At 49.8% G+C, this 118844-nt stretch overlaps 2 protein-coding genes across 2 annotated transcripts; both read left to right on the forward strand.

The window, feature by feature from the left end:
• The first annotated feature begins 8116 nt into the window (after positions 1 to 8116).
• Positions 8117 to 57781, forward strand: LOC144732238 (neuropilin and tolloid-like protein 2). The gene is made up of 12 exons (XM_078613637.1): positions 8117 to 8147; positions 19402 to 19455; positions 20386 to 20478; positions 29081 to 29218; positions 30769 to 31017; positions 31547 to 31591; positions 41922 to 42049; positions 46097 to 46328; positions 47225 to 47338; positions 48421 to 48750; positions 56799 to 57124; positions 57575 to 57781. Exons 1-12 carry the CDS (start codon positions 8117 to 8119, stop codon positions 57779 to 57781), a joined length of 1947 nt encoding a protein of 648 aa, XP_078469763.1.
• Positions 57782 to 80002: 22221 nt separating this feature from the next.
• On the forward strand, positions 80003 to 86380 carry LOC144732354 (uncharacterized). The gene is made up of 2 exons (XM_078613833.1): positions 80003 to 81452; positions 86284 to 86380. The coding sequence occupies exons 1-2, from the start codon at positions 80181 to 80183 to the stop codon at positions 86293 to 86295; spliced, it is 1284 nt and encodes a 427-aa protein (XP_078469959.1). The 5' UTR covers positions 80003 to 80180; the 3' UTR covers positions 86296 to 86380.
• The last annotated feature ends 32464 nt before the right edge of the window (positions 86381 to 118844 follow it).

Raw genomic sequence — 118844 nt, forward strand, 5'->3', positions numbered from 1 at the left:
GTAGCGAGTTGATTTTCTCAGTTAGATCACCAAATATTGAACAAAACAACCATTATATTCAATTTGTGAGTTTTTTTAGTATTCTGATAGGTACAATGTTGATAGTTTGATTGCCACGAGACGAACACCTCTGTAGCAAGGCGTACGAGAAGGTGCAGAACCATCGAGTGTGGTCAGGGGGCATTTAAAGGGACATCAGAAGTAATTATTTGATGTAATTTCCCACAGGCTGTTGTCTAGCAATATTATAGAGTTCCAAAAAAAGAAGTCATCTAATCACAGTGATGCTTAGAAACACATCATCATCACAATTAGCAGCCTTGCTCAAGCCACTGCTGGATGAAGGCCTCCACAAAAGCCGCCACTAATCCCTCAAAGTACCGCGATGTAATATTCCCCCAGACGCTTGCACGCGAGCTGCTTTGACGGCTCCATCTCCTGGGTGCACACCCCCTCGCACGCGGTCGCATCCCTCGGTTGCCACTCCGTTATCATTTCTTTGAAGTTAGATTCGACCGATGCAGTCCGCCGCGTTGGAGTGTGGAGCGATGGTCAAGTACAGGAGGCGTCCTCGTTCGCGCCCAGAGAACGGTGGGCCCAGAGCGACTCCTCCACCCCGCCCGACCAAGGCCCGTGGGGGGCGTGCTGTGGGCGATAAGCACAATTGGAATATAAATTGCGCAAAAAAAAATGCCCCACAGATATGACATGTATTACATTTTATGCAGCAGACTTCAACTATTGGCACGAACAATTATAGATTGTTTGGCCATTCTTACAAATAATTTAACAAGGTGTACCGCCTTATTTACGCAGCAACAACAACAAAAACGATTTAGCAAACTCCAAGTTTAGCTCCGTGAAATCATCTATTGGGGTTGCAGGTATGTGGCTGGGGCAATATCTTAGTGACTTGTAAACCGTGTAGAATGGGCGTTATACCCCGGCCTCCAAGTGTCCGATTTGTACTTCCCTTACGTGTTTACTGACAATACGACGGCTGAGAAGCAACGGACTAACTTTACAACAGTTTGCAAGGTCAAGTCTGCCCAATGTATATATTATCAGAGCTTGTTTGCATGTTCACCACAAGTACGTGTGGTTAATGCAGACTTGATTCCTTGCAAAATGTTTCTATTTGGTGTTTGAACATATTAACACATGTTTTATTGCCAGAAAGGGTAACATCTATACTTATTTTACATACTTTGATACTGGCTCTTCATACCCAACAACTGTTTGTCGGGTATGAAGAGCCCCAATAGATTCCAATTGTACCTCCTATCACAGCGCATGGGAGGCAATGATCGGTGATGCGAGTGATGGATATCACTTCACCAGTCACAATTAGGCGACTCCTAAATACTGGAGACTCGAATAGATGCAGATGCAGACTCATAGATTCATCCATAAGAGTTTGTTTTGGGTTAGATTGCGTAAATATATAAATGTGTCATTAAAACCCGCCAACCACCCGACACAGCCAACTAGTAAGGGTTGACACGTAAACAGAACATGCCAATTCGTCACCAGTAGAGCACACCGGTGTGTTGGAGAGTCAAGCCACAACATGTACGACGTTTCGCCAGTATTTACAACTAGCTTCATCAGGCGACAGCCAGATTTGTGGAGAAGTCTGTTTCGTTACTTATATCAAGGCGTAGATGTGGTGTCCACGCTTCTGCGCTCTTGCGCCACATGGTGGGGGGGGGGGATTACTGAGGCAACGTACATTATGAATTATGCGAGCCCTCTGTCCTTCCAGTCTATTATAGATGATATTGGTCGCGAAAGCCTACGTCATAGATTCATATGTCCATCGTTGGATCTTCATTCAGTGTCTTGTGATTCCTGGATGCGGATTTGCTCCCCTACGGCTGCTGCTTGGGTTCTCGCGGTCGTCCTGCAGAACTCCTCAGCTGTTGTGTGGCACGATGTCCGACGTTTCGCTCCATGTGCTGGGAGTTGCTTCAGCAGAGTTATAGTGCGATACATTGTAGCACTGTGGGGGGGGGGCAAGGTGCCACCCCTGCCCCTCCACCTCTCCTACAGTCGCTGCTCCTGCGGTGCCACCACCACCCCACTAAATATTTGAGCCATCGGCTGCCACTGCCGCCTTCATTTCCTAAATTTCGTGTCCACGTTCGACCGGTGCACCCCTCGGATGGGGCACCCCGGGAGCTATAGCCGCCCTGCCCGCTGGCCATTGCTATGGCACTCTTCTCCAGGAACTGAACTGTGCATATCTATGGGACATTTTTTGCCAGAATCAAAATAATGAAAAAAATAACAACTAAGAAAAGGCTGTTTTCCTTTCTGGCAATAAAACTGGAGGTGTTAAGATGTTCAAACACTAAATAGATACCTTTTTAAATGCATCAAGTCTGCATTAACCGCACGTCATTGTGACAAAACATGCAAAAAAGTGCTCTGATAATGATATGCATTGTTTTTTAAACCAATTTGCCTACACTAGAGACAGCCTTCTTGATGGCCTTTACTCACCAATGTTAGATCAGAGAACGCCAAAAGGTGAACAGTACAAAGGCAATGAAAGTGTAGTGAGTCCAACTGAGTCACAGACGTTGTTCCTTTTAGAGGCAACACATTTATTTGTAACATGTAACACAAAGGGGTAACTGCCCCTTCACCAGATACAACCTAGGGTGGTGACCACCCAGCTAACTACCCTATACAGAGGAGATACTGCTATGAAGGGTCGGGCCCTCACTCGGGTCCGCAACCACGTGGTTGCCTTGTAGGACGTAGAGCTTCCAGCTTGAGATGTAGAGCCTCTATCTTGTAGAATGCAGCGACTCCGGTCCCTCTCAGGGACCCGCCTTATATCCCCCCATGGGTCGGGGCCGCTCAGCCCCTGGCCCCGCCCACCTTCTGGAGCCTTCTAGCTCCCCCTCGATCCCTCTCGAGAGCTCTCCCCGGACACGTGATCACCCCCTAGTCCCCCCACCTGGGGGCCTCTCTGTGGACACTCTAGATCACGTGTCTGCAGGGTCAACCAGAGTGCCATGGCCCGGGGCAACCCTGCCCCTGGGCTGACACTCTCTCGCTCCCCCCTCGTGGGAGACCGCACTGCACGCTCTGCGTCGTGCCTGCGCTATTCCAGCGCTCACCAAACCCCGCTAGGGCTGGTACTACACCCACCACGGGGTGTATGCGATCACAGTGCATCGCACGCCACGGCCCTTCCGGGCCGGCACCATACAGTGACATCCCCGATGTCACTACACAAGTATCAGAGTATGAATAGCTCGGGTTGAGCAGTTCTATCTATGGGTCATTTTTGTCAGTATCAAAACGATAAAAAAAATTAAGTAGAGGCGTTACCCTTTCTCACAATAAAACAGGTGTTAAGATGTTCAAACACCAAATTGATACATATTTCAAGGCATCAAGTCTGCATTATCCACATGTACTTTTGGCAAAACATGCAAACAAACATGCTTTAGTAATATATGCATTGTCTTTGAAACAAATTGGCGTACACCAGAGACAGCCTTCTTTATGATCTTGTCTCGCCAGTGTTAGACCAGAGAATGCCAAAATTCGAACACTGTTCGTATGTGTGGTTAATGCAGACTTGATGCCTTGACACAGGAATCTATTTGATGTTTGAACATCTTAACACCTCCTATTTTATTGCCAGATAGGGTATAGCCTATTATTTCCCCCCCCCCCCATCATACTGAACTGTGCAAGCTCACGTTTTGCCCAGGTTTCATGGCGGTATATCATCGAATTTAATCTAGGGAGGAAGTGAAACGCAATCAATTAAGTTCTCGAAGAAGCTCCGGACACGTGTAGCGAAACGTCGGAGGCATCGTGCCGGGGCGGCACTCCATGGGGGCCTCTGCTCGGTTCGTACAGACACAGACGTTGTCGCGGGGCGCCGTCTGGGTGCCCCGTTACCAAGCACTCTTTTGAGTTTCATTAGAACCTAAATATGTTTGATAGCGGCAAAACTAAATTTTCTGAATCTGGCTTGAGTGGAATTGAGTTTGAGCGGAGCTAATGCGAGAAACATGAGGCCATATTAATCGCGCCACACGAGGCGGCGGCTAAACACGCGAGATAAAGAAGACTGCTTCTTGACGACGCAATTTGAGAGGGAGCGAGGGAGCGCCGCGATGAAAATGAACTTGGAAAACATCCAGCGAGCGACAAAGTTGGGAAAAAAAAGATCCACGCGAGGCGTCAGTAAAGCCAAAATCAATTATTCATGCCGACGTTCAGACCGGGACATCCATTTACACGGTGGTTATCGGTTATGCATGTAAATCCAGCCTCGCGCGTGGGTCTCAATAAATATCAACACGCAATGTAACGGGGGACATAATAAATGAATAACACCCCAGCTTATTAAGATCTCGATAAATTCCACTTTGCAATTAATTATGCATGGGCAGCGGGAACCAGAAGGGTACTTTTCTTCTGCACTTCAGTTGCCGACGCCGGTGCGGATATCTCTGCTCGCTCCCATGAACGACCAACTTAATTTTAAAAAAGACAGAAAAAAAACCATTAATTTATATTAATCTGCGTTGAGTCCTGGCAGCTGTCCATGATTAAAGAAGGTGCTCAAGCACATTCGCTTTGATGGTCTCAGCCTGGTCACCAATTAATACGCGGGGAAAAAACAATCCGTCATGCAAATGTTATTCTTGTTTGAATTCAGCATAGCCCGGAGCCGAAGGAAAACGTTTATCTGGTATGTGTATTGGATGATTGACATCCTGGTTAAACAAAATAAACTTTATCTTGACAATCAGTTAATAACGATAATAATTTCAGCAATTAAACTTGTAATGCACCGCAGGGTATTACCTAGCTCTCGAAGAGAGAGAGAGAAAAAGAAGAGGAGAGGGGAAGGGAGAGAGAGAAGAGAGTAGAGAGAAAGGACGACTCAGAGGAGAGAGGAGGAGGAACCACAGAAGAGCGGAAGGGCAGTAGCGGTGGCGAGACGTTAACTCCCTGCAGGAGGTCGTGGGTTCGCTCACGACACCTGTATATTTGGAGTTTGCATGTTTTCCCCGTGGTCCCGTGCATTTTTCTCCAGGTCCTGCGGATTTTCCCTCTACATTTAGTAACACGCGTTTCGAGTATTTGGTTTCTGTACATTACCATATGATAAGCCACTTTGTTAAGCTATCAATTGTGGCCAGGCCGCTTCTGACAAAGAGCTATATAGCTCAGTGTGCCTTACCTACTTACGTTTTAGCTGCGCACGGTCATCAAGCCGGCGCCAAACTCCCCACCAGATGCGCGGTCCTCTGTAACGTTCGTCCATAAATGGGGCCGTCCATAAATTACGTCACGCACCTGGGGTGGGGGGGGGGTCAGATATTTGTGACGATGTGTGACGAGGGGGGGGGGGTTGAGAAATGTGACGTCACATCAAAATGTGCAACTTTAAATAAATATAGACAACACGTTCTACTTAATTAAATAGACTTTTTAATAAATGTTTTCTTCTACAACATCAGAGTGCAGCGCCACATTAAATACGTACTACAATGACAATAGTTTAAAGCGATTTGAAGCATGTTTTATTTTCAAAATGGAAATATGGTTTGGGGGGGGGGGCAGAGCTTTGTGACGTCATATTTCAGGGGGGTCTGACTTTTTGTGATTCTGTGACGAGCGGGGGGGGGTCAAAAATCGTCCAAAATCGCGTGACGTCATTTATGGACGGCACCAATGAGAAGTGAAACCGATGTTGTATTTGCCAGAGCTGGAATAATGTCAAATCAAGTGCAGAACCAAATTTAACTTGACATGGTCTGTTGTTGTGTGTGCGCGTGTAATTGGTGGCGTCTGGACCGGTAGTGTAGCGGTTAGCGAGCTGCGCTACGAACTCGGCGCTCGGGTTCGATTCCCGCTCACGGCGAACAATCTGTTAAGGCTACACGGGGGAGCTTGGTAATTAGTGACAGGGCTGAGACTATAAACTCGTTAAACTTGAGCACCCGGTTTATTCACAGCGTTGTCGATGCACTATATAATCATATACATTACACGTATAAAGCGCCCTTTTACAGGGTACTCAAAGCACTATAGATTGCAAATATAAATAAATACATTATGGCAAAATTCGGGAATGACCAAGTATGAGAGGCGATTTAGCAAACCGAGCGAGTCATATATATAAAGGTGTCAATGTGAGTTATCGGTGAACAGGCTGAGACCAGAAGTGACCTCTGAGCCACCCTCGCATTACAATTCCCATCTTGCAAACAATGGCGTCGCGTTTCACCACCAGCCCCGTGGCTGGAGAGCGTCTCGTCCCCGAGTCCCTGTAAATCCACTGCTCGCTAATTTCAAGAGCGGCCGATTTACGCGAGTCCCCGTGCGGCAGCGCCGATTGGCAGCCAAAGCGCTCGCCCTCCCCAAATGCAATCAACAAAATAGCACGGGGAGGGGCTAGGGGACTTTCGCTCCGCGCCCTCTAATCAATTTCCAGCTGTGCCAATCATTATCGTCAACCAATATCTATCCACTGCTTGATTAAAGCCTCCCTATGTTGTCACCATCAATCTCTGATGGTCTTGCAATGCCACAATTAATCTCGCGCCCGAACACGAGTTTATGATTTCAAAGATCCATCTCGTTCTGCGACGGCCGTGCGATCGGGCGCGTTCCGTCACCGGTCTCGCCGTGTGGGCCATCATCTCTTGAAATCGTGCCGCTTGCTAATTTCGAGAACGGCGCGGTTTAAACGAGTCCCGTGCGAGAGTGCTGATTGAAAAGCCAAAACGCTCGCCCTCCCCCAAATGCAATTGGCAAAAGTGCACGGAGGCTTTTGCTCCGCACCCTCCATTCAATTTTCCGCTGTGCCAATTGGAATGTGGCCAGTCCTGGGCAGCAACGCTCAGAAGAGCAAAGGCTGTGTCTGTCTTCTCGCCCCTTGAAGTTTCCACCACCAACAACAACGAATACAAGAATGACCCGCGGTCGCGGTGTTGATTCAGGTTTTTAATTGCTTTTCTTAGATTAGATTTGTTTTTTACATTTCCAAATACATTTCATATTGCGTTTTGAAAAAAAAAAACATCGCTTTCTGATTTTTTTTTACAATTACGTTACGAAGGCGCAATTTGTGTCACTATGCAAAAAAGCACTTCCCACATGAATCATTAACACTCCCTTCACCACCATCATCATCGGTCAGCCGTGATCTATCCACTGCTGGTTAAGAGTCTTCGGCAAGCTGTTGGCATCGCTTGTGGCCTTGAAAATGTCACAATCAATATCACTGTAACTGCTCCATCTCCGCGGTGGATGTCCTCTCTGGCGCAATCTCTCCTTTGGCTGCCACTCAGCCGTGAGTCTCAAACGTAGGCCATCATCTCTCCTAGCGACCTGCCCTGTCCAAGCCCACCTACTCTTCTTAACAGCCAATCTGATGTCTCCAACTTGTGCCTGTGTCCTCTAATCCGCGTGTTCCTCTGCTTGTCTCTCGTTCAATTTCCAAGCATGCAATTCTTCTTTTCTCACTTTTCAACTTTGGTTCCATTACCTTTCCCATGTCCGTATCTCACACCCACGTCTCACACAGAGATTATAACACTGCCTTGTAAAGTAAAACTATAACATGGGTTGACGTTTTAGGTAATGGTCCTTTTCCAGAGCATGACGCCCAAAACATAGGCTTTGTTTATGTTTGTTACAGTGAGGGAAAAAAGTATTTGATCCCCTGCTGATTTTGAACGTTTCACCCACTGACAAATAAATGATCAGTCTATAATTTTAATGGTAGGTTTATTTGAACAGTGAGAGACAGAATAACAAAAAAAATCCAGAAAAACGCATGTCAAAAATGTTATAAATTGATTGGCATTTTAATGAGGGAAATAAGTATTTGACCCCCTCTCAATCAGAAAGATTTCTGGCTCCCTGGTGTCTTTAATACAGGTAACGAGCTGAGATTAGGAGCACACTCTTAAAGGGAGTGCTCCTAATCTCAGCTTGTTACCTGTATAAAAGACACCTGTTCACAGAAGCAATCAATCAATCAGATTCCAAACTCTCCACCATGGCCAAGACCAAAGAACTTTCCAAGGATGTCAGGGACAAGATTTTAGATCTACACAAGGCTGTAATGGGCTACAAGACCATCGACAAGCAGCTTGGTAAGAAGGTGACAACAGTTGGTGCGATTATTCGCAAATGGAAGAAACACAAAAGAACTGTCAATCTCCCTCGGCATGGGGCTCCATGCAAGATCTCACCTCGTGGAGTTGCAATGATCATGAGAACGGTGAGGAATCAGCCCAGAACTACATGGGAGGATCTTGTCACTGATCTCAAGGCAGCTGGGACCATAGTCACCAAGAAAACAGTTGGTAACACACTACGCCGTGAAGGACTGAAATCCTACAGCGCCCGCAAGGTCTCCCTGCTCAAGAAAGCACATATACATGCCCGTCTGAAGTTTGCCAATGAACATCTGATGATTCAGAGGACAACTGAGTGAAAGTGTTGTGGTCAGATGAGACCAAAATGGAGCTATTTGGCATCAGCTCAAATCGCCGTGTTGGAGGAGGAGGAATGCTGCCTATGACCCCAAGAACACCATCTCCACCGTCAAACATGGAGGTGGAAACATTATGCTTTGGGGATGTGTTTCTGCTAAGGGGACAGGACAACTTCACCGCATAAAAGGGACGATGGACGGGGCCAAATCTTGGGTGAGAACCTCCTTCCCTCAGCCAGGGCATTGAAAATGGGTCGTGGATGGGTATTCCAGCATGACAATGCCCCAAAACACACGGCCAAGGCAACAGTGGAGTGGCTCAAGAAGAAGCACATTAAAATTAAAGTCCTGGAGTGGCCTAGCCAGTCTCCAGACCTTAATTCCATAGAAAATCTGTGGAGGGAGCTGAAGGTTCGAGTTGCCAAACATCAGCCTCGAAACCTTAATGACTTGGAGAAGATCTGCAAAGAGGAGTGAGACAAAATCCCTCATGAGATGTGTGCAAACCTGGTGGCCAACTACAAGAAACGTCTGACCTCTGTGATTGCCAACAAGGGTTTTGCCATCAAGTACTAAGTCATGTTTTGCAGAGGGGTCAAATACTTATTTCCCTCATTAAAATGCAAATCAATTTATAACATTTTTGACATGCGTTTTTCTGGATTTTGTTGTTGTTATTCTGTCTCTCACTGTTCAAATAAACCTACCATTAAAATTATAGACTGATCATTTTTTTGTCAGTGGGCAAACGTACAAAATCAGCAGGGGATAAAATACTTTTTTCCCTCACTGTATATGGCGTTCTTAATGACACATTTGGCGAGGGCATTTTAGCTGCACAGTATCTGCACACTAATGCCAACGAGCCCCTCAATGTTTTTGTCTCATGCGATGAAGAAATTTCCATTCGTAACTTGAACAGTGAACAATGTACCACCCGGTGTGCAAGAATCATCCAAACCCTTGTTCACATTAGAAGCACACATTGCATATATATACCCTGCTGATTGTCTCGTCGCATGGCAAGCAATATAAAATGTCATAATTTTAGTCCAAAAATATTTGAGTGACAAACAGAAATCGAATTATTGAATGACCTTGTTCAAAGTCATTGGTGACCCGGCTGCGACCATCAGCTCGCTGCGCTTGAGAAACCGGTTTCATCACAGGTGAATAAAAACTGGATTCGAACCTAGGTTCTCAGTGTTGCTGGTATAAATACACGCAGGTTCCTCAATATTTTTTCCTCGAGAAAACAAAATATATTTGCGAATGTTTGTACCCTCGAGGAAATTAATATTTGGCTGCACCAGTGAAAATATGTTCCCTCTATGAATGTATAGCCTCAGAGGAGTGAACATTTGTTAGGCCTAGGGTTATCGGAGGCTGCGTTGGTTGTGTGTTATGCAGTTTTCCGTTCAACTAGAACACACATTTAACAACGAGGATCCTTGACTATGAACATCTGGGAGTTCACCAGCATTAGCCTTGGTTCTGGCACCAAACCCGCGTGGCCACGTTCACAGCCCAACGCACCAACCACGGCATCACCGCTCCTACAATGAGCGACCCAAATATTTCGTACATCTTCGGAAGAACAATACGTGAGTGGGGTTAACAGTGATATTGCCTCAGTTGATTTAACCTGGACTCTCGTTTCAATCGTATTGCATTCTCATTCGCTAACAGCTCATGTGACATGCTACGCGCTGTGATCAAATCACCTGGTATGTGCCCGATCGCACGAGCTAAGCAGGGCTTTGAGCCTGGCCAGTGCCGGGATGAGTGTCACAATGCACAAGCAGGTTGTTCTACATCAGGGGTTGGCAACCTGCGGCTTCAGAGCCTCATGCGGCTCTTAAAGGACTGCTTAGTGGCGCTATTTAATAAGTACCGTCTCGTATTCACATGCATTATGGCTCTTGAAATATATTACCAAATTTGAAAAAATAAAATGCTGTCCTTGTCTTTTCTGGTTGCCGACCCCTGTTTCGAGGCTTTGTGATTACACAGTGGCCAGAAAAGTGCAGCACAGCAAAATCCAGTGTTGTACTGTACTGCTCGCGTGTCTTTGCCCCCCCCCCGCCCGCATGGCAAAGAGTGGGTAAGCCCAGGCACAGTTCAGATATCACTCGGCACTGACTTTAATCGTGGCATCAAACCAGCGCTGCCCGCTTGCTGGTATTAAGGTGCCTCTCGGCGGGCGGCCTCGTGTGAGGGAGCCGACTAGCAGGCCGGGGAGCCCACGCCGAGACGAAGAGGAGGAAACGGGGAGCGTGGGATGTATTTTTAGCGGAATAATGCGATGTTTCCCCAGGGGGCGAGATAAGGCGAGAGAGAGAAGCTGTTTGGCAGGAACGTGCGACCCCAGCTGATAGGTGACCCGCCGTTCGGCTGCAGAACGAGAGTTTAGCGCTTTAACCCTTCTGTGGCATCGCCCTGGTGGCCGACTCGGATTTCTTTGGTGTTTGTGGAGCACGAACAAAACGGCTTGAGGGGGACCCGTGCCGCGTTGGAGCCGTTGAACCAACCCTCCGAGCGCCTGGATATAAACCAGAGATTAAATCCGAGTGGCATGAAGAGCTCATCATGGCCGAGTCCGCGACACCGAGCCACCGCTGAGATCCTGAACAGAATGAAGGTTTCAGCTACCCGTGGTTACATCAGAGGGGCGTATTATTGGAGGTTCATAATGGCCATGTCAGAGACGCGGAGACAGCACCACTTGGTTAGTAGGTTTGAGTTGCACTGTCAGCCACTTGAGATGAAAGCCCCGTTCCCAAGTGCAGCGAGTTGATGGTCTCGGTCCAGGCACCGATGACCACACATAACATCGGCTCACACTCAATCTGGGTTTTCATGTCATGCGATTAAATCCGAGCTCTGAGGACTAAAGATCACTACCATGACAGGGCATGTAATACAGTGAGCCACCAGTGACATCCTTCCTGGGTTTGAGTCGCACTGTCAGCCGCTCGTGATTAAACCACAGTTCCCAAGAGTAGCAAGGTAATGGTCTCAGCCCGGTCACCACTGACTGTTCGAACAACGTCATTCAATGTTGATTTAACTCCTTTCGGGCTATTCCCACTTTGATGAATTAACTGTATTAATTAATTTGCGTCATTATTAACACGTGGCTAAGGAGCGCATTATATTGTTTAAGCCTCAAAAGCATGTCAGAGAGACCGCGACACATAGCCCAGGTGTGTTTCTATTGAGGTCTGTTTGTGTTTTTTGTGTTGAGTCTTCCGTTAAGATTTGCGAAACGCTCATTCAGCATTCGCGAGAAACGCAAAGGTCTGCTTTGCCAGCGATCTGATTAATGAATTGTTGGGATTGGAGGTATTCATACGATTCAAGAATCCATTCTAGTTTCGTGCTAACCGTCCAATTTGTATCACTAATGTGTTGTTTTGTTATCTGTAATTCTGATGGGTTTTTTTCCACCCCATTAGCCTAAACGTAATAGGGGACATAGCATTTACTTACAGCGAGAGTACTAAATATCACACACTATTTGATGTGTTTATTGCGAGCTAGCAATGCATTTTAATCATACCATCCGCTCAGCGACCTATCTTTCCACGTATCCGCGTACCTACTCACACGCCACACAACTCCAGTCACTCGCTCACTGCTACCAAACCAAGGGTCATGTTTCCATGAACTCGCTCTACCAGACTCTGACTTGATTCATTCTCATGTACACAGCGTATCATCCACCACACTACGGGTCACAACAAGACACTCACCCACTCACCCACCCACTCACCACACTGCTGGTCACAACAAGACATCCACCCACTCACACACCCACTCACCACACTGCAGGTCACAAGACACTCATCCACCCACCCACTCACCACACTGCTGGTCACAACAAGACACCCACCCACTCACCAACCCACTCACCACACTGCAGGTCACAACTCCCCCACCCACTCACCCACCCACTCACCGCACTGCTGGTCAAAACACCCACCCACTCACCACACTACAGATCACAACAAGACACGCACCCACTCACCACACTGCGGATCACAACACACCCACTCACCCACCCACTCACCACACTGCGGATCACCCACTCACTCACCAAACTGGAGGTCACCTCACTTCTCTTTCTGCTTCTTCCCTCGCACTGCTCCATTTTCCCAAGTTCTTACATTCGTGCGTAATTCAAGAAACACATTAACTCACCACGTCAATATTGCGGTTTGTTGCTGGCTGTTCGGCATTTGTGTTCCGAGCCATCAATAAAGATGAAGTATTATGCTATGCGCCTTTAAGCAGGAAGACTCCCTGACTTTGACTATAATTCGTGATTCGGTGATATATATACTGTATCGAGAAATTAGCTTCTGCGTAAAGATAGCGGTGAAACTCCTCAAAATCTGTTATTGAAACTTCTCGTTATCCAGACAGCCACCCCGGCATGGCTCAGGAGGCAGCAAATAGTTTTTCCACTGTACAACCTGAGCTGTGTTGCTTACCTTACCTCCGATTAGCACGGTTGGCTAGGTACGGTGCGAAAAAAGTTCAACATACATACTTCACGCACAACGAACTAGTAAAGATGCATGTAGATGATGCAGTGATGCAGTGTCCTCACAGTGTACTGACTGACATCACACTCAGTGAACGCATCATTAGCCTCGCCCATGGCCCTACTTGGCCCCCAGCCCGATTCAGTCTTGTGAGGTGAGCACATCACGGTTTAGTTCTGGCTCAGTATGGCAAACCGCCAGTGGAAAAGTACCCGTTTCCTGAGGGTCCCGTGCTGGCCCACCTCATGTTCTGGTGGAAAAAGGGGGTATTGATATCTAAAGTCGTGAGTTTTTCTAACTTCGTGACGGATCCTTCCTCAGTGTTTTTTTTTTCTCCTATCGGCACGGACTGCTGCAGGCCACAGCATCTGCCTTCAAACACCCATCGCTCATGGGCAGCAGCCAATCCCGTACACCGCCAGCCACGCGCGCACTGACGGTATCGGTAATAAACGCCACGTCTATCTGTCGAGTTTTGGAAAGGAAATTTTAAGACGGGCGTTCGCAGCTGCCTGTGATACATAGAGCATGGGTAATGGCAGGGAGCTGCCAAGAAAAAGGAGACGTTGTGTATGTATCTATGCATGTTGAACTTATTTCGCACCGTACGTAGCCAACCGTGCAAATCAGAGGTGCAGGGGAAGGACAACAAGCTAAACACAAAAGCAGTTCTAAAGAAGAGAGTTTTTAATATAGATTCAAAAGTGCATAGCTCCAGTGGCTTCTTAATATCGGAAGGAAGAGTGTTACAGACGACCGCAGAAGCGCATCTGAAAGTGCACGATGCAGTACCGTCTTTGTTCGATGGCCAGCCAAAAGCCGCTGCGAGGATGACTGGAGTTTGCGTGATGATTTTTGCTCCTTGACGAGATCAGCGAAGTATTGTGGTTCACTTTTGGCAAGCACTTTGTGTGTAAAGAATGCGAGCTTCGATCGTTTTATTCGCAACCGCGGTGCCATGCAGACGGCGAAAGAGCTGTGGTGTGTCTGGTTCTTTTTGGGCAGTGCAGGCTTGTGCGGGAAACATCTCGGAGAAGGGTTAACGGCCACAGAGGAGAGAATAGAGTCGGAGCAATGAAATAAACTCACGCGTGGAAGTCAGATGGTGGTTTTGCAGGACTGCGGGGGAGGGCGACGGCGTTGAGAGCCCTTCATCCAACGGTGGATAGACCATGGCCAACGATGATCATTTTAAATAACTTTAAAAACATATACACAGCTTTGATTTTAATGGAAAAAACAACGAACACACATAGGTTTTTAAGAGCCGTAATATATAGTATCGTAATTGTATAGTGAATATACAGCAGTGTGATATACAGTAGGGTGGGTAGAATAATACATAGTGTAATATTACAATGTATAAGGTATAGGGTGGTGTATAGTAATATAGTATGTAATTTAATGTTGGGTTTGTCTATGGCAGTATATAGTACGGTGTAGACCCGTGTGATGTAAGAGAATACAGTTTAGCTGGAAGCATATTATATTTTTTGTGACATAGAATTGTAATGTATTATTTACTGTTAGTAGCTCAGCTTACTGGAGATTATATTTAGTATACTGATGATACTATGTAGTTTATACTTTAGTTGTTTACGTGGTGGTTTAGTTACTGCAGCTACAGACTATTAACATTCCTTTCCTTTATTAATGCTTCCCCCTATCCCCTCCCTTTGATGCTGCTAATCCTGCATAATGCACGGGCAAAACATGACTTTAAACCCCCCGCCAAACCTACGCATTTCACAAGTAGTACTAATCGCATATCTGCATTTCCCATAAATATGCTAAAATTCCTATTGATATGCAAATGATTTTGTCAAGGCGCTCTTCCTCCTCCCTCCTAGCTTAAATAGACGCTCCAAACCTGGAGTGTGCCATTCAGACTCTGTTTTCTCGACAGACCTGTTCTTCACCTGAGGACGGCTGCTTGCGTTGTGGCCGAAACGTCGTGAGAATTTTTTTTTTATTATGTTGTATTTTTATTATTTTATTATTTACATTCTACGTGACTTTACCGAAAGAACCAAGAAGATAGGCTCGAGAGCTTTATGGGACGACGATGTGCTGTTTACATTTCGATTTAAAGCTTTCGTGACTGCAGGGATCCATATTCTTGGTTCTTTCGGTAAAGTCATGTAGAAGGGAAATAATAAAATAATAAGAAACGTCGTGAGAATTATTTTTTTCCTTCTACGTGACTTTACCGAAAGAACCAAGAAGATGTGCTGTTTGTATTTCTCTACATCACTGGAGGCCAAAAAAGCAGAACCGAGCAGCGTTCAAAGAGCATGCGCTCTCTGCTCATCCAAGACTCGGGGAGAAATTACTTCCCCGCTGGCTCTTGGCCGCCCACGTCATCGCAATCATCAATAATATAATCCAATGCTCGAGCGCGCGTTTATTTTGGACGACTGGCAAGAAAGTGTGGCGTTAACAGGGCGGCTCATGCAGCCCGCCTCGAAACGTTTACCCCGCGTTGCTTGTAACTCTGCAATGTGCATGCCTCGGTTTGAGCTGTGCAGGGTGTGCACACTAAAGCTTAGGAATCTCTGAAATATGCCTTCGTGTTTTTTTCTCGACAAGTCTGAGTGCCCAAGGATGTTTCTATAATTACAACATGCGAGCCCAGCATACCATATTGAAAAGTTCCAAGAACACGGTACAGAACAAAAGCGTAGAGATTTTATTTCGGCACGACGGACAAAGGGGGATATGAAGATATACAGTGAGGGAAAAAAGTATTTATCCCCTGCTGATTTTGTACGTTTGCCCACTGACAAAGAAATGATCAGTCTATAATTTTAATGGTAGGTTTATTTGAACAGTGAGAGACAGAATAACAACAACAAAATCCAGAAAAACGCATGTCAAAAATGTTATAAATTGATTTGCATTTTAATGAGGGAAATAAGTATTTGACCCCTCTGCAAAACATGACTTAGTACTTGGTGGCAAAACCCTTGTTGTCACAGAGGTCAGACGTTTCTTGTAGTTGGCCACCAGGTTTGCACACATCTCAGTAGGGATTTTGTCCCACTCCTCTTTGCAGATCTTCTCCAAGTCATGAAGATTTCGAGGCTAACGTTTGGCAACTCGAACCTTCAGCTCCCTCAATAGATTTTCTATGGGATTAAGGTCTGGAGACTGGCTAGGCCACTCCAGGACCTTAATGTGCTTCTTCTTGAGCCACTCCTTTGTTGCCTTGGCCGTGTGTTTTGGGTCATTGTCATGCTGGAATACCCATCCACGACCCATTTTCAATGCCCTGGCTGAGAGAAGGAGGTTCTCACCCAAGATTTGACGGTACATGGCCCCGTCCATCGTCCCTTTGATGCGGTGAAGTTGTCCTGTCCCCTTAGCAGAAAAACACCCCCAAAGCATAATGTGGGCAAACGTAAAAAATCAGCATGGGATCAAATACTTTTTTTCCCTCACCGTATATGGGGAGGGGAGACAGGGAGGGGCACGAGAAGAATAAACCAGCACGCTAAGGACAAGTCTGGGAGATAGGGGCGAAGAGGGGAGTGGCAGGGGAAAAGGGCCCAAGGATATTACACGTCTCCGATGTTGTTTCTGGTGGCTTATGGATGAATTACAGTTCCTAAATATACCAGTGGTGAAGTTATATATACATATTTTTGTTATAATTTTGCAATATTTCCAACTAAGTTTGAAAGCTATTTTTGCATTATCTCTGACTGTCGGTTCGTCTATAATTGGTGTGTGTGGAGGCAGGGTGGGAAAGAGTATTGTAATCCTCGTGAAGATGATCAGTAACAGAAAACCTTAGCATACAGTTTTGGATCACTGTTTATATATTTTATGAAAATGGCTTCCGCGAAAATTTGCATTTGGAAATAGTACTGTAGTGTATACATGTCCATTATTATTATTTTCATGATCACCAGCAGCCATGATCTATCCACTGCTGGGTGAAAGCCTCCCCAAGCACTTACCATCTCTCACGGTTTTACGATGCAAGAATGCATGCAGCTCCTGCACACAATCTAATTTCATTGGGTCATCTTTACAAAGCACTTCCCCTCTCAGGCATGCTCCCTCTTTGGGCTGCCAGTCCATCATTAATCTCGACCACTGGCCCATCATTCTTCCCATCTCGTGACGCTGCGTCCTGCCCATGCCCACTCAACTTTTCTCAAAAGACAACGTAAATTTTACGTGAAACTGGACGAATGGGAATTCGTGGAAACAGGACGCAAGGTAGGGTTCTAGGAGTGAGTTGACTCAGCATTTTCGTCGTTCAGACAAAACCAGAGACGCAATAAAGAAATGCAGTAAATTACTTTTGGTACGGAGGGAAAGGTGTCCAATGTAAATCCAGGGATGTAACGCTGAGGCTGCGCAATGTGCTCTTACGACTCCACACAGAGCGTTGCATTCAGTTGCGGGCACCGCGGTACAACATAGACATTGCTGCTTGCCTGGAGGCAGTTCCAACAAGGAGCAACTTGAGCGATTTAAGAACTCAAACGACAGAGTCGCTGATTGGTTCAAGATTCTGTATCTCTTTAGCTATAAACTGAGAAAAAAAAATCCATGGGGATTTAATACAGGTGTATGGAATCGTACATAATATCGACCGAGTCGATGCGGACGACTCGGTCGAGCTCGACACAGAGGAGGAAACAGGAAACAGAAGCCACCACGGGGTGGAAGCCTCGTGTGGGGAAAGTTCACGACTGAGGCCGGGAGGAGGCAGTAATTGTGTTTAATGCGCAGAGGGCGGTGGTGCGAGTGTGGTAGCGGCTGCCACACGTACGTATGTTGAACTTCTTTAGCACCATACGTAGCCAACCGTGCTAATCGGAAGTGCGAACTCGGTGAGCTCCAATACTCGGTCAGCGGCATGCAGCCGAGCGAGTTGGATGGACCCAATGGGCCTCCTTTCGTTTCTGAGTCCTTCTTTTGGTGTTTTCATGTCTTAAACCTGGCATGCAATTCCACATTCCCATGGCACGGGCCAGTTTACCTACAGTAACAACCACTAGTAACTTCTCACAAAGCAGAAACTTATTTTATTGACCCCGGATAGATGATGATGGGCTGATTGGCCGGCAAGTCGACCCCACAACCGGGATTTGACCTGGGCACCACGGTGGCTAGATGTTAACTACCTCGCCAAGTATACAGGAGGTCGTGGTTATGATCCCGACCATGACGCCTGCTGTATATTTGGAGTTTGCATGTTCTCTCTCTCCTCATGGTCGCGTGGATTTTTTTCCGGATCCTCCGGTTTTCCCCTCTGCATTCAGAATCAACATACATTTAATAATGTATTTAATAATGTATGTTGACTATATGGCTGCTCTAAATTTCCACATGAGAAGCGACTTCATTGAGCAATCATTTGTGGCTATACTGCTTCTGAAAAAGAGCTATACAGCTCAGTGGGCCTTACCTGGATAAATAAAATATTTTAGTATTTTTCTTTGACTCCGGCAACCACTCAGCCAGGCGTGGTGAAGCCGATGCGTGCATGCAAATAGGATCTCTGGCACTCGCGCGGACTTCTCCATGGAGTGGGGGGAGAAAACTTCACGTAAAAGTGAGCCAATCATCGATCGGCGAGCCGAAGGGCCAGGGAAACGAGAGACGGAAAACGCCCAAGGCTGTTAAATTATGCACGGTCACGGCGTGGGGAGCTGCCACGCCGGCCCGATCCCGAGGTGCTCCTCGCTGACGTGTTGATTTGAAATGAAAAATGTCCTCACTTTTAAACTTTAATTAAAATGTTTTATATGTGCGATGGACGTATATTTATAAATTCATATTGGAGAGACGGCTGAAGAGTAAGTGCCCTGACGGACGGGGTGGCGATGCTCTCACAGGGGTCTGATGTGATAAGTGTGGCTTTGCATGCACGATAAATAGGCAATTCCCACAGCCGCCCTCGTTCATAACGCGCATACAAGTCCACTCCAACTGGAATTATCCTTACGTAACACTTGGGTTTTTTTAATCGAAAAGCCTCGCTGCATTTCAAATAGAGCTGGCTGAATAATCTCAACACGTCCGCCAATACGAACCTTATGTGTTGCCTTACAAAGAAAAGATATACAATAATAGGTAACGTTTCATGCAATGGTTCTCATTCACATCACATAGGTCAGAGAGGTGGAGTCCGGGCTCTCTATGTGCTGTGAAAAAGGGCCATTGCCTGAAACGTTACCTATTATATACTTTGTCTTTTTAAGACGACAGTGTGTTTTTTGTGCTTTTGCACCACTGCCAACTGAGTATCGCCAAATTTATTTGTAAATCGACTTCTGTGGCTGTGATGACCTCTTGCTAAGCTGGACTATGTTTCCGCGTGTATTTGTGTTTCTTTTCCAGTCTGGCTGCCTCTACTCACACTGGGCTTCTGCGGATTTGCACACAAGCTTTCAGGTAATGAACCGGCATCCACTCAATTTCAGAGCCAGGACATCATTACATATCCACTGCTGGTGCTTCATTTCTCACTCGATATTTTCCAGAACGCTGCCTGGCTGGCGTGGTGTAGGATTATTGGCGTAAGGCACTACCACTAAATTACAGGGTGGAAAGCCGATCTGTAATAACCCTATATTAGTGTACCCTATGTTCCTATAATCTTATAAACAGCTTTTAAAATCCAAATATAAATTCAATAATAATGCCATTACGTCACAGGCAATGCCCAGGCATGTGTGTTAACGTGTGGCTTCTCACCAAAGGGATTTCAAAGTCTTATTCGGCACTCGAGAGGTTCGGAAAAAAATATTCCCTCCTCTTTCCCCCGCCAAAGCGCAAAGCTATTCTCAGTTGCAGCTTAAAATTGCTCTGACAAACGGCTGAGGGTTAGGTTCGGAAACACACGGTGGTCCGGCGTTTAATTTTGGTTCATAGCTTTGTCCGCGCACGGCAATGCCAACGCCGATAATGAATATTGGCCGCTGATAAAGTCAATAGTTTTTAACAAAAACAAAACCACCGTCGCAGCAGAAACTACAGGAACGAGTGGCAGGCACAACGGTGGCAAAAGCGTCAGGGGCCCTGGGGATAAAGACTGCTTCAGCTTCTACCAACACTATCTCACGATTGCTACAACGCCAAAGACGTTTAGGGAAACAAAAGAATACGTAAATATATGGCCGTGAATGTATGTACTGTATGTTTAACTTCTTTCGCACCCTACGTAGCCAACCGTGCTAATCGGCGATGTGGGGGAAAGACAACAAACTTATCACAAATTGGTAATATTGTTCGAAATCATTTGTTTTGGATTTTCATTATCACCAAAACTACGACGCACATGAAGTGAGTGGTGTTGAGCAATTGTGTCTTCGCGCTGTGCAGCCCCGATGGGCCGACTACGGGCGCCCCCGTTCATGCGCTCGTGGCGCTCGTTCTGCAACAGCGACCGTGGAGCTCGCTACGAGACGCGTCTCAGTAAACACGCGAGAAAGAGACAACGCACCGGACGGCCCTCAACGAGAAATTGTGGGTTTGGCAATGTTTTGCAATTTGGAAAGTCTTGGAGATATTAATAAATAAAACAACATCTAAAGCAAGGTGGATTACCCCATGCAGAGGACAGTGATTCATTGTTGTGCTGTACCTCTGTGCTCCCACATCTACATGCTTTCACCAACCCACATTAACCAGCATGGTGAAGTATGGTCAAATAACACCCACAGCCCCTACTGCGTGGGGAGACCTTCAATCTAGCAGTGGATCGACACGTGGCTGTACACGCATGCGTAGAGGCGCGCAGTTACATTGGCCAGAGACCGTCACATAGAAGTGCATAGAGAATGTACGATAAGGAACGAGGCAACCAATTGGCTACTCAGGCATTGCCATTTCCCCTACCCTCGATACTTTTGTGAACCGTAAAATAACGTTCATCTCAAATTTTGAAAACCGTCACTATTAGTCTCAGCTGTTAACCAGGCTGCACAAACCGGAATATTAACTCTGGACAGCCCACATACACACAACGAGTGCAACGAACCATCCCGTGGAATTCAAAGCCGTTTGAAATGCAAGAATTCACGGCACGGATCATATCCATAATTATGCTGTACATTTTAAAATCCGGCGGCGTAATTGCTTTGCGGATATCAATCAGAGAGATGGTGGAAGTTTAAACATTGGGAATAAATGCCCACTCAATCCGTGCTCTTGGGGGCCGTCCATAAATGACGTCGCAAAGCTCTGCCCCCCGCCACCCCCAAAAATAAAACATGCTTCAAATCGCTTTAAACTATTGTCATTGTAGTGCGTATTTAATGTGCCGCTGCACTCTGATGTTGTAGGAGGAAACATGTATTAAAACGTCTATTTAATTAAGTAGAATGCGTTGTCTATATTTATTTAAAGTTGCGCATTTTGATGCGATGTCACATTTCCCAACCCCCCCCCCCCTCATCACACATCGTCACAAATGTCTGAACCCCCCCCCCCCCCCAGAAGCGTGACGTCATTTATGGACGGCCCCTTGGCCCTGTAATCCCACCCCGTAATCAGGCGTCGGTAGCCTCAGATGCAGATTTATAAACGGAAGGTTATGCTTTAATTTGCTTTAATTTGCTCTGTCGTGCCCCCGAGGAGGGGGGGGGGGGGGTAACGCCGGGCTCAGAGATTCGGAAAGCCGTGCGGCACTGCAAGGATCAGTGGTGTGGGGGCGGGTTGCTGGGGAGATGGAATCTGCCTCAGTCGCCCGCAATCATAAATCACGATTAATTTCCATTAAAAAAGTAACTTACAGTGCCTCACCTATCACCATCCTTAAGGGAAAGAATGATAATCAAATCTCCGACCCCCAGGAACAGATCTACAGGTTTGCAGAGCATTTTTGTGAGGTCTTGGGGGAGGGGAATTCCCTCAGCCCAGACAACATCATGGGGCAAAGTGGGGACAACCTTGCTAGGGCTGCCGTGCCTCAATTATTGGCAGAAGTAGCCACGCCTTCTGAATGGTTGGCTGAGGTGCCATCTGTGGAGGAAGTGCGAGGTCCGAACCAAGGTCTGAGACCAGGAAAAGCACCGGGCAGAGACGATCTCCCAAACGAAATGCTGAGGGAGGGTGGCATCTGTATGCAGACTGCTTTACATGACATCACAACTGTCTGGACCACAGGATGGGTTCCTCAGGATTGGAAGGATGCCCTGGTGGTCCCACCTCTTAACGAGATTGTAACAATTATAGGGACATCTCTCGTCTTAGTGTGCCGGGAAAGGTACTGGCTAAAATTATTCAAAATTGCCATGCTAGGCACTCTGAGGAGAGGCTTGCAGAGCCCCATTCTCTGTCCGTCTGCTACGGCAGAGGTGTAGGGAATTCCAACAAGACTAACATCTCTGCTTTATTAACCTGATCAATGCCTATAATACCATCAACAGGCCAGAGCTGTAAGCAGTTATTTGTGAATTCAACCATCATCATATTACGTGCAATTTTATAATTGCTGTTAAAGCGCCAAAGTGGAACAGTGCGAGGAAATAAGCAGATAAAGAAGCGTTGTGACCTGCAAGTGTGGTGGTTGGACGTGGTGTGGATGGGATGAAAAGGTCAGTCAGATCGATGTTCATAATAAAGGTTTTTTTGGGTTAGATTGCGTAAATATAAATGTGTAGTTAACGTACCGCCACCCAACACAGTCAACGACACATTTATATTTACATGATGTAACCCGAAAAAAACTTTAAGAATAATATTAGTCGTGAAAGCCGACGTGTCAAACTGGTAGATGCTGTTACCGCGGTGAGGTAGTAGTCAGCACCCTGGACTTGCAATCCTGAGGTCGGCGGTTAAATCCCCCGGCACGGCAGTTGAAACAAGGGGGCAAGATTCTTAAATCCGCCACCCCCAAATGACCCGCCTATGTCCAATCAGGAACATACGATGGCACATCACAGGCAAGTTGATCGGCAGGTCCTGTGCAGTGGGGTAAAATGTGGGAGTACTCCCACCTTTTCCAGCGTGAAAGAGTAGGCCAAATACCCTCTAGAGGGGGGCTCTCTAGAGCTCCTTCTAGTGAAGAGCCTTCCGCCAGCAGTGGCATGAAAATAAAATTGCAGGGCTGTGCCTTTACCTCTTCAATCGGAAATCAACGGCGTTTTCCAAGTGTGCCACTCGAAGGCGCACCCAGGGTTGATTCTCAAGGGGGTCGACAGAAGCTCAACAAGGCATACTGAGATTCTTAGCGGTTGTTCACGATGACCAAGATTGAAAAAGTCAAACTAAGTAAGCATCAATGGAAATTTACAAGTGTCATCTAGGGAAAGAGGGGTGGCGGGTAGTCGGCAGGGGGGGGGGGAGCATCCTGAGCAGGACGGTGCACCTGCCTTGTTTCAAGCAAGTGCGAGTGCCAAGTTTTCATAAAAATGACGCAACTCAATTTTAAGTATAAACACGCGCGCGTCGACATGCTGTGAGTGATTAGTGCTCTGATGAACGGCTAAGGTGACTTTTAGGTTCAAAGGCGTTATAACTTCCCGGCCGTTATGAATGCCTTCAATAAATCGGTCAATCTTGTACTGTACAGTATTTGGAACGGGCGATTGACATTTCTACACTAATTTCCCATATCTGCTGGCGGCATGCCGATTGGGTATTAATAGATAGACATAAGGGCGTTCAATAAATTCACGCCAATCGGGATTTGTTGATAGACCACGAGGACTGCTCGAGTTGTAAACTGCCCATTTAAAGTTCAGTCACAAATCCTTGTAATAGTCATCAATCTTACATAATTAGAATGTTTATCTTGATATCAACTGCGCTTTCGGCACAGCGTCATTAGGCAAATAATCAATTTGGCTCCGTTGCAGAGCAGTGTCACCCTTCGTGCTAAACAATGGCACCCGGACGTGGATACATTAGAGCTACCATTGAGATCCCTCTTTAAGTGGCTTGGTCCACACGAAGGGAGGCAGCACTTTCTTCCAGCTGTTCTGCCACTGAGAGTAATGTTCGTCTTGTGACAGTCAATTACATTGTTTTTTACTTTCAGAACTGGCATTTAGCTGAAACAAGTGCAGAATCACATTTTACGTGGCATTTTTTGTGTGCATCATTGTATGACCAGGCTGAGACCATCCAGTCACTACGCTTGTGAACCCAGTTTACATCCCAACTCAGCATATGTGAGTCTATGGGTCTATATGCGAGTCTATGGGTCTATATGTACGTCTATGTTTATGTTAATCATTGATGACCAGGCTGAGACCATCAGCTCGTTACACCTGCGGACCCGGTTTATATCACAAGGGGATGCCTGCTGATCCGCCCATACTGGACATCTGTGAAAACAAGCTTCAAAGCTCATCGGATTTCTCCAGTTTAAATAAAGATTCCGATTCTGTATTGCAGGATCTCAGTGGTGCTGGCTCAATCCTCTGACCTCTGACCCACTTGGCCACCTCCAATCCTCATTGCGATTGCACCTGCGACATGGAACGCAGCTCAAAGCACACTCATCCCATTTAAAAGTGCACTCTAATTGGGATACTGCCATGCAGCTAATGGTTATAACCATTTTTATCACACTGGATGTGAATTCAAATGTTTCCGTTTTGATTTCCTGGCACGGCAGTTGAAACAACGGTGCTAACCTCCTTTGTCCAGCAGCCGTTTAAATGATCAGGTGTCGTGGAGTCAAGTGCGGTTGCTCCCACAACTTCTGAGATGTCTGGCCAGCATGGAAGAGGAAGCCAAAAATACGCAAGAGAGGAGCCCTCTAGGGCTCTCTCTAGTGGAGGCCCTTCCACATGAGATTTCAGGACTGCACTTTGACCTTTACAGTTTAAATCAACACTCTGGATTGACAAAGCAACCAAATGTGATTGCAGCTCAAAGACCCAGGACAATAGGTGGCATTTGCAGATGACGAGATGAAAGGAAGGAATTTATTTTTTCTTACGTAAGGAGGGATTGAAAACGCTTCATGGAAATTCACAGGGAGAGGATAAATTACATTTTCGTTGCGCCTTTTCACTTGAAAGTGTGTCCCTGTGCACACTCATTTAAATTCAATTCCATCGTAGTCGGTACACGTAATGTGTTAGAAGGATCAGTCCGGCAGCATTAAGCCATCATTTACTTTGGAATTATTCATGCGGAAGAGCGTTTGTGGTAAAGCCACAATGTCCTTGTTGAGACGTTAGTGATGCTACGCAAGGAGCACCGGGTTAATTCCAACTGCTCATATCCAAGGCAGGAGTTAGGCGGGCCTTCAATATCCAGAGAGATCGAATGTTTCTCAAGTTCTCTTTTGTCAATGCTGTGGCTATCGAGTAGTATTACCCTGGCGGTGCAGCTGCACCAAGGCCCAGGGGCCCAATCAATGCCCTGGGCTACGAAGAGGGGGCGGGGGGGGTGGCCTCATTTTATTACAGCACAGGGCCCTTGCCCACTGACGAAGGGCAATATCTGACCCTAAAGGTTGGGAAAGAATGGTATGACTCAACCCAAAGAGACAGTGTTTCCAGCAATCTTTTTATTATTATTTACTTATGTGAGGGTTTCTCACTTTTAATATGGGAGAGAGTGGAGTTCGGATTCATTTTCTCTCCCATGCAATGCCTTCTATAATTTGATAAGGATACCAATGCGGATTTTTTTAAGCGTGCTTTAATGGCGACTGAAAGGAGGAAAATAACTCGATCCAGAATACAATGAATCTTAACAAGATTTGGAATGTATTAACTATGTCTTGATTTATGCACTATTGACACACTATGAACAAGGACGCGAACCAATTGTGGCAGATAATACTTAATTGACAACACATTTAAATAGCATTTACATAACTCCGTAGTTAACCAGCTCAACAAAGCGACCCGCGTGTCAATAATCACAGAATACCGTTGACGACAAAACAGGTACAGAACACCGCGACGGTAGAGCGATTACAGAACACAGCACGGAATAGGCAATTACAGAACACTGCGCCCACCATTCGCACCAACTCTTATGCACGCTCCAGAAACCCAGGGTCCGTAACGGCAGTCTCAGGGACTTGGTTTGCGCTCACGACACAGCGCTCTGAGCGACTCAACGCAGCCGCGGTCTCGGCCACCGATCCACCCGCACGGTAGCACCGCACACAGCCACGCCATGCACCAGCAGCCCCAGGCACCGACCCGCCCGCACAACAGCAGCCCCCCCGCAGCAGCGGGCCCCCCGTGGGAGCCCCCCAGCCCCGGCGAACGCCAACCATCCCAGCCCCCCTCCGTACACGGGTCGCGCTCACTTCCATACACATTTGGTCCCGCCCTCACAGCCTCTGTCAATCAACTTGGCTTGTGCAGCACCCCCCAAATGTAACCCCGTAAAATCGTTGCATTAGCCCTGACTTTTTGTTCACCTCACTTTCCACCACTCACAGCCCCGTCAATTCACCCCTAACTCCACGTCAACCGGCCTGCCCTGAACGGCCAACTCGTGGCCTGCCCCCGGTCAAGGCCTCCGTGGTGCCTTGGCTTCCTTAGATGGGTCGTTTTCCTCCCATAACCTCTCAACCCCCCTTAGGGGCTGTCCATAATTGACGTCACGCGATTTTGGACAATTTTTTACCCTCCCCCTCGTCACACGGCGTCACAAAAAGTCAGACCCCCCCCCTCAAATATGACGTCACAAAGCTCTGCCCCACCCCAAAAAAATGTACCATGCTTCAAATCGCTTTAAACTATTGTCATTGTAGTGCGTATTTAATATGACGCTGCACTCTGGTGTTGTAGGAGAAAACATTTATTAAAAGTATATTTAGTTAAGTAGAACGTGTTGTCTCTATTTATTTAAAGTTGCGCATTTTGATGTGACGTCACATTTATCAAACCCCCCCCCTCTCGTCACACATCGTCACAAATGTCTGACCCCCCCCCCCCCCTCTAGGTGCGTGACGTCATTTATGGACGGCCCCTTACCTCATTTAACCTCGGCCACCGCACATTACCGCGGGGCGACAGTGCATGTCTATACTGTTACAACGTACATGTATTGAGTTCGTGCTATCGGTGCTATGTCATAACTCATGAGAATATAATAAACAATCTTTCATTCTTAACTCTCCCTGGGGATGTTGTTGTAGATCTAGTTCTGAGGTTACTCTGCATTCAGGCCTCTGCAGCCATATACCCTTTTTATCACATATCAATACAAGAAGGACTTAGAATTTTCAGAGCTGGAATAAGCTGAATTAAGTAAGAAAATAATGTGTTTGGGTTTATTTTGTGTGCAGTCATGAGTGACTAGGCCGTAGCCTAATGCAGCTAAAAGTCCACCAAGGACGCACCCAGAAAATAATGCAATAAAGTCTTGTAAACAATGCATGTTTGTGTAAAGCACCGATTTACACGAGGATTTACGAATCACGGAAGATTAAGATTATAGATTGGTTGCGAAGCAAGAATTCCGGCTGTGTGTCTGCGGCGTTTGGTGCCAGGCTCAATCAGCTCGCCGCACTGGAGGGCCTCAGTTCAATAACGACCAGTGGCCACCGAGCCCGATTTAGAGTCGGACTGTAACAGGATATAATAAATCCGCGACAGAATTAATGATAAATTATGGGGGTTTTTTTCAGACCCATATATATCATATTTGGGCGTGGTTTTGCCCACGCTAATTAGCTTCCCTGATTAACAATGTATCATTCATTCTGTCGCAAATTCATCGTATCCTGCTACAGCGCACACCCAGACAAGTCATGCATGCCACTACCCACCGGTGTTGCCAGATCAGCTGGCTGGCATACAACAATAGCTAAAGTAGAATCTTTGCTCCATCTGTCAGCGACAGCAGTGCAAGGGGGTACAGTCACAGCTGAGTTGTTTTATACAACTGATATTTTATCTCAGTCGCATTTAAAAAGAAAAGTTGTATCCCTGATTCGAGGATTTTTGTTCAGAAAAGTGAGATTTTTAAAATAAGTTTTTAAAGGCTCTTTTGACAATAACCTAAGGGTTACTGATAAAGGTTGCTTATATATTTCCTCAGGTTGAGCATTTTATTCCACTGATATGATAAGCGCTGCTGCTGCTGCACAAAGCGAGTGACCACAGGGATAATACCGCACAATTCATCATCTATGATCAATAAATTGCTAGATGAAGTATTTTCCCAAGCTGACTTCTCTCATGGTTATATCTGTATATATATGTCACACTGCGCTATGAACCCAGCAGACCCCAATTCGATTCCCGCTCACAGCCAACATCAGTGATGAATATCTGAAACAGTACATGGGCCTCCCCTAGGTCTACTCAGGCTTAATGAGTACCTGGCACCACGTGTAAGTTTAGTCACAAGTGTCCCCGTGTGCGGTACTGGCCACACCACTCCATCGTGCGCTGTGCTGACCTTCATAGGTGCTCGCTAACAGCACTTGCCCCAACAGCCTCTGTAGGCTACACGGGGGATCTGTGTGTACGTGTGTAATGACGACTTGACACACTTCTCTTGAGATGGCACTTTATTGAAGACACGTTCACTTGACGTCAGGCGGAGATCCCACCGCAAAAGTCCCGAGTCTCCCGCACATCTCCCTTATATAATACCGAGGCCACGCCCCCCTTCTCGATCACTCTCGCTGACTCTGGACGCTCGCTCTACCATCCTCTTCCGTCTCCTGACCACGCTCCCTTCTCCAACATTCCCGTAGCCACCAGTCGCTTCGCACTCATGACTGATATCCCTGTCATTCCCTCCCGTGGCCACTGGTGCATTCGTACTCTAGGCTGGCTTCCCTATCATTACCTCCCGTGGCCACTAGTCCCCTCACACCGCATGCAGGCTCTATTGTCATTACACGTGCATGCTTCACGGGGGGATCTGTGTATGCGTGCACCTGGTCTGGCACAGGCGCCGTGGTGACGTCAACGTAACTTAGTGGCGAATGATGGGTTTTGGCATTGGTACTGTCCATCTACCCCCCTCGTGTGCCTTTCCAAGCTTCATGAAGTGCTCCCTAAAAGTACTGCCCCAACAGTCCATGAAGGGTAATATAGGGGGGACCTTTGCCTTTTTGTCTGTGTGCCGGGCCCCACAGATGCGCAGTCGGCGGCAGAGAGGCTCCGCGCGGCACAGTGCGGCACGTGGCTCCGCAACCCCAATGGGGGGTCCTTCTCCTCCTCCAACTACCCTGGAAACTACCCCCCCGACAAGGAGTGCATCTACATCCTGGAGGGTGAGTGGGCCCTCCCCCGTTCGGCAGACAAGCGAACACACACCGAGCCAAAGACCCCCTGGCTAGCCTTCAACAGGATAGTTAGGGCAAGTGCTGTTAGCGAGCGCCGATTAAAGTCGGAAAGGTGCATGCTCGAGTGGTATGGCCGATACCCGAGCCCAGCCACCTTTGTCTCTCCAGTGCTGATGATTGCACACCACGTCAGGTATCCGTTTAAGGCGGAGTCAACTTGAGGACTGGCTCAGTTATCACTCTCCACTGACTTGGGTCGCCGTGTTTGTATTGCAGTGTGCGCGAACCGCTGTCACCACTCTCTACACACACACAAAGACAAAGATCCCCTTATAGCCTTAACAGACTATTGGAGCAAGTGCTGTTAGCGAGCACCTATGAAGGGCCGGCACGGCACACGAGCGGATGGGTGGACAGCACCACGCTCGCTCGCATCGCTGCCCACGTGATCAATTTGCACGACCAGCTTTAGGGGTGGGCGATCAGAGTGACTGAACAGGATGCAAATATGTGAGAGGCATTGAAAATTAACAAAGGTATGTGAACTTTCTGAATCTTATAGAGTGAACGTACCCTTCTCCACAGCCCGATTATACCTTGAGTTCTTGGATCTGTAGCCCCAATTGATCTGTGCTTTGATTGGTCCTGTCTCACTTACTTTGCCCATTGCTTCAAGCACTGAGGGTAGCTCCATGGGCCGAGTGCGATTGTCGAATAACTGTACTCGATTCACTCATCCCCCTTCTTCTATTGTACAATTCGAGCCATGCCAAGGCCAGCGCACTACGGTCTGGTTCCTGCTTGGCACTGCAAATCGTCAGTGGAAAAGGGGTATATATCTATACTAGCTTTACTACCCGGCGTCGCCCGGAACTTGGATTTACCACGCCCGGCCGCCTTTGTCTCCCCAGTGGCGATATTCACACACCACACCAGTTACTCGTTTGAGGCTGATTCGACCTAGGGGAGGCCCAGGACCGGTTCAAATAATCGTCACCGGCGGTGGCCGTGAGCGAGAATCGAACTCGGGTTGCCGGGTTCATAGCGTAGAGCGCTAACCACTACACTACAATGCGTTACACTTCCACATGCGCGGGTCACGTGACAGATTTGACGTCACAGCTCACTTGCCATGCAAAAATTTTGTTGCATTATTGAGCCCCCCCCCCCGCCAAAAAATACAAAAGTCTATTTTTATAATGTTTGCATGGTGTACAGTCTGGAAAGTACCCACATGGAAAATTTCAAGTATGTTGCATGTCGGGAAGTACGCTAAACATTTTGAACAGACACACGTAATACAACTTTGCCTTTTATATATATGGAGATATACAGAGGATTTGTAATATTGACCGGCTTGTTTCCGGCAAGTTTCCAGCAATTGTGAGAACGTGACATTTGACACGCGGCTCATTGCCGTGCTTGAGATGTCTACCAACGGTCTTCCCCAACCAACCCACCCAGCAGTGTCCTCCCTTAATTGTCCCTGACCTGAATCGGACCCTAACCCCGACCCCTCTCCCTGCCGCACCCCTTAGCCCCGCCGCGGCAGCGCACGGAGTTGCACTTCGACGAGCCGTACTCGGTGGAGCCGTCGTGGGAGTGCAAATTCGACCACCTGGAGGTGCGCGACGGCCCCTTCAGCTTCTCACCGCTCATCGGCCGCTTTTGCGGCACCGAGCGACCCCCGCCCATCACTTCCAACGGCCGCTTCATGTGGATCAAGTTCTACTCCGATGGCGAACTCGAGTCCATGGGCTTCCGCGCTTACTACATCTTCCTGCCCGGTGAGGCGCCGCGACCGCCCTGGGGAGCAGCACTGCCGGCGGGAGTGGCGGTTAGTGGGCGGCAGGGTGGCGCAGTAGTGAAGTTTTTATAGCCTCACAGCAAGAAGGGCTTGGGTTGGCTGCCTCTTTGTGTGGAGTTTGTATGTTCTCCGGAGTGTGAGAGTGATTGCGAGTGTGTGGAGTTTGTATGTTCTCCCGAGTGTGAGAGTGAGTTGCGAGTGTGTGGAGTTTGTATGTTCTCCCAAATGTGAGATTGATTGTGATTGTATGTGGAGTTTGTATGTTCTTCCCTTGTTCTGCATGGGTTTCATCTGGGTTCTCCGGGGTTTTCCCCCCATAGCTAAAGAAAAATCATGCAATGTTACTAACTCATCTTGCTGTGAGGCACAACTGTTTCCACTGGACCAACCCCTGCCTTTTTAATTTATTTTGATATTTAGCCATTCAGATTTTAACGGAGTCTGGCTTATGGCTGTGTTCCTATATGAATGATGATAAAGCAACAACGATTTGCACTCTCCTCTTGCAGACCCAGATTTCAGCCACATGGGCAGCATCATCCACCCGCTCCCAGGTGAGTGCTCAGTTCACATCTAACACAGAGGGCCCTTGCCTATAAACATCTGGGGCGGTTCATCAGCACTGGTTCAAGCAAAGCCTGACTCTACCGATGAGATGCTGAATGGCGAACCCGGTCCAGAATTTGCTTGTGTCAAAATAATTCTGCTAAAATTATGCACTTCCAGAAGACGATGTGTCTCGTATGTATGTGTAGTAACGCTCACGACTCGTTCACACCGGAGTTGGAGGCACACTTGTTTATTTTACACCAACGTTGTGACATACACATTTGAGGGGGTATCGGCCCCCTCACCCGTCTATCTGAGGACACACCTCTCTAGCTAACCCTAGCCTGCCTCTGAGTCCTCCACTAATGGGCTAGGGGAGGCTATCTTGGCCCGACACTGGTCAGTCGGGCCCGGTACCCAGAGTCCAGACCAGCACTGGCTCTGGCTCTGGTACCACGCCACTGGCTCGAGCCTGCGCGGTCCTGATAAGGACGGCGTACCAGGGGGAGTCCAGGGCTCTATCTCAGACGTCTTCCGCCTCCTCTTCTTTAGCTAAACATCACTCCCGAGCCCTTCGATACAATCCCCTTTTATACCCCACCCCTCCCTGAGGGGTGGGGCCCCGGGGGATCATAACGACCGAATCGACCCCCCAGGGTGTCTGGCGCGGACGTCGCAGAGGGCACCTGCTTGTGCACACATGTAGCCCCGCCTACTGTGTTTGTTTACCATAGGCTGCCATGCATAACGGGCTCTCTCTCTAACACCCCTACATCACTCCCCCCCGCATAGCATGCAGCCGTCCCGGCTGCCAACATACAAAAATTTGACAATAAAGGTGCCTTCACCCCCTGACCGCGCGTGTGCCTCACTATTTTTGAACAATAACAGGAACCAGAACAAGAACGCAACAACAAGATGAGAAACAACCCGACGCACCCCCCCCGAATAAATACGAATTCCGTAAAAAAAACAGCTTATATACAACCAGCAGGGAACCCACCCCGCACACACAACAAACGGTGAACCCAGCATATGTACATCCGAGGAGCGGGAAACACACCATCCACACAACACCCAATAAACACAACAGCTATGTACACATTTTCCGGCCTCACAACAGTTTGCGCATTTTAGCGCGCGTCCTTGCAGCGGGCCCCTCACACGGGGTAACCCCGCGTGGCGGACCATCAGGTGGCGACTGTCCGTCTTGAGGTGAGCATTCCTCTGACTCCGCGTGACCCTCGGCATCCGCAGGAGGGGTGATCGGGCGTGAGCCCGTCACTCCTGATGCTCCTGAAGGTGGCACAGCCGGCAAGGCATTAGGTGAGAGCGACGGAGACGGACCCAGCAAGTCGGCCGACCCCCCACATGTTTGGCCACGCGCGTGTGAAGTGGGGTTGTGTACCGCAGCGAAGGGTTTTAATCTGGAGGGGTGCACGAACCATCGCCGCTTCCCCCACTTGATGCGCACGCACTGCGGACGTAACACCTCCACCACTTCCACAGGGCCCCGCCACGGCCGCACAAGTTTAGAGGAGGTTGCCAGTGGCACCTGGGGGCAGTGCAACCATGCCTTGTCCCCCGGCTTCCACTGCAGCATGTGCGCTCGACTCAATCTGAGGCGCTCATTTGCCTTCTGACGGAGGTCAGAGTTTTGCATTGCAGCATCCCGTGCCTCGGTCAATTTGTCCAGATTAAATTTAACGTGGTCAGCCAGATTAGTTTTTCCCTGCGGCACGGGGATCCGCAACTGGGCACGAACAGGCGGGTCTGGTTCTCGGCCGTACATGAGGTAAAAGGGAGAAAACCCCGTAGCCGCATGGGGTGCCATCCGGTACGCCGCCAAGACCCCCTGAATTTGTAGGTCCCAATCCGTTTGCGAGTCCGAAACTTGTTGTGATAACATGGACGAGATGGTGCGATGCAAACGTTCGACCATCCCGTCAGTTTGTGGGTGATATGGGGAGGTCCGAATTTTCTTTGTGCCCAGGAGATCGCAGACTTGTCTGAGTAGTTTACCGGAAACATTTCTGCCCTGGTCGGTCAGCAGCCTCTCCGGAGCACCTTTGTCCAGGACATAACCCTGAACAAAGGCCTCCACGATGGCTGCTGCCGACTGGTTGGCCAAAGGCCAGGCCATAGGCCAGCGTGTAAAATACTCGACACCCGTCAACAAATATCTATTCCCTCTGGGGGTGGCGGGGAATGGTCCCAAAATGTCCAGAGCGACCAGCTCGTTTATCCTGGACACTTTGATCGATTGCAAAGGCGGGTTAGACTCTCGTGCCGGCGGTTTGCGTTGTGCACATTGAGGGCACGATCCCAACAAATCCCCCACATCCCTCGTCATGCCAGGCCAGTAAAAATCAAGTTGCAGCAAGGCGAGAGTCTTTTGGGTCCCCAGGTGTAGGAGGCGCTCATGAGCGGCCCATACCACCCTACCCCGCAACCCAGTAGGGACAACCAGCCGATGTCGACGTGACTTCCCGTCCCAATGCATTAGCAGACCTTGGCACATTTCCCATGCGTCGGAACCACCACTTTTTCCCCCCGCCGCACCGCCAACGCGACGTCGCCACCCGAGGAGGGAGACATCCTCCATCTGGAGGCGCCCCCATTCAATGACGGGCAACCCCAACAGGGAATCTTTGCCCTGCTGTTCGATTGAATTAGGAACCATTGCATCGTCGTCGTTGGCGGCCGCCAAGACAGGTACCGATGTGTCCCCTGGAGGCCTGCAACGTCCAGACCCCAGGAGGCATGCACACTCGGAGGTGGTTGGCAAGCGTGACAGAGCGTCCGCGTTGGTGTGGCGAACGCCCTTACGGTATGTGGTTTGGAAATCGTAATCCTGGAGGACCTCCAACCATCGGGACAATTGTCCCGATGGCTGTTGAACCCTCAGGGCGTACTGCAGTGCCGCATGATCTGTGCGGACGGTGAAATGCCGACCGTACAGATATGGGCGATACTGTTGGACGAAATGGACAATTGCCAACAGTTCCCTACGGGTGACACAATACCGTTGCTCCGCTGGAGACAACACCCGACTGCCGTACGCAACCACATGTTCCACGCCGTCAACCACCTGGGAGAGCACGCCCCCAATACCCGTGTTGCTCGCATCGGTGTCGAGCAAGAACGGTTTTGAAAAATCAGGGTAAATCAGGGGAGGAGCGTTTACCAAAGCATCCCGAAGGGAGCAAAAAGCAGCCTCCTCCTCCTGACCCCAGCAAAACCGAACCCCTTTAGATGTTAAAGCATGTAGGGGTTTGGCGATAGTCGCAAAATTAGCGACGAAGCGTCTATAATACGACGCAAACCCAATAAAACTCCTAACCTCTCCCACTGAGGTGGGAGTCGGCCAGGAGCTTACACACTGCGTTTTGGCGGGATCGGTAGAAATACCTGAGCGCCCCACGATGTGCCCCAAATAACGCACCGACTCGCGTAACAAATGGCATTTTTGGGGCTTAAATTTCAAATTAGCAGCCCGCATCTTTAGGAAAACCGCCCGCAACCTCTGGAGATGTTCCTCAAAAGTTTTGCCAAAGACAATGACGTCATCCAAATAAATCAGGCACGACTCCCATTGCAATCCAGCCAAAACCAATTCCATCAACCGCTGGAAAGTTGCCGGCGCTGAGTGTAAGCCCATCGGCAACCGGTTGAATTGAAACAGGCCGTGCGGAGTACGGAAAGCAGTTTTAGGCTTTGAATCATCGTCCAGAGGAAGCTGCCAGAATCCCGAAAGTAAGTCCAATGTGGAGAAGAATCGCGCTCCCGCCAAGGCGTCAAGCGATTCGTCCATCCGTGGGAGCGGGTATGCGTCGGCAACCGTAATTTTATTAAGGCGCCGAAAGTCAACGCAAAACCGCAACGAACCGTCCTGCTTCTTAACCAGGACGATCGGCGCTCCCCAAGGGCTGTTGGAGGGAGAAATTATGTCGGCGGCTAGCATGTCATCAACAGCCGATTTGACATGGTCCTTTTCGGCGGGACTCAACCGAAAAGGATTTTGGCGTATTGGCGCGCTGTCACCCGTATCAATATGGTGACGCAGCAGATGAGTGCAGCCCAAATCGTATTTATCCCGACTGAAAACGTCGGAAAATTCCCTCAGTAGTGTCTTAAGACGTTGGCGCTCTAAATTTGACAGGTCCGTCGATCCCGCGCAAAGCGCCTCGAGCCACCCTTCATCGCTGTCTGAATGTGGTCGCGGTGCAGGGGCAGCGCCGACATGACTCGCGACGGGTTCCTCACAGGGCACCGGCGTTGCGTGAGCAAGCACGGTCCCCTGTGGGACCACCACCGTCTGCGAGCCCACATTGAGGACCGCGATGAAGGGTTCTCCATCCCCTCTCACTATGGTCTGGGCCGGGAGTAAATTAGGTCCACTGACCCCGGCCCTAGACGGTCCCAGCAAAACCCCTTGAGCCCCAATGCCCTTAGCGAAGGGCCGCCGAAGTCTCAAAGGAATTAACATTTGCGCCCCCGGAGGAACGCGCACCGTTCTATCTACGAACGCCGGCACCGTCGCGAACGCCGTCCGGCTCGTAGCGGGGGATGGCAAAAACGCCATGCGTCGGCCCGATGGGAGCTCAATGCATCCCTGATCGATTAATATCCTAATCGGCATTTTGGCCAGGAAATCCGTCCCCAGCAGGCACGGAACCGCCAGCGAGGAGGAAACAAAAATCGGCCCAGATAATTTAATATCCCCGACACAAATTTGGGCTCGAATTTGTCCGATGATGCCAAGTGAACCCCCGTTAGCAGCAAAGAATGGCACATTAACAGGCATCAAAGGACGGCTCTGGGCAGGGAGAATGTTATAAATCAACTCCGAAATAATGGTCGCCGATGCTCCTGTATCGACCAGGATGCGCACCTCGACCCCATCGATGTGACCCACAACGGCCGACGACCCCGATGACGCGGCTACAACCCGATGGGCCAACACGGACCACTGGCTGGGTTCAATGTGAGTACCCAGAGCGGTGCGTGTTGGTGCCATGGTACGCGATATTTGCCCCCCCTTCGCTGCGGTGTTCGAGTGTGTGACGGGCGTGTGCGTGGGCCAAACATGAGGGGTGCCGCGACTCGCCGGATTATGATGGTGGAGCTTGTGACGAGGGCCGGCGTCCCGTTGCGGTGTCGTTCCGTGCTGCCGAGGAGAGCGGCACCCCGAGGCGACGTGGCCCCGGATGCCGCAGTTATAACAGCGTGGAAGCGCTGGTGGCGACGATGGACGTTGTAGACGGCTTGAATCGGCCCGGTCCTCCCGCGCTCCCGCTCCGTGCTGCCGTCGATGGTTGATGGCGCAAACCTCTTCCGCCGGGAGGGTGGCCGCAGCGACGGCGCGCCCGCTCGCCGCCTTGCTGGCCTTCCGTCGTTGAGAGGACAGGTTTGCGTGGAGGAGACGGGCCGCTTGGAGGGAGCACATTTCTGCATCGTCCTGTGCGACAATGACGATGTCTAAGTCGTCCGCCAGCAAAAGTATCTTTTCTGTCACCATGGCATCGATCCCCTCGTCGTCCATTCGTGGAAAGGCTTCCTTTGCCAGCGCCAGGAGGCTTGTACGGTACGCCAGGGGCGACTCCTTCGTCCCCCGCTGGCGATCGTAAAAGAGTTGACGACAGTCCGATGGTGGCCCATACACAGCGGACAGCACTTGCATCGCCTTCCGCAGCGTGGAACGCCTCTCCTTCGTTGCCGATGTTAGTGTGGCGAGGGCGTCGCTGTCGAGGAGTGCTGGCAGTGCTCGGAGAGCCTCGGCGTCTGTCCACTGTGCCATCTCCTGGTGAGCGAGGAAGCGCCGCTGGAAGCCGCCCCAGTCGCCCTCCTCGCCCACAAATTCTTTGAGCGGCGGCAGTCGCTGATGTAAGGCAGCGGCTGCAGAGGACGATCGCGCTCCCTCGTCTCCCTCACTCGACTCAGCGTCGGCCCGAAGCAGCGATGGCATCGCCGGTCGCACCCGTGGTGACGCGGCAGGCACTGTACTCCCGCCGTTGGACGCGATGCTTAGAGCGGCCACGCCCTCAACAGCAGCTGCGGCGATGGCGGGAGTTTCAAAATGTTGCTCCGTTGAAATGGCGGGAAGGCGCTGTGGTCGTTGGCTGCTGTCGCCTCGTGGCGGTCCCGCAGCCCCCAGCCGCGTGATGTTGTCGAGCATGGCGGCTGCGGCGTACAGCAGCTCGGCCAGCTTCGCGTGCGCCTGCCTCAGCCCCTCCGTCGACGGCTCCCCTTCCTCCAGCTGCTGTGGCGTGGGTGCACCCAGCCCCGGCTGCTCGATGGCATCTTCAGCCATCTCGGGCCCTCCGACTGCAGCGGTGTCCTCCGCCCCTGGTACTCCGACTCGAGTCGTCCGGCGTGTATCCATGTTCGTACTTTGTTTCACTTCTGACGCCAGATGTAGTAACGCTCACGACTCGTTCACACCGGAGTTGGAGGCACACTTGTTTATTTTACACCAACGTTGTGACATACACATTTGAGGGGGTATCGGCCCCCTCACCCGTCTATCTGAGGACACACCTCTCTAGCTAACCCTAGCCTGCCTCTGAGTCCTCCACTAATGGGCTAGGGGAGGCTATCTTGGCCCGACACTGGTCAGTCGGGCCCGGTACCCAGAGTCCAGACCAGCACTGGCTCTGGCTCTGGTACCACGCCACTGGCTCGAGCCTGCGCGGTCCTGATAAGGACGGCGTACCAGGGGGAGTCCAGGGCTCTATCTCAGACGTCTTCCGCCTCCTCTTCTTTAGCTAAACATCACTCCCGAGCCCTTCGATACAATCCCCTTTTATACCCCACCCCTCCCTGAGGGGTGGGGCCCCGGGGGATCATAACGACCGAATCGACCCCCCAGGGTGTCTGGCGCGGACGTCGCAGAGGGCACCTGCTTGTGCACACATGTAGCCCCGCCTACTGTGTTTGTTTACCATAGGCTGCCATGCATAACGGGCTCTCTCTCTAACACCCCTACATATGTATAGATGTTGAACTTCTTGCCCACCGTGCTAATCAGTGATGCGATTCCGGGATGTGTAAATAATACTTTGGGTTTTTTTTACGTGGAGGGACGAATCTGGGAAGGAGGCGAGTTGTCTGCTTTTCTATTTTCTTCTGCTCCGGTCCCATCCACTACACGGCCAGAAAATGTTCAACTGGAGACAATCCTGATTTATGCAAATGGTCCAGGACAATGATACAGATTTCCCGAGACCAGGAATCAGAGGCAGATTTGAATATTCTGAAAGGAGGTGGGGGTGGGTGGAGGCCAGGGGGGGCGGTCCCAAAATTCCAAGTGTTTAAAAAAAAACATAAAGCCCGAAAATCATGCAAAAAAAATCCCATGTATTTCCTATGGTAAATATAAATAAAATACAATTTTTCGCAGAGTCTCAATGTGGGTGGGGCAGCGGGTGCCTCCACTGCAATCTCTTCCCGCGCCTTGTACCCCCCCTCCCCTAAGATGCATCACTGCCGTGGCTGTCCAGTCGAGCCGTGGCTGTCCAGTCGAACCATTGTGTTTAGGGGCGGCGCGGTGGCGAGATGTTAACTCCCTTGCCTGGTATACAGGATGTCGTAGGTTTGATGCCGACCCTTATGCTTGTATATTTGGATTTTGTATGTTCTTCCCGTGATTGTGTATCTTTTCTCCAAGTCGCCCAGTTTTTCTCTCCACATTTAGCAACGTGCATTTAGAGTATTTGGCTGCCATAAATCTCCACTTGATAATCCACTTCGTTGAGCTATCATTTGAGGCCAGGTTGCTTCTGAAAAAGAGCTGTATAGCTCAGTGGACCTTACCTGGTAAAATGAAAACAGTAAAAAATAGTATAATCTATATTGGGGCTCTTTCTGGAGTGGACACCTAGATAATGAATACCTCTTAGACAAGCAGGCTGCCTGTACCTGCAATGCTGTGTGCTCTACCAGTCTATTTGATGGTTTTGCACGATGGCCGTCTGTCCCATAGCATTGGTTAAGAGGACCTGACCTCTGAGGTCAGCAGCTTTGCAGGAGCACGCCCATTTATAAAGCAGCCATTCCTCATTATCAGCACGGCCAGAGTTCAGAATGCAGCCGCTTAGGCTGATAGTCGAGGTTGCTATTTAAAAAACCCAGAATTCTGTAACCCATTTGTCTCTCCTGAGCCAAGTACGGTTGATACTTGACCTGGTTTTCCCAGAATCATCCTTTTTGAGGTAGCTGCTGTCATCCTGGAACATCTTCCCAAAACATTCCCATTCCCATGTTTTTATGTCTGCTGATGAATAACAATAATATTACACCACTAAAGACGATGCATGCACACGTGTAGTTCTCCCGTCTTCTGGTATTGTGAGATTTTCCACTCCTCCCATGATTTGTTCTGGTTGTTTTGTACCTCAAAGGTGACAACCATAAAGCCAGGTGACAAACGATATCACGGCAACCCCAGTGGCGAGGATATATTATCTCCCTCACCTGGTACGCAGGAGGTTGTGGGTTCGATCCCAACTCTGACGCTTATATATTTGGAATTTGCATGTTCTCCCCGTAGTTGCATGGATTTTTCTATGGGTCCTCCGGTTTTCCCTCCAAATTTAGAATCAGCATGCATTTAGAGTATTTTGGCCGCTATAAATTTGCACGTGATAGGCCATTTACGCGATAAGATATTTACAGCATCTAACCCAAAAAAACTATATTATGGATGTACATTTGGAGTCCGCGTTGTCTGTCTCCCCATGGTGGTCACTTGGAATTTTCTCCAGGTCTCTCCGGTTTTGCCCCAATCCACATATGTAAACAACATGCGTTTATATTATCTGGCTGAAACTATAAATTCCCATATATGGCGATATAAGAACTTTGATGATCTATAACTTGTGGCCAGGTCTCCTCTGAAAAAGAGTGAATAGCTCAGTGGGCTTTAACTGTTAATATAAAAAACGTAACAAAATATCAATTTCCAATATTGCACAACAAAGACCTGTAAGGGGGTGGTGGTTAAACCGTATACATTAAAACATTTACGCATATAAGTGCAGCTGCTTACTTTGCAAGAGCACCGTGCAGCCGAGATCCAGAGGCATCTTGCACACCGTTTGTGCTGCTGTGGCCATGTCTTCCTCCACGTATCTGCAGCTGAGATCCAATGGGGTCTTGCACAACCTTCAGCTGTTCTCTTCCTGATTTCATCTGCTTCTTCTGCCCATGACTTGGCTGATGCTGCTGTTGCTGTTCTCACTTGCTTGAAAATCACCAGGCTTCTGCTGCTTCCTGGCTGATGCAGGCCTCTGCATCCTAAAAGCAGCAGCAGCTTTTTCTACATACAAACAAACTAATATTCCATATACATCTATAGCCAGCTAAACTGCACCTCATGGCTACATCCCATCCTTGCTGCAAAAAACCTCATCTTCCAAGAGTAGAGTTAAAACTAAACTCAACAATTTGTATTTCACCAGAGACACAGATGCATCCATTAACGAGTGTAAGGACCGACATGGCTTTTGTATAATCATCATCGTGATGAGGCCCACAGACTGGTACAGCACACAGCGTTGCAGGTACAGGCAGCCATCTTGTCTATTAGGTCGGCATTATATGGATATCCACTCCAGCAAGAGCCCAAATATAGATTATGCTAACTATTTACTACTATTTCGACTTTACCAGGTAAGGTCTATCGAGCTATATAGCTCTTTTTTCAGAAGCATGTTTCTAAATGCGGAGGGAAAAAACCAGAGGATCTGGAGAAAAATCCATGTGGCCACGGGGAGAGCATGCAAACTCCAAATACACAGCAGGTGTCAGGGTCGGGATCGAACCCACAGCCTCCTGTATACCAGGCAATGTAGTTAACATCTTGCCACTGTGACATACCTGGTCACGTGACCATCCAATTGAGGCGATGCATACGGGCGATGTATTGCACACCCCACAGAAAATGGCAGTGGGAGCACGTTCGTGGTTCAAATCCGGAAAGGTCGCCCATAGTTACCACTGTGGGCGTATTAACTGTAAAATTACAACGTGCCGTCTGCTTCACAGTGGACATTTAAAGATTTCCTGTGGCACCACTCGAAAAGAGGTAGGCCATTATGTGCCGGCGTCATGATCCACCTTTGCCAAATTTGAAGAAAATTCCATGCAAATTACTCGGTAGGAATTACACACAGCAAACAACAGCACCCCTGGGCTGCGAATATACTGCTGTGTTGATGAAACATAGGACGTTCACGAAAGCCTCGCACTGTAAGAGTGGCGTGAATACCAAATGTCTCAACTATATAATTAATTAAAATTTACGAGCGTAGCTGATGTCTGTGCGGTGTGCAGCGTGTGAGTTTGAAGTCAGCGGCGCGGAGGGAATCCTCAAGTCAGCACAGCTCGAAACCGAGAGCAAGGCAACGGCCAACGAAGCCATCGACTGCTTTTGGACTATCCGGGCCACCCCCAACTCACGGGTACCCTCCCATCCACAGCCACAAGAGTCCGCCTCGACGAATCATCGCCATCGTCGTCATCATCGTCAACTTCACCATCACTGTCATCGTGATCACAATCGCCGTCCTCATCATTGTCACCGGTGCATCGTTGTCGTCATCTGACGGTACTTGGTAAAAGTGCAGCCCTGCAAATGCTTGCTGAAGGGCCACCACTCGAGGGGGCTTTTGTGGAGGGTATTTTTGCCTGATCTTCCACAACTGCAAGACACCGTGGGAGAGGCTGGAGTATTCACACTTCCCCCCACCACACATCACCTACTGATCAACTAACTCTGGTTCTATCCATTTACACTACTGCATGAACAGAGGTGGTGGGGGGTAGAGAGGGTGGTGGATTTAAGAAGCTCGCACTATTATTTCAACCGCCGCGCCGGGAGATCGAATCAAACTGGCAACTTCTGGATTGCAAGTGCAGTGTGCTCACCTCTACGCTGTGGCAGCATCCCTCTAACAGTATTAATACAGAACCCCAGTGAGTGTCCTATGGAGTGGCTAACTGATGCCTGTCATTGGAATGTGGCATTTCACCACTTGTTTCGAGTCGTTTAAGCAGCCAGACACTTTCATGTTTTGTCATCAACTGAGTCCAAAGAGCCTTTTTTTTCAGGAGGGTCCTGATTGGCATTGTTTGGCTATTTCCACGTTAACAATTGTTTGCATGTTAGAGGAAAGAGGAGTACTATACCCAGAGAAAATCAACGCATGCCAACATCAAAATATTTCCACCATATTCAATTTCACCGTCATCTTCAGTGTCACAGCATCAACAATTATAATCACAACTCCCACTCGTGAGCGTCACATCCCGATCATCTCATTAGGCAGCATCGTCCCTCTGCTCTACACTCAACGGCCATCTTATCAGAATTCCGTACCACCACTTCTATTACCGGGGTTATCGGTGGAGTAATTGTGTGATTAGCTGGTGCCGAGTCAACACTCTTCCGGGCCAAGATTGATTCGGAACTTAAGCGGAGTAAAAAAAAAATCACCACTCATTTTATTCCGCAGTCGCTGCCGTCACATCTCTCCACGGCCAATATCCTTAACGAGTCCTGCATTTAAAACCATCAATCTGGGCAGAACACGCCGGCACCGACGTCGCCCCCGCTAAAGCTGGGCCCGTTTTAGATCATTCCATTACATTAGGACATTGATTTTGCGATGTTTCATCGCAAAGAGCCAAGAGCGCGCGTATTATTAAAATTACTGCGTTTGACCCGGAATATCGGCTCGGTGTCTGCAGACGTGAGCGTGTGTGCATGTCTGTGTACATGTCTGTGTACATGTCTGTGTACAGACCGTTGTATGGCACCGCTGGGAGGATCTTTGTACGCGTGTTATAGGGGAGCGATTGTATAACGGTTAGCGCGCTGTGCTATGAATCCGGCGACCCGAGTTCGATTCCCTCTCACGGTCAACAACAGTGGTGATTATCCCAACCGGTCCCGGGCCTCCCCCGAGGTCGACTCAGCCTCAAATGAGTTCCTGGTGCAGTGCATAAATATTGTCACTTGGGATACAAAAGTGGCCGGGCACGGTGCTCATAGGTCATTGCAAACAGTACCTCTGCCCCAACTTCCGTGAAAGGCTATATGGGGGATTGCTATCTTTGTCATAATGTGATTATATGTTGTGTAGCAGTGAGTGTATGTTCGCGTGTACTATTGTGTGAATACATTTTTAATGTGTTAGAGCATGTGTGTATATGTGGCTGTGTGTCGAGTGTGGTGCTGGCCACCGACCACCTCGTGCACCGTGCCGGCCTTCATAGGTGCTCGCAAAAAGCACTTGCCCTAACGGTCTGTTAAAAACTACATGGGGGATCATTGTCTTGTGTGTATGTTTGTATAAGCGCGTGCCAGTGTCGTGCTTGGATGTCCCATTTTGCATCTACGTAAATTGAGCAATCGACAGTGCTGTATGGATCTGAAGGATAATTCAATCAATTCGTTAATACGGGGGTCTCGTTAATAGTGAGTGGATGCATCAGGCTGGAGCAGTGAATTAAGGAGTGGGATGTCAGCAGAGGTGGCTGGGGTAATGGGTGTCTCAGAGCAGAGCCAGCATCATTTAGATGCTGTGTTTAATCCATGCTAGCCGCCAGTGATTAAACCAGTTGCTCAGGCGTAGTCACGTTGATGATCACAGCCTGGTCACCAATGGCTGTACAATAAAACAATAAATTGGTTTTACACTTAATTTGGATTCATTCCAGCTCTGCGGATTAGAAAAAAAATCGCTTTGACCATCATGTGACGAACATTAAGTTTGTGTAGTCGTGTGGGCGGGAAGGTGCTTCCCCCTAGCATGTAAATAAGAGGGCGCTTGGAAGGATGTCGGAAGCGGTTCAGCGAGTCTTCTGTGGACCGTACCCTACGAGAGCTCCCAATGGATTCCTCATTCTTGCGTTGCGATGCCAATATCGAGAGAAAGGTGTAAAAACATTTTTTAAAATATAAAATCGCAATACATCATCCCTCAATATTTTCATTAATCTAGCTTTTCACTTCATATTACCCTATGTGAGAGCTAGATTTTGTAAATATATATGGAGGTTGACACACGGTTGACTCGCTTGATCAAAGTAGAGTATGATAGAGCGCCCATCCATTGTTGAGTAAGCACTGTTGATTCTGGTTCACAATTCGATTCTAGATCATGTACATCTAGCAGTTGATGGACAAGTGCTGTGCATGCCAGGCAGTGGTGGTGGTTTTGCATTTGGCCTGTAATCCAGCGCTGTGGAAGCAGCGAGGGTAGGTGGATCACACGAGTGTTGCGAAACTCCCTCCCTGTGGGCGTAGAGGATGTGCCATACCCCGGTTCACCAGGAGAAGGCGGTACAGCAGAAATGTGGACTCCACCTGTTTCATCTGTATGGGATAGAGCGTTTCCTCCTCATATGTGGGGTTTTTATGGATGCTCATGTTTTCTCCCACACATGAACACTCATGAATTGGTTGACAATACCTTAACAGACAGAGGGCAGCAGAGCTTGGGCAATTGTTGGTCCTGGCTCATTGCGTGGCTGCCTTCCTGCTTATATGTGGTTCCTCCTCGCTCGGCGACGCGTTACAAGCTGACATTATTTATGATGTGCAATCTTGTAGGTGATTGGATGGCTCTAGAGCAGGGGTGGGGAACGTCCGGCACCGCGGGCCGTGTCATTTGGTCCGGCCCTGCCAAGGCAACCGCAGGCGGGACTCGAAATTCAATAAATCTAGGAGCAAACCTGGAAAAGTAGTTGCGAGTAGCAGCAACATCATCAATAACCAGCTAACATCACACGCCTCACCAAAGATAAGCAGTTCCAGCCATCACATTAGAGATGAGTTAATTAAATGTTTGACCAAATATAGCAGGCTAACTTTTTTACTTAATAATTTTGTATGGCCCGCAAATGATGTTATAAATATCCAAATGGCCCTTGGCAGAAAAACGGTTGCCCACCCCTGAGTATTGGGTCAGTGGTATCATTATATAAAGTCCCTGAAATTGGGAATTTATTTATTTGCGTGAAGGCGAGAGCAAAAGGGTTTCTGTGATTGTCCCTTACGCGTCGTATTTATACTGTTTATTTATATTTTTTGCTGTGAAACTTTGTATTTGTGTCAGATTCGTTGATGTTTTTCAGTTATTTTATTTTTCTTCGTGAAGATATTTAGTGCCGTACTTTGTTTGCACGTGTCTCCCTTGCCATAAACGTGTTTCACCAATGGCAAAAAACAAGACGGACACAATACAGATGACAAGACAGTACAGACAAGAGAGGCAGTACGGACAAGCCAGACAGTATAGAAAGTACACACTCCACAAAAAAAGCATTCCTGGATTGAATTGTGACCACCCAATCGTGACAGCTGGTGCAGTCAAGCTGGGTGGGCAATTGGTTACAAGCTGAGTTACGATTTTCCTTTGCCCACCCCCGTCCCTTGCCCACCCGTGCCCCTTGCCCACCTCCGTCTCTTGCCCACCCACGTCCCTCGTACTCACCTTACCCAGATCTACCTGCGCTTCCTCGACTACCAGATGCACCACTCCAACGAGTGCAAGCGCAACTTCATCGCCGTGTATGACGGCTCGCGGCTCATCGACAACCTAAAGGCAAAGTTCTGCAGCACAGTGGCGAGCGATGTGATGCTGCAGTCGGGCCTGGGCGTCGTGAGGATGTGGGCTGACGAGGGCAGCCGCACCATGACGCACTTCTCCATGCTCTTCACCTCCTTCCTCGACCGTACGTGCTCAACAACGAATGCGACAATGCCCCACCTACTACCCTCTCCCTTGAGAATATTTTTTCTCTCTCGTGGTTGCGAAGTGCACTAGGCCCAAGCGGCCAGCAACAAACAGCACGATTAAAGTTGAACAAAGTAACGGCTAATACATTACTGTACTTGCTATGAGCAAGGTCTTAAAAGCATCTTCATGCCAGAAACCAGGAACTAATTTTGAGAAACGAGGAAGTCAGAACCAGGCAGTCAGAATGAATTACTGGTTTCTCACCAGAATCCGCCTTGACACAGTTGCAAGCCAAATTTTAAACTAAAACTTTAAACAATTTTTCATTATCCTTTTCAGAAGCGACCTGGTCACAAATGATAGCTCAACGAAGTGGCTTAGCATCCAAATACTCTAAACACACGTTGATTCTAAATGTGGAGGAAAACCCGGAGGACCCAGAGAAAAATCCACTCGACCACGGGTAGAACTTGCAAACTCCAAATAAACGAACGTCAGGGTCGGGATCGAACCCACGACATCTTATCTACCAGGCGAGGTAGTTAACATCTCGCCACCGTTATATCCAACAGCTAAGTTTGGTTGCGAGATTTGTTCTTAAACTCACAAATGAATGAGCTAAAACACGAATTGGCATGTTAAATGTTTGTACACACAACACATTTAATTTATTTAGCTATGTCAGGTAGTGGAGGGTGCCATGACACAAATTTGGCCAGACCACTAAGTGGCCTAAAAAAAACGAATCTATTGTGAGTCATCGTAACATTGGCTACGAAACGAAAATGCATTACTTGTCAAGAGGTTTCTGTCGTTGGTTGGGTCTTTTGCTTTTCTCGTCTCATCTAAGTGTCCTCCTCACCCCCCTTCCCTCACCATGCTGGTTACCAGCCCCGTGCGATGGCAGCATGTTCTTCTGCCACAGCAACATGTGCATCAACAGCTCGCTTGTGTGCAACGGCGTGCAGAACTGCGTCTACCCTTGGGACGAGAAGCACTGCAAAGGCACGTGCACGCACACACACACCCTGGTAAATGCGTGTACAAAGACAAAGATCTCCCATATAGCCTTTTCAGGCTGTTGGAGGCATGTGCTGTTAGCGAGTAGCACCTATGAAGGCCCGGTATGGCGCACGTGGTAATGGTGTGACCAGAATCATGCCTGGCCACTTTTGTCTCCCCAGTGCTGATGTATGCACGTATGTTGAACTTTTGTCACACCATACGTAGCCAACCGTGCTAATCGGAGGTGCGGGGAAGGACAACAAACTAAACACAAAAAGCTATTCTAAAGAAATGAGTTTTCAATCTAGATTTAAAAGTGCATAGCTCCAATGGCTTCCTAATATCGGAAGGAAGATCGTTCCAGATGGTCGTAGAAGCACATCTGAAAGCGAATGCTGAGGTAACCATCTTTGTTCGATGGCTAGCCAAAAGTCGCTGCTGCGAGGATGAGTGTAGTTCGCGTGATGGTTTATGCTCCTTGACGAGATCAGCAAGGTATTGTAGTCCATTTGTGGTAAACAGTTTGTGTGTAATGAGTGCAACCTTAGAAAAATGTTTGTTGACACACTCCGCCTGGTACTAATTTACGGCTGAGTCAACCTAGGTGAGGCCCAGGACTGGTTCAGATATTCATCACTATGTTAGCCGTAGCTGGGATATTAACTTTGTGTTCGTAGCGCAGTGCGCAAACCTTTGTACCACCTCTCGTGATCTGCAGTGTGGTGGCTATAGCCTCAGGCCCTTATTTAAGCCCTCCGTTTCACGTTGGAGTAACAGCTGAGCGATGGAAGCCATCAGAATTATTTTAGGATTTTCGATTACATCATTCATACAATTTTCCACAGCTAAACCTTGGAACAAAAATGTGTTTTGTTTAAAAATGAGTATAGCGAGTGATTTACGTTTGATGAATTTACATTTGTAAATTTTACACCGATAAATAAAGGAATAAATGTTTGTATGATTTATTTTGCAATATGTAATAGCGCACATACTTTGGGCCATTCCCTGCAATCAGTCTTGGGGCCCCCTCATAACCTTCACCACGGCCGTGTCCGTGCCTCCTTGTTTCCTCTTTGCAGAGAAGCGCAAGGGCAGCCTCTTCCAGCAGATGACAACCACCAACGGCACGCTTATCGGCGTCTGCTCGGGCCTCGTGGTGGTGCTCATCGTGATCTCCGTCTACGTGCAGCTCAAGCAGCCGCGCAAGAAACTTCTCCCGCAGCGTGGGACGAGCGCAGGGGCCTGCGGCGGTGCCGCCAGCGGCTCGGGCAGCACTGATGCCGCCTGCCTGCAGGAGGTTCTGGAGCCCCCCCTCTACGACCTCTTCTCCACTGCCAAGCCCAGTGGGGGGCCGGCACGTGACGGCAGAGGGGACGGCGCACGCAACCATGGCACGGGCACGCTGACCGGTGCGTCTGTGTAGCGCTCACGTGTGTTGGTGGGTGCGTGTGTGTTGTGGGGAGCGGTAGTGTAGCAGTTAGAGCACTGTGCTACGAACCCGGTGACCCGAGTTCAATTCCCGCTCTAGACCAACACCAGTCCTGGGCCTCCTCTAGGTCGATTCAGCCTCAAATGAGTACCTGGTGCCATATATCTAGAACGCCATGAGGGATACAAAGGCAGTGGGGCGTGGTGCTGGCCACCCACCCCCTCGTGTGATGCGCCAGCCTTACCCACTCACTCGTCCATTCACCCACTCGTCCACCCACCCACTTGTTCACCCACCCACTTGTCCACCCACCTACTTATCCTCCCACCCACTCGTTCACCCACCCACTCGTCCTCCCAAACACTCATTTACTCACTCACTTGTTCTCCCAACTACTCGTTCACCCACCCACTCGTCCATTCACCCACTCGTCCACCCACCCACTTGTTCACCCATCTACTCGTTCACCCACCCATTTATCCAGTGCCGTCACAGCCCGGCTGTGAGCAACTTGGCTGTAAAATATTTTCAGCACAAAGCAGCGGCTGCTTGTTTATTTAAAAAAAAACGCACCCACACGCTCACACATGCGCTGCTAGAAGGCAGCGTGAACTGCCCACACTCGACCTTATTTGCATCCCAGGGCTTTTTGACATCTGTGGAGATAATTCACTGCTGCGCCAGATATTAATGAGGGGCGACAGTCATCGCAATCTGAAGGCGGTTTCTCTCGCTCTGCTCCTGTGTGTGTACGTGCGTGTCTGCATGCATGTGTGTGTGCCCGTGGGTATCACGGTGGGCGGCTCCTAGTCTATGGAGTTTTAGCGCAGTAGTTGTCGCAACTGCGCGACAAACCCGGCAACCCGGGTTCGAATACAGTTTACGACCAATAACAGTGGCGAATATTTGAACTGGTCCTGGGTCTCCCCTAGGTCGACTCAACCTAAAATGAGTACCTGGTGCGGTGTGTAAACATCAGAGACAAAAGTCGTGGTGCTGGCCACTCACCTGCTCGTGTGCCCTGCCAGTCTGAATATGTGCACGCGGACAGCACTTTCCCCAACAGTCTGTTAAGGCTATATGGGGGTTCTCTGTCTTTTGGATGCAAGTACAGTATATGCAGACAGATAATTATCATCATCATACTCTCTGCCGAGTGTGACGATGAGGATTTGAAAAATGCCGTCATTTAGGCATCCGTAAAAAGGTTTCTTCAGTGAAAAATAATAACCAACCAATCACGACCAACAGATCACTCCATGAAACGTTCGTGCCAGCTCTCCAGGCCAGTTCATGCCCTCCCATGAACCAACTCGCAAAGCATGCCTTTTATTTTATGACTGTTCTTGAATCGCTCAGTATTGTGCAACGTTCGGTTCACCAGTTAAAAACCGAATGACAGACAAGCAAAAATATATACCTTTGAGTAAAATAACGAGTACTGTAGTAAGCCGGTACGTGTGTGGCATTGGTTCAGTAATGTATCTCCCAGTCATCCCAGTGAGTGTGTGTATGTTGAACTGATTTCGCACCGTACATAGCCAACCGTGCTAATCAGAGGTATGGGGAACGACAACAAACTAAACACAAAAATCAGTTCTGAAGAAATGAGGTGAACTCTTGCCAGCCAGTCTTCCATACATCACATGGTCTTATAGTGCGCCGAGCCTTGCACAAGCAACATAGTGGTGTAGTAGTTAGGCCACTGCGTGCCAAACCCATTGGCCCGAGTTACATTACTGGCTACGGCCAATAGGAATTATCTGAACGGGTCCTGAGTCTCCTCTAGGTCGACTCAGTCTTGTACCTGATGTGGTGTAAAAACATCACTGCTAGGGTGACAAAGGTGGCCAGCAGTAGTGCTGGCCATACCACTCTCTCATACACTGATGCTCACGCACAGCACTTGCTCCAGCAGCCTAATTCACGTTTTCTCTGGGTTATAAGACATTCCGGAAAGTAAGACGCAGAGGTGGGACAAAGTCATTGTTATGCAAGTCCAAGTCGAGTCGCAAGTCATCAAATTCATGACTCGAGTCTGACTCGAGTCCAAGTCACATGACTCGAGTCCACATCTCATAGGTGGGACAAAGTCATTGTTATGCAAGTCCAAGTCGAGTCGCAAGTCATCAAATTCATGACTCGAGTCTGACTCGAGTCCAAGTCACATGACTCGAGTCCACACCTCTGGTAAGACGCACCCCAAACTTGTACCCGGTAGCAATAATGTAAAGAACAGCTGGTCTCACACACACACTCGCACCTACTGGCTTATAATTGAGTCTTATTAATGTGGAGAATATCGTAGATGCTTGCTTATTAGTAATTGCTCCTGACAGAACTTTCTCCAACAGTCTATAATTCTATAAGCTAAACAGGCGATTGTTGCCTGTGTGTCTGTGTCTTTTGTGGATACAGCAGTGTGTGTGTGTGTGAATGCATTCACGCTAGTTTATTGCTTGCCCTGCAGAGTAATGCATTCCGTATTCTGTTCCACCTCTGCACGGCGAGGAAGTATATGCTCAAGGCCTCCCTGCAGCATGCAATCAACCACAGTCCATTACAGGGCACGCCGCCATGAGCCTGGCGTGCCTGGAGTGTAAAGTGTGGCCACACCAATATGCAAAGGCAACATTGGAGCGACCTTACCCAGCGACAGCGAGATCCACAAAGTCGGCGTCAAAGTCGTTTACTTTACGCACACAAAAGCTGGGCGGCGTTCATCTCCAATGGATGGCAGTCCTGATGCCAGCGGTGGATATTACACGTTCCCATGGCAGGCAGTGAGAGTCTATCCAAAGAGTTATCGCTTCTTGGCTTCCTACAAAAAAAGTTTTACAGTACTCGTTTTATTGACAGGAGACAGACAATGATAATTCTATGATATTTTCCTTGAACAGGAGTTGAACGTGTGACCTCCAAGGTAAATTATTACAATAATATAATTATTATGTTTATACCGAGTATAGTCTCATAATCTCTAAACCTTTAAAGTAAGTTAATAATTTAAATACTTAACCAAATCATATCTATATATTTTTTTCAGTCTTTTTCACAATTTAAGTCTCTTCTCTAGGTTATGAAATAAAATAACAAATAAAACTCCATTAATAAAATCTCACAGAGCAGTGCAACTTCATTTCATCACTAAAGGGTTGCGCCAGAGATTTTCCCAGCGAGTGTGGGGAGACACAACAGGGGGGTGCTCCATCCATTAGCGCCATGGGATGCATGTTCACCACGTGGCCGCCAAACCGATATTTCGATTCTCAGAGCTGGAAATTAAATGTATGTATGTTGAACTTATTTCGCACTGTATGTAGCCAACCGTGCGAATCGGATATGCGGGGGAAGAACACCAAACTAAAGACAAAAAACAAAAAAGTAACTTTATACGTCGGAATTCACGACCAATATAATCATTCATAATTAGTTTCTGCCGGATTAGATCATGTAGGTGTCATGTAAAGAAAAGATAATTAAAGATCGTCTAGATATGATTAAAAGATTGACATATATATAAAACAATATCGGCATCATGCCTACGCGATCTAACCCAAGGAAAACGATTATATTTTTGTACAGCCATTGTGGTGACTTCAGCATCCTCCCTGCTGCACTGGACAAGCCGGGTTGATCGTGGGCAGCAGCTCAGTTGGCGATTAAATTCCAGGCTCCCAGGGGTGCCGGCTCAGCTCCCTGACCTCTGAACCTGCTCGGCCGCCCACCCGGCCACCCGGCCACCCGGCCGCCCGCCACCGATCCCTTTTCTTGGGAATTTCTTACATTTCAGAGAAAACCCAGGCACATGGAGATCCATGTCCAAATTAAGCACTCAAATTTCACGCAGATATCTCACGACAGCCCTGTGTCAGGACCTTGTTTAAAAGAGGGGGCACGGATACAAGAACTCTGGGGGGTTGGGGAGGAGGGGGCACGAGCACAGTCAACGTTAATAAAGCTATAAACAAACATTAACCGACGAATAGAAAGAGTAACTCTAGGATGTGCTTTTGTCCACCGTACATTCTGCTCTCGCCCTGTCTCTCTCACCCACCCTGCGTGTGTAAGGAGAGGCTGCGATGCCCGTCACGTGAAATCGTCCCAGCTTGTGCATGTTGCCCAGCATCCCCCCCCCACACTACCGCAGACAGTTTGTCTATCGCTGCACGATGCTTGAAAACAAACAAACAAACAGGGGGGCTTGGTTACCCTTCCCACCGACACTGGGGGAAGGGGGAAAGGGGACCCCCAGCATCCATGGGCGACGACGCAACAAAGCCCTTTCCTCTCCCCGGATCTCGGCGGTGGAAAAACTCATTACGCGCGAGGCCACACTCAATTAGCGAGAAAACACAGCACCTGCAAAGCATCTTGCGGGATCATGAGATAGTCTATTCATTAGTTTGATTGACTGAAAGCCCCCCTCACTCCCTCCCCCCACCCCGTGCAAGTCAGCGTTTGTGTTCGTCGCTGAGAAAGACTTGGCTCTGTAGCTCTGAAACGATCGGCACAATAATGCTGACGAATGGATGCAGATGAAAGGAGGCAAGGGAAAAGCCACTCTAGCACAAACCTGGCAGGATGAATGAGCACGCTGGGGTTGGCTTTATGTTTGTTTGTGTTTGTTGAAGAATGTTGGAGATATTGTGGCAGTGTTTGCCTGAGTCTGAGCTGCGTGGGTAACTTTTTCAAAGTAATTGGTATCTGAATGACTTATTAATTGAGGTTTTAGAAGTAATGTAAATTAGTTATGAATTTGTGCCCTTTATTTATCCTGGAAAGCCTCGGAGAAGCACGATTCTCCTGCAGGAATGTCCTGCTGGGGATTTTGGGCCAATTTATATTTTCAAGTAACATAATCCATTTCTTTGAAAGTATTGGTATCAGATTATTTTTGTATGCAAATTATCAGTTTCCCTCAAGGTTAACAGGCACTTTAGTTGGAGAATGTTTTAAAGTATAAATAAATGTAACTTTTTATTTATGTATGGAGAAGGGCTGTTGCCCAAAATGTCGCTCGTATAGATTTTTCCCTGCAAGTGTTATTGACAAATGTTGACTTTTTCCTATATTTTCAAATCATACCCCTAATACACTTATTTTTCTCATCAATGTCGCTACGCCTTAACGCCATAGATACAGAATCATTTTAAACAGGTGTAGTGAGTTCAATGAGACGTAGACGACGTAGTCGGAGGCACACTTATTTATTATAACTTTACACTCAGCACAGGCCAATGTATACAACACTTGAAGGGGTAACGGCCCCTTCACCCGTCTAACAGGGAGACCCCACTAACACTAGCCCGGCTAGCCTGCTCCCAGGTCCTCCACTCGAGAGCTAGGGGAGGCTAGCTGATCCAGCTCTGGCCAAGCTAGGATCACGGCACCCTTAGCCAACCAGACCGGCTCTTACAAGAGCATCGGCTCTGGGCTCTCGGGGCCACGCCACTGGCTTGCCCTGGTCTGTTCTTAGAAGGACAGCGATCCAGGGGAGTCCCAGGGCCTATCTAGCCGGTCTTCAATCTTCACTGGTTAAGCTGAATACTGAACCCCGAGCCCACCGGCTCACCGCCTTATATAGCAACTCCCCCCCGAGGGGTGGGGCCGTGGGGGATCACAGCGCCGTTACAGCCCCCCAGGGCTAACCGATGCGGACGTGGATGTAGGCATCCTTCCACCTTGTCTGTTTGTTCGCCCTCCCGTAACACCCCTACATGGGGGGGGGGGGGGTGATGTAGGGGTGTTACGGGAGGGCGAACAAACACACAAGGGGTGGTTACCCCCGCACGCGGAAGGATGCCTACATCCACGTCCGCATCGGTTATCCCTGGGGGGCTGTAACGGCGCTGTGATTCCCCACGGCCCCACCCCTCGGGGGGGAGTTGCTATATAAGGTGGTGAGCCGGTGGGCTCGGGGTTCAGTATGCAGCTTAACCAGTGAAGAGTGAAGACCGACTAGATAGGCCCTGAGATTCCCCTGGATCGCTGTCATTCTAAGGACCGACCAGGGCAAGCCAGTGGCGTGGCCCCGAGAGCCCAGAGCCAATGCTCTTGTAAGAGCCAGTCTGGTTGGCTAAGGGTGCCGTGATCCTAGTTTGGCCAGAGCTGGATCAGCTAGCCTCCCCTAGCTCTCGAGTGGAGGACCTGGGAGCAGGCTAGCCGGGCTAGTGTTAGTGGGGTCTCCCTGTTAGACGGGTGAAGGGGCCGTTACCCCTTCAAGTGTTGTATACATTGGCCTGTGCTGAGTGTAAAGTTATAATAAATAAGTGTACCTCCGACTACGTCGTCTACGTCTCATTGAACTCACTACACACCCATTTGATGACCTCTGCTTTCACATCATTATCGTCATCACCTATGAAGGTCGACATCGTACACGAGGGGGTGGGTGGCCAACACCACGCCCGACTGCCTTTGTCTCCCTCGTGGAAATCTTTACACACCACACCAGAAACTCATTTAAGGCGGAGTCGACCTAGGGGAAGCCCAGGACCGGCTCAAATAATCTTTGCTGGTGTTGTCCATGAGCGAGAATCGAACTTGGGTCACCGGGTTCGTAGGGCAGCACGCTAACCACACACACACATACACACTTGCATGTGAGAGACACGAGTTAGGAAACGCGCACAAAGGAATAAAACGCACCCAGGCCAGATAGGAATTTCAAAGCTTCCAAACTGCCAATAAACACGACGCACGCTGCCACTGTTTCATGATATGTGGTTCCAGGATTGGCCTCATCAGCCACCTGAGTACACACACAAATCCTGACCATCATCGCTGTCGACGGAGGACCATTGTACTATACCTCGAGGGATCCCAGATGATGATTATGACGAACCGCACGGCTTCCAACCTCCCATCACTTTTAAGCTGCTCTGGCATTTTTCTCGGCTGGAAATTTTGCTACACAGCACGGCTGCTCCACAGCACAAGACATGCTGTCCCCTGCCCTCTTGGAAATACCCAGACTGCTTTGCGTGAAAACTAAATAAGAACGTTGAGTTTGATAAATAGCATCGTCGTTCTTGAAAAGCTATATCTCACCATCACTGAGGAGCCACAGACGAGCTGCAGGACATCAGCCAGGCAGTGAGCCAGCAATACCAAAAATTGCCCAAGCTCTGTGTTCCTCTATATTAAGGTGTTTTGACCAATTAACGAGTGTTCATACATGTGGGAGGAAACCAGAGCACCCTTATAAAACCCACGGGTACGAGGGGACAACACTCTATCCCATACAGAAGGGACAGACGATATTAGTGTGCACTTTACTGTATCGCCTTCTCCTGGGTCGAGCCAGGGGAACGGCATCTCCTCGACGCCCATGGGATGTATGAACGTTGAACTTATTTTGCACCGTACATAGCCAACCATTCTAATCGGAGGTGCATGAGAAGGACAACATACTAAACACAAAAAGCAGTTAGAAATTAGTTTTAAATCTATGTTTTGAAATACATTGCGCAAGTGGATTCCTAATATCAGAAGGAAGAGTGTTCCAGACGGCCACAGAAGCGCTATACAAAAGCTGCAAGTTTGCGTGGTGGTCTATGCTCCTTGACGAGATCAGTGAGGTATTGTGGTTCATTTGTGGCAAGCACTTTGTGTGCAATGAGTGTAACCTTATAATGTGTGGGTAATTGCACAACATTTGTGCGGTGATCCACCAACCCTTGCTGACTCCACAATGCTGGATTACAGGGCATGTGCAGCATAGCCACTACCATCACCACCCCGGCCGTGTGGCTGTGATGTCACTGCACAAGAGTTGGCGGATGTTGGCAACATTCTCGAGTAATTATCACGGGTAAAGCTGAAAGAAAGGAAGGCCACGATCGCTGACATCTTTTAGAAAGGACGTGGCTCATAGAGAGTGACTCTTTAGAGCCCTCCTCTGGTGGAGAGTCCCATTGTGCCAACAGTGACGCGTCCGAGCGAGCGAGCGTTTATAGGTTCTAGCACCTTTATCTTTCGTCTATTGGCACGTCCTGACTAACCCCCTCTCTCGCCCCGCCCAAGGCTGCCGGCACGACTCCGTCACCATGTTGCATGGCCAAGCATCTTCCTCGGCCGCTGGCGCCTTCGCCGAAACCTTCACCACCATTGGCGGTGGCGGAGCACAGGCGGGCGCGGCGTGTGAGCGCAGAGAACTTCGCCGGTGCGCGTCGCTCACGCGTTGCGTGCACGAGCACCACTGCGGCTCCGGCCGGCCGGGCACCCTGCCCTCCTCCTCCTCGACCGCGGTGGCCGGTGGTGGCGGCGCTGCGTGCATGGCCCGCAGCACGCTTAGCTTGCGCGACCTGCTATTGCGCCAGGACGCGCCGCACATGTGCACTGCGTCGGGGGTTGACTGCGGTCACGTCGACCGCCGGATGGCGTGCAGTGGCGGAGGAGGCGGCAGCAACAGCGCGAGCGTCAGCGGCAGCAGCAGCAGCGGAGGCGGAGTCCGAACAGGCGGAGGATTTGGGGTTCACGCCGCCCACCGGCTGCCTGGCAGCGCCATGCAACAGCACCACCACCATCACCACCATCAACAAGACCTGCTGCACCACCAAGATCTCCACCACCACCACCAGGACCTGCTCAGCCAGGAGTTTCTTCACCACCAAGACGTCCACCAGCACCACCATCATCACCACCAGCAACAGCAGCATCAGCAAGACCTTCACCAACATCACCACCAGCAGCAACAGCATCATCATCATCGGCCGCACCACCACCATCACCACCACGAGCAGCAGCAGCACCAGCAGCAGCACATGGCACTGTCGGCGCACTCGCTGCACTCGTTTCAGTCGCCGGGGGCAAGCGGGCCCGCCGAGGGCCGTGGCCGCAAGAGGATATTCACGGTGAAGCGCGGCCTCCCGCTCCCGCCCCACCGCGGCGACCCGGCGGGCGACCCCCGCGAGACGGAGGTGGACGACGAGAGCGAGTGCGAGTGTGACGAATGCTCGTGTGAGTGTGACGGCCCCGTGCTGCGCTCTGCCTCTATCCACTTTTAAGCTGCGGCAAACGCCGCCGTTGTGGTGGCGCTGCTCGACTCCTCGTTCTCCGCAATTCTGTTATCCGCACGCGTGGACGATGATCGCCACGTTTTTTTTTATTATTAATCACTTTTTTATGGTGGTGGTGGTGGTCCTGGTTATTGGGTGGCTTTGTAAACACCGGGAATGAAAAGTAGCCACGGATCTAATACTGCCATGGTCAGAACCCTAACTAACTAACTAACCGACTAGGCAAACCAGTCTCAAGTATTAGCCCCTATTCTGACCATAACCAACTAGGCAACCTGACATTATTACTAGCCTTACCAGTGACCATAACGCTAACCCAGTGACCAACCAAATGCTAGCCCTAACCAAATAGCCAACCAGACACCAGTACTCGGTCTTTAACTGACACCCTAACCCCACCATTCACAATTCGTCAGACCTTACCGCAGTTCACGGTGCAGTAATGGCCCTCGGAGCTCTGCGCTTTGAGCTTGTCGGCGTACCATCCCTTCAGAACAGATAAAAATGAGCACCACTTTGTGAAAATTCAAAGGGTGGTTCCCTCGAGAGAATGGCCCCTACCACAGGAACGTGGGCTTTCCACCACTGGCTCTGAGCACTGCACAGTGTTCGTTTGAGCAGGGAGAGGTGACCGGGTCACTATGAGATCAGATTGCTGTGCCGGCACTGAAGAGAACCTGGGTTCGAATCCAGGTTGCAGTCGCCCATGATTTAGCTGGCTTCTCACATGTAGCGGGTTGGTGTTCTCAAACCAGTCATCAATGGCTGCACTGAAAAAAATCATACTAATTTAGTTTTGGCCTTAATTCGACTAAATTCCAGCTCTGACAAACGAAAATATGCTGCCCGCCTCTTGCGGATAACGAGGTTACTTCAAGACATTTGGGAAGCAGTTCTGCGAGCCCTCCTGCGTTACCGTTCTCTCATGCGGGGACTGTTCCCCTGCTCTGCAAGACTTCGAAATGACGTCTCGTGATACGACACCGAGAGCACAATCACGATAGGTGGGGTGGGGGGGAAGACAAAATTTAATACAAATGTAATTAATTTGCTAATGGTCTGTGGCTTGAATAACGTCACCCATCGATGGCTTTACTTGAACTGAACAACTCTAGCTCAACTGTATCACTCACGCAACAGGCTTTAGCTATTTGCCCCTGCAATATGCAAATTATCAAATTTTAATTTGTCTTCGTTGCTAGGCAACAGAGATGAGCGCTGCCACGTCGCGCGCCAGAGCTCACGGGACACTTCGCCTTTTGACTCCCGAGTCTGCTAATTAAAATCCTTCCCTATTTAATTTAATCAGTTTTTGTTTTGCGACACCAAAACACCCGATAATAGAAAGGGAAAAAAACTGCTTGGATATCAGCCGTTTACAAATCCCCACAGTGTTTTAGTTCAAGGCCTCGCATCGTAACATTTGATCTCCGACTGATTCCAAGCTCAGTGAAACTGCTCTGACAATGTGACGCGGTGAAGTAAAGTGAATCGGACAACACCGCACAATCACATCAATGCCTGTGGCTCCTCGGTGGCCGTGCTAGGCTCAAGCAAACCAAGCAAAAGAATCAGGGCACAAGTAGCACAAGGTGCCCTCCAATCATGGTATCGTCGCGGCGAATCTTTCCATGGCCTAGCCCCATCTTATATTGCCTCTCTCATCTCCTTGTATGTCCCCTCTCGTCCCCTTCGTTCCCAATGTTCTGTCTCTCTCTCTCTCTCTCGCTGTCCCTCCTCCTCCTCTCCGTGCCCAGTCCCATTTTCGGTTCTTTTCCCTTTTTGCACTTCTCCACTGGAATCTACTTCCCTTGTACATAAAGCCTCAACCCCTTCTATATTGCCCATTCTCTTCCCTCCCCTCGTCCCTCCACTCCTTCCCGTCCCACCCCTCCCCTTTCGTGATCCCTAAATACCTTGCTGTCACTCCTCAATCCTTGTAGCACGCCCCTGTCATTTAAATAACTTTTTTGTCACCGTTTTTGTATCAAGCGCCTTGAGTGAAGGCGCTCTATAAATATCAATTCCATTAGAATAAAATATGATTGGAAATTATATCACGAAATCATTGCTATCCTGTTTTGCATCACTCTGCTAGCTCACTACATTCCCATTCCAAAGCCTGCATTTCCATAGCTCTTCTGTCATCTCACCAGGAGTCTATAATTCCGAAAGGGGGGCTCTAGAAATAAATTCTGCTTTAGACCCCCAATAGGCCACCTCCACCACTGCTGCTTCATTTGATAGAGAATCTCTGCTTCCAGTGCACAAGTGCTGGATAACATTTAGTGTGTGGTAAATATAGCGCAGGGCTGTGGTTAGAGAGCTCAACCCGCAATCGGATAGGTTACGAGTTAAAATCTCACTCGGGGGTGGGGGGAGGGGTTGGCTCAGTTCATCATCATCTTTAAAGGGTTTATAAAACCCATGATCCCTAAAGGGTTTGTGGAAAGTCAATCAGCAGTGGTCATCCTATGGACAGACTGGCACTTGCCATGAGAATGTGCAATATCCAACACTGGGTCAGAGCAGCAGATGATGAGTGATACCAATCCCATCGATTCATTGAGCAGGGAGAGACTGCCCTTTGACTTCTCTATATACAGTAATTTATACAATTTTGGACATGGGCGGAGTTTGCGGGGGGGGGGCAACGCCCCACCCAAACTAAACATTTTATTCGTTTATTTTCAGTAGTTTACAATGATGATAAAAAAAATTTCACTATATGCACCCGAGATTCCTAATGTGAGGGACAAAGCGAACAAGGCCCCGCCCAAATATAGAAGTCAAACTCCGCCTATGATTGTGGATCATTTCAGATTCACGAATCAAATGTCATCGGATCACCCTGACCCGATTTGTAATATGATTTCATACAACATAATGAATAATTTTAGATTACTAATCTGCTTACGGTAATGTGGCAATTGTAACTCGTTATTGTTGGCTGCCGTCTCAAACACGATGGCTGAGAGTTAGGGGGGCACATCCACATATTGCATCCAGACTGCTTAAAACAGCCGGAAGCGAAGTGACGAGACAATTTTTTGATTGAAAAAAATGTTTTTGCTCAGTCTTAATCATAATTACGTACGGCCCAGATGTCAATCGACTGCTGGATGAAGGCCTCCCGTCGCCATTGCCGGTGACAGGAGTTTGATCATACTTCACCACAGCTCCCACCGTTGGTGACGGTGGGAGTCACCGCAGCTTGGAGGACCGGACCAGGTGTCACCACTGGTGTTAGCCATGTCCGGAAATGAAACTCTGGTCGACGGGTTTGTGACGCAGGGCACCTGCCTCCTCTCCACCTGCAGTTCTGATGCAGTGTCCAAATATCTTGCAGTTTCCCGGGCACACACCACGTGTGTAGCCACACACCACTGCAGACAAGAGGAGTTGTACTGCAATATTACCGTATTCTCAAGATTTGAAGAAGCTCCCCCCAAACTTTTATCCGTTTAAATCTAGATTGAAAACTCATTTCTTTATAACTGCTTTTTGTGTATCGTTGTCCTTCCCCCGCACCTCCGATTAGTAGGGTTGGCTACGTACGGTGCAAAAAGTTCAGCATACATACAAACTTGTGTCCCCTGTCAATAAAGTAAGACAAATCTGGTCACCACGCACGAACACATCTACCGAACCATAATACGCACCCCAAAATTATGTTTGGATATACAGGGGGGGAGTGTGGCATGATCCAGAGAATACGGTAATTCCAGTTCCTTTGTCTCCTCAGAAACGCCTCCCTGAGTCTCAAGATCAATTGCCAGGAGGGTCCTGCATTTGGGATATGTCTGACGAATTGCTATTAATGTCTTGCATTTTCTATTTATTTTGCACGTGGGAAGAAACCGGAATGCCCGGAGAAAATCTACACATGCAAGAGGAGAGTAGTCGAACACTGTACCACGCAGATAGCGCATCTGCAGCCTATTCGTTGTACTATACCGCCTCCTTACTGGAGTCGCCTTTGGGGGCGAAGTTAAACCTCGTCAGGATCGTGAATTGTCGAGGGGCGGGAGGGGAAGGGTGGTATGTGAGGGGCGGGGGATGTTGATTTTTCATATTGACTAAGAATTTTTATCCGCTGGGAAACCCGTTTTAAAACCCGAGATGTGCGTTTAAAATAAAAGTATGCGTCGCAGTACACAATTAACTTCAAATAAGCAAAAAATATGCAAGAGTAACTTTGTACGTGGGATAATACGTTCTTTTCGAAAATGCAATAATGTTAATGTTGTTGAGTCTTATTTCTCGTGTTTTTGTGTGTGGCTTGAAAGTTCATTAAAATTACAAATATTTAAAAAGCCCTTGGTCATTTTATCACTCGAACGAATCTAACTCCAACACTTTTCGGACTGTGGTGTTCAACCCGTGTGTATGGACGCCCGCCCCCACCCTCACCAACTCAGACCACTGGTCCTACCGCGATGGAGACCACACTTCTAGCGCAGGGTTGCTCAGGAAAACCAATTTGGCCGCTAAAAGGGCCTCGTTTCACTGTGCAACGATGCGCAAGAGGGTGATTCCAGCAGCCCAGGTCTGCAAACTAATGCCGTTGTGATACATGAAGAATCTGGGTTGGGAAGGCAGTAAGATTGGTTTAAAAATCAAGCGATTTCACCGAACAAATGTGCATGTCAACGCACAAAGAGTGAAGCCGATTGTTGGGACTCGGTAACAGATTGTTGGGACATCAAGACGCCTCTTCACCAACCTGCAATAGTCAACATGAAGTATGGTCAAACAACCGACGTCGTGCGAGGACTTCACCCAGCAGCGGATTGCCAAAAGGCTGCATGCAAGTTACTATTTTAAGTCGTTCCACGGCACCAATGCTGCTTTGTGTGAGTGCGTCAAATTTAATAAACATGGTCATAGCGATAAAAGAGCGATAAGTGACTGACCGCCGCTGAGCGAGGTGATTGAAGTAAATCAGTGCGCAATATCTCATCAATCCACATGACCGCCTTACGGTAGTAGTAGCAGTCGTAAAAATAATAGCGAGTTGTATTTGATCGACCGGACTTTTGCACCGGAGCATCTCGGGGCACTTTATGCGCAGGAAGCAACGCACATGAAATCCCAACTCAACACATTTTAAAAGTAGATGTTTTTTTTCATTTCATGGAAATATAAATGGGATTTTTTATGAACGCATGAGAATGTACCTATTAGAATTGATCAACGTCAATGTATGCGCAGTCGCCATCATTGTTGATTTGGATGCATGCGTCGGTCTTCATAGCTCCAATGAGTCAGTAGTGGTTAAGTTTGTCGAAATGTGCACTTGAGCCGGCATTCATACGCACACGGTACATTACGTGTTAACGTTGCAACACGCAGATCAGGGAACGTGCCCAGGTTAAGGACATCGTCCAAATGGCTTAGGAAAGTAAAGATTATGTAGGTAGTGCCGCATCGGTAACAAAGCACACCACGTTTGTCGATAGCACTGTGTGTGGCCTAAATAACAGGTGACGTTTTATGTACCTATTGAGTAACAGACAAAGCCTTCAATGATCGAAATAGTGTGGCTAACTAAACTCATTTGTATTAAAACTAAACGTATTGTCAGTGGTGCATTGCATTATGTGTAGACCTGTTGTAGTGACGTCAGGGTACTTCGCGATGCACGCCTGGGGGAATTTATCATTTCGGTGGGAAAAGAGAAGCTCTCTACAAATGTAAGCGCCAAGGGGACTAGAGAAACTGGCAACCATTTTCAAATCCTGAACCTGTTAAGAAGGTTTAGAGCAGTGTCGGCAACCAAATTACCAAGAAGAACCGTTATTTTCGTATTGGGAAAAAAACCCTCAACATTTCAAGAGCCACAATGCATGTGAATAACGTCATGAAGCAGTCCTTAAAGAGCCGCAAGGAACTCCAGAACCGCAGGTTGTCGACCCCTAGCTCTATATTCTTCCACGACGGTCAGACGGCAATACAAATATTAGAACTCTAGTGTGGAGTTCCTGGGTAAAAGTGAAGTATTTTCATTACTGAAATTCGTTATCTGTAAAAATATGTTGTGACCTAGCCTTTTGCCCGTCCAGTGATTGGTGTATTTTAGTAAATCCGAAACTTGCAAGCAAAAATCAGACCATGACGTGATATTCATTGCATTAATTCGTGTGCAATTTGAAGGCCACAGTGACACAGACTTATTTCATTTAAAGGTTATAATCCCTTGTTCATCATGACGTCCTTTTTACTTTTATGTCTCAATAGCGTTATGGAGATCACGTGACGTGAGGGTTCTGCCTTTGTAGTGAGAGTTGTAAGTTGACGCCGAGGAGGGGGGGGGGGAGGCGCCTTGCCCCCCCATGTGGAGTGACGTCACCCACTAATTATTATTAATGAAGGGCGGGAGTCCATGTGGAGCACGTCACCTGTTCATGATTATTAATGAGGGGGGCTGGCCGACGTGGAGTGACGTCACATGCGGGACACAGACATTCTTGACTCGTTATAGTAGTGTAGAGGTGTATTTGCAAAGGTGTATTGGCACGAATGGGTAACAAACACAAGGGGCGTAGTTATGGCCGTACACAGAGAAGGTGCTCACACCGACGTCCGCACCTGCATCCCCCACGCCCCCCCCCCCCGGGGGGGGGGCGATTGCTATAAAAGGTGGTGAGCCGGAGGGCTCGAGGTCGAGTATTAGCTTTAACCAGCGAAGATTGAAGACCAGCTAGAGTAGGCCCCGGAACTCCCCTGGCTCGCTGTCCTTGTCAGGGCCGACCAGGGAAAGCCGGTGGCGTGGCCCCAAGAGCCCAGACTGATGTTCTTATAAGAGCCGGTCTGGAGACTCAGGGTGCCGGGAATCCCAGCTTGACCAGGGCTGGGATTTATAGCCTCCCTTAGCTCTGTAGTGGAGGACCTGGGAGCAGGCTAGCCGGGATAGACGTTGGGTCTCCCTGTTAGACGGGTGAAGGGGCCGATACCCCTTCAAGTGTTGTGTATCCCCGGCTCTGTAAATACGTTGGTGTTAATAAATACGTGTGCCTCCAACGACGTCGTCCGAGCCTCCTGCAACTTACTACATCTGGTGTCAGAAGTGATAGTTCAACGATGGACACGCGAGGGACGACTCGTACCAGGGAGCCGGAGATGGAGGACACCTCGGCCGACTTGGCACCAGAGATGGCCGGAGTCGGATCCGAGCAGCCGGGGCCGAGTACACCTGCGCCGCAACGATAGGAAGGGTGGGGAACGTCGGCCGAGGGACTTCGGCTGGCTCACTCCCGCCTGGTGGAGCTGCTCTACGCTGCGGCCGCCACGTTGGAGGAGATCACGCGGCTGGGGACTGGAGAAGCTGCACGGGCGACGGCGGCCGACACGCAGCGCCGCTTCCCGCCACCTCGACGCGGCTCGCGGTTCAAATTTCCCGCCATCGCTACAGTGGGAGCAGAGGGTGGGGCCGGCCTGCGTCAGGTGACCGCCGAGTGCCAAGCAGAAGCCGCAACGTCATCAACACCGGCCAGCGCGTCGCCAACGGAGCGACCGGCGATGCCATACACTCTGCCTGCCCACACTGTACCGAGAGCCGGGAACGACGGGGCGCGATCCACGACCACGGACGTCGCATTACAGCAGCGACTACCGCCTCTCAAAGAGTTTGTGGGTGAGGACGGGGACTGGGGTGGCTTCAGAAGACGGTTCCTCGCTCATCAGGAGATGGCGAATTGGACGGATGACGAAGCACTACGCGCGCTGCCGGCGATGCTCGACAATGACGCCCTGGCTACCCTCACCTCGGCGCCAAAGGAAAAGCGCGCCACGCTGCAGTTGGCGCTGCAGCTTCTGTCTGCTGTCTTCGGCCCACCTTCGGACTGCAGGCAGTTGTTCCACAATCGCCATCGGGGCACCAAGGAATCGCCTCTGGCTTTCCGAACGGCTCTCCTGGCCCTGGCGAAGGCAGCTTTTCCGCGGATGGACGAGGAAGGAGTGGACGCCATGGTGGCGGAAAAGCTGTTGCTGCTGGTGGACGAGTTGGACGTTGCCGTCTTGGCACAAGACGACACAGAGATGTGTTCCTTGCTGGTTGCGCGCCACATCCACGCGAGCTTGCGGTCCATGCGTCGCAAGGCCAGCAAGGGGGTGGCCGGCCATGCCATGGCGGCTACCACCCTCCCATCGGAGGAGGTCTGCGCGGTGGAGCGGCCGGGGGAGTGGAGATCTGCGGGACCACAGGCTCAGAACGGACCGAGCCGCCAGGAGCAGCCCAGGCCGTCTAGGGCGCTCACACGCTGCTACAACTGTGGCCTTCAGGGCCACGTGGCTTCAGGATGCCGGGCTCCTCGACGGCGCGGAGCGACGCCTCGTCCGGACGCCGCGCCGCCTCTACCCAAGCTTCAGCAGCAGAATACGGCGAGTCGTGGCACCTCACATGTTTGGCCTATGCACACACCTGTCACTCACTCACTCACTGAAACAAACAGGGGTCGCAAATCACCAGGTGTTGCGTCGGTGTGTTCCGACATGCGGCGGCCGCTCCAACCAGGGCAGTGGTCGGAGCTCGCCCATCGTGTTGTTGCCGCGTCGGCGGGGTCGTCGGTCGTGTACGGTCACATTGATGGGGTTGAGGTGCGGGTTTTAATTGACACGGGGGCATCGGCGACTATTATATCTGATTTGATTTATAACATCCTTCCCGTTCAAAGCCGTCCTTTGCTCCTCGCTGGCGGTTCCGTGCCTGTTGGGGACGGACTTCTTGGCTAAAATGCCTATCCGTATATTGATCGACCAGGGTTGCATCGAACTCCCGTCAGGCCGACGTATAATGTTTTTGTCCTCCCCCGCTACTGAGCGTCGGGCATTTGCGACGGTGCAGGCGCTCGTGGCGAGGACTGTACGCGTGCCACCGGGAGCTCAGATGCTTGTGCCTCTTAGGTTGCGTCGGCCGTTTGCCAAGGGAGTTGCAGATCGGGGGGTCCTGTTGGGACCATCTAGAGCCGGGGTCAATGGACCTGATTTGATAGCAGCTCAGACCATGGTGAAAGGGAACGGGGACCCCTTCATTGCAGTCCTTAATGTGGGATCGTGAACGGCCGTCATTCCTCAAGAGACCGTGCTTGCGCATGCAACGCCGGCGCCCTGTGAGGAACCGGTTGTGGGTCAAGTGAGCACCGATCCTCCGTCGCGACCGCATTTGGACCGTGATGAAGGATGGCTGGATGCGCTTTGCGCGGGATCAGTGGACCTGTCCGACTCACAGCGTGAGAGCCTTCGAGTTCTCCTGCGCGAGTTTTACGACGTTTTTAGTCAACACAAATTTGGTATTGGTTGTACTAAATTGCTGCGACACCATATTGACACAGGTGACAGCGCGCCAATCCGCCAAAATCCTTTTCGGTTGAGTCCCGCCGAAAAGGAGCATGTCAAATCGGCCGTAGACGACATGCTAGCCGCAGATATTATATCCCCTTCCACCAGCCCTTTGGGGGCGCCGATCGTTTTGGTAAAGAAACACGATGGCTCGCTGCGGTTTTGTGTCGATTTTCGTCGCTTGAACAAAATTTCCGTAGCCGACGCATACCCGCTTCCTCGGATGGATGAATCGCTTGATGCCCTAGCGGGGGCGCGGTTATTTTCCACGTTGGATTTGCTTTCTGGATTCTGGCAGCTCCCTCTGGACGAGGAATCTCAACCTAAGACTGCTTTCCGTACGCCGCACGGCCTTTTTCAATTTAACTGCTTGCCGATGGGGCTACATTCTGCGCCGGCAACTTTTCAGCGGTTAATAGAATTGGTCTTGGCAGGGTTGCAATGGGATTCGTGTTTAATTTACTTAGACGATGTCATCGTCTTTAGTAAAACATTCCATGACCACCTCCAGAGGTTGCGTGCTGTTTTCCTCAAAATGCGGGCTGCCAATTTAAAATTCAAACCGCAGAAGTGTCATTTGCTCCGCGAATCGGTGCAGTATTTGGGTCACATTGTCGGACGCTCGGGGATTGCCACGGATCCCGCCAAAACGAAATGTGTCAGCTCCTGGCCGACTCCCACCTCGGTGGGAGAGGTCAGGAGTTTCATTGGGTTCGCGTCGTATTACCGACGGTTTGTAGCTGACTTTGCTACAATTGCGAAACCCTTGCATGCCTTGACGTCCAAGGGAGTCAAGTTTCATTGGGGACCGGAGGAGGAGGCTGCTTTTCGCTCCCTCCGGGATGCCCTGGTGGGGGCTCCGCCATTGAGTTACCCAGATTTTTCACAACCCTTCTTGCTCGATACGGACGCAAGCAACACGGGCATTGGGGGTGTGCTTTCGCAGCTCATTGGGGGCGTAGAGCATGTGGTGGCTTACGGGAGTCGGGTGTTGTCTCCGGCGGAACAACGGTACTGCGTTACCCGTCGTGAACTGTTGGCGATCGTTTATTTCATTCAGCAGTACTGCCCATATCTGTACGGTCATCGTTTCACCGTCCGTACAGATCATGCGGCACTGCAGTACGCCTTGCGGATTCAACAACCATCGGGACAGTTGTCTCGATGGTTGGAGATTCTCTAAGATTTCGATTTTGTCACCACATATCGTAAGGGCATCCACCACACGAACGCTGACGCTCTGTCGGGGTTGCCGCCCACCTCCGAGTGCGCTTGCCTTTTGGGTTCGGGGCGTTGTAGACCTCCGAATGTGATCGCTGATTCGGTCCTTGCAGCCGCCGCCGATGCGCCTTCGACTTCGGGTCCTATCGAGCAAGAAGGGAGGGATTCCTTGCTGGGGTTGTCCGTGGCGGAGTGAGGACGCCTCCAAATGGAGGACACCTCCCTCCTCGCTTTGCACCATCGCATCGGGGGGGCTGGTCAGGGGGCGGAAAGAGTTGACTCATGGGGGTTGTTCCAGGGGCTTTTAATGCACTGGGACGGGAGATCCCACCGCCACCGGCTGGTGGTGCCTTCCGCATTGAGGGGTAGAGTGGTGTGGGCTGCGCATGAGCGGCTCCTTCACCTGTGGACTCACAAGACCCTTGCCATGCTCCAACTCGATTTTTCCTGGCCGGGCATGGCAAGGGACGTGGGCGATCTCTTGGGGTCGTGCACGCAATGCGCGCAGCGGAAACCACCGGCGAGGGGGTCCAACCCTCCGCTGCAGTCCATAAAGGTTTCCCGGATTAACGAGCTCGTTGCACTGGATATTCTCGGGCCATTTCCCGCTACACCTAGGGGAAATAGGTACTTATTGACAGGGGTTGAATATTTCACGAGATGGCCTATGGCCTGGCCCCTAGCTAACCAGTCGGCAACAGCCATCGCGGAGGCCTTTGTCCAGGGCTACGTCCTCGACAAGGGTGCTCCGGAGCGGCTGCTGACTGACCAAGGTAAAAAAATTTCAGGGAAACTCCTCCGCGAAGTGTGCGACCTCCTGGGTACGGAAAAAATTCCAACCTCCCCATATCACCCGCAAACTGACGGGATGGTGGAGCGGCTGCATCGGACTATCACGTCCATGCTGTCCCAACAGGTTTTTGAATCCCAGACCGATTGGGACCTTCACATTGCTGGGGTTTTGGCAGCCTACAGAATGGCTCCTCATGCGGCCACCGGATTTTCGCCTTTCTTCCTCATGTATGGCCGCGAGGCTAACCCGCCTGTTGCAACTCAGCTAAAGCTCTCAACGCCACATGCAAACTCTAAATTGTCCGACCACGTCAAATTTAACATTGATAAATTGACAGAGGCGCGGGAGGTGGCCATACAGAATTCGGAACTCCGCCAGAGGGCGAATGAGAGGCTTAGGCTGGGTCGGGCGCATGTGCTCCAATGGAAACCGGGGGACAAGGCGTGGTTGCACTGTCCCCAGGTGCCACTGGCAACCTCGTCTAAGCTGGTACGGCCGTGGCAGGGGCCAGTGGAGGTCATACAGGTCTTGCGGCCACAATGTGTGCGCGTCCGATGGGGTAAGCATCGGTGGTATGTGCACCCCTCCAGGTTGAAGCCATTCATTGCGCCCCATGTTCCTCACACACACACGCGTGGCCAAACGTGTGAGGGGTCCACCGACTCCCCGAATTCGCTGCTTTCGACTGACTTGTCACCGACTGTTCCACCTCCAGGTGCACCGGTATTGACGCACCCATGTCCTGCGACCCCACCCAGGGGGGTCGGGGGTCGCTCATTGGACATACCGGACGCTCCCGCACCCGAACTGTTGACACCCACCAATGGTCCGACCGGGGCTGCACCTTGTGACGGCCCCGCTGCAAGAACGCGCTCCAAAACACGCAGACTTTTGTGAGACCGGCCGCTGGTGGGGACCTTGCGGGGGGACGTCCTGGGCGCTTGTATATATGTTGTGTGTTTGTGGGATGGGGTATTTATTCGGGGGGGGGGTGCGTCGGTTTTTTTTTTCCTCTGTTGGTTGCTGGTTCTTGTTGTTGTTGTTACAGTTATGCGAGACATACGCGAATTCGGGGGGGGGAGGCATCTTGTTGGGACTTTGTTGCAGCCGGGGACGGCTGCGGGCTGTACAGGGGGGGGGGGGGGTGATGTAGAGGTGTATTTGTAAAGGTGAATTGGCACGAATGGGTAACAAACACAAGGGGCGTGGTTATGGCCGTACACAGAGAAGGTGCTCCCTTGTTCATCATGACGTCCTTTTTACTTTTATGTCTCAATACCGTTACGGAGATCACGTGACGTGAGGGTTCTGCCTTTGTAGTGAGAGTTGTAAGTTGACGCCGAGGAGGGGGGGGGAGGCGCCTTGCCCCCCCATGTGGAGTGACGTCACCCACTAATTATTATTAATGAAGGGCGGGAGTCCATGTGGCGCACGTCACCTGTTCATGATTATTAATGAGGGGGGCTGGCCGACGTGGAGTGACGTCACATGCGGGACACAGACATTATTGATTCGTTATAGTAGTGTAGAGGTGTATTTGTAAAGGTGTATTGGCACGAATGGGTAACAAACACAAGGGGCGTGGTTATGGCCGTACACAGAGAAGGTGCTCACACCGACGTCCGCACCTGCATCCCCCACGGCCCCCGGGGGGGGGGGGGGGCGATTGCTATAAAAGGTGGTGAGCCGGAGGGCTCGAGGTCGAGTGTTAGCTTTAACCAGCGACGATTGAAGACCAGCTAGAGTAGGCCCCGGAACTCCCCTGGCTCGCTGTCCTTGTCAGGGCCGACCAGGGAAAGCCGGTGGCGTGGCCCCGAGAGCCCAGACTGATGTTCTTATAAGAGCCGGTCTGGAGACTCAGGGTGCCGGGAATCCCAGCTTGACCAGGGCTGGGATAGATAGCCTCCCTTAGCTCTGTAGTGGAGGACCTGGGAGCAGGCTAGCCTGGGTAGACGTTGGGTCTCCCTGTTAGACGGGTGAAGGGGCCGATACCCCTTCAAGTGTTGTGTATCCCCGGCTCTGTAAATACGTTGGTGTTAATAAATCCGTATGCCTCCAACGACGTCGTCCGAGCCTCCTGCAACTTACTACAGTAGTAAATGTAAAACATTTATTACATGAAATTTTTTAAGCTGTAAGACACACCGGAAAAAAACTATTTTAGTCCGGTATTAACCAGGTAGGGGCCCTTTCAGGACATAAATCGCGATTGTTTTGGAATCGCAAATCAAGAACTTGCTTACTTCCCCGGAGCAGACCACCGCTTTATATTTTTTGCACTGAACCCAACAGCAGATCTGTAAATGGGTCCATTTTAAGAAATTAACAACACAAAAAATTAACTCAATCGGTGAATAATACCATTTATTAATAACCAGCCGAGTACCTGGAGTGGCAGCAAAGGCATTAAACAAGTCCGAGAAAACATTCACTAAGGAGATGGAGCAACGAAATAAGCTCGTGTGCAGGTGCTAAGACTGTTGGGGAAAGTGCTATTTGCGAGCACCTATAAGGCTGGCATGGCACACGAGGGGGTAGGTGGCCAACACCATGCCCGGCCGCCTTTTTCTCCGGAGTGGCAATATTTACACACTGCACCAGGTACTCATTTTAGGCTGAGTCGATCTAGGAATACACATAAACGTGCGCACACACGATCACCCACACACGGGTGTGATTTTTATTATTTAGACACTGTTCACAACGTTGGTCTCACGGTGCTAACCCTCAAAAGACGAGTGCAGATGTGTTTGCTTTGATATGATTTGCAAAAGGCATTTTTACTCAAAACTACCGGGAGTAGTTCAAACAAAACAAGACAAAAGTAACGCTAAGAGAGGCAATTTAAAATACATCAAACCAGTTAAGTGGAGGCATGGTCCCGCACGCAACCCTATTTCTAGACACTGTCGACAAGCGCCGTTAGCGAGCGCCTATTCATGTCAACAGAGACCATAAAGGATGGTGCAATGGTATGGTGAACTACGGTCAAGGTTAGTATGAGGTTAGATTTACACTTCATGGGTTAGGATTAAAATTAGCCTGCTTGGGGGTCGGAAGAAAGTTAGGGTTTATTACTGGGGTCAGGATTATGGCCATGCTAAAAAATAAGTTTGGGGTGGTGGCACGTTGGCTGGCGCACTGTGTCATTAACACAAATACTTTCTTGGCAATGGATTGACGAAGAGCTGATTGATGATTATACTTTTTTTACAGACTTGGGTTATGGCGTGGGTTAGGGTAAGATAATTGTTAATGGATAGGGTTTTGGTCAAGGCAAGGGTTATGGTTAATGCATGATCTACTGTTCGAATGATTTACTGCTCCTGACAAGAAGGCAGGAAGAGTAAACCCACTTGTAAATTCGATGCGAATCTCCAGGCGTTTTCTCCGTTGAAGATGAATGTGTTTATTCTCTTGTCGAGTTTATAACATAGGCCCTGATTGCATGTATGATTGTGGAACTTATTTTGAAACCGCACATAGCCAACCGTACATAGCTAATCAGAGGTGTGGGGGAAGGACATTACACTAAACACAAAAAGGCATTTCTAAGGAAATTAGTTTTCAATCAAGATGGGAAAGTGCATAGCTCCAGTAGCTTCCTAATATCGAAATGAACAGCGTTCCAGACAGCTACAGCAGCGCATCTGAAATCGCACGACGCAGTGACCATCTTTGTCCGATGGCCAGCAAAAAGCTACTGCGAGAATGACTGGAGTTGTGCGATGATTATTCACACAGAGGCTCATATGAGAGAATGAATATGCCACTTCATCTGGATAAACCTATAGCTTTGGCTCTCTCACCCCCAGTGTGCGCGAGGAATGGATGCCGACGCCCGTCGCTTAATAGCACCAGGGAGGGGCACGGCCCCCTCCAGTCGTCCCCACCGCTGCATCTTCTGGGTCCACTTCCTCTGATCCCGGAAATCGATAGAATGATTGGGAGAATGCCGCACAGGGACGATAGAGTGGTGTGAGATGCGGTGTAGATGTGGTGTGGATGTGGTGTGGGATGTGTTGTTGGATGTAGTGGGGGATTTGGTGTGGATGTGGTGTGGATGTAGTGTGGGATGTGGATGTGGTGTAGGATGTGGTGTGGATGTGGTGTTGGATATCGTGTGGATGTAGTGTGGGATGTGGTGTGGATGTAATGTGGATGTAGTGTGGGATGTGTGGATGTCATTTGGATGTGGTGTGGATGTGGTGTGTGATGTGGATGTCATGTGCGATGTGGTGTGCATGTGGTGTATATGTGTCCGGCAAAACAACCCCCTACCTCCTCGTGGTGCCGGACGGGCAACGCTGTCGTGGGCAGTGCAGTGGGGGGAGGGCCAATTCCGATTGGCCTTTCCCCTCATGGCGTTTGTGACCACCACAGCGGCAAAAAAGGGGGCTCTGGATGGGTGCGAGGGGCTGGTAACCCCTCTACCTTCAATTAGTTACCGCTAAACCACGACGTAAAATTTTAATTAATAAGCTTGTGCTGGAGGCCCCTGGGAGACAGTCGTCTATGACGTCTCCTGGCCAAACCCCATTTGGTGGAGCCAGGAAACTGTATTCTTATCCTCGGGGTTCCTCCCGAAACAACAAAAAAACACTATGTGTGGCCACGTGGAATGTTTGAAAGCTCACTGCGGAGGAGAGGCTGCCACTCCTCTGTCGGGAGCTGGACCAGTACTGCCTGGATCTCTGTGGTATTCAGGAGGTCCGGTGGATCGGCTCTGGCACCTGCCACCATGAGGGGTGGACAGTCCTCGTCTCGTGGCAGGAGACTGCCAAACAACAGGGAGTGGCTCTTCTTCTGAACAAAATAATGAAAGGGCGTGGGAGCGTGGCGGTGAGGTGTGGAAAGCTGTAAGCCCCAGGCTACTTTGGGCTCGCCTTCCCATCAACCAGAGGCGAGGAGTGGTGGTCATGGTTACTTATGCCCCCACTGAAGACGAACATCCGTGGAGGGATGCAGGCAAGGCCGATGAATCAGATGCCTTCTATGACCTCCTGTCAGAGGTGCTAGCTAAAGTGTCCCCTCGGGATAGAGTGATCTTGTTGGGTGACTTCAGTGCCCGAGTTGGTCAAGATGCTGGCACCTGGTTTGGAGTGATTGGAAGTCATGGGCCAGATCAGCTCAATAACAACGGCAGGAGGCTGCTAGATTTCTGTGCAGCCCATGGGCTTGTAATTAACAATACGCTGTTCCGGCATCGGCGAATCCACACAACATCATGGATACATGCCGGGTCCAAGCAAGAACATCTGCTGGACTACATAATGACAGAACAGTGGATGCGGGCCCATATCCTTGACACCAGGACCTACCATGTAGCTGATCTGCCCACTGACCATCGACTTGTCATCTGTAACATGCGCCTGCCATTCTTCCACTCCAGTGGTGGGTGTACACCCAGGACCCCATTCAAACCCTTAGTGGCATGGACTCAGCTAGCTGATGAAAGTTGCAAGCGAGAATTTAATCATCGCTTGCGGCTGGAGTTGGCATCGTCCCCTACTCCTCCTGATGTCGAGGGTAAATGGGCGAGGTTTAGGACTGTGGCTCATGCAGCTGCAATTGCTGCTTTGGGTACATGGTCCAGACCTCCCCAGAGACCCTGGCTGACAAAGGAGGTGTTCAAGAAGGCTGAGAAAAAGCGACAGGCCCACTCTCATCGGCTACAGCATCCTACGTCGGAGAATGAGGAGGCTTACCGTAGCCTTCGCTCGGAGGTTTGGATAACCGTGAGGCGCTGCAAGGATGGGTGGCGGTCGCGGGTTGCTGAGGAGATGGAGTCTGCCTCAATGGCCCGCGATCACAAATCGCTTTTTAATTCCATACAAAAAGTTACCTGCAGCGCCACACCTATTACCATCATGAGGGGTAAGAACGGTGATCCAATCTCCGACCCCCAGGAACAGGTTTTCAGATTTGCTGAGCATTTCTGTGAGGTCCTGGTGGAGGGGACATCCCTCAGCCTGGATAACAACGTGGGACAAAGTGGGGATGACCCTGCTGAGGCTGCGGTGCCTCAAATATTGGAAGAAGTCACCCCCTGTGAGTGGTTGGCTGAGGTGCCATCTTTTGAGGAAGTACTGAAGGCGATCCAGAGTCTGAGACCAGGAAAGGCACCGGGCAGAGATTATCTCCCAAGCGAAATGCTGAGGGAGGGTGGCGTTTGTGCACAGACTGCCCTATATTACATCATAACAACAGTTTGGACCATTGGAAGGGTTCTGCAGGACTGGAAGGATGCCCTGGTGGTCCCCCTCTTGAAGAAGGGGAATCGCACAGACTGTAACAACTACAGGGTCCATCTCACTCCTCAGTATGCTGGGAAAGGTCCTGGCAAGGATTATTCAACATCGCCTTGCTAGGCACGCTGAGGAGAGGCTTGTGGAGCGCCAATGCGGTTTGAGGAAAGGGCGGTCCTGCACAGATGCCATATTTTCTGTCTGTCTGCTACAGCAGAGGTGTAGGGAATTTCAACAAGACCTATATCTCTGCTTTATTGACCTGGTCAAGGCCTATGATACCATCAGTAGGCCTGGGCTCTGGGTTGTTCTTCGTGCTGTCAGAGTCCCTGACCCTCTGCTCACGATCATTAAGGACCTTCATGATGGTGAGCGGACCCGGGTAAAACTACGTGGCCGGGAGTCAGAACCATTCCTTGTACACCTTGGGGTGCGACAGGGATGTCCTCTGGCTTCCACATTATTTAACATATATTTCGACCACGTAGTTCGTGAAGCCTTCAATAGCTGTACCGGAGGAATTTCCATCTGGTACAGATACAACGGAAGGCTGATCGATGCCCGGGTGCGGTCAAGGAATGGCTCCCTATTGCTCAACCATGTTATATATGCCGATGATCTGGTAATTGATTCTCACTCAGAGGAGGAGTTGGAGGCGCTGCTGCTGAACCTGGAGCTTGCCACTAAGAGGTGGGCCTTACCATCAGCCCCACCAAAACTAAGCACCTGCCTGGGTATTTTGTACCATCGGACACTCCACCCCCACAACTCCCAATTGGTGATAGGGCAGTTGTGAAGAGAGTGGAGAGTTTCCCATACCTGGTCCGTGTGCTCATGATCGGCTCTGGTTTAACAGCAGAGGTCTCACTCCGAGTCAGTCGAGCGGCATTATCTTTTCATCGGTTGTGTAACGCTGTGTGGAAGCTACCTGGTCTGTCGCTCCGCAAGAAGCTTCAGGTCTTCTCAGCCACGGTCATTCCCTCCCTTCTCTATGCTTGCGAAACGTGGACCCCCCTAATGGAACATCTTCGCCGGTTAGAAACATTGAGCCTGGCCTGCCTACGATCCTTCCTGGGTTTAACCAGGCTGGATTGTGTGAGGAGCTCACGAATCCTTGAAAAATCTAGACAAAGTCCCATTGGTGAGCTCCTCCGGCAGGCAAGGCTGCGTTGGCTGGGCCATGTAGCCCGCATGCCCAGCCACCGCATGCCTAAACAGCTTTTGTTCGGCCGGATCGAGGGGGCGAAACGGGTGCGGCACGAACCAGAGAAGAGATGGAGTGATGTGGTACAGGAGGATGTGGAGCTGAGTGGACTTGCCGATGACTGGTACCAGCGGTGTCAAGATCGGCCTCTGTGAAGGAGGCTCGTGAAGGCCGCTACTGAGCAGTTAGAGGCAGTCGCCCTCCAACAACAACGGAGGGCGGAGGAGCGATGCTCACAACAACGAGTGGAGCGCCAGGTGGCTAAAGCACAGCAAGTTGGCACAGTAGGGGGCACAGTTGATGCATCAGCAAGTCGTCTCAGTCAGTCGACCTGTGGCATCTGGGTCTGCCCCGTGACCTCCAGCCAGCGGGCGTTCGACACTTCACGTGGCCTCAAGGTGCACATAGCCTGGCACAAGCGTCGTGGTGACGTCACCACCACTTAGTGGCGAATGCCGGTTGTTGTTGTTGGTGTGGATGTCGTGTGCGATGTTGTGTGGATGTTGGATGAGAGAGGGAACTTGGGTCAAAGAGGTGGCGGGGTCACTCAGAGGTCCGAGCGCTGCTGAGCAGGCACGGCTGAGTTCCTGGCTTCGGATCCAGGTGTCACCCAGAATCATAATATTTATTTATATTGGAGGAATTAAATTAACTATAAAGCTCGTTTTCACAGATGTCCAGTAGGTGCAGGTCAGAACGTTACAACAACAAACAATACAAAAGCACGATAGGAGTGCAAAGAATAGAAAAGGTAAACAAATCAATAAACATATATACAAATAAAACGAAATTATTTTCATTTTACCAGGTAAAGCCTACTGAGTGGAGTGAGTTGACGATCAAAGCCCACTCACCAATGGCTACAAACAAACAAAACCCATCGTATTCAATTTAGTTCTGAGTTTTTTTTTATATCTGAGAATTAAACAATATATATACAGATTGTTTTGACTCATGTGCAGAGTAGGTGGGAAAATGGTCACTTGAAGGGATCTCAGAAGTAGCTGAATGATATCCGCTTCAGCAGGCCGTTCTTTAACGCAAAATATTTCACTGTCCTGCAATAGATCCCAATAGATTATTGATGTCCATGATGCGACGCCGATAGCACATTTGGCATTAAATTGAGGGGAAAACTCAAAAGAAAAATGGGATTACATTCACTAGCATAACAAACTGCACTGTATATTTTTTCGAATTCTGCTGCCACCAATTATGCACGCACCATTCCCATGCAACCCCATAAATTCATGCTCGTTAACTCATCAGGCTCAATTCTGCTAAGATTGTCTATGCCAATTCCGAATTGCTTTATGATGCCATGCCTCTTGGAGCAGCGTGCGTTATCGTTATTAGCTTTGGCTGGACTTTTAACTCCAATGGAAATCAAACTTCCCAACTAAAAATTAGATTGTGACCAGGCGACACTGTTGTTGTGAGAGCGCTTGGCTCACTGTCTAAAAGTTGTGACTCGCCGCACGCGTGTATGTAGGGCGCCGCAGTGGCGAGATGGTCACTTCCTCGTCTGGTATAGAGGCGGTAGTGGGTTCGATCCCGATCCCAACCCTCACGCCTGTATATTTGGAGTTTGCATATTCTCCCCGTGGCCGTGTGGATTTTTCTTCGGGTCCTCCAGTTGTTCCCTCCACTTTTAGAAATGTGTGTTTAGAATATATGGCTGCTATAACATTTTCACATGATTCACCTATTCGTGAAGCTATCATATCTGGCCATGTCGCTTCTAAAAAAGAGCTATCAAGCTCAGGGGACCTTACCTGTTAAAATAAAAATAGTTTAAAAATGAAAATAATTTAAATACATTTTGATGTTGAACTTCTTTCGCACCATACGCAGCCAACCGTGCTAATAATTGATCTCCCTCACCCCACCTCTCCTCCACTGCGATCGTTAAAACGAGTACCACTTTGTGGGAAGTCAATTTTGCTTTGACTCTTGACCTGCATAACGTTTCCACCTGTCCATATTTTCCCAGGACGTTATCTTTAAAGAGGTAGTTGCAGTCCTGGTGAATTTGTAAGCCTTAACCTGTAAAATAATAAAAGTCTCATTATCAGTTATGTAATAACCCATTAAACATGTGAAGTGGGCACAACTGAGTCGCATACTTACTTCTTAGAAGCAACACATTTATTACACCAACACGAATATACAAAGGGGTAGCTGCCCCTTTACCAAATAACAGCCTTGGGTGGTGGACCACCCGGCTAAGCTACACTAACACACTGGGAGTTAGCTACAACGGACCGGACCCCGGCTCCATTGACTCATGTCAATGGATTCACATGTAGTCAGTCCTACCCTCTTCAGGTACTGTCAAATATTCATCTTATTTCCATGATAGTGGGGTTTTTTTGTACCTAAGGAGGTAAGGCCAACCCTACCTATTTGGCTGCTCTAAAATGTCCACGTGATAAGCCACTTCGTTGAGCTATGATTTTTTGGCCAGGTCGATTCTTAAAAAGAGCTGCATAGCTCAATGGGCCTTACCTGGTGTACAAAACATAGTTTAGTTTACCTACCCATGCAGCCAACATTGTCGATCACAGCCCAATCCCTTGAGTGATCCACCAACGCCACATGAGAAGCGAGCATCACAGGCAGCAGGCCGGGGCTGGTGGATAAACGTCGCGGCACTCCGCATGTTGATGCCGATAAAGTTCCGCCACAGATCAACTTCCCCTGAAACAATTTAAAGTTTCCCAAACAAGCAATTCCCCTGGACACCCTGAGGGCGTGGATAAAATAATTTATTTTGCTGAAATTACATAATATGTCGTGCGTGCGTACGTGAGCATGCTTTTGTTAAATTTTCCGTGCGTATTGAGATGTGTTCGTGTCTGCTGGCGTGTGCTGGGGTTATGTGTGTATATTTGTTTGAGTGTGTATGCAAAGTGGGTTGTGTATGTGTTGGAGTAACCGTGGTAAGCAGTAGCGAAGTGGTTAGCGCACTACGCTACGAAACCGATGACCCGAGTTCGAACCGGGCCTGGGCCTCTCCCCTAGGTTGACTCAGCCTTAAATGAGCAGCTGGTACAGTGTGTAAACATCAGCACTGGGGAGATAAAGTCGGCCGGGCATGGTGCTGGCCACCCACCGCATCGTCTGATGTGACGGCCTTCATAGCTGCCAACAGCACAAAGATAATTGTCTTTTGATTTAAAACTTTCGTGACTGCAGGGATTCATATTCTTGGTTCTTTCGGTAAAGTCACGTGACGTTACCGAAATAACCAATAATATCATTGTTTTTGTTGTGCTGCTGTTATTGTAGGGGTTTGTGTGTTGGGTGTGCTTGCTCGGGTTGTGTGTATATTATATATGCATTTTCTGAGTTGTGTTAGTGTAGGGGTGTCAGGGGAAGGATTCCCACCAATAGATGGGTTAGGGGGAGGGGTGATCGAGGTGATATAAGGAGAGAACGGGCGGGAAAGGGGGGCCTTTGGCGGGAACGGGATTGGGACGGCTGGCGACAGGTGTGAATGGAAGGAAAGGAATAAAGGACGAGACCCCTGCAATCTCGTGTCGGCTCTTCTCTACATTTGGTGGCAGCGGTGGGATCCTAATGGCTACAAAGAAGAATCCTCGCGGGAGGGAGCCGAGGGAGGAGGAAGCAGGGGCCGGGGATCCTTCACATCCTGGGCAACAAGGGGGCCTGCTGTCAGAAGCAGCAGAAGGGGGCCCGGATCGCCTGGAGGATCGCATGGAGGACCGCATGGCCCGCGTGGAGAGGGCGCTCCAGGAGCTCTTGCAGAGGCTCCCTATGGGGGGCCCGCCGGCACCGGGACCCCCACCCCCACGCGTACTACGGGAGGAGAGGCCACGGGAACCGGACGCCGACCAGCCGGCCGGGCAGGAGCCGCAACCAACCTCGTCACGCCAGCCGCCGCCGCTCCCGCCAAAACCCCCAGGGCTAAACACCCAACACGGAGAGCAGGTGGCCGGACGGCCGCGTCGGCTGGGGCCCGTCGACAAGTTTGTGGCTGAGGAAGAAGATTGGGAGGAGTTTGTCCGCCGATTCGAGGCTGCCTTCCACGCTCTCGAGTGGACAGACGAAGAGGCCCTACGAGCGCTGCCATCTGTTCTGGGCAAAGAAGCACTCTCCTCTTACACCTCCCTTCCCTCGCACAGCAAGTCCACGCTACAGGCGGCCTACGAGGCTTTGGGGGAGATCTATTGCCCGGCGGAAGGAGCCTTTAAACGGTTCCAGGATCGCCAGCGAGGGGCTAAAGAATCCCCTTTAGCCTACAGGGGGGCGCTGCTCGTGTTGGCGAGGAGAGCTTTCCCTCGCCTGGCTGAAGAAGCGCTCGAGGACCTCGTGGTCGAGCACCTCATCGCCTACGCTTGCCGCGCCGGCGTTGTAATGCCCGTAGTGACGCCGGAAGAACGCACCTCGCTGTGGGCTGCCCGGACCATCCAAGCCCACGAGCAGGTCATGGGCCGGGCGCCACCCGTGGGCCCGGTGGCTGGCGCGGCGGGGGGGAACAGCCGAGCCGTTGCCGCGGCGCTACTTGGTCCAGCGACACTAACCGCCGAACCTGCACCGTCACCACAGGCTGCCGGTGGGGCATCTGGGGACGGACCGCCGACGTCTGAGACGGAGCCATCGCTGCGGGAGGTGTACGCGGCGATCCGGGGACTGGCGGAGCAGAGGGACCAGCCGCCGCGTCGCTGGCAGCCGCCTCTACAACATCGCGCCGAGCCCCCCCGACGCAACGCCCCGTGGGTCTGCCACCGTTGTGGTCGCGAGGGGCATGTGGCGAGGGGGTGCCGCACGGAGCCGGAGGCCGCCAACGTCACCTGGAACCTGCCGGGGCCGAACGCCGACAGGAGCCAGGCGAGTGACGCCGTCCCACCCGGCCTCTCGGGCGGGCCGGGTAATTACAATTCCGACGCCGCGAACTCACCGGGAGTCTCCTCGGGGTGGGCGCCGGTGGTGTCGTTTCCCGGTCCCCGCTGTTCTGGTCGGGGGAAGGGGATAGCGCCGGGGCCTGTGGTCGCATCGCGACCCGGAGTGGCGTCGCGAACGGACGTGACGTTGCGTCCGGAAGTGACGTCGCGGCCGGAAGTGGTGTCGCGGATCGCGCCGGGAATTGCGCCGGGGCCGTGGACCGCGCCTGGAATTGCGCCGGGGCCAGGGACCGCGTCGGGGATCGCGCCAAGGCCGGGGACCGCGCCGGGAGTCGCGCCGACGCCGGGAGGGACGTCGCGGACGGAGGTGACGTCGCGGGCGGAGGTGACGTCGCGGGCGGAAGTGACGTCGCGGCCGGCAGCGACGTCGATGCCGGGCGTGACGTCGCGCGCGGGCGGGGTTTCGCGGGCGGGCGTGACGTCGCGGGCGGGCGTGGTTTCGCGGGCGGGCGTGGGTTCGCGGGCGGGCGTGACGTCGCGGGTGGGCGTGGTTTCGCGGGCGGGCGGGGTTTCGCGGGCGGGCGTGACGTCGCGGGTGGGCGTGGTTTCGCGGGCGGGCGTGGGTTCGCGGGCGGGCGTGACGTCACCGGCGGGCGTGACGTCGCCGGCGGGCGTGACGTCACCAGTTACCTGCAACGCCGGCGAGTTGCCAGGGGCAACGGCCCGGGGGCGGAGGCAGCCCACACGATTGACATTGCGCCCTGGAGCAATTCCACGACCCGCCTCACCACCGCTTTGCGACAGAGCGAGACGGAACCAGGGGGACCACGCCCCCGTGACAAAGGAAAGGGAGGGGCTCACGGGAAGGCCCACCCCCCAGTCCCCACCGCCCCCTACAATGGGGGGGCCCCCCCACACCACAAGGGGGGCCCATCCTACGTCACCTAGGGGGGGCAATTTGCACTACATAGAGAGCCCAGCCCGCAACCCAGGGGTAAGCCCACACTATGTAACAAGGGCGCGTTCACCCTGCTGTGACGCACTCCAAAGGGAGGAACCCCATCTTCAGTCCATCCACACCCATCCCCCATCATTTTACCATGCACCACAGGATAACGAGACGCCGCCTGGTCAGTGGCCGGACTCAGCCACACAATGGAGGAAGCTGGCAAGGCGGGTGGTAGCGGCCACGTCAGGAACCTCGGTCCTGGTCGGTGAAATCGCGGGAGTGTCGGCACGTATCTTGGTCGATACGGGGGCATCAGCCACGATCATCTCGAGCACCATGCATGAGATGCTGCCGGATAAAATCCGACCTTTAGTCCCCGTCAAGACAACGTTCATTGCAGCAAATGGAGGCAGCATGGGCTTCCTGGGCCAGGTTGAAGCCCCGATACAGATTGGGCAGCTTTCGGTAGCAGGACCCATCCTTGTCTCCGCAACGTTGCCCGTACCCTGCCTGTTGGGGACGGACTTTCTGAGGCGGATGCCAATGAAAATCGATCTGGCCAATGGGCGGGTGGAAGTCCAGGGAACGCATCTCCATTTCCTAAAGGCGGAGGGGGCCAGCCGGGGTGTACCCTACGTGCAGGCTCTGGTCAGTAAGTCTGTCTCCATTCCCCCGGCAGCCCAGATGCTGGTTCCGCTGCAATATCGGTCCCCCCTCGTGACAGCCCGACCAGACTCACCCATCCTGGTGTCTCCGGCGTCAGCGGCCATGGATCGTCATGCGCTGGTGGGGGCCGAAACTATTGTACAGAGGAACCAGCATCTGTTCATTCAGGTGCTGAACACCTCCGATAGAACAGCGACGGTGCAGGAGGGAACAGTTCTGGCCCACGTTAGTCCCTTGTCACTAGGAGCCCCAGGGACAGAGCCCGAGCTTGTAGGCAGCATCAGCCAGTCCGAGGACAGAGGGGCCAAATCGTGGATGGACCAGCTGGCGGGGCCTGAGCCGGGATTGCCGCCCGACCAGAAACAGCAGCTGCACTCGTTATTGCAGGAGTTCTCGGACGTGTTCAGCCGGGGACCGTTCGACCTAGGGCGCACAAATCTGTCACAGCACCACATCAACACGGGAGATGCCGCACCCCTGCGCCAAAACACATATAGAATGAGCCCAATGGAAAAAGGGCACATTCAACAAGCGGTGCAGGAGATGCTGCGGGCCGACATAATTTCTCCATCCTCGAGTCCCTGGGGGGCACCGGTGGTCCTAGTCAAGAAGTCAGATGGGTCACTGAGATTCTGTGTGGACTTCCGACGCCTCAATGCCGTCACGCTGGCCGACGCATATCCCCTACCACGTATCGACGACTCATTGGATGCACTGGCGGGAGCAAAATTTTTCAGTACGCTGGATTTGTTGTCCGGGTTCTGGCAGGTCCCACTAGACGCGGACTCCCGGCCTAAAACAGCATTCCGGACACCACAGGGCCTGTTCGAGTTCAACTGCCTGCCTATGGGCCTCCAGACGGCGCCGGCAACGTTCCAACGCATAATGGAGTTGGCCTTGGCAGGCCTCCAATGGGAAACGTGCCTCATCTACCTGGACGACGTCATTGTTTTCAGCCGATCATTCGAGGAACACATTGACCGATTGCGTCAGGTGTTCCTGCGGTTCCGGAACGCGAACTTGAAGCTCAAGCCGTCGAAGTGCCACCTTATGCAGTCGTCGGTACGCTACTTGGGCCACGTCGTCAGTGAGTCGGGAATGGCTACAGACCCGGAAAAGACGGCCTGCGTGAGGGCCTGGGCTGTTCCCACAACGGTTCCGGAGGTACGCCGGTTTGTGGGTTTCGTTTCTTACTACCGCCGGTTTGTGCCCAACTTCGCAACCATTGCCAAGCCCTTGCACGTGTTGACGGCGAAGAACCAGAGGTTTTATTGGGGCCCTCTGGAGGAAGAGGCATTCCAGCAGCTGCGCTCACGTCTGACAGATGCACCACCATTGGCCTTTCCGGATTTTGGCCTCCCCTTTATCCTGGACACGGACGCCAGCGATGTGGGCATCGGCAGTGTTTTGTCGCAAGTCCAGCAGGGTCGGGAGGTGGTTATCGCCTATGGTAGTCGCGTGCTTTCATCAGCGGAGCAGCGCTACTGCGTCACACGTAGGGAACTCCTGGCAGTCGTTCACTTTGTGCAGCAATTCCGACCCTACCTGTATGGTCGCAAATTTACGGTCCGCACTGACCACGCGGCCTTGCAGTATTCGCTCCGCATCGACCAGCCTTCGGGCCAGCTGGCCAGATGGATAGAACGCCTGCAGGAGTACAGGTACCAAGTAGTGCATCGCAAAGGGACCAGACATGCCAACGCAGACGCATTGTCCCGACTGGTGCCCCAGGGCCCTTGTGCATGCACCACAGGCGGGGCACGCTGCAAGGAGGCGAGGCCGGAGGGGACGGTCATCGCTCCTGTACGCACGGCGGAGGGCGCACAGGGTGAGGTCCAGCTGACTGACCACGACCTGGGGCTGACCTTGGACGATTGGAGACGGCTACAGCTGGAGGAAGCCCCACTGCGAACACTACGCGCCTCAGCAGAGGCAGGGGGGGAGGAGTACATCGTATGGGAGGATCTCCTCATGCGATGGGACCCGACAGGGCGCCGGCGATGCCTGGTAGTTCCGGAGTCGCTGCGTCAACAATTGGTTATGGACATACACGGCCGCCAGCTGCTGCACCTGGCAGGGCGGAAGACACTGCACACATTACAGGGTCGGTACTTTTGGCCAGGTATGACCGCTGACGTGCATCGATGGGTCGCTACCTGCGTCGAATGTGCGCGGCGAAAGCCGCCACCCCGGGTAAGCCGGGCGCCCCTACAGCCCATCACGGTGACCAGGGTCAACGAATTGGTTGCGTTGGACATCTTGGGACCGCTGCCGGTCACGCCACGGGGAAATAAATACCTGTTGGTCGGAGTCGAGTACTGCACGAGGTGGCCGATGGCGTGGGCCCTCCCGGACCAAACGGCACAGACCATCGCCGATGCCTTCGTGGGAGGCTATGTCCTTGATAAGGGGGCACCGGAGCGGTTGCTCACGGATCAGGGCAGGAATTTCTCCTCACAGCTATTGAAGGACGTCTGCTCTATCCTGGGCACTAAAAAGGTCCGAACATCTCCATATCATCCCCAGACCGATGGGATGGTAGAGCGGCTTAACCGCACCATAGCGGCCATGCTGTCCCAAGTGGTGGACGAAAACCATTCCGACTGGGACCTCCACATTCCATCGGTCTTAGCGGCGTACAGGGTGGCCCCACACGCGGCGACGGGGTTCTCGCCGTTTTTCCTGATGTACGGACGGGATCCCGTTCCGCCTATTGAGGTGCAGCTGACGGACATTCCGGCAAGAGCCGACGCATGGCCGAAGGCACTAAAGACCTCCCTCATTTATTTGAGAGAGGCCCGCCAAGCAGCCGAGGCCGCATCGGCCGCGAGCCAAGAGAGTAATGTACGGATACGGGAGAGGACAGTGACAGCCAAGCCCTTTAAAGTCGGGGACCAGGCATGGCTACACTGTCCTCAGGTGCCGGTTGGCCTCTCACCAAAGCTGCACCGACCCTGGAAAGGGCCGGTCGAGGTCATCAAAGCACTCCGACCGCAGTGCGTCCAGGTCCAACTGGGTAAGCGACGATGGTTTGTACACCCCACCCGCCTTAAGCCATACATCTCTCCACCGTCATCTTCACCAACATCACCACCAACATCACTGCCAACATCATCATCATCCCTACCCAGGCCAAGGTCGCCGACCACCACGCGCCGACCGGCAGGGGGTTCGGTGCCCTGTGTTCCCTTGTCACCTACAGCACCCCATGTGAGGCCTGACGGAGCGGCGGCACGAGCGGGGGCCGGAGAGACAGCGGCGCCAGGCAAGGCGACACCGGCATCACCGAACCAGGGACCGCGACGAGAGGGCCTTCGAAGGAGGGGGCCGCCACGGTCATCTGCTGCCTGTGGATGTCCGGGCTGTTACGGGATGCTGGCTGGAGACCTGGGCAGGCCGCGCAATTGATTTGTTGTGTTATATTGCATTGTATGGTTGTGGGGGGGGGTAAGGGCTGTCGTCACTGTCAGTGGTGGGAGGCATGGGGAGACTTAAATGGTCCATGGGGGAGGCAGAACCGAGGACGGTTATTTTTTCTCCGGGGGGGGGGGGGGTGATGTAGGGGTGTCAGGGGAAGGATTCCCACCAATAGATGGGTTAGGGGGAGGGGTGATCGAGGTGATATAAGGAGAGAACGGGCGGGAAAGGGGGGCCTTTGGCGGGAACGGGATTGGGACGGCTGGCGACAGGTGTGAATGGAAGGAAAGGAATAAAGGACGAGACCCCTGCAATCTCGTGTCGGCTCTTCTCTACATTAGTATGTAATTTCGCTTTGTTTGTGTTGGTATTGTGTTGTTAGTGGTTGCGTGTGTATGTGTGTTTTCTTGGGATGTGTGTGCGTGTTGGTAGTTGTGGGTTTATGAGGAAATGGAATTTGCCTCTGGGACAAGCCTGTCAATATAAATTTTAATTATCCCAGTGGACAGCTGTAGGTAGCCGCACTCCAGCAACAACAGGAGGCAAAGAAGTGATGTTCATAACGATATAGAGCATTGGGTGGCTAAACCTCAGTGAGCTGGCACAGCAGGCAGAGCAGACATTGCATCTGCCAGCCACCATATTCTGTTAATCCATAACACCTGGGTCCGTCCTGTGTCTTCCTGCCAAATATATTTTCCACTCCACGTGGTTTCAAAGTGCACCTAGTCTAGCACGAGTCCAGGATGATGGGCCAAAGCATCCTCAATATTGCTCGTTATCATCAGATATTAAAAGGCTAAGCAGAATTGAGCTTGGTTAATACATGAATTGGGTGACCTGCAGGGCTAGCCAGGTGTTTAAGGTTGGCATGTGACTGCGAGATGACTAAGAAGGCAGTGTCCCCTCGTGTGCATGGCTTTTCTTCGGGTTCTTCCATTTCCTTCCACATGCCCGACACTCGATATTGGCCAAAGATACCATTGCAGGACCCTCCTGAAAAAACGAGGTCCTGAAACTAGGTGAGGCTTTACTGGAGAAATAAGAGTGGCTGCTTAGTGGTGAATGGAGGGTACCACGTGGTGTAAATTGGTGGCAGAGTGTGATTGGCATGGGCCCTGGATATGTAAAAAATTTAATTATAGCGCATCGGATTCCTCCAGCATGAGGGGCATTTTCCTTCACCGTTACAGTTTTATCTGCCAGATGTACTGTAATGGAGGTGATGGAGGAAATTGATAACTTAAAGATATCAGCAGCAGATCATGATGAGATTGGTGCCTCTTTGGTGAAATCAGTGTGTTCCTGAATTGTTCAGCCTCTAACGTATATCTCCACCAAATATATGGAATCTGGTATTGTTCCTAAAGATCTCAAAGTTGGTAAAATTACCCTCCCCCCGGCTTTAAATATGGGGATCAAAGATATTTGACTAATTATCGCCCAAAACCTGTACTACCACAGTTTTCTAAAACCCTAGAGAAACTAAGAAATAAAATAATTTTGAAACATTTAAACCAACACGATACTTTATATGAGCACTAATATGGATTTCGTAAAATAAACGACTTCACAGACATGGCTCTTTTACAGCTTGTGGATAAAATCTTTACAGCCCTGAACAATGAAAACACCCTTTGGCATTTTTCTACATTTATCAAAAGCGTTTGCCATGGTTGATCATGAAATATGACTTGTTAAATTGCATTATTATGGCTTTCGTTAAAATACATATACATGGCTATATAAATATGCATATAATATAGACCAATTTGTATATTCGTCTTGCCTCACGGCAGATGTGGAGCGTGCGTTCACAGGGAGTTCCTGTTTTTTTATGCTAATTTTGGTCACGTGACCAGGAAGTGACGATTTTAGATTTCCACTGTACCACGCGGGCGTCGGCCATTACACAGATAAGTCAAGATGACGGCACGCATCGCATCTCAGTGAGACCACAGCCGCACTTGTCCATTGTGGGAGCTTAAGAAGCATTATCTTTTTACCTTGTTACAATCAATAAATGACGATTGGAGTTGGACGTTCATCCTGGCTCCGAGGGTTTATTGAACGCAAGGTTATCTACTCGACTAGCGGTGCAACGCAGCGCACAGCGAGGCCGAGATAATATTCAAAATTGTTGTGAATCTACCAGGGCCAGGATATACTGTGGCACCCCACAATGATCTATTCTTGGACCCTTGTTGTTCCTAATCTATATCAATGACCTTGCTGCTGTGTCTTCTACCTTACTTCCAATACTTTTTACTGGTAGGAACCTCCTGGTTACACCAACCCACAGGGGATTATTGTGTCCGTCCGTCTGTCGTGCATCCAAAAATGGGAGGGGTGGGACTGGGTGGAGAGGGGAGGGTGGGGAGGGGCGGGGTGGGGTGGGGATGGTGGGGAGGGGCTGGGTGGGGAGGGTGGGGAGGGGCTGGGTGGGGCTGGGTGGGAGGGATGGGGCTGGGTGGGGAGGGGCTGGTCACCCCGTGGTGCCCTTATAAAACTCAACGTTTCACCTACTCACGCTGGCTTGTGCCCGCCCTCACAGTCGGCCATATTTGCGGAATACACCACGCCGCCGTTGACCCTGGCCATTGACCGAGCAACCCAATGTTCCTACCAGCTCCCTCCGCAGGAATGTGTTTGGTAATGATATCAATTTGTTTTTATCACACAATAATTTATATTCACTAATCAATGAAGCCAACACAGGCATAGCCAGATTTTCTATATGGCTCCAGATAAACAAATTATTTTTCAATATAAAAAATTCCAACTTTATTATATTCACTGTTAAGAAAAAGAAATATTGTGAAAAAGAGCCAGAATCTCAATTTGTGGGAATAAAATGGGCCAGGTTTTATCCACTAGATTGCTTGGAGTTTTAATTTATGAAAAATTATGCTGGAAACATCACATTCACTTTGTCTGCAGTGAAGTGATGAAGTCCATTGGTATCATCAGAAAAATGGGTGGTTTGGTTCATCAGGCTTGCTTCCTAACTCTATATTACAGCTTATCTCATCGACTGCATATTGTCTGGGCGAGTACATATGCTTCAAACCTCCATATATTAAACATCATTAAAATACATTTGCAAGACTGGCCAACTCATCTCACTATTTGGCTTCATCTGCCCATATTAAAAAAAAAACTAAATATCATGTCTATCACCAACATTAATATACTCCAAATATGCACCTTTATCTATAAATACACGTACCTCCCTTCAAAGTATTCTTCCAGTTTAATCCCCACATCCATGCATACAACACAAGACAATCCGATAACCTTTACCTTCCCCGCTGCCGCACCACATATAGTAAATTCTCTATCAGATACAGAGATTCCATACTCTGAAATTAATATCTTCACATTGCCAAAATATCATCATCCCTCAATAACTTCAAGTATAGACTACGGGTCAGCCTGATGAGGCAAACTACCCAGTAGTCTCCTCCATGTAGCCTCCCACACACACTCACACACACACACAAATAAACGTGTTTTTTAACACTGAGTTTAACATGCTTAATTGTAATTAGTATGCTTTAATTGACAATCTGTTTTGTGTATACATTGTTCTTTTTTTGGTGTGGTTTTCATATAAGCCCTCTTGGGTTTCCAACCTCACCTGCACACCTTATTACCTTGCTTTTTTATTTGCACTATTTGTCTTTTGATCGTCTTTTTATGTGCGAATAATAAAATAAAATAAATGAATATTCTTATTCTGGTCAAATAGGGCCCTATGATAAATGTACAATTTCCCACACCTAACCTTCTCTCTTGTTAGCCCGGTGCAGTTGCACCGCCTGTGCACTATAGTCTCGATGACTCTTGCCACTAGTGTGAGTGCTGTAGTTGTCAAGTACTGTACTGTACACTGATGACCTGTTTGCTGCACGCTTTGAAAGCAAATACGTAAGAGCACAAATTCGTTTCCATATTGTTTGCCAATTGTAAAAATGCTGTTTTAGAAAAGAAAAAATAATTAATCGCTATCTTTAAAAGATTGCATTTGTAACCTGTGTGGTTATGTACTTGTTAAATGATGCATATTTTCGCGCTTCAGTATTATAAGGATAACCTCTTTATTTTGTTTTGAGGTGATGACCAGTGTGATCGAGAGACTTCACGTGAACACGATCACTGATCGATTCGAATCGGTGTGATCGAGTCAGTGTGTTACGTCACCGATTTTAGAATCGGCTCGGCGTGGCGCAGGTGAGACGCTGAATGAGGTAGCTCTGTAAACATGTAACTTGTAACCGTAAAATTAACACTCGATTCTAAATTGATGAGGATAAAGTAATAATTAGTACTAAAGTGCGTATTACCCAGCACCGTTTACAATTAAGGTTTTGGAGATTACATTTGGTTGTGAGAGTTTAAAAATGTTAATATTAGTGTAAGTGTAAGGACAGCCCAGTGCCTAGTGGCCGCAAATAATGATTGCAGCAACGAGGCCAGGCAGGGTCAATTGAGAAACCTGGGCGAGGAATCGCCGCTGGGGGAGGGGTGGAACCCACGAGGTGTTAGTGAGGCTAAGGAAATCTTCGACAGGAGAGAATTTGGATAAAGGGGCGTGGCGGAGCCGAGGTGAGATAAAAGGCAGCGCGGAGCGGGGCTCGAGGCTGCCGTGGGGGAGTCGGAGTCCGGACCGTCGTCGCTGTCATCGCTGTGAATCGCCTTCATCATCTTGGAAGGCTAGCGAAGGGAGTTATATATGTTTACGCTGTAGCTACCGCGCCGACCAAGGGTGGCACAGTCGGGTTTTTTACAATCGGGTTTAATTGTCTTTTTATATTAAACCCGATCATCTGAGATTAGGATAAATTTGGTTTAATTGGTTCTAATTGCTGAACCGCACTTCGCCAACCTCTCAACGATGGGCTTCATCAATTCCAAGCTAAGGAACTCACTGGCGCCCACGATAGTGGAGAAGCTCGTGTTCATCAAGACCAACCTGCCCGCATTATACGACTACCCCGTGCCCGACGGCCCCGAGTACGATAGCAGCACCGACGAGGAAGCAGCCTAAGCCTATCAGAGTTTCGTATTCATTAAACCAGGTTTAAATTACCCGAAATCGGGTTTAATTGTATTAAAGAAAAAAACCGATGCCTGCCGTTGGAAAAATTGGGTTTTTTCCACCCATGGCGCCGACGGCTCCTAGTCAGCTATGTAATGAGCGTCGTGTAGTAGTTACATAGAAATCACCCAATTGTTAATTAGTCAACCTGCGTCCATCTGATAACCTGTCACCAAGTCTGGTGGACTGTATTTATATAATACATATAACTTAAGAAGACAGCGTCTCTGAGTGCTACATTACATAAGTGCAAATAATTAAAAACCTGAAGTGAATCCCATATGCCGGAGATTTGATCAGTGAGGCGTGGGGCGTGAAATTGACAGCACATTTGGTTGTTTCAGGTATGAGATTATTTTTTTATATTGTATAAACGGGCGGGGTTTGCGCGGGAAACTTAATGGAAGGACATTACTCGTGAGGCATATTATATCAATATTTTTCCTAGTATTTGTAGCGTGTTTGAGTGCACAGGGGAGTCATCCGTTACAACAATCTATTGATGACTAGAATACTGGTAATAAAACAAAAAGTTATTTTGTGATCAATTGCTTTAAGTTCGTATCGTTTAATTACACTAAGTGGTAAAGCGGAGGGCTCAAAATTGCTGCTTGAAAACTTCTGAGTTAAAACGTACAGATTTGCATGTAGTTGTGGATTTTAGAATTGACTCGGCGTGGCGCATGAATTTGATGAATGAGGTGTGGGGCGTGAAGTTTGACAGCACATTTGGTCATTTAAGATGGTCTGACATACCATGCTGGAGAGGCTGGTTCAATAAACCCACCGTGTGTGAATGGAGTCTTCTCCTGGATTCCTTATGTCCAAGCGTGGAGAGCAAGAAGATCACGCCGGAGAACTATCGGTTTTATTTTGGTAATTATTGTTTACCACCCCCACTGTGCCCAAGAGGACAATCACGACCGAAAGAACCGAGGCACAGTGGGCGCGGGTCACACATTACAAGGCAATTTGTGGTACCGTTGATTTTACTGATTCATATTAATTATGGCACGCGATTTTAAGAAAATGAGCAGTAATATTGTACTTTAAATAAAGTCAGAGCATCTCCCTGCTAAAAAGATAAATGGGAAGACACTCATGTCCCTGAGTCAATGTTGGAAACTCCACATTCCTTTTATGGGAAGTGGGTGGTGGTCCTTCCACAGGATAACCACTGTAGGCGTCAAAGTGGAATGCATTTTCGGCCCACAAAAACGCCACTGAAAATACGCGAAAACTTCAACCAGGATATTACGTCTTAACCTCTTGCTTGAACGTTCTAACCACAGTAATCCACTGCTAGTTGAGGTTTTCTCCATATCGTGCAGATCTGAGCATATGTCACCACGTTGGTCCGTGCAGATTGAAGGTGGGGTACATAGACATGTTGAGCATTAAAGCACAGTACCGTGGAATTTTCGCAATTCCCCTTGCTGCCCACAGTGAAACCCCACAGGCTATAACACCTATTCTAAGCATGGTGGTGGCCCATGCAAAGAACTATCCCCTGCCTCAAGCTTGACTTGACGTTACCTGTAGGCCGGGTGCACAAAGTCCGCCCGGGGAACGCGGTCGGCAGCTTGCTACGAAGCCTGTGGTGTCTTTAGTTTATCTAACACAGGTAGGCCTAGCCAGCACAATGGAACTCTAGGTGTGGCAATACCTCTTGTGCCACGATGGCGATGGTAACTACCTCGTCTGGTATATAGGTCATGGGGATTTTATCATAACCCTTACGCCTGCTTTATATTTGGAGTTTACATGTTCTCCCCGTGGTCGCGTGGATTTTTCTTCAGGTCCTCCAGTTCCCTCCACATTTAGAAACGCGTGTTTAGAATATATGGCTGCTATGAAATTTACATCGTGATAAACCAATTAGTTAAGCTATCATATGTGCCCAGGTCGCTTATGAACAGGTCCCTGCGGGGTGGGCTGGTAGGAACGAATAACCAAAGAATATAAACATAATGTATTATTACATTTGTTTAGCCAGGAAAGCCCCACTGAGTCTAAAGGTTTTGTAGGGTCCTGCCAAGTGTTTGCAGTAGGGGGTGATGTTGCTACACCGAATCGGACGATAAGAAGGGAGAGTGTGAGGCCTAGTTCTAGGCTTTAGGCCTAGCTGTAGGCGTTAGGCCGCTGTGAGTTAATTTGTAATTTAAATGTTTTAATTATTTATGTAAAAGCTTTAAATGTAAATGTTTTTATTTAAAAACATCAGGGAATGTAACATTGTAAAACATTAACTCCCTTTCACACACGCGGGGGTACGATACGAAGGGAGAGGTTGAGGCCTACTTTTAGGCTTTAGGCCTAGCTGTAGGCTTTAGGCCGCCGTGAGTTAATTTTTAAATTAAATGTTTTTATTATTTATGTAAAAGCTTTAAATTAAAATTTTTCTATTTAAAAGCATCAGGAAATGTAACATTGTTAAACATTAACTCCCTTGCACACACGCGGGGGTACGATACGAAGGGAGAGTGATAGGCGTAGCTCGAGGCTTTAGGCCTAGCTGTAGGCTTTAGGGCGCTGTGAGTAAAATTTAAATTTAAAAGTTTTAATTAAAAGCTATCTCAGGGAATTATTAGGGAATGTTACACTTGTTTAGCCAGGAAAGTCTCATAAATGTAAATGTTTTAATTAAAAGCTATCTGAGGGAATTATAAGGGAATGTTACACTTGTTTAGCCAGGAAAGCGTCACTGAGTCTAAAGGTTTTTGTAGGGTCATGCCAAGTGTTTACAGTAGGGGGCGATGTTGCTACACGGTCGGACGGACGGTCGGACAGACGGACGATATAATCTATTGTAGGCTGGTCCACTTCGTTCCTACCAGTAAAATGGGCTCTATAGCGTAACAAACTACAAAAAGGGTAGTTGGTTATAAATTATTTCATGAAATTACTTATTTGACTCATCGACCCCGCTCTACCATAAACCAAATCCACAACCACATCGCTTTGTTCGCCAGTGTATTTGTTAGATGTAGATCCAAGGTTCGTCTAAAGCAGGGGTCCCCAACCCCCGGGCCGCAGATCGGTACCGGTCCGTGGCCTGTTAGGAACCGGGCCGCACAGCAGGAGGTGAGCGGTGAGTCCGCGCGTGGCCTGCCCCCATTATTTTATTTACCACTTTCGTCTGCGCGTCTTTCCCGCACTGTGCACTTGTCTCAGTCACAGTTTGGTAAGCCCACAAGCTAACCCTAGCCAAAATGAGTAAAAAAAAACAAACGTTGCTGGAGAGCTTCTTTGAAAAGGGGAAAAGACCCAATGATGACCCCCCCTCCCCCGTCCGTGAAAAAATTGCCTTCCACAAAACCGGTCCCTGGTGCCAAAAAGGTTGGGGACCGCACACGTGCTGTAGAGAGCATACAGATGTAATGAGAACGCCAGTCGTAGTCAGCGGAGCACCACGTTCCTTTATTTTCCACGCGACATCCTCACTCCAATTCCTGACCAGAAGCGTCACGACCGCTCTGGTGACGTCACCCTGTTCTTCCGGGGCATGCTGTCTCTCTTGCCCCGCCTTCTCTCGCCTTTCCATCGTGACGTCATCCTCACATGGGACCCTTCCCTTCACTTAAGTATTTGATCCTCATGGCGGTACTCCGGGGTACCAAATAATAAAAAATGGCCGAAGAAATTAAATATTAAAAATTTGGGACACTATTTTATCCAGGCGTGTCCTTAACTCCGCGACGGGGGTACCAATAAATCCGAAATCAGTGCTACTCCGCGATGTCGAAACGCAGCGAGGACGATTGCGCTAAAACCCTGAACGCTCGCATGCACCAGAGTGCATCGTGTACAGCTCGTCGAGATGAGTCGATTGCCGCATCGTCGACCATCAGAGACTAAAAATGACTGCATCACGGACATTATGCGAGAGCCGGGGTACTGTGGTACCCCGGGGTACCGCCATAAGGTTAATTTGTGCGTTACCTCACGTCAGTATTTATTCGACAGTATTCCTATACAGGTGAAGGGACTCACGCGCGTTCAAAAAAGCTATCTGTATTGATGACCCACAGATAACAACAGGTCAGCCAGCAGGTAACATGCGCCCCAGCAGACTCCACACTCAGAACTCCCCTCTCCCCTTTATCCCCTCTCTTCACCGCTCCTTCTGCTCCACCCCACGATCTCCACTCACCAATCCTCCATTCTTCCAACCGTCCTTCACATTCCCTTCAAGTTTCCCACTAATTTTTCCCCACTGTGGCTTTACATTGTCTGGTCCTCCTTGCCTGATAATCGTTGTCTAGGGCAGTGGTTCTCAACTGGGGGTACGTGAGGTGATTTTTAAATGTATGAATTTCTATCATATATATGTCATTGGTGAATAATCATGAATGAAACTGCCATTATAAATGAACTACGATACAATTTTAATCCATGTGGTCACCTAAAACGATATAAATTACCTTTGTAAACTCATTGATCGTAAACAAGGTAGTTTCCAAGAGTAACCAGCGGGTGCAAACAAATGACGTCATGCATGCAGAGCTTCCGTTGAATTTTTTAGTATTCTGCAGTTGCAAAGCTCTTTAGGATTACCTCAAAACACGGACAATTCGTTAAAATATCGATGTTCATTCTTCATATATTTATTTCTCAGATCCATGTTGAGTCAGGCAAGGGAGTACACTCGGTTGAAACAAAATTCAACAAAGGATTCAGTAGCCAACAAAGGTTGAGAAGCACAGGTCTAGGGCTCTGGCGTCTGATCATTGGGGTGGGCAAAGTGCCTTTATCTCCCCGATACATGTAAATCAGGGTTCCTCTAACATAGTTTTAAAAATAACTATGTTAATACGGCATTGCAACACGTGCTAGAGGTTAAATTACTATTAATATTACGATTGTTTACACAGGGAAAGCCTTACTGCAGTGTCCTTCACTTTCGCCGATAAGACATATGTGTGAGGGCCGCCACACATTTGAAACAATTGTTGGGTTTGACAGCACGATGATAATGGGGGTGTTTTCCCCCAGGGGCCGCCAATGACCCGCGGGCCTTGCAATGAAGAACACTGTCTTACTGAGTCGTGACTTTTTCAGGAGGGTCCTGCCAAGCTTTTGCAGTAGGTGCACTGATTGCTGTGAAGATTACAATGTAAAACATGTTGGTGTAATTTTTTTGTAAAAATGTGGAGCGTGACGCTGGCGCACATGGTAACATGGCATGCACTAGGTAATGGGTAACATTTAACGGCATAATGTTACTACACAGGGTATGCAATATTTTAAAATTATCATTCTCCTAGGAAAAAAAATGGTCACAATTACCATAACTACTGTATCCATCAACATGCCACTGTAGTAGAACACAATTCACTGTCATAAGTTGGCCGAGAGTTTACTCAACACATAATCACTCTGGGGTTGTTGAAATAAGTATCACTTTGTATGATGCTCTTAGCCGTGCATATAATTAATTGTTATTGTGGATAACCGGACACTGGCACAGTTTAAATAAACTTTCACCATCATCGTTACCAACAAACAGCTAAAAAAAATGTTTTACGCGGACAACTCAGCAATAGCATAATTACAATACATAGCAGGCACGATTGGGGTTGCCGTTATAATGGGCTCGTTACCATGTCACACCATTCTGCTGTGCAGGTACATTTAGACACCATAAAGCACCCAGTGCCGCAGCTGTTCAATGGCGCGCTTATCGGGTTCAGTGCCCTGCAGTGTAATTCTATTCCTGCTGAATTGACCGCGTTGCAGTGGTACGATTAGGCAGGATCGTTGCCAAAACAATCTCAGCTTATCCTAGGTCTCCTGCCACCGAGTTTTAGGCTGGGAAGTTGCTCCGGACGCCAATTTCTGTCCCCTATCCCTGTCTCTGTTTTCTCATTGCTGGGTTCCCAATCGCAGAGGAAGCAGAAAAATGTTGTTTACTTTTGCAAAGAGATGCTGTCACTATGGAATAACAGTCAGCACCACCAGATTTTCAAAAAAATCTGAATATGTATTTATACTGGAGGAATTTTATGGGCTATAATGCTCTTTTTCATAGATGTCCAGTAGATTTGCAATCCAGAGGATTTTCAAATCAGAGGTCATCGGTTCAATCTTCTGGCACGGGAGTTGAAATAAAGTTTCTAAAAAACCCCACCCCCACTGACTGTCCACCCAGCAGTGTAATCGAGTTGACTACACAGGCGACTGGCAGGTTGCGTATGGTAGGTTAAAGTGTGGGTACTTCCACATTTATTTAAGTCATCTGGCCAGCGTGGAAGAGCAGCCAAAATATCCTCTGGTGGGAGCTCTCTGGAGCTATTTGCAGCTCGCTCTAGAGGTGGCCCTACAACCAACAGTGATGAGAGAGTAAGCAGTTTACAAGCATGCAGTAACCTTTTCATTTACCTAAAATAGAGAAAATACTACTATCTACCTCTTAAAATGCACGTAGTGTATATATCATCAAAAATAAAATGAAGGATGTTAATATTTTTGGGGTGTAAAGAAACATTAATTCATCAATTAATATCAGAAACTCCACTAAACACTAAACTATTTTTATTTTACCAGGTAAGGCCCACTGAGCTATCTATATAGCTATTTTTAGGAGCGATCTGGCCACAAATGATAGCTCACCGAATTGGCTTATCACATGGAAATTTATAGCAGCCAAATACTCTAAAATGATGTTTCTAAATGTGGACAGAAAAATCGGAGGACCCGGAGTAAAATCCACGAGATCACAAGGAGAACATGCAAGCTCCAAATATATAGGCTTCAGGGTCAGGATCGTACCCACGACCTGTATACCAGGCGAGGCAGATGGCATCTCGCCGCCGAGGCACCCCAAGGTACCGGTGTCGGGCTGCATTGATGGCACTGGCTGTGGCGTTCATTTGACCAAGACTGTGACCTCGCAGCTCAGTACACGTTGGGTGATTTTCCCACACACCATGCTGCCAACGAGCTTGTGGAGTCCCGGGCGGGTTGACGTGAGCCGCTCCTGCGCCGTCACTTTCTTTCCTGCTGGAATGTCACTGGAAAATAGCGGCGACTCGCAAGGGCCATGTGCAGGGGTGGGGGGTCAAGCGGAGCTCGGAGGAAGACTCCGTCCGAAATGAAACGCACGGAGACGACGGGGGAGGCGTTTTCGCTGCCCTCGACGATGATGCCTATCTCAGCCTCGCCGTGCGCTGCGTTGCACCGCTAGTCGAGTAGATAACCATGTGTTCAATAAACCCTCGGAGCCAGGATGACCGTCCAACTCCGATCGTCATTTATTGATTGTAACAGGTAAAACTGGTGAGAAAACACAGATACAGCATCTGTTTATAATTCGGAAACACCCACACAATGAACACCACAGCATCAGAACATTGTCTCAGATAACAATAGATCCTGGAAGGACCAGGCCCCCACATTACCCCTGAACAACTAGACAAAGGCACAAGCTGGTGCGTGGCATACAGGCACATAGTGTATTCATCCCACTGCACCCCAAATGTACTGCATTACACTTAACACTAACCTGTGGATGAGATACTTCGTCATCACTCTCAGGATCGCAACATAGGCACAAGTCTGACTCGACCTACTAAATCACAAGTAACATCCACAATAAGGAAAGTCACAGGCTTCGTTACTAACTAGGCCTCGTATTTACTACAACAACTTAACGGCACCATAAAGGCATTTACATTGCTATAACGGTCATTCCAACATTACAACAGCATTTCCAATATTATAGGAATATAAACAACTTACAGATAATGCTTCTTAAGCTCCCACAATGGACAAGTGCGGCTGTGGTCTCACTGAGATGCGATGCATGCCGCCATCTTGACTTATCTGTGTAATGGCTGACGCCCGCGTGGTACAGTGGAAATCTAACATGGTCACTTCCTGGTCACGTGACCAACATTAGCATAAAAAAACAGGAACTTCCTGTGAACGCACGCTCCACATCTGCCATGAGGCAAGACACTCCCCGTCTGGTATCTAGGAGATACCACCATTTATTTCCTATCTCATAAACAAGTGTATAACAACTTCAACGGGTCGACTTATTTGTCCATATCTTTGCGAGAGAGAAGTAGTACTATCTCGACTATGGGCCTGATGAAAGTTCTTGCGACTCCTTGCTTCGCAATCATAACCTCGACCTTTTGAACTTTTCCATCGGCACTTGGAATCGACTTGAGGATGCGGCCCATTGGCCACTCATTCCGTTTGGCTTGGTTGTCCTTCAGTAGGACGAGGTCGCCTTCTTGGATGTCTGGTCTATTAGACTGCCACTTGTTGCGCACTTGGAGTGTCGTAAGGTACTCGTTTTTCCAGCGACGCCAGAACGTGTTCGCGAAGCTCTGCACTTGTCTCCATTGACGTCTGTAGAGGTCTGCAGTGCTGGCCTCCTCGGTAGGTGCTGTGAGCACATCTGTCTTCTGGGTAAGAAGTGTAGCAGGAGTCAAGATGAATGGTGACTCCGGGTCCGTTGAGACGGGGATCAGGAGTCTTGAGTTAATTATGGCTGAGACCTCGGCCATGAGAGTGGTCAAGACCTCGTGAGAGAGCCGTGTGGACCCGACATCACATAGCATGGAGTCGAGAATGCATCGAGCAATCCCGATCATGCGTTCCCAGGCTCCACCCATGTGCGAAGAGTGGGGAGGATTGAAGATCCATGTGCAGCCTTGGTCACTAAGGTATTTCCTGACAGAATAATCTTCGACATTCTCCGTATTGATCTTAAGCTCTTTACATGCTCCTATGAAATTGGTTCCACAATCAGAACGGAGTTGCTTGGCTGGCCCTCTGATGGCGAAGAACCTCCGGAGTGCATTTATAAAGCTCGAAGAGTCCATGGACTCGATGACTTCGATGTGCACTGCTCGTGTACTCATACAGGTGAACAGCACTGCCCAACGTTTGCTGTTCGCGAGCCCTCCTCTGGTGCGGCGGGAGATGACTGTCCACGGTCCGAACACGTCAATCCCTACAGAGGTGAAGGGAGGTTCCACACTGAGTCGATCGGCTGGGAGGTCTGCCATTTTCTGTTCTTCCTGTTTTCCACGTAGCTTGCGACACCGGATAAACTTGTGGATTGTGTTGGCGATGCACCTCTTTGCTCCAACGATCCACAGCCCTGCAGATCGGATTGCTCCTTCTGTGAAGTGCCGACCTTGGTGCTTGACCTTCTCGTGGTAGTGGCGCACGAGTAAGATTGCGATGTGGCTCTGGCTTGGGATTATGAGGGGGTTTCGTTCATTCTCATCTAATTTTGCATTCCCTAGCCGACCACCGATCCTGAGCAAGTCGTCTTTGTCCATCCCGGGGTTTAGCTTCCTGAGGGTGCTGACCCTAGGAAGGTCTTCTCCCTTGTTAATGGCCTTGATCTCACTTGCATAAGCTGCCTGTTGCACACAGCGGAAGATTGATTTCCTTGCTCTGGAAAGCTCGTCTTCAGTGCGTGGCACTGTGCAGTGATGCCATCCATTGCAGCTACCAGTGGTGCCTCTCATTGGGCGATGGAAGCAGTCTGCAATATGCGTTAAATGTGCTATCGCTCGCACGAGCGTCGTCCATTTCGAGAAATGTTCAAAATGGTGTGGACTCAGTGGACTTCTTGGTCCCACATTTGTTACAAAAGTTGTCACTAGAGGACGAATCTCCTTGTCGGACTCGGGCTCTAAGAGTCCAAAGGTCTCCTTGGTAGTACATGGGCCAACGTCACGTCGTAACAGGAACGCTGGACCCGTCAGCCAGATGGTTTGATTCAGCAGAGATGCAGAGACGGACCTAGTTGCGAGATCTGCTGGATTCTGGTCAGTTGGAACGTAATTCCATTGCTCCGGCTGCGTCGATCTCCTGATGCGCTCCACCCGGTTGCTGATGTAGGTGTAGAACCTTCTGGTTTGGTTGTTTATGTAGCCTAGTACGACCTTACTGTCCGTGTAGAACTTGACCGCGTCCAGTTTGACGTCAAATTCGTCTAAGATCAGTTCCGCCACCTCTGTAGCAAGAACCGCTCCACACAGCTCATGCCTTGGGATGGTATGGTCCGGTTGTGGGGCCAGTTTGGCTTTGCCCAATATGAACCCAACATGCTGGATCCCTTCTGCGCTTGTGGTTTTTAGGTAAGCTACAGCTGCTACGGCCATCATAGAAGCATCTGCAAACACATGTAACTCCTTCCGTTGGGTTACGGAAAGGGATGTGGGCGTGTAGCGACGAGGAATCTGCAGCTGCTCAAGTGCCTGTAAGGAATTTCTCCAAGTTTCCCATTCTTGTCGCCGTTCCTCTGGCAATGGGCTATCCCAGTCTTGTGTATCAGCACAAAGGTCTCTGAGTATCCAACGGCCTTGAATGGTAACCGGCGCTACAAATCCCAATGGATCGTACAGGCTGTTTACCATTGACAAGATGCCTCGTCGCGTGTAAGGTTTCTCTCCAATTGATACTCGGAACGTGAACGTATCCGCTTTCAGGTCCCAACTCAGTCCAAGGCTGCGTTGGATTGATGGTGTGTCGACGTTAAGGTCCAAGTCTTTCAAGTCTTTTGAACGATCGTCGGAAGGAAACGCTTTTATCACCTCTGCGCTGCTGGACGCTATTTTGTGAAGTCTCAGGTTAGCAGTTGCTAACATTCCTTGCGTCCTTTGGAGCAGATCGATGGCTTCTGAGGCCGTGGGCATTGATTTAAGTGCATCGTCAACGTAGAAATCTCGCTCTACAAATCGCTTGGCGTCTTTCCCATATTCCCCTTCTCCTGCCTGCGCGGTCCTCCTAAGTCCATAGGTGGCTACCGCTGGGGATGGGCTGTTGCCGAAGACATGCACCTTCATTCTGTATTCAACAATTCGATCATCGACGTTGTTATTGCGGTACCACAGAAACCTGAGGTCATTTCTGTCGTCTTCTCGGACAATGAAACAGTGGAACATTTGTTGAATGTCGGCGGTTACGACGACTGACTCCTTTCTGAAACGGATGAGTAACCCTAGGAGACTGTTGTTCAAGTCAGGTCCAGTGAGCATTACGTTGTTCAAGGAAATGCCATTAAATTGAGCACTGGAATCGAACACCACTCTGATCTGATCCGGCTTCTTTGGGTGATACACGCCAAATATTGGTAAGTACCAGCATTCCTGTCCTTCTTCTAGAGGAGGGGCTGCTTCAGCGTGACCACTGTCAAATATGTTTTTCATGAAGGACACAAAATGTTTCTTCATCTCTGTTTTCTTGTCCAAGGTGCGGCCGAATGAGTTGAGCCGTGAGAGGGCTTGCTCTCTATTGTTGGGTAGCTGGCGTCTGGGATTACGAAATGGCAGAGGGGCAACCCAACTGTTTGACTCATCTTGGAAGAACTCTCTGTCCATTATTTTCAAGAATTCTTTATCCTCTAGCGATGGAGCAGGTTTGTCATCGTCCTTCGTTGTCACGAACACCGTATGTCCAACATCATCTTTCAGCATAGAGGTTCCTTCGTCGGCCTGCATGGTACAGCCTTGACTTCTCTCGCCGAGTTTCTCTTTCAGCGTGAAGTGGTTGGGGCACGATTTGAAGAGCGACGTGCGTCCATTCATGAGCACACTCGTTCTGAATGTGCTAATGTGGTCTGGTTTGTGGGTCCCATCGAGACAAACGTCACCCACGATGACCCATCCTAGATCGAGTCTCTGGGCGTAGGGAGCGTCGTGAGGTCCATTGCGTTGGTCGCGAACCTTGTGGACTCTCAGCATGTCCCTGCCGAGCAGAAGTAAAATCTGTGCCGCGTGATCCAATGGCGGGATGAACTCTGCTATGGGTTTCAGGTGTGGGTGGTGACGTGCAACTTCGGGCGTGGGAATCTCACTCCTGTCGTCCGGTATCTCGTTGCACTCTGTCACCGTAGGAAGGGCTTGCTTCATGGTGCTATCTATGGTTTCCACCATGAGGCCGCTCGCTCTTCTTCCCGCTGTCTCCATCAGTCCTGAGCATGTTCTGAGCGTGTATGGAAAGGAATTCCCACCTACACTTAGCTGATCAAAGAACTCTGACCTTGCCAAAGACCTGTTGCTCTGGTCGTCCATTATGGCGTACATCCTTACTGCCCTTTCAGGATGTCCTTTGGGATAGACTCGGACGAGGCATATCTTTGAGCAAGACCTTCCTTTGAAGCCTTCTCCACAGACTTCTGTGCATTTGGTTGTGATTGACGAAGTGAGTGCGGCGGTCTCGCCTTGCTCCCCGCTGTGCTCTGCTTCGGGATCGGAAGCCTTAGTGCTACTGGGTTTCGAGTAAAATGTGTGCAGAGCAGTTGCGTGTTTGTCGCTGCCACATTCCTCGCACTTGATATCTGCCTTGCAATTCCTTGCAAGGTGGTTAGTAGAAGCACAGCATTTGAAGCACACTCCAAATTCTTTCAGCATGTTCTTCCGCTCTTCCAATGGCTTCCTCCTGAACTCACGGCATTTCTGGAGGGAGTGAGGTTTATCATGCAATGGGCATTGCTTCTCTGGATCCTCTATCTTTTTCTTTGTGGTGGTTGCCTGGACGGAGTTTGCGAATGTCGCAGGAGAGACCTCAGTCTTGTGTACAGAAATTGGCACTCTCGCTGTTCCTCGTTTCGCCGTTGTCCTTTCCATTTTTGGGAGATCTGGACTGGAAATCCCCGTGGTGCCAAACATGAAACTCGGGTCATTTCTAGTCTTAGCCAGGTTGCGGATAAACTTTGAGAAAAAAGAGAATGGGGGGAATGCAACCTGATGCTCTGACTTGTATCTTGAACCCGCTGTTCTCCATTTTTCCTGCACGTCAAATGGCAATTTCTCTACGATGGGGTTCACGCCATGGTAGGTATTCAAGAAAATGAGACCTGGTAAGTAGGGATCAGCCTGGGCTGATTCAAGCACCATCAAAAGATCTCCAAGCTCCCGTAACCTTTTATTGTCTCGACCAGAGATTTTTGGAAAGTTCTGCAACTTCTTGAAGAGAGCCTTCTCAATGGTTTCTGGGCTACCATAGCACTCCTCGAGCCTCTCCCACACCGCATGCAGGCTTGAGGCGGGGTCGTCAATGTTTGCTGACCGGATCCTCTTTGCGTACTCTGCAGATTCATTTCCTAACCATTTCACCAACAGGTCGAGTTCTTCACTTGCAGAGATGTCTGCATTTCGGATTGCATTCCTGAAGGTAGATTTCCAGGCTCAATAGTTCTCAGAGTGGTCATCAAACTTAACGAGTCCTGTGTTGATTAGTTCACGGTGAGCCAGGTACCTAGCAAAGTCTCCTAGTCCTGCTGATCCAGGGTGTGTCCATACTGGCGCTTGTGAGGCGGCATTATTGGCTGTATTGCCTTGCATGCCGTCATTTGCAATGGCGTTGGACTGTGGGCCCAAAGGGTTTCGATCACGTTGGTTGGATCCCCTTATGTGACTGTCTGGAATGTGGGTCTGACTTGGTGCATCCACGTCTGACCCCACGTGCGCGACGCTGAGTTGGCGACTAACTGCCAGAGCGGGATATGCATTTCCACCATTCCTGTAGACAGCATTCATGTTCATTCGGAGTGGAGATGGCAATGCCTGAACGTCCACCCTTTGTTCAGTATGGTTTGGTGGAGGAGCATTGATGCATTGTTCAGACCAGTTCAAAATATTTTTTCTGGTGAGTTGATCACGGTCCTTGACAGGTTTCTGAGTGCCAAACTCACTCCAATTCTCTTCCTTATCCAGGTTGGCTGCTGCCTCGAGCACCTCTGCCTGGGCCATTGCAGCAGCTGCTTCCCTTTTGAGTTGTAGGGTGCTTAACTTAGCAACCAGCTCAATTTTATTCCGTGTGGCAGTAAGCCTCTAATATACTCTCTTGCTCTCGTGCGGCAGCAGTTGCTAATATACTTTCTTGCTCTGCGAGCTCTGCTTTCCTCCGTGCGGCAGCAGTTGCTATGCTTGCTTCTTCTTGTATACGAGCCCTTTCAATTAGCATGGCTTCCTCTTCGGCCATTTAGGCAATACGGGCGTTTGCTGCTTCTGCTGCGGCGCGTGCCTGAGCTGCTGCCATACCAGTAGATGATATATGTGAGTGTGCTGAGGCTTTAGATCTTGTGGTGGACCTGGATGAGACAGAGTGTTGAGATCGTGTCTCTCTTAAGCCCTCCACACGGTCCATTGCATCTTGTATCACTGCCTGCACATTATCATCGAGCAGTTCGAGGAAGTGCTCTTGTCTGCGCACTGTTTTCACCTTCATCAGGAGGGAGATGTATCTATTTGCCAGGAGCTTGTAGCTTGAGCTGCTCACATTCACTCGCTGGATGGCCCGCTGAATTGAGGCCACTGTGTCTGAGGCATTTGAAGCTTCAGATAAATCTGCTTCAACCCGGTTCCATGCCCGTTGTATCCTGGCATCCAGGTCCTGTTTCTCAGCCTCATAGCTTTCCAAGGCCAGTTGCGTCAACCTGACCTCCCTCTGGGGCCTTGAACTCCCTTGGTCCTCTTGAGGCAGGATGGGAGATCCTGGATTGCTTGGTTCACCTTCTTCAGCATCTCTCCCTGCTGAACTGTGGCTTTCCATGCTGCGATGCTTGCAGCACGATTTTAATGTAGATTTGTTGCAGAGCTCCTTGCTTGTTGCAGGCTCACTGCAGGGCTGGCTGCAGAGCTGGCTGCAGAGTTGACTGCAGGGCTGGCTGCAGAGCTGACTGCAGAGCTGGCTGCAGGGCTGGCTGCAGGGCTGGCTGCAGAGCTGGCTGCAGAGCTGGCTGCAGGGCTGGCTGCAGGGCTGGCTGCAGAGCTGGCTGCAGAGCTGGCTGCAGGGCTGGCTGCAGAGCTGACTGCAGAGCTGACTGCAGAGCTGGCTGCAGGGCTGGCTGCAGGGCTGGCTGCAGGGCTGGCTGCAGAGCTGGCTGCAGAGCTAGCTGCAGGGCTGGCCGCCGCAGGGCTGACCGCAGAGCTGGCCGCAGGGCTGGCCGCAGGGCTGGCCGCAGAGCTGGCCGCAGAGCTGGCCGCAGAGCTGGCCGCGGAGCCAGGATGACCGTCCAACTCCGATCGTCATTTATTGATTGTAACAGGTAAAACTGGTGAGAAAACACAGATACAGCATCTGTTATAATTCGGAAACACCCACACAATGAACACCACAGCATCAGAACATTGTCTCAGATAACAATAGATCCTGGAAGGACCAGGCCCCCACATTACCCCTGAACAACGAGACAAAGGCACAAGCTGGTGCGTGGCATACAGGCACATAGTGTATTCATCCCACTGCACCCCAAATGTACAGCATTACACTTAACACTAAACTGTGGATGAGATACTTCGTCATCACTCTCAGGATCGCAACATAGGCACAAGTCTGACTCGACCTACTAAATCACAAGTAACATCCACAATAAGGAAAGTCACAGGCTTCGTTACTAACTAGGCCTCGTATTTACTACAACAACTTAACGGCACCATAAGGGCATTTACATTGCTATAACGGTCATTCCAACATTACAACAGCATTTCCAATATTATAGGAATATAAACAACTTACAGATAATGCTTCTTAAGCTCCCACAATGGATAAGTGCGGCTGTGGTCTCACTGAGATGCGATGCGTGCCGCCATCTTGACTTATCTGTGTAATGGCTGACGCCCGTGTGGTACAGTGGAAATCTAACATGGTCACTTCCTGGTCACGTGACCAACATTAGCATAAAAAAACAGGAACTTCCTGTGAACGCACGCTCCACATCTGCCGTGAGGCAAGACAATGCCCATGGCGGGCGTGTCGAGAACGCGCGGAGAACCATAAACAATACTCAATGTATTCGACTTCGCAGCGGATGCTGAGGATCCCCGTGATGGACTTCACAAGAGTGGTCCACTGTGTGCTGGCGTCGTGGTCCACATTTGCCAACATTTGCAAACGTTACACCACAAACTACTCTACTATATGCATGAACCATCGCCTCCCTGTATGTATAATTTTTTACTTAAAACTTTCGTGACTGCAGGAATTCATATTCTTTGGTTCTTTCGGTAAAGTCACGTCGATAGAAAAGAAATAATATATATATTTTTATACATATTCGGTAATACATATTTTCAACAGAAGGTGTGTACAGGATTAACTGCACGTGTGGTGAATGTTATGTTGGGCAAACAGGACGAATGACCAGCACGAGACTAAAATAACATCAGAGAAATATTAAATTATCCCAAATAAAAATGTCAGCTGTAGCAGAACACAACAAGGACACTCAATTGATTTTGATAATGTTGAAGTTTTGTGCAAAACTAGCTACTACTGTCCAAGACTAATTACAGAATCTATCGAAATTGAAAGAAATCAAAATAGCTTTAACCGTTCGGATAGCTACCGCCTAAGTGCTGCGTGGATGCGAATCATAAAATAATACATTATTTAAATGCATGCTACAAAGGGCAGCGTACTTCAATAGGGATTACCGTTGGTATATGGCTATTTTAATAAACACAAGAGACAGGAAGGACAAGTTCAAAGGGCTCGCATAATGCACATGCATAATGTACGTTGCCTCAGTAATCCCTGCCCCCCACATTGTGCAAGAGCGCAGCTGCGTGGTCAACACATCTACGCCTCTATATAAGGAACGAAACAGTAAGACTTCCCCACAAATCTGGCTGTCGGCTGATGAAGCTAGTTGTAATTACAAGCAAAACGTCGCACTCAGATTGTAAATCTTGTGGCTTGGCTTTCCAACACACCAGTGTGCTGTACTAGTGACGAATTGACATGTTCTGTTTACGTGACAACCCTTACTCGTTGGCCCTGTCGGGTGGTGGCGGCTGTTAACGACACATTTATATATTTACGCGATCTAACCCAAAAACCTCATGAATTTCATTTCAATGGAGTGCGGTGTCCGTCTGCAACGGGAGCACCCCGGATCTGCAAGGCTGAAGCGCGGCACGCGGCGCAAAACAGAGGGCCGTTCACCTACGCAAACACGAACTTTGTGTCTTAGGGCAAGTCCACGATTCCACTCTTCACTGCGTTCACAGGGACAGCCCACAGCGGAAGATCTCTACGGAGACAAAGATCTTGCCCCCGCCGCGTAGACGTTAACGGACTGTTGGAGGCAAAGTGCTGTTAGTGAGTAGTAGCACCGATGAAGGCCAGGACCGTGGGACACGAAGGGTGGGTGGCCAGCACCACGCCCGGCCCGCCTTTATCTCCCCAGTGGCGATGTTTACACATTCAAGGCTGAGTTACAAACACACGCCAGCACGGAAAGCTGGCAAACAGCCTCCACCTGCAGCAACGTCACACAGAACATAACCCGAATATCGATGGTTTGTTTGCTGCTGCTGTGCTCACGCACGACGAATCTCCCGTATAAAATAGCGCGTGTAACTGACTAGATGGGTCCATCCATGTAGCAAATAAATTAAACTCAAAGAAGAGACTCCTCTCTATGGGACCTTTTTGTCAGTATCACAAGTATGAAAAATAAGAATAGGTTTTACCCTTTCTGGCAATAAAACAGGTGCTAAGTTGTTCAAACACCAAATAATATCTTTTACAAGGAATCAAGTCTGCATTAATCACATATACTCGTGGCAAAATGTGAACAAACAAACAAATCTAGAATGGCCTGATAATGTATGCATTGGCTTTTAAACTGGTTGGCCTACACCAGAAACAGCCTTCTTTATGGCCTTGTCTCACCAGTGTCAGACCAGAGAACGCCAAAAGGCGAACAGTACAAAGACAACGCGATTAGGCTGTTGCATTTCCACCACCGCTTATTGGGGGTTTGGAGTGGAAATCTACACCGTCCAGTGTTTGTTGCACAAAGCGCAGTTGGTATTCGCTCTGTTCATACATCACTAGAGACCATGAGTAAGCCGCTATGTTTGACAGTTGAACATAAACTGCTGGTAGGGTAGGGCGGTTTTTCTAATTAAGTAATTTTTGGACAATTTTCAAGTTGAGAAAATGTAGAGCGTGATGATGGCACACGTGGTCTACTCGCTTTCAAATATCGCCACCGGGATCTTGAACGTCCACTGTGACTGTTGGGACAGGACGGAAGCAATCTCAGTCGAAATAGACAATCAGAAAATGTATACTGGAGGAATCCTATGAACTATAAAGCTCTTTTTTACTAATGTCCATGGCAAGGAGATGTCAGTGAAGGAAACGAATATGTCCTATGGTCCAAAGGATAACCAAGAAACGAAAAATAATAAGACCTTACCTCAGATACGTCGCTCTCGAGTGAAATGTATTCTCATCCTCCATTTCATCCCCAACTCCAAATCACCTCCGCGATTCCATGCGTCTCCCCATCCTTCCGCGGAGCTCCAAAATACCAAGTGTATTTTTCTCCACGCAGCACGGTGAGATATGGTCGCAGTCACTAATGACAGTAAATCATGTTCATACCGAGCTTTTCATCAAAAACCACTCTAACGTGCCCGACGGTAATTCACATCCTTCTCACGTCTTCGACATCACTCGCCACTGAAAACACATTATTCAAATTTACCCAAGTGTGGAATTCATCCGGTGGCCACCCACTACTTATCAACCGTGCTCAGATTGAAAATTCCCCACGAGATGAGTCACATTTGACACCAATATATCTCCACGGGGTCCTGTATAAGTATTTCGGGAGCCTATGTAAGTCTACGGATGCTGCGTACTGCACGTTTAATGCAAGTATATGTGTTCTGTGTTATTTTCTTTGTACTGTGATAGTGTATGGCTCTCTATGTAAGTTTATGGTCGTATATATGTCTGTGGGTCTCTATGCAAGTGTAGTGTCTTGTAGAATTACTCAGACTGACACGTTGTAACATGTCACCTGCTTACACTGTATTAGCCTATTCTTGCACCACTTGTAGGCACACCTATCACTGTCGCTACAGTCACTTCTGTTTACCAATCCCACTCTTATCTACGCTACACCTCACTAACCTGCACACAGCAGCTCTCGCTCTCGGCAGCTCCGCACTCAAGGCTTTGCACACAGCAGCGCCCACACAGAGGCTTGCACACAGCAGCGCTCACACAGAGGCTTCCACACAGCCTACGTTCCCTCAGACCCACTCACTCGTCCGACCCGGGCAGGGGGATCAACCATCACCCGCCCGGCGACTCGTGAGGGTTGAGGTCTGTTCCCAGCTTGCGCAGCAGCGGCGAGACGTCTTCTCTCTCTTGTCCCCAGCAACACGAACTCCCGCTTCGCTCTCACACACCTTTTTATATCCCCCTCCAAAGTGTCCAGCTCCTCCCTTGTGTCTCTTTAGGGCCAGACAGACTATCGCCTGTCAGGCCATCAATCAACCCTTATCACACGTCTCCCTGGCAACACCTCCGGTGTCAGTATGCAACCCTGGGCCGACCCTGTCTGCACCAGATTTTCCCCTTAATGAGGTGGAGGTTTGCTCGTGCAACCTCACGTTGCACACGCACACCTGTCTGCCCTCGGCCAAAAGTGCGCACCGCGTATTTTACCACACTACACAAGTGTATAGGACTTGTGTAAGTCTAGGTAAGTATATGGCCCAGGGACGTGCGGTCAGGGGAGGCAGGGGAGGCAGAGCCTCACCTTTCATACTCCGATGAAAATAGCTGTTACGAAAAGTAAAAAAAAGAATAATCAAATAAAATAAATATTAAGATTTTTCCACTGATCTGTGTTATAAATGTAATTTTTGTACGATTCCAATCATTTATATAGTCAAAATCGCCAAATTTGCGGAGCTCTGCTGAAAATACAGGAAGAGACGAGAGGTGAGGCAGTGACGAGCTCAGCCTCCCCTCTGATTGCGCAACTCCTCAGTAACTGTATGGAGCGCGGGCAATAAGTGCGTGCCTGTTACTATCTCAGTATGTCACCAATGTAATGTTTGTAGACCCCTTCATTTCATGTCCTCGCCTTCCATACTGCAGATAACTTATTTCACGTATGTGTATAAATATATTTAGGCTCGCTGGTCTCGTCATGAAACTGCAATAAAAAAGCACCGGGGGAGGCAACTATTACATCTGCTTCACTGAGGGGGACGTGTCTAACACGCCCCCCTCCGTGATGCCACGCTCCCCTCTGTGAGGCCACGCCCCCCTCCGTGAGGTCACGTCCCCCTCAGTGTGTTAATCTGGCTCTGACACTAGCCAGTGCCTCCCCAGCCATTGACCTCACCGCACATCACTGATATGGCCATGTGTTAGTCTATGGGTCCTGTCAAAATCAGTGTAGCCTGTGTTATTTTACACGTCCTGTTAGTCTATGGGTCTCTCTGTCAGACTGTGGTTTCTCTGCATGGAGCCCTGTGTTAAGGACCGTGCGCTCCTGTGTTTTTAAAGTTTCCATCAGCAAAATCGGCGTTGACGTCGCCTGGCTGAAGGGAGAATAACGTGGGCTTAAATACACTTGGATTTTTTGTGCCACATTTTGTGGGTGTCTCTTAGACACGTCTAACGACGTCGGGGTATCCAGGCACCAGCGACAGGCACAGCAGCCGCTCCGCTGGTACCAGGACCCATGGTACCCTTTCCGCGCCACCGCCTGGGAGGTGGCCGGCGTCACGCAAATACCCATCGCTGACACGCGGTGCCGTGCGCCACTGCCACGGCTGCCGCCACCACCAAAGACAAAGATCCCCAGTATAGCCTGTAACAGACTGTTGGGGTAAGTGCCGTTAGCGAACAACTATGAGGGCCGGTACAGCACACGAGGGGGTGGGTGGCCAACACCTCTCTCGGCCGCCTTTGTCTCCCTAGTGGCAATGTTTTTACACCGTACCAGGTACTCAATTCAGGATGAGGCGACCTAGGGGAGCCCAGTAACGGTTCAGATAATCGTCACTGGTGATTGCCATGAGCAGGAAGCGAACTGGGTCGCCATGTTTTTAGCGAAGCCCACTAATCGCTACGCTACTGCTCCCCACATACACACGCGCACACACACTATAGCGCCAGCTGACTGCTGCGGCAGATGCTGTCAACTAAATTGTGGGTTTTTTGCTCAAAAAAGCACAGGCAAGACATAATCAATCACCAACCATGATCAAAGTCTCTCCACTCTTCTGTTCATAATCCTGACCAATTGGTGGAAATTTCGCATTCCTATGGCAAGGGACGTATTATTCCGTACCACAAGCACGTTTGGCTTATCATAAAGCGGTGCTCATTTATTGACCGCATAAGCATGATGAGTCGAGTAGCACTCATTGCCTGCAAGGTTGAAGCGCAGTCCGTCGTCGGAGTTTACTTTATTTAACAAAACATCAACCGGCCAGCAATACACAACACGTTATAATAATAACAACGTATTTATAACAGCACTTTTCATTGCACAATCACAAAGCGCTGTGCTTGTGAAAAGTCACACTCCACACAAAACAAGATCAATTAGGACGAGGTGGGGGGCAATTATCAAAGTTGTAGATAGAGTGTAACACGTGTCTTGAATTGAGCAAGGTTATTTATTATAAATTACTTGGGGGTAAAAGAGAGGACGATGATGATGATGGGAGGAGGGAATTAAACTATTAAAACATTTTATCAGGTAAGGTTCACTTGACTATATTGCTCTTTTTCAGAAGCGACCTGGCCGCAAATGATAGCTCAACGAAGTGGTTTATCAAGTGGCAATTTATAACAGCTAAATACTGTAAACGCATGTTATTTCTAAATTGTGGAGGGAAAAACCGGAAGACATGGAGAAAAATCCACGCGACCTCGGGGAGAGATATGCAAACTATAAATATACAGGCGTTAGGGTCGGGATCGGGATCGGGATCGAACCCATTCCCTCCTGCATATAAGGCAAGGTAGTTAACATCTCGCTACCGTAGCACCTCAGAGTGGCGCGGTGAGAGGAAAGAAACAGGGAGGTGAGGTGACCTGCGGTGTGGTGTTTGGATGCCGTCTGAATGCCATACCACTTAAGATAAAAAAAAAATACTTTCCAGCTTCAACAATAAACACCACTCGAAGTTTTTGAGCCAGCTGGCCAGGAATGGGCAAAATATAGCCCACTTTTCATCTATTCGGCAGCTTTGGGAGGCCTTCGTCCAGCAGTGGATTGACCATGGCTGAGGATAAGCGTTGGTCCAAATGGCTGATTGACTAAAATATTAAACGTTGTTTCTGAAGTCATTTTGTTTGATTTTTTTATGCATGCCAAATTAAAGTGGAATCCGTTCTGTGTCTTGACATATACATAAGACGACATTTGAGTCCATAAGCCTATCAGACCAATCTTCTTAAACATAATTTGGTTTTGAAATTCTTTGGAAAGCTACTCTTTGGGGACGGGCGTGGCGAGCACAGCTTATTTCTCCCTCGCCACGTTTCGCCGCCTCCCATCCTCAGACAGTCTGGTCCAACTGAGGTTTTGGCACAGGAATGCACGTGATAATTACGGATTTGTAATCTCCTGTTGTGTTGTAGATGTATGTAGTGTGTGACATACACAGAGGCGCACACACTATAAGTTTGAGGCAACACGTTTAATAAACGACTATGAACACTCTGAGTCTGCTCGCTAGGTGTGGCTATCTATCGCTATGTGTGTGTGCGTTAAACTAAATGAACGGGTCAGCAGCACACATTTTGCTTAACCCACGAATCCCAGTCCAGACTGCACGATGAACGAGGAGCGAAGAATGAAGAGCGACGAGCTTCCAGTTGATCCCCACAGAGCGAGCCCCAATTCCTGTCGGGGCTTCCCCTTTATTTGCCTAACCGTGACTTCGCCCCACCCTCGGCCCCGCCCCCTACTGTATGAGGGCAGGGCTCTCGGCCCCCAGTCACGTGTCCCTCCAGTACCCGGCGATACAGTCTAGTGACAGTGTACATCACTACACTACCCCCCCTTTATAAAAATTCAGCCGACCCGGCTGGAAAATCCCCGAAATTCGACGGGGAGAGGAGAAAAATGGAAAAAAACCTCCCCAAGTAGAGGAACATTTTTTAACAAAACTCCCCAAGTTTGGGCAGAGGAGAAAAAACTTCCAAGAAAAAAAACTCCCCAAATTTTGTGGACAGCCAACCCGGCTGAACATGCCAGGCTGTGAAGGGGGTGGTGGGGGCTGTAAAGCTCGGCACTCTTAAAGCGCCAATGCATATTGTGGCATTGCTAACCCAAACATTGAAAGGGGTGATAATCAGGCACTGCGAGCACGCCAACCAACATAAGGCGCAACGAGAGCGCCAACTACAACAAAAAAAACCCCAAAAAATTTCCTGTTGGCACGTCGAACGTGAAAATCCCGCGCAAGTAACAACCAATGGCGATATCAACAGCAACGAAGAACGATACAGCCGCGAATATACGGGGGGTGGGGGGGGCGAACCAGTCACAATACATGGGGTACCGAATGCGGCCACGCGAACCACCCGCAACCAGGCAGGCGGAATGGGACAGTATCCCATGCTGAAACGAGTCTCTTGAACCGCACAGTTCTTGAGTGCGGTTCAAGAGACTCGTCGCTGGGCCCCCGGACAGGGTGAGGCAGGCCTCCTCCTCGGATCCCGCGCCGGGTTGACAGTGGCCCAACGGCCGCGGCCCAGAGGTCGCAAATGGGTTTTGATTCCTTACCCGTACCCGTACCCGGCCGGGTATCGGGTAGGGTACGGGTACGGGTACCCGATTGCGACCTCTGGGATGAAGCCATGTTGCAGGCATGGGTGGGTTGATTCTAGGAACTTGAATTGTGAGAAGAGACAAGACGTTGGGAAATGAGTGACAAACGGTTACTCACCAGTGACTCACGGCCTACCCGTACCCGTACTCGGCCGCACCAGGGTAGCAAACGGGTACCCGTACCCGTACCCGGCCGGGTACGGGTAGCCGGGTATCGGGTAGGGTACGGGTATCGGGTACCCGATTGCGACCTCTGCTGTGGCCCCTCCAGAGGTGGAGAAGGAGGCTGTCCGCCCTAAGAAGACGGAGTGCGCGACGGATGTACTTCCCCCATTTGAGCCGAACCCGGTGGCGTTGCTGGCTGCTCTGCCGACCCTAGGTGCTGGGGCCCTGTGGAGGAAGAGGCAGAGTCCCCCTGAGGCAACACATCCGTGGACGCGTGCCCCTGCTCGTCGGCTGCACCCGACACACAGCCCTCAGGGATTGGAGATAAAGAGATGCCGTCAGGTGGACAGAAAGGTTTAAAATGTGACGAGTGCACGAACCAGCTCCTGCGACCGAATTGGATGCAGACACTTTGGGGGCTCTTTACCTCAACAATTTCCACGGGACCCCACCAGGATTTACATAGTTTAGGGGACGTCCCCATGGGGATCTGGGGGCAGTGAAGCCACGCCCTATCCCCGATGATAAGAACGCCATTCGGCGGCCTGACGGTAACTCAATGCAGCCCTGATCCACAAGGATCTTGAGTAACATTTTACCTAGAAAATCTGTCCCTAACAGGCAGGGTACAGCTAGGGATTTTGAAATGAGCACCGGCGCCATCAAACGAATGTCACCTATGCAAATTGTAGCCGAAATCTGCCCAATAATTCCTAACGACTGTCACGGCAAAACAGGGAATGAAAAGGGGTGAAATGGCGCACGATTTTGGCGGATAGCACTCGAAAATCAATTCTGAAATGATGGTCGCTGACATGCCGGTGTCGACAAGGACATATACCTCAACACCCTCAATGGTCCCGACAACCACGCACAAACCCGCCGCCACAACAATATGGTGTGCCAGAGCCGTCAATTGCACAGGGCATTGCGGCTAACCCTCGCCTGCAAACCCCGGCACCTCATGGCACCCCATGTCCTGGCAGTCTGCACTTGAAGCACAAGATTGGGCCGTCTCTCGGGCGAGGAAAAACCCCCATCGGCCAGTCTCGTACGCCCAGGTGATGTTACTCTGACCCCTTCCACTGTGCCCCAGGATCCATGGGGAGCTGGTTAAATTCATATAGGCCCTGCGAAGTGCAAAAATCCGTCTTCGGTTTCGATGCGTCGTCAACGGGCAATTGCCAAAACCCCGACAAGAGGTCTCACGTCTCAAAGTAGCACGCGCCTGCCAGGGCATCAAGCGATTCATCCATCCGGGGTAGCGGATAAGCATCTGCCACGGAGACTTTGTTGAGCTTCCGGAAGTCCACACAGAATCGGAGGCTACCGTCATGTTCTTTGATGAGAACAATTGGTGCCCCCCATGGACTGGTGGATGGCGAGATAATATCAGCTGTCAACATGTAATTAACGGCTACCTGTAGGTGCTCCTTCTCGACAGGGCTTAACCGAAATGGATTTTGCCAAATTGGAGCAGCGTCACCTGTCTCAATGTGGTGACTGAGTAATTTAGTGCAGCCGATGTCGAATTTCCTTTTGCTATAGACATCGGCGAAGTCACACAACAGCGCACGCAATTTAACACGTTGGGACGTTAGCAGGTTCATGCATCCCGAGCAGAGCACATCAATCCACTTTTCATTAGGTTGTGAATGCGGATCGGAACGGGACACGTCCCCGATGTGACTCACCATTGAATCTCCCAGAAGGGCTGGTGTTGCGTGGGCAAGCACTGTGCCCTGGCGGATAATGGTAGTTCTCCACCCCACATTCAGAACGTGTATGAAAGGTTCCCTGTCACCCGACATGAGCATCTGTGCACCGACAAGGTCCAACCCGCTCACCGTCATATTAAAGGGCCCCAACAAAACGCCCCCTACAAGCGTGTTGGAGTTGAGGGGTTTCCGAAATTGGAGAGGAACAAGCATCTGAGACCCGGCCGGAATGCGGACCATGCGAGATGCCAACGCCTGGACCATAGCATATGCAGCCTCCTCGCGATGGATGTCGCCCAGGATGGAGGCTGCAGCGTGAAACAGCTCCGCAAGGCAGAAATGCGCCTCCCTCAGTGGGCTTCGCGGCGACGGGAGAGCGGCAGGCGGCGAAGCGGGCTGCTGCTCAGCCAGCAGCGCGTTGCCATCTTCATCCGCGGTTGCCGGCCCCACCGCGTCCAGGCTCCGGGTATGTGTTTTCCACCGCGTCTCCATGGCCACTTCCAAAACCAAATGTAGTGGGTTCCAGGAGAGTGGAGACGACTTGTAGAGGCAACGCGTTTATTTAAAACAACGGTAACAAGAACAGTCATAACACAAAGGGGCATCGCCCTTTACCCACTACCTGGGGAGGTACGTCATCCGGGTTAGCGTGCCCTATCACTGGGACCACGGGCTCTCTTCCCTCCGGCTAGGGGTGACCTAGGGGAGGCTACTCTGACCCGACCCAGCCAAGGCACGGGCCCCGACCACTGGCCCACTCGGTCACGACCCTTACAAGGACGTCGGGCCGGGGGTTTCCAGGGTCTCACCACTGGCCTAAAGAGACCCAGCCCTTTCAAGGGCAGCTGGGCTAGGGGTCCCAGGGTCCTTGGCTAGATGGTCCTCTGGCTTCGGTCTTCGGACTGGCCCCGGGCTTGTCCAGCGGTCCGGCTTTTATACACCTCCCCAGGTGTGTCCGCCCCTGGCCACGCCTCCCTTCCAGAGCGTTCCAGGGGGGTTCTCGGGGATCCTAGGACACCCCGTAGCCACCTCCTATTGAGGGGGGGGGGGTCTCAGGGGATCCCAGAACACCCCACAGCCCCCTCCTCCTTTGGGGCTGGGGAATGTAGCGACCCACATGCTGGTCCAAGTTACTGCCTCTGGTGAGCCCTGTCTGCTACTGCAGGTAAATACACGCAGCCTATTTACAGCGCTACACTAGTAACGAATTGCCGTGTTTTGTTTTCATGATAAACCTTACTAATTGGCTATGTTGGGTGGTGGTGGGTTTAACGACACATTTGTATTTATGCAATCTAACCCGAAAACCTCTATTATGGATAATATTGGTTGTGAAAGCCGGCGTGTTAAACTAAAATAAATGTTATATTTTTTACATCTAGAGACACAGAAATACATTTTGCTTACATTTGGTTTAATCCATAATGCTCTACTGCCAGGCGGAATAAGTTTGTATTCAGTTGATTTAGATGTATGCGGCTTTTGTGTGAATGCCCGAAGTTTAGAGAGGGACAATTTTAATAATGTCAGAGCTGCCGCTTAACCAGCCAGCGCGGAAATATAAAAACAAAACTAACCACGGATAAATGTTTTAAATCTTTATAAAACTCATCACCCGCCCCAATGGATCCAGAAATAAATAAATGAACGGTTAACATTTCACACCGTTCCATGGCGATGGACACTTTGCATCATCAGCATCTTACAAGCACACAATACGCAAAACGCATGTTTGGGGTGCTTTCATTTTCATAAACCTGGATGCGCAATAAAAAAGA

This window comes from Lampetra planeri, chromosome 42 (assembly GCF_965212315.1).
Source record: "Lampetra planeri chromosome 42, kcLamPlan1.2.h2, whole genome shotgun sequence".
Lineage (NCBI taxonomy): Eukaryota > Metazoa > Chordata > Hyperoartia > Petromyzontiformes > Petromyzontidae > Lampetra > Lampetra planeri.

Coding starts and splice junctions, on each gene's coding strand:
- LOC144732238 (XM_078613637.1), top strand. CDS start 8,117: ATGGGCTACAAGACCATCGACAAGCAGCTTG. Junction 31,018..31,546: donor TTACTACATCTTCCTGCCCG/GTGAGGCGCCGC, acceptor CTCCTCTTGCAG/ACCCAGATTTCAGCCACATG. Junction 48,751..56,798: donor TGGCACGGGCACGCTGACCG/GTGCGTCTGTGT, acceptor GCCCCGCCCAAG/GCTGCCGGCACGACTCCGTC.
- LOC144732354 (XM_078613833.1), top strand. CDS start 80,181: ATGGCTACAAAGAAGAATCCTCGCGGGAGGGAGCCGAGGGAGGAGGAA.